General features: G+C 52.0%; 7 protein-coding genes across 7 annotated transcripts; 4 read left to right on the top strand and 3 right to left on the bottom strand.

Annotated features, from left to right (window-relative positions):
- Positions 1-18,253: 18,253 nt before the first annotated feature.
- Nol9 (nucleolar protein 9) lies at positions 18,254-36,188 on the bottom strand. Its single transcript, XM_051173847.1, has 12 exons — positions 35,741-36,188; positions 34,643-34,862; positions 34,217-34,344; positions 30,075-30,210; positions 29,868-29,955; positions 29,275-29,372; positions 27,468-27,629; positions 26,672-26,972; positions 25,980-26,091; positions 22,339-22,516; positions 20,960-21,093; positions 18,254-19,676 (listed from the first exon to the last, which is right to left on the bottom strand). Exons 1-12 carry the CDS (start codon positions 36,185-36,187, stop codon positions 19,545-19,547), a joined length of 2,136 nt encoding a protein of 711 aa, XP_051029804.1. The 5' UTR covers position 36,188; the 3' UTR covers positions 18,254-19,544.
- A 1,004-nt stretch (positions 36,189-37,192) lies between these two features.
- Tas1r1 (taste 1 receptor member 1) lies at positions 37,193-46,607 on the top strand. The gene is made up of 6 exons (XM_051173848.1): positions 37,193-37,415; positions 40,522-40,828; positions 42,601-43,362; positions 43,920-44,126; positions 44,408-44,528; positions 45,659-46,607. The coding sequence occupies exons 1-6, from the start codon at positions 37,225-37,227 to the stop codon at positions 46,588-46,590; spliced, it is 2,520 nt and encodes an 839-aa protein (XP_051029805.1). The 5' UTR covers positions 37,193-37,224; the 3' UTR covers positions 46,591-46,607.
- Positions 46,608-46,995: 388 nt separating this feature from the next.
- Zbtb48 (zinc finger and BTB domain containing 48) lies at positions 46,996-54,392 on the top strand. Its single transcript, XM_051173872.1, has 11 exons — positions 46,996-47,121; positions 47,523-48,212; positions 48,568-48,809; positions 51,469-51,580; positions 52,177-52,269; positions 52,536-52,622; positions 52,718-52,872; positions 53,196-53,332; positions 53,412-53,576; positions 53,890-53,978; positions 54,057-54,392. Exons 2-11 carry the CDS (start codon positions 47,526-47,528, stop codon positions 54,348-54,350), a joined length of 2,061 nt encoding a protein of 686 aa, XP_051029829.1. The 5' UTR covers positions 46,996-47,121; positions 47,523-47,525; the 3' UTR covers positions 54,351-54,392.
- A 1,863-nt stretch (positions 54,393-56,255) lies between these two features.
- Positions 56,256-64,934, bottom strand: Klhl21 (kelch like family member 21). Its single transcript, XM_051173846.1, has 4 exons — positions 63,833-64,934; positions 60,904-61,309; positions 59,396-59,468; positions 56,256-58,506 (listed from the first exon to the last, which is right to left on the bottom strand). Exons 1-4 carry the CDS (start codon positions 64,851-64,853, stop codon positions 58,213-58,215), a joined length of 1,794 nt encoding a protein of 597 aa, XP_051029803.1. The 5' UTR covers positions 64,854-64,934; the 3' UTR covers positions 56,256-58,212.
- Positions 64,935-75,845: 10,911 nt separating this feature from the next.
- Positions 75,846-82,869, top strand: Phf13 (PHD finger protein 13). The gene is made up of 4 exons (XM_051173875.1): positions 75,846-76,074; positions 77,753-77,854; positions 79,797-80,331; positions 80,689-82,869. The coding sequence occupies exons 1-4, from the start codon at positions 76,036-76,038 to the stop codon at positions 80,913-80,915; spliced, it is 903 nt and encodes a 300-aa protein (XP_051029832.1). The 5' UTR covers positions 75,846-76,035; the 3' UTR covers positions 80,916-82,869.
- A 596-nt stretch (positions 82,870-83,465) lies between these two features.
- Thap3 (THAP domain containing 3) lies at positions 83,466-88,841 on the top strand. The gene is made up of 4 exons (XM_051173956.1): positions 83,466-83,592; positions 86,148-86,340; positions 87,787-87,867; positions 88,127-88,841. Exons 1-4 carry the CDS (start codon positions 83,519-83,521, stop codon positions 88,409-88,411), a joined length of 633 nt encoding a protein of 210 aa, XP_051029913.1. The 5' UTR covers positions 83,466-83,518; the 3' UTR covers positions 88,412-88,841.
- Positions 88,842-91,552: 2,711 nt separating this feature from the next.
- Positions 91,553-137,056, bottom strand: Dnajc11 (DnaJ heat shock protein family (Hsp40) member C11). The gene is made up of 15 exons (XM_051173813.1): positions 136,915-137,056; positions 118,921-119,050; positions 116,682-116,755; positions 113,615-113,716; positions 104,536-104,664; positions 103,373-103,495; positions 102,814-102,887; positions 100,262-100,451; positions 99,521-99,606; positions 99,057-99,173; positions 94,072-94,227; positions 93,207-93,276; positions 92,304-92,361; positions 92,036-92,178; positions 91,553-91,710 (listed from the first exon to the last, which is right to left on the bottom strand). The coding sequence occupies exons 1-15, from the start codon at positions 136,984-136,986 to the stop codon at positions 91,573-91,575; spliced, it is 1,662 nt and encodes a 553-aa protein (XP_051029770.1). The 5' UTR covers positions 136,987-137,056; the 3' UTR covers positions 91,553-91,572.
- Positions 137,057-139,463: the final 2,407 nt, after the last annotated feature.

Raw genomic sequence — 139,463 nt, 5'->3', positions numbered from 1 at the left:
CTGTCTCGAAAAACCAAAAGAAAAAGGAAGGAAGGAAGGAAGGAAGGAAGGGAATGGAGACAGAGAGACACACACAAGTCAGTGGTTGAGAGCACTGGCTGCTATTCCAGAGGACCTGGGTTCATTCCTAGGACCCACATGGTAGCTCCCAACAGTCTCTGCATCTCTAATTCCAGGGACTCTGACGCCCTCTTCTGACCTCTGCAGGCACCAAACACAAAAGCAGCACTTGCTTGAAGTGCAAGTCACCCAGATACAAAATAAAAAAATAATTTCAAAATTAAGCTGAAAATAAAAAAATAAAATAACCAGTAATAACTGTTCAAAAACACGAAGACAATAAGTCCAAGTCAGGCCTGGTGGCACAGGCCTTTAATCCCAGCACTTGGAGGCAGAGGCAGCTGGTCTCCAATTTCAAGGCCAGCCTGGTCTACAAAAGTTCTATTGGGCAGAATTGTTTTAAACACTCTCCAGAGGAAGTATGACTATTGCCTCCGTTTATATATGAGGAAACCGAGTCATTGTAGACAAACAAACTCCCCCGTGGTTACAAAAGTATCCATTCATTGATGAGCCTGTGCCCTACCATCAGCTACAGGGCCACCATAGTACCTGGCACAATTAGGTGTTAAAAATAAATGGTTCTTCCAGCGTTAAACGAGTGCCTTCCTTCTTTCCCTGAGGGCCTGGGGCTAACACAAATGCACCTGTTCTCAACTTCTCCAGCAGAGCCCTCATCTAGGGGCTGACGCATAGATGAGCCTTCTGTTCACTACCTCTCAGCCGCAGGCCAGATCACCAAAAGGCTGCCCCTCCCAGGAAACAGCTGTGGCCTTGAATGCCCCCTCCCACGCTGGTCCAGCCCTCCTGGGAGCCTGCCCATGCTTGAGCAACTGTACCAGTCCTTGAAGGGATGCAGCACCTCCACCCCCAATGTATGTGCTTGTGTGCACACGCATGCACACACACACACACACACACACACACACACACACACACACAGATGGCTGGAGAAGGCAAAACTTGTCTCAGCATAGGTAGGACCCAGAGGGCTGTGCCCTGGACCAGTGACTGCTGGTCCTGATATCTACCACTCCCCCTAGTAGAGCTCAGTCAGGGCATCCCAGAAAACCTAGGCAGAAATGGAACAGGGCTGGGGTGCAGCTCAGTCGGCAGGATGCTTACCCAGCACACAGGAAGTCCTGGGTTTGATCCCCAGCACCACATGAGAAGTGGTATGCATCTTAGCCCAGAAGTCTAAAGGTGGAGGGAGACCATCAGTGTCACCCTCAGCCACATAAGGAGCATAGGGCCTTGCTGGTTGGCTTTTTGTCAAGTTGATGCCATCTTAGATGGATCTGGGAAGAGGGAAATCTCAGCTGAGGAACCTGCCTCCATCAGACTGATCTGTAGGACAGTAGGACATTTTCTTTTCTTTCTTTCCTTTTTTTTTTTTTTTTTTTTTTTTTTGTTTTGTTTGCTGGTTTGGTTGGTTGGCTGGCTGGTTTTGCTTTTGTTTTTTGAAACAAGGCTTCTCTGTGTAGCTTTGGAGCCTGTTCTAGAACTCTGAAACTCGCTCTGTAGACCAGGCTGGCCTCCAACTCACAGAGATCTGCCTGCCTCTGCCTCCTGAGTGCTGGGATTAAAGGTGAGCTCCACCATGCCCGGCTGTAGGGCAGTTTCTTAGTTAATGATTGATGTAGGAGGGCCCAGATCACTGTAGGTGGTGCCACTCTGGAACTAAGAAAGAACTGAGCAGATGTGGAGAGCAGGCCAGTAGAGGCACCCTCCAGAGCCACTGCTTCAGTTCCTGCCTCTGGGTTCCTGCCTCAGCTTCCTCTGATAATGAAATGCTATGTGGAAGTCAAATAAACCCTATCCTCTCCAAGTTACTTTTGACTATGGTGTTTTATCACAGCATCAGAAACCTGAAGACAGAGGCCAATTGGTACTACATGACACCCTGTCAGAAAAAAAAGAAAGGGTCTGAGCCCCTTCCTAAAGTGCTAAGGCAGTGGCTCTTGGCCCTCCTAACGCGTGATCCTTTAAGCCCAGTGCTCAGGAGGCAGAGGCAGGCGGATCTCTGTGAGTTCGAGGACAACCTGGTATACTTATATGGCAGTGACCACAACCATAGAATTATTTTGTTGCTACTTTATGACTATAATTTCACTACTGTTATGAAATATAATGTAAATATCTATATGCAGGATTTCTGATATGCCTGTGAAAGGGTCATTTGACACCCCCCCCAAGGGGTCATGACCCATAGGTTGAGAACTGTGCTAAGGGAATCTAGGATGTGTGTTAGTTAAATGGGGATCCTGTGGAGGAATAAACACAGGCCATGGGCTAATGCAGCTCCTGCCTACAATCCAGAGATACTGCTGCCATCATCCCTGGTGTTACAGAGTCTGAACATCACCCTGCCTGCCGGCCCCACCCCACCGCCGGCCACGCATACACACCCCTCAGGCTCAGTCAAAGGTGGGAAGACATCCAGAATTCCTTCCTGTGGCCAGAGAAGCTGTCCATCCACACCGTTCTAGCACATAAGCTTGTGGCCAACTGACCACTTCCTCTGCCTGAGGCTGCCATTGCCATGGGTCCCTCCTCATCCATCCATCTGCTGGCTGTGAGCCTCCTAAGGCTCCATGGAGGACCAGAGAGAGGAACAGAAAGACGGGCCGAAGAAAGGGTTTGAGGTTCTGATTCCGGACAGTCATGATCCATACTGGGGCCCCACCCCCAACCAAGCTGGGCTGGTTCTGGGGCCCCACACCCACCCACATGGGTCCAGGCCAGGGGCTGGCTGGTAGCAAAGGACTGGGCCCACACAGACAGCTGTGTGCCTTGGCTCCTCCACCCAGATGCCTCAGCTCCTCCTGGGATCATCAGCTCTTGTACTGCTAGAGCCTCACCGGGCTTCTACCCACCCTGCAGAGGGCTGCACTGGGAAGCAAGTGGGCTGCCATGTATGACCTCACAGAGCCTCACCAGAATAATGGCCACAAAAGAACAGCCCTGGCCCAGAGCATGAAGATTCAAGAGCAGGGTTCCCAGCCCACCAAGACAATATTACCTAGGGGGGCTGTGTGACCGAGGGACCCCAAAGCTGCAGGCAGCAGGTCATTACGGAACCCCAGAGGCAAGAAGACACTCTAGGAAAAGGACAGACAGAAGAACGCTGGAGAGGACAAAGCTCTACACATTGCAACTGCCACCTTTGTGCCCACAGAGCTCAGTGCACGCCTGCTGAGTCTCCCTGGGGCCTCGAGCAGGCAGGAATCCCACAGGAGTGGATGTAGTGAGCCTGGGCAGCGGTGGCGCACGCCGTTAATCCCGGCATCCCGGCACTCGGGAGGCAGAGGCAGGCGGATCTCTGTGAGTCCCAGGCCAGCCTGGTCCTCAGAGCGAGTTCCAGGACAGGCTCCAAAGCAATACAGAGAAACCCTGTCTCATTAAAAAAGAAAAAAAAAAGAAAAGAAAAGAAAAGAAAGAAAAGAAAAGAAAAAAAGTAGGTATAGTGAAGCCTTGGGCCTGGTGTGGTGGCTCCACCCCCCACCTCCCACCCCCCCACCCCCATCCCCCACCCCCACTGCAGATGATCTCTGGCTCAGGGAAGGGGGCCATTTTTGCTTGGCCGGGTTCAAGCCACACATTTCTCCCCTCTTGGCACCTGCTCCTCCCTCCTCTGCCACTTTTCCATGCTCCTCACAAATCCATGAGCACGGCGGCTCCTCAAGACAGTGTACACACTTCTAATGGAAGCCCAGAGCTCTGGGGCCACAGCGGGCAAGAGGTTCATCTCCTTCTCCTTGCCGCAGCTGCCCGAGTCTCACAAGCACCACGCCTGGGGATTGTCCAATGTACTTTTCAAACCCCCTTCTCATCTCCCATTCGGTTCAAGGGCTCCCTGACTTCTCATGGCAGACCCCAGGTCTAACCAGCACTCTCCAGCCCTCTGGCTGCGGGATAGGCTCATGAAAAGACTCCAGTCAAGCTGGGGTGTTTCTGTCCCTGGCGAGACTCCCTCTCTCTTTGCTTGGGGCTTCAAGAGGCCAGAGTGTAAGGCTGGAAGAGAATGAACCAAAGCTAGGACCCAGCCATTCTGCGAGCTGGCCATCAGCTTTTGGCTTGGCTACTGTGGACCTGGATTGTTCTCCAGCAATAGGCACAGAAGATCACGGGTCAGGCCCACAGAACCAGTCCACAGAGGGTCAACACTGCTGAACTAAGACCAGCAATTACGACAATCACAGTCTGCCCAAACTGGGCCCTATCTGCCTGCCACTGTGGGAGGGTCCCACCGAGTCACCCCAGGGATTGCTCTCAGCCTCTCACGATAATGCCAGAGGTACCACTGTCCTCAACTATGCCAGGGCCTCCGAGCTGAACACCCCAATACTTCGCCATGCCTCTTGAGGGTCACAGTCTGTATGCACATTTATAAAGGAGAGGATAATTTGGGAAATGACCCATATCCCCAAATTAGATCAGAAATGTTCTAGAGAAGCTCAGCCCTGTGCCTCATCTTGGAGGAATAGGGCAGAGCCAGAACCTTGGCCTGAATAGGACAGGTGGTCACTACTGCCACTGGCCTTTAGCTGAGGCTCCAAGATTGGAGGGCAGGCATGCCCGGCTGGCCACTTGGAGGGATGGGAAAACCTTGACATGCTCATTACCTCTGGCCATCGTGTTTGGTCACCAGTCCCTCCTGCAGTGGCTCTCCAGAGGGCTCGGGACCTCACAGTGCCATAAGCAAGTATCTCGGGCAACATATGCATAGCAAGTAGTCCACAGGCTTTGGCCCGCAGGAGCAGCCAGCCAGACAGGTGCCCACACCTCCTCAAAATCTTCTGGAAAACGGCTGCACCTACCCCCCAAGTCCTCGATGATGTCCAGAGCCGAGCTCCAGGAGAAGCGCTCCACAGCCCCCAGCTCCAGCCGGGCCAGGTCACCAGGAAGCGTCTCCAGCTCATAGGTACCCCGTTTCCTCCAGTAGAGAAACATGTCGAGACCTGGGGTGGCTCCAGGGACCTCAGTCCCCGAGACCCTGTCACAGTGGTGCCGGCTTTGGGCCGGCAATCGTGGCCCTCTCCAGGGAGGGATAGGGGCATTCTGGGAGCGGCCGGGGCCTTCCATCTGACCAATGGCCTGGGCCCCTGCCCCACACAAAGCGCCTTTTTCTTCCCCTCCTACAGACATTTTACACATTTTGCCTTCCCAGCCCCCTCAGAGCCCCCGCCAAGGAGATGGGCCGTCCGTCTGGGGATGCAGAGGCCTGGAAAAAAGTGCAATTGTTTCCTGGTCTCTTTGCTAAGATAAGTTTTCAGGGGAGAAAAATGTGCTGCCCCGGGCACAATTCCAGGTCTCCACCATGACCTATGACCCGGAACAGCCTCAGCTAGCTCACAGGTTCTCAATGAGGGGTGAAGGTACCTGGGAGAATGCTGGAGAAACCCAGAGAGCATGATCCACGCTGTCCTCCAGAAGCTCAGATGTAGCTGTCCCAACTCTGTTGAGCTGAGGGTTTCCAGGGATTCAGAGGGCACAGCCCTCACCTGCTTCTGAGGCTAGCTGTGCTGGCTAGGCGCTTTCTGAGTGTCTCTTCACCCTTGACCAGGCTGCCCAATCACCATCCTCTTCCTCAGCCTGTGACCCACAGCAGGGGATGAGCCTTGGGTGGTTGAGCCTAGGCCAAGGATCCCCAGCATCCTCAGGGATCCTCAGGGCCTCCTTCCCTGCAGCATAGGCCTCACAGTAGGACCCGAGACAAGCTGAGAAAAAGTGAGGGCTAGGGGTACAGAACTACGAAGGAAAAGCACCATGGGAGGAGGGGTAGGGCCTGGCCACGTGAGTATGCACTGGCTTCCATCTCAAGGAGGGGCGGGGCTGACAAGAACCCTTGGAAGAATGAAGAACCAACAGCATAGGCTGGAAAATAGAAAGTTCCAGGCCATAATTGTCTCAGCCACAACAAAGCTAGGCATGGATGGATACTCAAGTCTGAAATCCCAGAAGTCGGGAGGCTGGGGTAGGAAAACCCAGAGACACAGGTCCTGAGAGGCTGGGGCGTGAGAATCTAGAGCTCCAAGCCTTGGGAGACCAGGGCAGCAGAATCCAGAGCCCCTGGCCAACTGGGGCTGCATGGCAAGACCCCGTCTCAAAAAAAAAAAAAAAAAAAAAAATTACCAACAGCTGCTCCTCAAGAGACCTGAGTTCAATTCCCAGCACCCATGTCAGGCATTCACAACTGTCTCACACCTCTGGCCTCTGTAGGTGCCTGCACTCATGTACACACACCAGCATGCAAACACAGACATAACTAAAAATAATAGAAATAGTCAGGCGGGGTGGCACACTCCTTAATCCTAGCACTCAGGAGGCAGAGGCAGCTGGATAGCTGTGAATTCAAAGCCAACCTGATTTGATCTACAGAGCTAGTTCCAGGATAACCAGGGCTGCACAGAGAAACTGTGTCTCAAAAAACTTAAAAAAAAAAAAAAAAAAAAAAAAAAAACAAACAAAAAAAACAAACCTTTTTCACTGTTATTTTGTTTTGTTTTTTTGAGACACCCTGGCTGTCCTAGAACTCCCTTTGTAAAACAGGCTGGCCTCAAGCTTTCAGAGGTCCACCTACCTCTGCCTCCCAAGCACTGGGATCAATGCTGTGTGCCGCCACCGTGCCCAGCGTAAAAATTAATCTTAAAGCAACAGCAAAATCGAAACCAGCCCTTCCCCTCACTCGAGGTCTGAAGGCAAGATGGATCACCAGCAGGCCTGCTGGAGTCAGCCCCAAAAATTCAGCCTCAGGAGCTCTCTCACCATGCCTTCTGAAACTGCCCAAAATACAGGCTGAACATTCCCCGAAGTATTCCTCCATCAGTAGACAAGGACAGAGGTGTCATTAACTTGTATTAAGCCATCCCTCTTGTTTTGTTTTCTGCGGCTGCCTGTTGAATCGGCATCACCTGGTGCTCTCAGGGGTCAAAAGAGAGCCCGACTCCCTGGAACCGGAGTCACGGTGGTGTGAGCCGCCATGTAGGTTCTGGGAATCAAACCTGGGTCCTCTGGAAGAGCAGCCAGTGCTCTCAACCCCTGAGCCATCTCTCCAGCCTAATAAACCACCGTTCTTGCCTGGGTCATTCAAGATCATCTATAGAGTAAAAGAAATCATGCCACTCTTCGTACGTAAGAATGAAAAGATCGGGGGTAAATACCTGCAGGCAGACACCCATACACATGAAGTGTTTTTTTAAATAAAACATGAGGACGTCTCAAAAAGCAAGCAAACAAAACAAAGACCTGGCTTTCCCTAGAGGAGGACATTGTTGCCACACTACCCACAAAAGAGAAGCTGAGCGGCAAGCAGGAGCTGGGGGGCTGGAGGGGTGCCGGGTGCTTGCTGCTGCGGAGGGCCTGGGTGACATTCCCAGAACCCATGCCTCTGTAGGCAACAGGCACCCATGCTATGCAAAGATACACTTGCAGGCAAAAGAGCCATAAACACAAAATACATTTTTGAAAAATTAAAATAAAGCCTGGGGTAATGGCCCACGCCTTTAATCCCAGCACTTATGAGGCAGAGGCAGGCATATCTAGGTGAGTTTGAGACCAGTTTGAGGACAGGCTCCCAAGCTACACAGAGAAACCCTGTCTTAAAAAAAAAAAAAATTAAAATAAGTAGAAGTTGGATTGGAACACTTGAAAGCCAACTGGAGGCTAGGTAACAGGAAAGCAAGGTGCCCGTTAAAAATCCAGACTTGAGGTGGGCCTGGAGGCAGAGGCCTTTAACCCCAGCCATAAAGGAAATTGAGGAGAAGGACCCCAAGTTCAGACCAGCCTGGGCAACTTAGTGAGGCCCCGTTTAAAACAAAACAAACAAACAAACAAAAAATCCCAAAAAACAAAAGGAGGTTAGATATACAGTTCAGATGGCAGAGAGTGATTGCTTATTAGGTACAAAACTGTAAACTGGATTTCCATTATTGTACAAGATGGGTGTGGTGGCTCCTGCCTTTAATCCCAGCTTTGGGAGGATCAGAAGTTTAATGTCACCCTCAGTTACACAGCAGTTACACAGTTACACAGTTAAAGTCTATGTGAGACGCCCCTCCACACACATGCAAAAATAAAAAATAAAACATGTTGAGGCTACAGCTCAGCGATGGTGTGAAGCTCGGCGGAGCTCAGTGGTGGTGTGCTAGCCAGCCTGAATGAGACTGCAAGTCTAATCCTGAGCCCAACGAAATCGGGGAGGGGAAGGAAAGAGAGAAATCCAGTCTTCAGTGTGGCAAAGGCACCTGCCCTGGGCTCCCAGCCATTCTCTGTCTGACCCTGCCTGTGCCTCCTCAGCCTGCCAGGTCTATGGGAGCTGGCCTGGGCACGGCAGAGCCAACCCAACCAGATCAGATGCCTGAAACCGAGCGCCACAGGCAGAGAGGACTAGCTACTCTCCTAAGAGTGGTAGAAGGGTCACCCCCAGCAGTAGGGGACTGGGGAATGGTAGAAATGGCCATCTGGGCGGGCTACACATCCCCAGCTGAGGGCTAAGTAGCCAAGAGGGAGCTGGAATAATTTGAAACTGTGCCTGCATGCTTCTCTAAGTTCTAGCCTCACAGGGACAAGCACAGGCCCTTGAGCCTTGATCACAGGCATCGACACGGACTGGATGTGAGGCTATGGGATGCTGAGGGGTGTCCTGGCTCATGTTCAGTACAATGTGGGTGTGAGTGTTCAGGAATGAGTCTATCCAGCATCCATCAGCACCCACTCCTGTAGAGGCCAGAGCTGCAGAACCAAGAGCTGGTCTGGGTAGCAGCCACACCTGCCTCTGATTTCCCAGGAGCCAGCCCTAGAGCAGGCCCACTGAATAGGGAGAAGCTTTCTTCCTTCCCCTCTACAGGCTAAATACAGGGCCCTGATCCAGCTGGTGGACACCTACCTGAGAGGTCACAGTCTCCTGGACTGTGAGGTCACAGTCTCCTGGACTGCGGGGCAGCCTTCATGTGGCACACTTCTTGGGTTCTAACTCCCTACGCATACACCGTCACTGCCCCCAAGCCCAGCGGCTCTCCTGATTCTCTGCTGTGTCTGTGCTTACCTATTCTATGTCCTTGACGCACCTCTCCACTCAGGACAGCAGGAGAGCAGGAGGCCCCCTCAGTGGGTCAGGACTGACGCCCACACCTAAGGAAATAGCCACCAGTGCTCTGTACAAAGCCTTAGCCAACGTGACCACTAAACAGCTATGGTCAGAAGCTGCCAGACACCTGGGTCTTGTCGGGGGTCTTCATGCCTCCATAGAGAACAGGGGCAATCGTGGTGACAGATACTCCCAGGGCCTGATGCTATGCTGATGCTATTCACCTGTTTCTCCTTTAGTCCCCTCCTCACTTCCAGGAGAGGGAGAGCCCTGGCAGAACCCCAGCACCGTCTGTCCCCACAGCCGGGCCACACTATTCTGAGCTAGCATAGGGGTGGCTCTCATCATCCAACCTCACCCATTCTTTCAGCCCCAGGGTTCCCGCAAATGCAGGGCTCTAGGTACCTCTGTCTCCACATGGAGTGCAGACCAATCACCCGGTACTCTCCACTTGGGTCTCCTGGGGCTGGAAGCCTTGGACTCAAGGCTTGGTTAGCCCTTGCCCAGACTTCTGGGCCCTTCTGAGTTCCAGTGAGAAACTGCTGGCCCAGGAGACAGACAGGACAGACAAAAGTACAGGAGTTTGGAGACTTCAGTGTCTGGTAGTGGCCTTGCACTGGAGAGAGGTTGTCGTCTGCCAGCCACAGCTGTTTCCTTATAGGCGGAAGTGCCTTCTGAGGGCCTGGACAGGGGACCACTGCAAGGTCTCGCTGAGTAAGAGGTCAAAAAGAGGAAGAGGCACAGGTGGCCAGAGCTGGCCAGTGCCCCCAGGAAGTGGCTCTGCACGGCCTTTTGTGAATGAGACCACGGGGTCCTCGGGAGCACCTGACATACCTTCTCCTTCTAGTCATTCTGGATGAACCCTGACCCTACGTGCTGGGTCGGTCACGAAGGCAAGCAAGTCTCCCTGAGTTGGACTTGGTTCTGAGTCCTGCCCCCTGTTGCAGTAGCTGAGGGATTGCGTTCAGAGGGGGCTAGGGTCTGGAGTTCATTTCCCGGCACGCCTGCCCCATGTTTCATAACTGCTCCAGGGGACCCAACAGCCTCTTTTAGCCTCCTCAGGGACTGTGCACGCCCACACACACACATACAAAACTTTTAAAAATGGATTGAGGGAGCTATTACCTGCCTCTGTCAGGCATTGGTGGCGGATGAGACACCTCATGCCATTCGTGAACTCTGGCAGAGGGGACAGTTCTGACCTGGAGGGGGTGACAACTTGGGAATTTTTTTTCAAGATTTATGTATGTTATGAGTATTTTGCCTGCATAGATGTCTGGGCACCATGAATGCTGATATCAATGCCTGGGACTGGAGTTGCAGATGGTTGTGAGTGACCATGTGGGTGCTGGGATTTGAACCCTGGTCTTTTGCAAGAGTAACCAGTGCTGTTAACATCTGAGCCATCTCTCTAGCCCCAGGGGTGGGTTTTCTTCTCCTCCCACCAAGCGGGCTCCATGCCTCTCCAGGTAAGGCTCACTATGACCCTTCATGGTTCTCTAGAATGCACAGCGGGCAGGTGGCCAGTTTCTTCTTCACCTGCCGGTGTCTGAGGCCCATCTGCACGCCAGCCCAGCTGAGTAGAGCCAGCTGTATGTCAGCTGCCCAGCTCTCGTGCGAGCGAGGTGGCCCCTCTCAGGTCTGCCACAGAGCCTGTTCAAAATCAAGTTGCATCAGGTGTTGTTATAAAACCTGGCAAGGATGGGCGCTGGCTTCCTCCCAGCCCTCTGGCTCTCCTGCTTTGGCTTGGCCCCCATAACCTCCAACCAGACTTCTGCTCCAGGTAAACAAGAGAATCACCCCACCTTCTGGAAGCACGTGTCGGGACCAGTGTTCTCTGTTGACCCCTGGCAAAGGCCGGCGGGGTGGGACAGAGGCCAGTCCCTTGGCAGTGGGCAGTCGGCTCTGTATTGGTCCCTGCAGGAGGGGTGAATGGCAGAGCCCAGTGTGGGCGGCACACACCCCTTCCCCCACCGTTAATTCTGAAGGTCAGATGCATGGCTGAACCGCAGCCTATCCGTGGGTAACCACTAGGTCTTTAGCTAGCCGCCTCAGCCAGGCCCCAGCCCCTCCCCAACCCCTTCAGCCTCTGACAGGCCCCACGCACTGTTCAAAGTAGACAGATTAGGGGAGCAAGCGCCAAGGATGGTCACTGGCTCCTCATGCCTCAGTTTCCCCCTCTCACCCTGACACACAGGCCCAGCTGACACTGGCACCCTCCACCCTCCTCTGTTGTCCACACAGCTCTTCCCCTAGCCCTGGGACTAAGATGGCTGCCCTGACGTGGGAGAGGGCGCTGAAGGATGCCTGACCACACCCTCATGGCCGCTTTTCCATGGATTCCTACAGATTCCCTCACTTGTTCCGCCGTTCACCCTCCCGGAAGCCAGAGACCCCGTGTATCCTCTGCTCTGGCTCCCTAACTGGCACATGCCAGACACGAATATTTGCTAGGACCTTTGGGTATCAGGCCCCTGACACAGTGCCTGGGAGTTTCTTTCCCTTTGCTTAAGGGTTGTGTAATTGTTATCACCATTGCCCCCATTTTACGGAAAGGGAAACTGAGGGTTAGGGGGCATAAAGACTTGCCCAGGCCAGCTAGGGGCTGGGGTCATGTAGTAGGTGCTGCAGCCATCTCCTTCCACGTGCCTTCAGGCATCCAGCCCAGACCCTCACTGCTCAGACCCGGATCAGGCTCTTTCCTGGATATGCATCCTGCCTTGGACTCTGAGGACATGTCAAGCTTCAAAAATCCTTCCTGACCTTATAGCCACTTAATGACGGATGGGCCTCAAAGCGGGGTCTTCTCAGGACCCTCAATAGCATGGGGACAGTGCAGACCGCAGGCCTCTCGGAGCCGGGAGGTCCCAGGTCCTCCCACTCTGGTGGGAGGCCCAGCCATTGTCCCAAGGCTGGCTTGACCATTGTCACCCACCCATCCACCCACCATGGCCTGGGGACAAGTGCAGCCTGGGGCTGGCTGGCCACACACCAGCTGCCCACGCCATTCTACATTTTGCTTCCAGAATGTCTCAGTCTTCAGTCCCTGCCCTGGCCCAGGCTCCAGTCACCACTGTGGGACTATAGACCCCAGGATCACCCTTGCCTCCTCTTCCAGAACCAGCCAGGGTATCTGGACTGAAATTCCTGTGGGCTGTGTCATCTTGGGCAAGTGGCTCAACCTCTCTGGGCCTTAGCTTTCTCACCTGTGTTGGGGATTCATAGTAGCACCTCTCAGGGAGACTCTGAGGTTGAGCTCACGTGACTCACTGTCACGTTCAGTTCAGTGTCTGGGTGACATGGAGGATTCATAGATGATAGCCGACAATCACGGCACAGACAGAATGCAAACCTGAACTTGTCACTTCTCTGACTAAAATCCTGCACTTTCCTACCTGGGGGTGTGGCCACATGCCCAGAGATGGCCACTCAGACCCCAAGTCCGGCCCTCTAGGCTCCTCCCACCAGGCACTTTTGACTTGTTCTGGAATTGGAGGCCCACTCCCAGTCAGCTCTGGTTCTTCCTCTGGATGCGGAGCCAGTGACCAACCTGGCCCAGGGCTGTTGGTGCAGGGGTATTGTCACAGCCTGGGACTTGGGTCAGTTCACAGCTAACTGTCCTGAGTCAGGGACTGACTTCCATCTCCCTAGGCCTGGTCCAATGCGCTCTGCCTCACCTGTGCCTGTGTGGGTGGGGTGCGGTGGCGGGCTCCCTAACTTCCAGAGGACCCTGGACACTCAGTAGGTAGGACAGAGCTGACAGCTGCCCTCTGTCCCAGCTGACCAGCCAGCTGACTGCCTGGAGCTGGTTGGGGGAGAAACCTAGGTTTCCAGCAGCCTATGGCAACAACACAATGGCCACATTCCAGTGAATCCCGGCTGCCGGCCACACAGACCATCAAACCTGGCCAGACAGACTGAAAAGGCTGAGCCCTCTGGAGGCTGTGTCTGCCCAGGGAACAAAGGCTTCTAGGCCACACTCTGACCACAAAGAGAGGGACAGCTGGGATTTCCAAACATCTAATCCATTGTTGGAACGCTGGCCCTGTCGGTTGGAAATGACCGTCACTCTCTGATGGATGTGCTCAACACAAAGCAGGTTGTCTCTGACCCAGGCCAGGCCTTCCTGCTGGCCAGAGGCAGCCTGTAGTTTGGTCTGGCTTGGCCCTGCAGTGGGTGTCTGTCCAGGGAGGCCTCCCACGCAGGATGCTCTGCCATGCTCACTTAGCCTTGAGAAAGGGGGCAGGGTATGCTATTTCGGACTTGTCCTCTCTCCAGGAGACTTCAGCAGGGCCTGGGATGCTGAGGGATCTCTCTCTGGCCATGCTTATGGGCTGACAGCACCATGGCCAGAGGACCCGAGACAGCGACATACCTTGTGGCTGAGCTACGATGACCAGCTCTTCCAATCCTTCCCAAACATAACTTTCCATTTCCAAGTAGAGGTGGGTTGGTCACTGTACTAGGGACCTCAAGGAGACGCATGGAGCAGGGACAGGGGAAGAGTAAAGCCAGAAAAGGGGTCCTTGTCCCTAAGGGCCTGTACTCCTTATCCTGATATTGAGTGGTCGTGTGCAAACAGAGGCTGCCAAAAGAGGGTGTCCACGCCTTGGATCTCCCTCTCTCTCTCTCTCTCCCTCTCTCTCTCTCTCTCTAGCCCTGGCTGGCCTGGAACTCACTGGTCCACCCACTTTGCCCCTACCCCAAGCCCTGTGCTACCTCGCCCAGCTATTTTACTTTGATGGGCCACACTACATAGCTTAGGTAGGGTCTAAGTCTGTGGTCCTTCTGCCTCTGCCCCCAGTGCTGGGACTAACTGATATGACCACCATGGCTTTCCTTCTAGTGGGCTCTTGGTGCTCACGCACAGAGCTCTAGGGAACCACAAGCCTAAAAATAGGTTAAGGTCATCTTGCAAATAATTAAAACAAAAAAAAAAAAAATATTTTGAGACAGGGTCTCACTGTGTAACAGCTCTGGCTGGCCTAGAACTCTATGTAGATCATGTTGAACTCTAATTCACAAGAGACCACCTGCCTGTTTCCACGAGCTGGGATCAAAGGTGGGTGCTACTAGGCCTGGCTCAGAAAACTGTTTCTATGTTTGTGTATCATGTGTATGTATGTGTGTACACACATCTGTGCCAGCATACCCACGTACCAGGCCACAATGCCTCTTCCAGGAGCCATTATCTCCTACCACGCAGATCCCAGAGACAACGGAACCCAGGCCACCAGGTCAGTGTCAGCCCCCTTGCCTGCTGAGCCACCTAGCCAGCCCTTGTAGAAAAATTTTAAAATATAATAATACTTTTCTGTTTGTGGTGATACAGGACTTTAATATTCTTTAACTAATAGAGTTCTAGGCTAGTCAGAGCTGTTACATAGTAAGACCCTGTCTCAAACAAAACAACAAAACTTTTACTTATTTACAAATTTACCTTAATCTACTTGTGTTTTGGTTTCTCCATCAGCCCTAGGAGCTCACTGGAAGGAAAACCAGGAGACAGAGGCAGGCAGATCTCCATGAGGTTGAGGGCAGCCTGGTTTACACATGGACTTCCAGGTCAACCAAGGTCCTTCCCCAATGGGCATGGCGCGGCTGGAGAAATGCATGGCGCGGCTGGAGAGATGCATGGGGCGGCTGGAGAGATGCATGGCGCGGCTGGAGAAAGAGCACCTGCGAGGACCAGAAGACCTAAGATCTGTTCTCGGCACCCATCAGGTGACTCACAACTTGGGAGGTGAGGCTGGAAGATCAAGGTCAGCCTTAACTACAGAGTGAATTCTAGGCCCATCTAGACTACATGAGGCCCCATCTCAACAACACAAACAACAGGAAAAGCAAAAGCAAACTAAACTACTGAGTTACTGAAATTTTCAGACAGGAACCAAACCTTTCCCACTGACATTCCGGGTGACAGCCACTGCTCCTATCCTGGACAAGGAAAATGTTGCTTACAAAGCCAGAGGCACTTACTGATATCAGCCAGCATACAGAGAGCTCTTTGCCTACACAATCCAGGCTGTTACAAGCTCCCTCCATAACTGAGGGTACTGGGTCACACCTGTTAATCAGAGCACTCAGGAATTGCAGGTTCTCGAAGCACGAGGTTTGGTCCTGTGGTGGCTGCACACGCCCCTCTGCTGAGAGCCAAGTCAGTAACGGGAGTGGATGAAGAGAGAAGCCTGCCCTTTCCTGGTTTCTTTTTTTTGTTTTTTTGTTTTGTTTTGTTTTGTTTTGAGGCAGGGTTTCTTGGCTGTCCTGGAATTTGCTCCATAGACCAGGCTGGCCTCGAACTCAAGAGTGCTGGGATTGAAGGCGTGCGCCACCTGATCTCTAAACTCTTGATCCACTAAAGTCAACCATGAGGACACTTTCCGGCCTGATGCACTGGCGGGCTCTCTGGGACTGGCTTCTCCTCACTCCATTCCCTCAACCCTTCTTTGTAGACAAAGGAACAGACTCTCCAGTTTCTGAATGAATGCAAGGTGGAAATCCAGGCTTCGCTGGGACTGAGTTCATACGTTGCTGGACCCTCCACCACGTGGCCTCACTGCTTAGCTGCTATCCCAACACTCAAGGAAGGATCTCTCTTTCCCTGATACCAATCTTAACTTCTCCAGATTAATCTGTCACCCAGAAAACCCTCAGCCCTGTCACCCTGTTTCCTTCCAGCACCCCACCCCCGTCTCTGGGCCCAGTGCATTTGAACTATTTTAATATGTAGACTCCAGACCTTGCATGATGCCACATCCCTCTCCCCCCTTTCTAGAAAGCAATAGCAGGGAGAAGCCCCCCTCTGTGAACCCCATGTCCAGCAGCACATTCCTTGAAGGCTGCTTGGTGAGAAAGGCCTGAGAGGTAGGTGTCTTCTTTCTACTTGGAGAGCTGGTCACACCCCAGAATCTAGGCAAGTTCAAGAGTATTAGAAAAACTCTAGCCAGTGACTGTTGGCTATCCTAACGACATCAGGATGGAAACCATGGCAACCCCAGGCTTCCCAGATTAGACTCTGGCCTGTCCAGTTGAGCTCTATCCCAAGGCTCTGCTGACTCAGCTCTGGCTTGTGCAGTACAGTCCCACCCCACGCCTGGGTGCATCTCCTTTTTGCTTACAACCTTGCCCGCCCTCCAGCTGCTGTTTCCTGGCAAAGCCTCGGGGGTATTTAATTGTGCAAGGCCTTTCCAAAGAGGCCCTGTAGGTCACATGGATTTCCCCTGAGCACAGATGGCCCCCTTATTTATTTTAGCCACTGTTGAAGCTGGGCTTGTCAGCAAAGACTGGTTCTCTTTGCTAGGCCACACCAGGACAGGGAAAACCAGAGTTGCCCTGAGCTAGGCTGTATTTTCACTGAGACATCTCTTGCACAGACAGCACTTTAGGGTTCACTGTTTGCATAAAAAAAAACCCACAAAAAAACAAAACTGTGTACTCATGCTGGGCTGTGGTGGTGCACGCTTTTAATCCCAGCAATTGGGAGGCAGAGGCAGGTGGATTTCTGAGTTTGGGGCTAGCCCATACTACACAGAGAAACTGTCTCTAAACAAATAAGCAAATAAATGCCCGGAATAAAATCTCTTACACTCTAAAATGACACAAATTCCTGTTCTCAAAGTTTTAGTATCAAGTGCATGGCAAATGGGAGATGGCAGACGCCACACACAGTGAGTAATGACTCAGCTGTGACACTCTCGGGACTCAAAGTGCCACGGGCACAGGCAACTCTAAAAGCAGTAGTTGGGCGTTGGAGGAGGTGGCTCATCACTGGTAGCAGGACTGAACTGAAGGGCAGGGACAGGGAGGGGATTGTACACATTTATGTCTACACCACTCCCAGCCTTCAGGAGGGGCAAAACCTTGATGTTCACCTTTCAAATGATATAACGGGCAGGGACGGGCTACACAAGAGCATCACCACCATTTTCTACAAGCCTGAGCCTTGGCAGGGCCTTTTATAAGCAATCCCACTGCCCTCCCCACCCCAACACGGAGAATAAACCCAGGCTTCAAAATTACAGCATGCTGTCTCCAACACTACGCTACCACCCAAATCTAATCAAAGAAAAAATCATTACCAGGCCAGCGGAGGCTCACGCCTGGAATCCCAGCATTTGGGAAGATGAAGCAGGAGACCAGTGCAATGTGAGTTGGTCTGGGCTATGAGTTCTAGGCTAGCCTGGGCTAAGAGTAAGATGCTTTGGGGTGGGAGAGTGAAGAGAAAAAAGTGAACAGGAAATTAAAAAGAAAACCACCCCTGGAGCGGTTTAGGTGCCCCGCCTCAGCACCACAGTGCTCGGGTTCATCCAGCAGCATCTCTCACACTACATTAAAAGGGCCCTTTAACTAGACCATCTGATTTCCTCATTGCACATCAGGCAGAAACCCAATTCACAAGTAATAACTCTTTAATAAAAGAAGTCCAGTGCAGGACACAGCTTCTCACTGCCTGGACCCTGGACAAGTACACCAAGTCAAGGCCCCAGGTCTGCATCCACAGCCTCTGTCACTTTGTGTCTGCAATTGCCACCGACCTCTGCAAGGCAGAGGTTAAAGGACACCAGTCCACCTCTGTCTAGGAAGAAACTCTCAGGATCAGATTTTAAGGAGCCATAAAAACTGGTAACTTGGAAGTTTGCTGATGCATGGTTCTGTAGTGTTCTTAAAGCAAGTGTGTTACTAATAAACCACACTTACTCTAATGGACCAGAACAGGTAAATAATCTAAATAAAAACAACATACATCAAACACGCCTGTGATCCCAGTACTTGGGAAAGTAAGGCATGAGTCTGAGGTCAGCCTGTTCATAGCAAGATCCTGTCTCAAAACAGAAACAACCCCTCTCCCCCAAAGATGCCACTGTGCCATCTCTTCTTTGCTCCAAATGCCGGTGATCACATGGACAGACATGGTTGCAGGTCTTCCCAAAGCCAGGCTCCACAGCAAGGAATCCTGTTCCAAGTGACTGCTCCTCACAGCCACCAGCCCAATGCCTACAGTTCCCTCTGCACTGACACAGGGTCTCCACTGGTGGGGACCCACGAGTGAAGGTCAGCTAAAAGCACACCTTCCCGGAAAATGCCAAGGGGACATCTGCACTTCAGGGTCTTTATTCTTGTGAAGACAGGAAAATGTGGGGACACAGAAGCACGGTGGGGCCGAGACCGTCACACCTGTCATCTCGGCACTCAGGATCAGAGACCAGACTGGGCAACATGAGAGGCGTTCCCCACCAAACAAAGACAACACAAGGTAACGGTAGATATAAATAAGGGACAGCTAGCCAGTGAGTCCTTCAGGGGTCTAAAGGGGTCCAGACCCGCTGCTGCAGTTCTGCCAAATGCTGAGGCCACCACGTAGTGTCACAAAGACGGGCCAAGCAGACAACACGGGCCCACTGGGGTGGTTACAGACAAGATGGGCTCATCAATGGCGTATGTGAAGATGAATATTCAACCTTCTACAGCCTCTGACATGATCCCACTGGGAGGTGAGTCCTGACACTTGGTCATGACAACCTGAGAAGTTCCTCAGTGGCCTGATCCAGTCACCTCTAATTACAGAATCCACTAGAAAGAAATGGCACCTCAAGTGGCCTCCGGGTCCCTAGAGGAAAGCACTGGCAGCAAAGGTTTGCCTAAGCCAGGCACAAATGTATCTGTTCACAGGCTGGTGGCCCCATAGCATTGTGTCTGGCCTCAATGGAGGGGTCAGTCAGAGCATACCCAGACTGTAGCAACAGTCTGGAGGCTTTCTGAATGTCAGAGCAGCTTCTTCAACACACAAGTCCCATGATTAAAATGACCCACAAACTACAATCGGCTAACACTTGACTACACGACTGGGAGTCAATGGCATGAAAGGATGAGGCGTCTGATTGGTCACCTAATTGGTCAGGGCCATGTGACTCTGAGTCTGTTCAGGACCCAGGCAGCTTGCACACTGAACCTGAGCACTGTTTCTTGGCACATTTTTGTGGCCCCTGACTCCCTAATTTTATTTTGATTCCTATAGTCAGGTCCTTGTCAACTGAGAGGCCATACTGTCCCTGTCTGATGAGGAGGCACAGCTTCTCCCACTGTTTCAGCCCTCTTCAGGACATTCCACTCACCCAGAGGAGCCAGTCAAAGAGAGGCCAAGTTTGACATCAACAAGGAAGAGAAAAGCCTGAAAGCCGGGTGTGGTGGTGACACAGGCCTGTGATGCCACACTTGGGTGATGGCGACAGGAGACCCTCCCCATCTTAGAGGGAAAAGAAAGAAAGAGTCTGGAGCTTTTTGGTCTGAAGTACATTTCCCAGCAACATGAAACCGATCAGGAGGGTATTCTTCACAGCCACGAAGCCCAGCTAAGGCCACTGACTCTGGGCTTGAGGACAAGGTTGTAGGTGGGGCTTTATTTCCTCTTATAGGATTTGTATCCAAGCAATGCATGTTCATACTCTCTTTCTCCAATCTTCTCCGATGCTCCAGGAAGTTTCAAATTATAATCCGTGGTGACGTAAGGAATTGTCCCTTCAAGCCCAGGCTGAAATGGAAACATAAAGAAACAGTATAGAGACCAGTCCCAACAGGCTCCAGGACCAGAGGGACTCTCCCAACCGGAAGCCAGTATGAAGCAGCTGGGCAGCAGGTGTCTGGAGCCCGAGACACTTAGGATGTTCCTCAAAGGGCCTTTTTCCTTTTTTAAATTTAAAAATATACAGCCGGGTGGTGGTGGTGCACACCTTTAATCCTAGTACTCAGGAGGCCAGAGGCAGGCAGATCTCTGTGAGTTCAAGGCCAGCCTGTACTATAGAGAAAGTTCCAGACAGAAACCCTGCCTCAAAAATCCAATTTATACAATTTTCACACACAGACACACAGAGTATGATGCGGGCCTTTAATTGAAGTAGTTGGGAGGCAGAGGCAGATGGATTTTTCTTTTTCCCCAGACAGGATCTCTCTATGTAGCTCTAACTGTCCTGGAACTAGTTCTATATATCAGGCTGGCCTGGAACTCAGAGATCCACCTACCTCTGCCTCCCGAGCGATGGGATTAACAGTTGCACCACCACCGCCCAGAAGAGGCAGATGGATTTTTGTTTGAGGCCAGCCTGATCTACAGAGTTCAAGAACAGCCAAAACTACAGAGAAAACCGACCTGGAAAAAACCAAACAAACACAAACAAATATATATGAGTGAGTGTGTGTGTGTGTGTGTGTGTGTGCATATATATATATATATATATTCATTCACCGATGTGGTTTTATGTGTATGTATATATGACCATCAGATATGCCTTCAACAAGCCTAGGTATCATCTGTCTACCCTGACCCGCTACCCCACCCCCCAACTAAACACTGTGAGAGGCGGTGCATGGTGTGTGCAGCTCTCAGGTAAGACTTAAACACAACCACGACCTCTACCCACTCAGCCCTTTGGGGCCACGCAGATGAACACGCTTGTGCTTTCCTGTGTGTCTTAGGAGACTGGCGGTGGTACACTTTAAATCTCAACACTTGGGAGGCCAACTTGGTCTACAAATTAGGTCAACCAAGATTCCACAGTGAGACCCTGTCTCAAAACAAACACACCCGCACAAGACTGTCCATGGTGGTCAGCCCTTGGAAGCTACCTTCGCTTATTATTGGCTCTACACTGGGATGCTGACCTAAACCTTTTGAGGCACCCAGCATCCCACTTCATGTCATTCAAACCACATAGTAAAGCATATGTCTCCCAGGTAAAGGACTTTTGCCTCGACTCCGACTAACATCAGCTCATTCCTGCAGCCAGAATTCCCTGCAAGGCCGTCGTGTCAGCTCACCTGCTTCTTGAGTATACAATGTGGGATGGAAATGGCACCAACCAGCAGACAGTTCACCGCTTTTAACTCTTCTGCAGGCAACGGGGTGAGGATGTGGTACAGCCGCTGGTCCATGTCAATGCCTCTGCAGATGCCTTCAGGACAGAGCAGAGTCAGCCACTTGTCAGACAGTCCACACTTCAACCACCAGGAAGGGAAGCCTGACCTTGACACTGAGACTTTTATTTTGGGGCCAGGCTATGGTGGCACAGGCCTTTAGTCCACACTGGGGAGGCAGAGGCAGGTGGATCTCTGTGAGTTTGAAGCCAGCCTGGTCTACAGAGCTAGTGCCAGGACAGCCTCCAAAAGCACAGAGAAACCCTGTCTCAAAAAAGCAAGAAAAAAAAAAAAGGAGTTTTATTTTGGGGCTGAAGAGTCAACCCTGCAGTTAAGAACATGTGCTGAGCCAGGCAGTGATGTATGCATTTAGTCCTAGCACTTGAATCCATCCTCTGGCCTCTGAGTGCACACAGACATACAGGCAAACACAAACAAGATAAATTAAGGAATTTTAATTTGTAGTGCTTTGCTTTCAGACTTCAAAGAGCAACTGAGGGGTACTGAGATGGCTCAGCAGGGTTAAACGCGTTGGCTGTGCTTCCGCAGGACCCAAGTTCAGTTCCTAGCACCAGCTTCAGGCAGACTCCAGCTCCAGGAACCTAAGACCTAACACCTCTGTCTCCAGGAGCATCTGCACTTGTGTGCATACACATACATTTTTTTCTGAAGGCAGGGTTTCTCTGTATTGTTTTGGAGCCTGTCCTGGAACTCGCTCTGTCTACATAGCCCCTGTTGTCCAGAAACTTGATCAGGAGACCAGGTTGTACTCAAACTCACAGAGAACTAACCACTTGCCTGTGTCTCCTGGGGTGAGCCACCATGCCTAGCTAAACTTAAAATATATCTTTAAAAAAAATTATTTACTTTAAAATCTTTAGTTTACATTGTTATTTTGCCTGCATTTATGTTTTGTGTGTGTGTGTGTGTGTGTGTGTGTGTGTGTGTGTGTCTGACCTTGTAGTTAGAAATAGTTGTGAGCTGCCATGTGGGTGCTGGGAATTGAACCCAAGTCCTCTGGAAGAGCAGTCAGTGCTCTTAACCTCTGAGCTATCTCTCCAGTCCAAATAAAGTAAATCTTGAGAAAGTCTAATTCAAAGAATTTGGACATCCCCCATTCAGCTGTGAGGGACCAGCAGGCCGAGAAAAGAGCTGTGCTAAGGGGGAAGAACTTAGCACTGGGGGAGCATGCAGAGACTGGCGCTTCCCAATAAAATGCACAAGGTCAAGATCAGCTGTCTCTAGTGCAGTGGACAGGGAGTCATAATGTACTCTCAACTCACCAAAGCCCAAGCAGTCACATATGGGATTCTGTGCAAGCAGGATGGGACCCTGAGTGTACCCTGTCATATCATCCATGATCTTGCAAAGGGCAACCCAGCTGGCATTCACAGCGTACAGTATGTGGGAAGGGGCAACATCGGCATGAGTGATCCGGACAGCAACTGCATTGAAGGGGACCTGGAGAATAAACCATAAATGTTCATCTCCCCGATTCACCTCTACTCCGAGAGGCTTCCTCCTGAGACATAGATTCTATGTAGTCCTGGTGGATTGCAGACATGCAATCCACTGCCTTCGTCTCCCGAGCGATGAGTTAATAACAGGCATGGACTACAACGCTGACTTAGAGACTTAATTATGTTCTCTATGTGTGTATGTGTTCATGTGTGCTCACCTGTATTTTTCAGCATACACCTGTAGGTATCTTCCCACTGACAACTCTCCACATTGTTTTTTTTTTTTTTTTTTGAAACAGTCTTACTATGTAGCTGCACCTTGTTTTTCTTTTTTTTGAGAAAAAGGGTCTCTCATCAAACCTAAAGCTTGCTAACTTGGCTAGTCAGCAAGCCACAGGGTTCCTACTCTACTTTACAAACACATGGGGTTCCTACTCTACCAACACATGGGTGACATCATACCCAGCCAATCTGGGTGTTGAAAGCCCAAATTAGGGGACGGCTTGGTTGAAAATGCACGGCAAAAGACTGGGTGTGGATCAGGCAGTGGTGGCACGCACCTTTGATCCCAGCATTGGGGAGGCAGAGGTGGTTGGATCTCAGTGAGTTCAAGGCCAGCCTGGTCTACTCAGAGTAAATTTCTAAGATAGCAGGGCTACACAGAGAAACCCTGTCTCTAAACACCCTCCCCCCCAACAAAAAGACTGAGTGTTGGTGGCACATGCTTAGCCTCACAGCATATGGCAGGCAGAGGCAAGAGGACCACAAGGTCAAGGCAGCCTGGGTTTCACAGTTCCCTCCTTCCTGTACTTCTACCCATATGATCTCCACTCTTCTTCCCTCAACTTAAGCCAAAAGGGTGCAGAGGAAGGGATGGATGTCACAGTAGGTACTGGCAGCCAGAGTGACAGCCAGGGCTACCGTTCCAGTTAGGCCCCCTTTCTTCTGGACATCTGTCTATGGATGCCTGTCTGCAGTATTTGCCAGCTGTGTTTTGCTGAACAGAAATTTGCTTTCTTTTTTTAAAACAAACCCACTGTACCAGGCAGTGGTGGCGCACACCTTTAATGCCAGCACTTGGGAGGCAGAGGCAGGTGGATGTCTGTGAGTTTGAGGCCAGCCTGGTCTGTAGAGAGCTCTAGGACAACCAGGGCTACACAGAGAAACTCTGTCTCAAAAAAAAAAAGCAAACCCACTGCAAACTGGCTGTGACATTCATGTTTAGTCATGATCTTGGAGTATTTACTAAGGTGCCTTCTAGAACAGTGTGCTATGGGCCACTTCAATTCTCAGAAGTACAAGAGCAAAGACAGCAGAGTGCTATCCCTCAACCACAGAGTGACATCTGTCCAACATAGCCAGGTAGCCATGGCGGCACACAAAGAGCAGCTCCTCTTCAGCAGCTGCAGTTTCTCCTGAGAAGCCCAGGGAGCCCCCGCTCTGTTACGGAGCCTACCCGCCTTCACAACAAATGCTTCTTGGTTTAAAAAAAAAAAAAAAAAATGCTGGTGTGTATGTGTTGATCCAAATGACAATGGCCCACATAGGCTCCTAGGTTTGAATGCTTTGTCCCAAATTATTAGAAGTATTTGGGAAGGATCAGGAGGTGTGACCTTAGAAGGCATGTTGTGTGTGTGTTGTGTGTTGTGTGTGTGTGTTGTTGTGTGTGTGTGTTGTGTGAGTGTGTGTGTTGTGTGTGAGTGTGTGGTGTGTGTGTGTGTGGTGTGTGTGTGGCGTGTGTGTGTGTTGTGTGTGTGTTGTTGTGTGTGTTGTGTGTGAGTGTGTTGTGTGTGAGTATATGTGTTGTGTGAGTGTGTGTGTTGTGTGTGAGTGTGTGTGTTGTGTGTGAGTGTGTGTGTTGTGTGTGAGTGTGTGTGTTGTGTGTGTGTTGTTGTGTGTGTTGTGTGAGTGTGTGTGTTGTGTGTTGTGTGTGTGTTGTGTGTGTGTGTTGTTGTGTGTGTTGTGTGTGAGTATATGTGTTGTGTGAGTGTGTGTGTTGTGTGTGAGTGTGTTGTGTGTGTGTGGTGTGTGTGTGTGTGGCGTGTGTGTGTGTGGCGTGTGTGAGTGTGTTGTGTGTGTGTGTGTGGTGTGTGTGTGTTGTGTGTGTGTGTGTTGAGGTATCAGAAGACTTGCACAGTTCCCAGCTTGCCTCTTCTATGAATCAAGATGTGAGGTGTCAACTGCTCTCCCCCACAGATGTCACTGCTCTGCTACCCTAGACTCTAAGTCTCTGGGACTAAAAGCCCAATTAACCCTTCTTTTATAAGTTGCCTTGGTCATAGTGTTTTGTCACCACAACAGTGAAGTAACTGACTCTGTGTGTGTGTGTGCCTGTGTGCACGCGCACATACATGTGAAGCTCAGACTGAGTATATGTGCATAGTCCTGTGGAGTAATCCTTTCCAACACTGGGAATGTGTGTTGCTCTCACTGTCGCAGGGCTGGAGAGATGGCTCAGCAGTTAAGAGCACCAGCTGCTCTTCCAGAGGTCCTAAGTTCAATTCCCAGCAACCACATGGTGGCTTACAACCATCTGTAATGAGATCTGGCGCCCTCTCATGGTCTTCATGCACAAATGTAAACAGTATACATAAGTCAATCTGGCCTATAGCTAGGCAGGATTTCAGGGCACAGAAAATGCTGCGAAGATGGAGGCTGGAGTCTGAGGAATTCAGAGCCAGAAGCAGAAGAGGCAATGTGGAAAGTTCAGATGAATTACAAGAGCCTCAGGGAAGCACACAGATTAATAAAAATGGGTTCGTTTAAGTTGTAACAACTGGCTGGAAGCCAGGCGTTGGTGGTGAACACCTTTAGTCCCAGCAATCTGGAGGCAGAGGCAGGTGGATCTCTGTGAGTTCGAGTCCAACCTGGTCTATAGAACGAGTTCCAGGACAGCCTCCAAAGCAATACCCTGTCTCAAAAAACAAACAAAGAACTGGCTGGAGACAAGTCTAAGCTCTAGCTGAGCATTTATAATATAATTAATAAGAAGTCTCTGTGTGGTTATTTGTGAACTGGCTGGCAGGACAGAAAAGTCAGCCTACCACACAGCACGGGGTAGTCTCTGAGCTCAGTCAGCGGCTCCTAACAATCACCGGTATTCTCACCACTAACCATCTCCACCACAGCCCCTAACCAAAGAGCTGTCCCCAAAACAATTCCCAGCAGCTTGGACTCAAAGTTCCTTTGGTGTTGGAACCGGACAGAGTAACAAGGTTTGCAGGAGGGTACTCTATGTACCAGGCACTGCCAGGAAGGCTCACGGAGCCCTACAGCATCCTGAGACATCAGGCACTCACTATTCCTTACTTTTCCCTTCTGAAGAATGGGGGTACTATCAGAACCCAAACCCCAGAGCTGTTCTGAGCATTAGGGAAGGAGGCAGGAGGCAGGGTACCCAGGGCTCAGGAAGCCTCCCATGTCTTATCAGTAAACAGACGGTTTCTGCCATCAGCTCTCATTACCTGATAGGGAGTCAGGCCGTGCAAAGGTGTGAGCGGCCCTGGCACAGAAGGCATCAGCTGGCTAAGGTAGCCCAACACTGACAGGTCTCGAAAGATTTTGTTGTATTTGGCCCTGAAAAGTAGAGAGAGCAAGGTGAGTGGAGAATAACACACCAAAGCCACTTGAGGGCAGAAGTGAGCAGAACCTCAGGAGCATAGGAGGCCTCCCGAGGCCTCCCCAAACCTCCCCAAACCCCCCCAAAACTTGGGGCTGTTACAGCTGCCAGCAACTCCAAGACTCTGGTCTAATGGCCAATACTACCTACTCACCCACCCATCACCCACCTACCCAGCTTCCCTCCCTCCCTCCTTCAGCCCCTCTAGTCTCTACCTAAAACCCTGTTTTGACACAGTCCTCCAAATAACAGGAAGCCCAAAGACTCCTCAGCACTGAACCCCTGGCCACTAATATGGGAAGCCCCATCTCCATGAGATTCCCCTGCCCCAACGACGCTCCTTTAAATCTTCAGAGGATTACCTCTTCTGCTTACAGGGCCTCACAATTTGCTACAGGCTGGCCCTGAACTCATGATGCCCAGCTCTGCCTCCCAGGTGTGAGAATAGGCAAGAGCCACTGTGGCCAGCCTGTAAACAAGCGAGCTCACAATCTGGCCACTGCAGAGAGCTTCATTACCCAACGACATTTTACTTACCTGTTTTTTTCGTTTTTATCACATAAAAATTCTGAGTGAACAGCTATCAGCTTATGTTCAGTGAGGGCTGGAACTGGACAGGAGTCTTTTTCTTCATCAGTAAATTCCAAACTGTCTCCAAATTCTCCCATTTCAAAACCCCGAAGTCTCCTTTTGATCTTGCTTTTTGTGTATAGGCCATCTGTGAGCTCCACATATTCTGAGGTCAGAGCCGGCATTGTTTTACCCCGGCCAGACAACTGAACGACATAGTTGGGGGACAACAATCGGATCAGGTCAACCAGCAGCAGCAGCCCATCATCTGCCATGGAAGAGAGACCGTGAGAAACCGTGAGACCGTGAGACCAGATGCAAGACCATGAGACCGTGAGCATAGCACAGCAAGCACTAAAGACACGGGACGGGCAGTTTTAATCTCAGCACGTGAGAGGAAGACAGGTGGATCTCTGTGAGTTCAAAGCCAGCCTGGTCTAAGTATCGAGTTTCAGGAGAGGCTCCAAAGCTACAGAGAAACTTGTCTCAAAAAAAGGTATCAACAAAATAACCAACAATCCAAAGCCCAGAAAGCAGAGCTCACTTGGTGAAACTGTCCCTCAGCATGTGAGACGGGGTTTAAGTCTCAGCACCATGTACAATGAATGGACAGCGATAGAGAAGCCTACACCTCTACAGTGGGAGGTGGTGGTAAGAGGGAGGTACTGGAAGCTCAGGGTGCCCTCAGCGAGACAGGGGGATGACCTATGCTTGCCCGCACTTGAACCCGGCGGCACACATGGTGACTGCTGACACTGCTCACCTTTCACCCAGCCCATGGTGTTGATGATGAGTGGGGACTCTCTCTTGTAATCTCTGAACACATATTTTATTATCTCAATGTAATTCTCATAGTCGTTATGACAACTCATCTTCCCATAATACACCATCCTCTGCGGCCTCCTCGGGTGAGTGTAAGGTGGTCCTAGGAAAATAACAGCCTGAGTTAGGAGCTAAGCAGTTGCCTCTCACACAAAAAGGCCAGGGGTCCTCAACCTCACTAACTAACACAGCAACCCTGTAACACAACTCATGTGGTGACACCAACCATAACATGTTATTGCTACTTCATAACTGTAATTTTGCTGTTATGAATCGTAATGTAAATATCTGGTATGTGACCCCTGTGGGGGTCATGACCTACAGGTTGAGACCTGCTGCTAAAGGGTTCCATCTACATCACTGCTAAGCAGAAGTAACCATGCCATGGCCACAAGCAGTGGCCAGGATTTTGTGTCACTGCCAACCTGGACAAAGATCTTTGGAAATCTCAAACCTCCAAGAATACCACAATTATGTTTCTGAAAGTCAAAGACACCCCCAATTTCACACATGTAAGTCAACCCCCATCATGTTCTCACATGGCTGTATTTGTCCCAGGTATCTGAGAGAGACAGGGTCTCTCTGTGTAACATCTCTGGCTCTCCTGGAACTTGACACATACGTAGTCCAGGTAGCCCTTGAACTTCCCTCCCAGTACTCCCTGCCTTTGGGAGGCAAGGCAGCTGGATTGAGATTCAGAGCAGCAAGTTCCAGACTAGCCAGAGCTCCACAGTGAGAGAGAAAAGCCCAGAGCAAAGCTGAAGAGATGGCGGCAGCGGCAGGAGCATCCCAGCTCTGGCAGAGGACCTGAGTTTGGTGTCAAGAGGTGGATGATCAACCTGTCACTCCACGTTTGGGGGATCTGATGCCATCTCCTGGGCCCCAAGGACACTGGCACCCGGGTGTACAACCCCCCCATAATTAGAAATAAATCTTAAGCATGGAAAGGCATTCGATCCCAGCACTGTGTAGGCAGAGGCAGGTGGATCTCTGTGAAAAACAAAACCAAACAAAAAGCCAAGGCGATGACAGCTCATCAGACAAAGCAGCCAGTGTTCAGTTCTCCAGAACCTACATGGTAGGAAGAAGGAACTGTTGCAGAAATACAGTGTGAAATGTGTTGCTGTGATTGGTGTAATATGCGGAAAGCATAGACAGAACTTCCAAGCAGAAAGACAAGTCAGAGGGATGAATCTAGGCTTGCAGGAGATGCCATAGAGTCAGAAACGCAGAATGGGAGAGGTTAAAGCCACATGGCAGAACACAGGTTAATAAAAATATGGGTTGCTAGGTGGTGGTGGCACACACCCATAATCCCAGTACTCAGGAGGCAGAGGCAGGTGTCTCTGCCAGTTAGAGGTCTGATCTACAAAGAGAGTTCCAGGACAGCCAAGGCTACATAGAGAAACCCTGTGATCCCAGAAGCTGGGAAACTGAAGCAGGAGGATCGTGCATGAGTCTGAGGTCAGCCTGTTCATAGCAAGATCCTGTCTCAAAACAGAAACAAACTGCCCCAAATGCCCTTGATCACATCGACACCTCACAAAGCCATACGTGCAGACAAAACAGCAATACAAATAAAAAAAAAAAAAATAACAAAATTTACATCAAACAAAGAGTTACACTTTTTAAAATAAAAACATACTCAATTTTGTTGTGGAAGCTAGAGGCACAACAGTTCACTTTGCATTACATTTTATACAGAAACCCTGTAAGACTGAGACAATAAAGAAACATGTAACACGTACCCAGAAGTGGTTCTGTGATGTTAAGTAAAGCAACACAGCCAGGAGGAGTGAACTCCGTCTGCCCCAGATCACATTCCAGATAGTCAACCCCAGGAAGGCTGAAAATTGTTAGAGAAGAAAAAGACAGTGTCCACAGCTTTCCTTGGTAGGAGCATTCTGTGTGACACGTGGATATCATCAGGGACCACAGTACAGACAAGGCCCCATCCCATTCCCAATAGGCAAGGCCATTACCAAAATGTAACGAGGCAGTCCTGAGTTTGGGGATGACACAGTCCCAAGACCAAGCAACCCTCTTGCACAGGTCAGAGCCGTATGTGAGCACCGTCACCACAGTGAAGGGTGCCAGTGCCCAGCTGATGACACACAGCGCTGAACACAATCCCACCTCAAGTCTTTCCATCATCTGGGCATGGTGGCTTATACCTGTAGTCACACCACTGGGGAGGCTGAGGCAGGACAATCACCAAGAGTCCAGGGCTAGACTAGTCTATAGTGAGACCACGCCTCAGGAGATCAAACAAAAACCAAGTTTCTCCATTTGAATCTCACTTCATGCCCGGATGACCAAGAGAAAACACAAGCATGCTTACCTATTCAGCAACTGGTTAATCAGTATTCTACTGAACGTTGACTTCCCAATGTCACAAGCGCCACACAACACGATGACAGGGCAGCCATCTACTTTTGCAGGTAAAACAAACAGCAAGGCCCGGTGTCAGGCAGTCCTCAGGACTGCAGGGACGCAGTCCTGGGGCGATGGGGAATGCGGACCGGGCAGGCGACAAGGTGATGCTCACCACAGCAGGCACTGACTAGCTCTCCCAGGGCACAAAGGCCGCTCTCGCTCAAGCAGATACCTTTCTTCTTCCTCTGTCTTCTGAGGCCAATCTTCTTCAACATGACATACTCTGCGTTAGTCCGTACAGGAGTATTCTGAAATACAATTCAAACTCTAAGACCAGAGTCTGGTCCCTAGCACCCACGTTAGATAGCTCAATCACCTTAATTCCAGTTGCAGGAAATCTGATGCCATCTTCTGGCCTCCTAAAATATATGTGGCATACACAGATATATAAATGAAAACAAAAAAACTCTCCAGAATGCAATCACATGAAGGGCTAGGGAGAGATGGCTCAGTGTATAAGACTCCAGTACTTAGGACCAGAGTTCAAATCCCCAGCACCCACATAAAACTAGGGAAGAGTGAGGGCTGCCTGTAATTCAGTACTTGGGAGGCAGACAGGGGAGCCCTGGAAAAAGCTGGTTAGCTACACTAGCTACAACTGCTGGGTCCCAGGTTCAGCAAAAGACAGTGGAGATGGATTGAGCAAGACATTCCATATCAGCTTCTCCACATGCATGCACACTACACTTACACACAGGCACCCCCCCACACAAGCAAGTAAATAAAAATGCAACCACTGGCACACTTAATCCCAGCACTCCAGAGGCAGAGGCATGTGGATCTTTGTGAGTTCCAGGCCAGCCTGGCCTACAGAGCAAGTTCCAGGACAGCCAGGTCTGTTACACAGAGAAACCTTGTCTCCAAATACCAAAAACCAACCAAACAAAGTAACCATAGTAGTACTTGTCTGTAATCTCAGAACTCCAGAGGCAAAAGGAATACAAAGTTGAGGTCTCTTTGGTCTACATAGTAATACTGTGTCTCAAAAAGAAAGGAAGGAAACAAAAGACAGGCAAGGGTGGGGTGTGGAGAGAGGGCCAGAAGTTAATGGGACTGGGCTCTTTGAAGGCTAACGTTCTAGCAGTTCTAGCACCCTCGCTGAGCAGCTTACAACCTCCTGTAACTTCACCTGCAGAGCTGTGACTTCACACCTTTGATCTCTACAGAAATCTGTCACACATGTGCATAGATTCACATAATTAAAATCCCGAAATAATAATCACAAACACACAGCCATACCCCGTGTGAGATATCCACCCCAATGTACCTGTTGCACTGACCAGCCCTTTGGGGTGTCGGAACAGGTGCGGGCATGAACTGTGGGGACTAAGTCCAGGGTGCTGGACTCCAGTCTACTCTCTTGTTTCCTGGTTCGGGACACAGAACAGGAACCTTCGGTGGTCATCTGTTTCTTGTGTAAATGATTTCTCCCTGAATAAACATCCATCAGCCAATACTGTGTCCCAGAATCTTATTCCCCATGCAGTGATATCCCAACCACTTTCTCTTCATCTCCTTTTTTCATAGCAGCTTCTAAGCTTGCCCACCATCTGCTCCCATACCAGGGATGCCTTGGCTCCCTCTCCCAGAGAGAATTCTTTGCTTGTTCTGGTCCTTCAGCTATTTGTCTTCCAGCAATTATGCAAATGAACTGCCTGGCCAGGTGCCTATTTGTTTTGAGTGAGAAATGGTCTCTCTGTAGTCCAAGCGGTTCCACATAGACCATGCTGGCCTCAAACTCCTAAGAGGTCCTCCTTTATGAGTTCAAGGCCAGCCTGGTCTACAGAGAATTCCAAAACAGCCAAGGCTGTTACACAGAGAAAACCCTGTCTTAAAAAAACAAAACAAATAGTGAGCCAGAGAGATGGCTCAGGGGTTAAGAGCATTGGCTGCTCTTCAGAGGCCCCAAGTTCAATTCCCAGCAACCATCTGTAATGAGATCTGGTGCCCTCTTCTGGCCTGCAGGGATACATGCAGACAGAACATTGTATATATAATAAATACACCTTAAACAAACAAACAAAGACCACTTGGAATGGTCCACACTGTGATGCTGGTATTAACATCAGATCTTGGGGATGAACAGGGAAGGTTACAGCTTAATGAGCAATCTGCGTCTAATGCCAAGTTCACAAGGGGCCAACTGTGCTAGTCAGTTTTTATGTCAACTTGATAAAAGCTAGAGTCATTTTAGAAGAGGGAGCCTCACTTTTAACTTCAGCACTCAGGAGGCAGAAGCAGTCAGATCTCTGAGTCTGAGGCCAGCCTGGTCTACAGAGCCGAGTTCCAGGACAGCCAGGGCAGCACAGAGAAACCTGCTGTGGAATAATCCTTTGTGCACTAAAGATCTGCTGCTATGATTGGTTTGATAAAAAGCTGACTGGCCAATAGCTGAACAGATAAAGTTAAGCTGGGGAGCCAGACTAGGAGAATGCTGGGAGAAGGGTGGTAGTGTCAGAGGAGTCCCCAACAGACACAGGGGGAGTAGGAGATGAGTGTCCCATGCAGTAAGAATACCGCATTGTGGCAGAGTGTAAATAAAGAATATGGGTTAACTTAAAATGTAAGAGCTAGTTAGTAATAAGCCTGAGCTATTGGGCAAGCATTTACAATTACTATAATCCTCTGTGTGGTAATTTGGAAGTGGCTCCTGGGATGGGAAAACTCCACCTAAAAAAACCCTATCTCAAAACACAAAAAAGCTATTCTTGCAAAGGACTGGCGTTTGATTTTCATCACCACCTCCTTGGTACCAGGCACACATGTGTACACAAGCACACATACAAGCAAAACACACCCACACCAAAAAACAAACCTAAAAAGAGATATTAAAACAAGACAGGAGGTGGCCGTGCACACCTTTAATCCCAGCACTCAGAAGGCAGAGGCAGGCGGACCACAAGGTCCAACACAGGCTCCAAAGCTACATAAAGAAACCCTGTCTTGAAGAACAAAACAAAAAATTTAAAACAAAATAAATGCCTGTGTTGGGGAACAGCTTGGTCAATAATCTTGAGGCCCCAGACAGAAACCCAGGCCAACCAAAGACTGTCTCGAGAGTAACAGAACTCAAGGTGTCCTCTGGCTTCTCCATGTGCCTGCATGCATCTGAAGGTGCATGTGTACAAGCACATACACAGAGCATCATTGTTCCTCCCAATGCCACACGGCCTAATAAGCAAACACACGCATCCTGGACCCAAGGTCCGTCCAGATGAGCTTGCCCTCTGCAGGGCCGTTAGTCCAGCAGTCCTTCCTTCTCCTTCAGTCCTACCCAGTGTGCTCAAGCACAGTATTTCATAATTCCCTCTTAACAGTACTTTGTCACTACAGCACCCTATAACCATTCTTCCCCTTGAAAATGAAGTCTTTTACTACCTAATCTAGTTTCTCTCCCCCCCTTCACCTCTATCACAAGGCTGTCCCTCACCAGTGTGCTGAAACCAGTCTGGTCCAGATCTTTGTCCTGCACTGTCTGAGACCATCTTAGACCTGCAAGGCCTCTAACCCTGGTCATTCTTCAGCTTCTCGGTGGCTTCCTTATTTTCCCCTCCAAAGTGACACGGCCCAGACCTCATACCCTCTTCCTCTCACGCTGCATCACATGCTCTTTCATTCTCTCACCTAATTTGTGTTCTCAGATACCCTCCCTGCTGCAGGCTCCCAAATCCATAACCCTGCCATCTTCTTCAAACTGCAGACTCACACTCTATTGCCCACCTGACATCTCCACCTGGCTGTCTTTCCTCCTTCGGTCTTTTGGAGACAGGGTGCCATGCAGCTCAGGGAGGCCTCCACATCTCTATCTATCTGGAGATGGCCTCAAACTCCTAATCCTCCTGACTACACCTCAAAAGTGCTGGGATTGCAGGCTTGTCCTACCATAGCTGACAAAGAGGTGGCTTCAGCTGGGCAATGAAACTGAGGAAGAGGGAAAATGTCCATGATGACCTTTCTGCAGTTGCCATGGTGAGTGCATGTCACACCACATTAGTGGGGGCCACAGAACAAAACCCAGGAGCGAGGACCTGGGATGGAGCCCACTTCATCAGGCTTTGCTCAGCAAGTGTCTTTACCCACGATACACCTTGTGGAGAGACTATCTCTTAACTGTTGACACTGAGGTGCTGCTGTGTAACACCTACCCCACTCACATGACAGAGAGGGTGATTCTGAAGACGTGCCCTGCACAGACATTCAGCTGACCGCTCTGCTGCAAAGGGGCCAGCAAACCCACACAAGCACTGGCCTTACCTCCTGCCGGAAGACATAGGACGCACACGCATAGAAGCTCATGAAGTCTACAGCAGGGGTCCTCAGCTGCTCCAGCAGCACCACGGAACCCAGAGGAGGGAAATTCTGTATTGCCCAGTTTCTGTCATCTGTAGAGAGAAGAGCAAGCCACTGCATTAGAATTTAGACCTGTGCAGTGTGTCACAAAGCGGAGCAGCTGATTCTCTGGCGTAGGGCGGAAGCGCCGTGACCCAACCCTGCCACCACCACCAGCTTCATGGTCCTGGAACACATCTGGTGTGAAACGGTGGAAATAACAGTACTTTAATACGTAAGACTTTCTGCTCCCCCCTACTCTCTGTGAGGATTTAAATAGAGTATCATGTGCAGACTATGATGAACACTTAAAATGATTAATTAGCCTTGGTGTAGGAGCTGAAACCCTACCCAGTTTCATGTGAGGCTTGAGCACAGCCCGTATCTCTCTCCTGATTTCCTTTCCACTTTTCTCAGGTTCTGGGTATTGAACCCCATTGATGGTCAGGCAGGCGTGGGTGTATGCAGAATAAACATCTCGGGCAGGCTGGCCTTGTTTGATGATATGGCCGTATATTTCCACCTGGCCATAGATGCAAGTCACACGGCATATCCCACTAAAAGTAAAACCCTAGTAGGGAAAGGAAAACAACAACAACAAACCATTATGAATACTGCTACCAAAGGCAGGAAAATCCTAAAACCTTAACTTGCTAGTAACATAGTAATAATTTTTTTTTTTTTTTGGAGAATGGGCCTCACAATGTAGCCAAGGCTGCCCTAGAACTGACTAGGTACAACAGGCTGTTCATGAAACTCATGTGGATCCAACCATCCCTGCATTCAGCGCGACTGGTGTTTCTGAAAATCCATGTCTAAGTATCAAACTTCACAGCCCAGGGGCTGCAAAGGTGGCTTACTGGTTAAGATAACTGGCAGTTCTGCCAGAGAATCCATGTCTGGTTCCCAACACCCATAAAGTGGGTGGCTCACAACCCCTTCAACTCCAGCTTCAGAGGGTCCCACGCCCTCTTATGGCCCAGGCAGGCACTGCACGCACATGCTGTACAGATAGACAGGCAAACCACTCAGGCACATAAAACAAAACTACACGGTACTATGCGACCAAACTTCCCTTAGGTTTTTCACTTAATCCTAAGCATCGCACCCCCATTGCACCTCCCGAGAGGCTCCCAAACCCCTTGCTTACAAAGGTGCATAACTCCCGGGCCGGCACTGTCCCTAACCAGGGTCCACATCCAGTTAAACCTTGGCTCTGCCTCGCTACTACTGTCTAACTTCGTGCACGCTACCGACCTTGCTTTTGGTCGGCCCACGACCACAACAAAGCCAGGGCAACCACCGCGCTAAGTGGTTTGGGCCACTGGGGATGCTGGCAGCTAGCTACGCGCGGGCCTGACGGATGCGACGCGACCCATCCCCGTGCTGGCCCAGACTCCCGACCCCAGGGCGGACCTGCCCGCGTCCTGCATCCGGAGGGCGACTCACCTCCCCGGTGGGCAGCAGCAGCAGCACGCGGCCCGAGCCTAGTTCCCGCGTGGGCTGGGTGATGTTCGACCGCCGGGGCTGCGTGCGGGGCGCGGGCCGGGGCCGGGTGTCGCGGGGCTCGGCGGGCCGGGTGTCGCGGGGCTCGGCGGGCCGGGTGTCGCGGGGCTCGGCGGGCCGGGTGTCCGCCGTGGGCCGCGCGCGGGCCCGCACCTTGCACCTGGCGGCCTCGTGCGCCTGCGCGCCCGCGGGGACGCCCAGCTTCCAGTCGCCGCCCAGCGCGTGGGCCCGCAGCAGCCGCCGTCGCAGGCGCCGCAGCTCGCCCCGGGTCAGGAGCCCGAACCGGCGACGGCCCCGGCGGCTGAGGAGGAGGTGGGGCCGGGCCTTGCGAGCCCGCTGCCAGGGGGAGCGGCTCGGAACCCGCCGGAGCAGCACCTCCGCGTCCGCCATGCTTGGCTCCGGACGCTTCCGACGTGACGATCTCGCGAGACCACGCAGCCCCGCCCCCCCCCAGTGAGACGTGCGGGCCCGCTGGCGCCCTCTCCCGGCCGGCGGGCCGCGGCACATGGAGGACTTCAGCCCCGCGAGCCTGGGCTCCAGGCCGCCAGGGAAGCTGTGCTGTCCCTCCCGGGGCCCCATTTACATTATGCAAAACCCCAACCTGGCCGGCTGGACAGGGTGAGCCTTAGCTCCTGGCTTTAACCACAAGGACACCACTCAGGAAATCCACCTGGGATTTCTTTTTCTTCCTACAGAGGGAAAAAAAAAAAAAAAATCCAGGATTGGCGTTTTAAACAAATTCGGTCCATTTGTATATTTGTATATATGCTGGGTTTGCATACATTTGACTTCTGGCTGATGGGAGCAGTCCTGGATAACCAGGTTAAACCATGACGATTAACTAACACTTTGAATGTCTGAATACATGGGCCTGCAAGGGTCAACCCAGAGCCTGGTCTCGGGCACCGAGGCACTGCCTCAAGTACTGCTGTTAGATCCGATCCCCCTGGGGCAGACGTGGGAGGATGGCTTCAGCCCAGGAGTTCAAAGCCAACCTGGGTAAATGAGCAAGAGGCCGCCTCAAAAACAAAAACAAACCAACGAAAAAGGAAAATCGTGAAAGCCCTGAGCGCCCTCATAGTAACGCTGGCGTTCAGTCTTCCTCCTCCTCCCTGAAAAAAAAACCTCAGGCCACCCTTCCCTAACCAGGTGAAGGCAAAGCACCAGATCAAGGACAGAAACCACAACCGTCCAGGGGAGGGGTCTCAGGGGGCCACCTGGTTTGCATCCATGCCCTGGCCCTGCCCAGTTCCTGAGAGAGACCACAGCCCGGAAGGCCCACCGCCTTTCTACCACGGGACTCCAGTCCCACCCGTTCCAGGGGCGTGGAGTCGTGGAGCATCTGGGCTTTGTCACCCAGTGTATTTAAGCGGCGGACTGGTCAGAGGTGTGCTCAGCCATGCTGGGCAAAGGGGCATCTGGCCAGCATGTCTGTCTGGGCAGCTTACCTGCTCAGTCTGCAGCTCCCCGTTGCTTTTTGCTGGGCTTTCAGCTGCCACAACACGGAGTCTTCCCCCGGCTTCAGCCTCCCAGGGGATTACCTCCTCGGGGGCCTCTTTGCTCTCCATTCAGACTGCCTGCAGATGAGGCACAGACCCCAGGTGACGCGCTGTGACAGGTGAGTAGGGGCCAGCAGAGCTGTCAGTGGGTTGGGGGCCAGCAGAGCTGTCACTTAGTGGGTTGGGGGCCAGCAGAGCTGTCACTTAGTGGGTTGGGGCCGTAGTTGGATCAATTTGGATCTTACCTAGAGTACATAAGGGAGGCCCTGGGTTTAATCTCCAGCACCACAGCAGCTGGGTTTGGTGGCTCCTGTAAGTGCCACCTGTGAATCCCTGTGCTGGGGAGGTGGGGGCAAAGGTCACCCTCAGCTACACAGTGAGTTTGAGGCCAGTCTGGGAGAGAAACCCTGTCAGAGAGAGTTGGGAGGGGGAGAAGAAGAAAAAGAAGGGAGAGAGAGACAGAGAGAGAGAGAGAGACTGTCATTTAGGGGAACAGAAGGGCTCCTCTGCTTGCCTCTGGGTTACCTGTTGAGTTCTGCCCTAATCCTCCCACTAAGGGCTGAAGCCAAGCTGGTAGCTGAACAACTCTACCAGTTTCTACTTTAGGATGCTCCTTACTTATTTATACTGCAACGTGTTGTTTTCTTCTGTGTACTATTGTTTATACTGCAACATGTTCCCTTGTGTTTGCTGCTAGAGTGGGTTGAGACTCCACTCAGGTCTGCTGGATTTCTGCAGCTGGCGAGTGGAGTGGGGTGTGTGTGTGTGTGTGTGTGTGTGTGTGTGTGTGTCCCTGCGCTTCCTCTTAAAGATGGCCCCTTACAGTCTGTGAAAGTCTGGTATCGGGGAGGGAGGTCCAGGTCCAGAGTGATCTCACAACCGGCTGTGAGATGCTCTGCACCTGGTAACTGCCTGGCTTGGCCAGGAAGAAAGGTTCTGGAAGCCCTGGCCTGGTGAGGCCTAGGCCACAGAGCCGCACAGGAGGCTGGGGAGAGGGAACTTGGGCTCAGAAGACAGGTTTTAAGAAGGATGAAAGAAAATTGGCTTCCACAGGCGGTAATAGGCACGCTTTTAATCCCACCACTTGGAAGGCAGAGGTGGATGGATCTCTGTGAGTTTGAGCTAGTTCCAAGACAGCTACAGCGGTTACACAGAGAAACCCTGCCTTGAAAACAGAAAGGCAGAAACTGCCTTTGTAAAACTAAAGGACTCTGTGTTCAAGAAGTACCGAGTGTCTCAGTGTATTTGGGGAACAGGACTGAGAGAAGTAATGGGGGAATCTTCTAGAAGGCAGAGAGCTCAGCCTAGGTTGAACCCTGTAAGGCAGGTATAGTGTAACATTACATTCAGTTTGTCCAAGAGATGATGCCTAGGGTTGCTGGCTCAAACATCAGTCTAGATGTGACTGTAAATGTATATTTCTGATGTGATTAACATTTAAATCAATATGCTGAATAGAATAGGTTGTCCGTCAACAGTAACTTCGAGCCTCATACATCTATTTAAGGTCTCACAGAGAAGCCTGAGGCCCTCAGAGTCAGAACTACAATCCCCATCTGCCCTTAGATTCAGCTGACTAGCTAGCCTACTGGCTAGCTCTACAAGTTTTGAACTGAATAACTCCCACAGTTATATGAAGGAGCTCCTTATTGTAAACCTTCCTGTGTGCATGCTTGTATGTGTGTACATATGTGTTAACCCTGTTTCTTTAGAGCATGGATTTTTTTGGGGGGTGGGTGGGGGTGGGGGTTGCTTTGGCTTGGTTTTGTTTTCCAGGCAGGGTTTCTTTAGCTTTGGAGCTATGGTCACTCTGTAGACCATAATAGGCTGGCCTTGAACTCACAGAGATTTGCCTGGCTCTGCCTCCTGTGTGCTAAGATTAAAGCTCTGCACACCACCGTCTAACTATTTTTTATATGTGTGGGCATTTTGCCTACAAATATGTCTGGGTACCAAGTGCATGCTTCATGCCTTCAGAGGCCCAAAGAGGGTATCAGATCCATTGGAATTGGAGTGATGGGTGTTTGTGAGCTGCCATGTGAGAACTGGAAACTGACCCTTGAACCTTTGGAGTTCTTTGGATTTTCAAAACAGGGTTTTTCTGTGTAGCTCTCCTGAGTGGTGGGATTAAAGGTGTGCACCACCACCACATTGGCCTCCTCTTGAGAATTTTTAGTACATGTTATATATATTAAATATATATATTTATATTATATTTTTATAATATAGTGTTATAAATATATATTATATTTAATATATATTAAAACATATACAAAATAGGTATATATTTGGGCATGGTAGAACATACCTTTAAGCCCAGTACTCAGTTGACAGATTCTGTGAGTTCAAGGCCAGCCTACTCTACAGAGCAGCCAGGGCTACACAGAGATACCCTACCTCAAAAAAAAAAAAAAAAAAAAAAAAAAAAAGAAGAAGGAAGATAGAAAACAGACTAATAGTAATGAAATGAATGTTATTTTAATAATTTATCTAACTTTATCTTATGTGCTTTAAAGTACCATTTGGATACTGGGATTTGAACCTGGGACCTCTGGAAGAGTAACCAGAGCTCTTAAGGGCAGAGTCATCTCCAGCCCTTATTTGTTTATTTTTAAATAAAGACATCTCAGCTGAATGTGTGGCACTTCTAGGCACAGAATGTGTTTTTTTTTTTCTTCTTCTTCTTCTTCTTTTTTCTTTTTTAGAATTGAAACATTGTTGAGAACAATACTTCAGATATATAGCATAAATAGTAACACTATGCTCAGGGCTATTTCCGAAATTATTGGAAATTCTATCCCAACTCCAGGCTAAAAAATCACTAAACAATTTGTTAAAAAACCTAAAGTCAGCAACTCAAGCGGGTGTTAGGTAATGAAGATTCCTGCACCGTGCAGTGTGAGATGCTGACCCGATGCCTTCCTTGGTGCAGCAGAGCGGCAGCCAGGGATGAAAGGTCTTTGATTTCCCATTAACCCTTCACGTGCCCGTGAGAGCAGAAGACTTCGTACATGCAGTAAGGACACCGCACTGTGTAATGTGTGATGGCCCCGGTTCTGAGAGCCCGGGCCGCGGTGTTTCAGGCTGGCGTTGGCTTGGATAGACAACCTCAGAGTTCCTTTCTGCCCCCAAAGCCTGGGATGCAGGAGGAGAGGGTGTGGGTGTGGTGGTGGGCGGGGCGGGGGCGGAGCTTCAACCCTCAGTTCTCCCTGCCTTTCCCTACAGACCCGACAGCTTCAATGGCCACGGCTACCACCTCTTCCAGGCCATGCGGTTCAGCATTGAGGAGATCAACAACTCCACAGCCTTGCTCCCCAACATCTCCCTGGGGTATGAACTGTTCGATGTGTGCTCAGAGTCTGCCAATGTGTATGCTACACTGAGGGTGCTTGCCCAGCGGGGGACGGGCCACATAGAGATGCAGAGAGATCTTCACAACTATTCCTCCAAGGTGGTGGCACTTATCGGGCCTGACAACACTGACCACTCTGTCACCACAGCTTCCCTGCTGGGCCCCTTTCTGATGCCCCTGGTAAGCCTGGCCTCGGGGATCCTCATCTACTAGTCTGTCTGGGTGGGGAGAGGGGCAGTGGCCGCTTTGTCCTAAAAGAGCCTAGGCTGCCCCTGTGATCCTGGGCAGTCCCTGCTCTCTAGTCAGGGTCCAGCATCCTGCCCACCACGGCTACTGTCAATCTCCCTGCCTGCCTCTCCTCGAGTGGCTTCTACCTTCATGCCTCAGCCATCATGGGGAAACCCTGTCCTTTTGACTTTGCTTGCTTGGTTTGACATGGGGTCTCACTATGTAGCAATGGCTGTCCATCCTGGAATTCACTCTGTAGACCAGGCTGGCCTTGAACTCAGATCCACCTGCCTCTGCCTCCAAGTGCTGGGATTAAAGGTGTGTGGCGCCACCCAGACTCCATCTCCCTTTTAAAAGTGTTGCCACCCAGCTGCTCACTCTCTGTCTTCTCTCCTTCCAAAGGTCCCACTACCTTTGCTATCCGACAGCCTGTACCTCCCACCCCAGACACTGGGGTGCCTGTCTTCCTTGCTGTTCATTGGTGGTCCTGTACGCCCTGCCCTTGGCCTGGCCTCTGCTGTGCTCAGCAGTCTCCTGTCTACAGGGATCCCTCTTCATGGTCTCCTGTGCCATTGAACTTTCTAGAGCTTTCTGGTGTAGCTTGCTTCGCCCTTCCATTGGTCCATTGGATTCTGTCCTCCCTTGATCTAGCGGTAGCAGGAGCATCTTCCTTAGCTCCAAACTCAAAGATCACTTTTCAGTCCTAACCCTACCTGGTTCTTTGTGACGAGTCTGACCACTCCCTGTACGGCATCGCCCTTGATGTTTTTGCCCGGCCCCTTTCTCTCTGTTTCTGGAGGAGACCCTTTTGCCTCCTGGCTCCGAGGTAGCTGGTATTTCCCTGGTCTTCTTTTCCTGCCTGTTCTAGACCATGGAAACCATGCATTCTGACTTCTGAGCATGCGTACCTCACCCAGCTTCCCCACCGGAGAGCAGCCCTGCGAGGAACTCACTTTGCTCTGCAGCCTCACCATGGCCCATTCGACCCACTGAGCTTTTTACTGACGGTTTTCAGCAGACCATTACCAGTAAAATCTAGTTTTCCTTCAGAACCTATCTTTCATCTTTTTTCTTTCTTCATCTTTTTTTTTTGTTTTTGTTCATTTCCTCTTTTCTTTCTTTTTTTTTTGAGACAGGGTTTCTCTGTAGGTTTGGAGCCTGGAATTAAAGGTGTGCCACCACCGCCAGGCTCATCTTGTCTCTTTTGGCTTTCTGAGACAGGGATGGCCCTGTACCTGTGTTATAGTCTAGGGTAGATTTGAACTCCTGACCCTCCTGGCCACACCCGGTTAAATCTTTCTTTCACCTTTTACAGAACACCACCATCCCTCACAGATGCTTTCATCAACGCCTGCTCTAGCCCTGCACCTTCCCAGCATTTTCACTCGAGTTAGAGATACCCTCGTCAAACTTGAGTCTCAACATTCTCGGGGGGACCCTTAGGAGGTCCCCAGAGTGTGCAGGACACAAGTGAGCCCCTCAGCTTGAGAGTTCAGGTCTGCCGCCTGGGACCTGGGGTCAGGAGGGCAGGGTGTGTTCTGTTCCATGTTTAAATGACACGACTCTTATTTGGTCTATAGGCAGATGCCCACACTCCCTGGAACTCCCCGGTGGAGCCTCCCGCCTGTCTGCATCCTCCCTTCGCTGGGTGGGGGCTGTGGCTGTGGGGGGCACGCTTCGCTTCCTTCGGTCCAGGCTGATGTTGCTGACCTCCCTCCCCACAGATCAGCTATGAGGCCAGCAGTGTGGTGCTGAGCACGAAGCGGCAGTACCCATCTTTCCTTCGCACCATCCCCAGCGACAGGCACCAGGTGGAGGCCATGGTGCTGCTGCTTCGGAGTTTTGGGTGGGTCTGGATCTCACTCATTGGCAGCTACGGCGTTTATGGGCAGCTGGGCGTGCAGACACTGGAGGAACTGGCCACACCACAGGGCATCTGCATTGCCTTCAAGGACATCGTGCCTTTTTCTGCCCAAGTGGGTGACCCAAGGATGCAACAAATGGTGTACCGCTTGGCTCAAGCCAGGACCACTGTGATTGTGGTTTTCTCTAACCGGTACCTTGCCAGAGTGTTCTTCAGGTCTGTGGTGCTGGCCAACCTGACTGGCAAGGTGTGGATTGCCTCGGAGGACTGGGCCATATCTACATACATCACCAATGTGCCGGGGATCCAGGGCATTGGGACAGTGCTGGGGGTGGCCATCCAGCAGAGACATGTCCCTGGCTTGAAGGAGTTTGAAGAGTCTTATATTAGGGCGGTAAAGGGTGCCCTCAGGTCTTGCCCAGCAGGATCCCAGTGCAGCACTAACCAGCTTTGTCGAGAGTGCCACACTTTCACGTCATACAGCATGCCCAAACTTGGACCCTTCTCTATGAGTGCCGCCTACAATGTGTACCAGGCTGTGTACGCCGTGGCCCATGGCCTCCACCAGCTCCTGGGATGTACCTCTGAGACCTGTTCCAGGGGCCCAGTCTACCCCTGGCAGGTAAGAGATTCCAGTCAGGGCATCTGCATCCAGGAGAAGAGCCAACCCTGCCAGTGTGGGTTCACTGACTCTCTGAGACAGCGAATAGAGGTTTTCTCTTAAAGAAATGGTTCTCCTCTCGGAGCCTTGTCTTCTCACACCCACCATGCCCCAAAGATAGCAAAGGCCAACAATGTCTACAAAAAGAGTCCTTTATTCAGCCGGGCATTGGTGGTGCACGCCTTTAGTCCCAGCACTTGGGAGGCAGAGGCAGGCGGATCTCTGAGAGTTCAAGGTCAGCCTAGTCTACAGGAGCTAGTTCCAGGAAGGCTCTAAAGCAATACAGAGTAAACCTGTCTCGAAAAACAAAAACAAACAAACAAAAAACAGTCTTTTATTAGTGCTCTCAGGAGGATGGTCAGGGGTGAAGGGGATCCCTGGGAGTGGGAACAGACTGCTGAGGAAGGAACCAGGCCTTACAGGTGGGTTGGAGCCACTCAGGGCAGAAACACAAGAGAGCCTCACTTGCTTCCTGGGCTGCCTGAGTCTGTGTGGTCTATGACATCTGTCTGTCGCAGCTTCTGCAGGAGCTCTACAAGGTGCATTTCCTTCTACATAAGGATACAGTGGCATTCGATGGCAGCGGGGATCCTCTGGGTGACTATGACATCATCTCCTGGGACTGGAATGGGACCAAATGGACCTTTGAGGTCATTGGCTCTGCTTCAATGTCTCAGCTGCACATAAATAAGACAAAAATCCAGTGGCATGGGAAGAACAATCAGGTAATGGGGATATGGTCATTACCAAAGACGGCTTTATGTTCCCGGGAGCCTGGGGAGTGAGTGACACCTACCCAGAGCGGGAGGAGGCGCCAGATGTCCGGCAACCACTCAGGTCTGCCAAGGACAGGAGTTTCCATGTGTTATCAAACAGCCACTCCCAGGGCTCTGCTCTGAGCATGAGCCTAGAGGCAGAGGTGCTGAGATCTTTTCCCTGTGCCTCGTGCGAGCTGTCACCGGACGGGCTCCTCTGTGTGACTGCAAACCACTGTGGCTTCTTACAGGCACCTATGTCTGTGTGTACCACAGACTGTCTTGACGGGTACCACAGAGTGATTGTGGGCTCTCACCATTGTTGCTTTGAGTGCATGCCCTGTGAGGCTGGGACCTTTCTCAACAAGAGTGGTGAGTGAACAGTGAGTGACCCAGAGCCAGTGATGGGGGACGTCCTTCTGTATATGTGTTTCTCTTATTGGCTGATGAATAAACTACTGATTGGCCAGTAGCCGGGCTGGAAGGATAGGCAGGAGAATTATTGGAAGCCAAGAGGAGATACCATGTAGTAGAGGAAGGAGTAACAGGTCCGGACCCTTCTCCAGTAAGATAAGACCATGTGGAAATACTTAGAGTAATAGAAATGGGTTAATAATTAAGAGAGAGCTAGCCAATAAGAAACCTGAGCCATTGGCCAAACAGTTTATAATTAATAGAAGCCTCTGTGTGTTTGTTTGGGGCCGAATGGCTGTGGGGCCCTGGCGGGACAGAAACTTCATGTACAAACCAAGGCTCTTGTTTGCTGGCCTGCCAATAGGATACAGGTTGAAGGACACTTGCCGCTAGGCTGGACTCTGACTGCACCACCTGGAAGTCTCAGACCTAGGCGTGCCCTCTTTCAGAGCACCCCCAGCCCCAGCCCCCCAGCTTCCACAAATGAATCTAGTCCTAAGTTCAACCTCTTTATCCAAAGAGATACCACTATCTGACTTGTGCTATTCGGCTTGTATGAAGTCCCTTCCTTGCGTCAAGGGGTCAGCGCCTATATGGTAGATTCTGGCATGTCGGCAGCAGAAGGAAGCCAGTGACTCAAAGGGAAGGGCAGAAAGCACAGCAGGGGCTAATGGCTCGGAGCTCAGACACCAGGGGACACCTCCTTCCTTTTGATATCTCTGTGGTGATGGGAGAGTCAGGACTCATGGAGTAGACGCCCAGCGGGTGGATCTGGTTGATGGAAATGGCGAAGGGATAGGCAAACACGTCTTATCTTTAAAGCTGGTCGCTCTGACCACAGCACAAAGCTCTCTGTGTTTGCCAACCCCCCCCCCCTTGGGACCCTGAGCCTCACAAAACAGACCTTTTGAGGCTGTGCTTAGTAGCTGTTCTAGGCTTCCCCTCTCATTACGGGTCCCAAATGCTGCCTGCCAAGGTGCAGCTGTCCCAGCCACTGGAGGGCCTGAATGACCGACCAACCGAGCTGGACCCGCCTCCCCAATCCTCCTCTTCCTTCTCCTCCTCCTCACCTGGCTCCTTCCTTTCAGATCTCCACGTCTGCCAGCCTTGTGGAAGAGAAGAGTGGGCGCCGGAGGGGAGCTCCACCTGCTTCTCGCGCACCGTGGAGTTCTTGGGTTGGCAGGAGCCCATCTCTCTGGCGCTATTAACAGCTAACACACTACTGCTGCTGCTGCTGGTCGGAACCACTGGCCTGTTTGCAAGGCATCTTCACACGCCTGTCGTGAGGTCAGCTGGGGGCAGGCTGTGCTACCTCATGCTGGCTTCCCTGGCTGGTGGGAGTTGCAGCTTCTATGGCTTCTTCGGGGAGCCCACGGTGCTCACATGCTTGCTGCGCCAGCCGCTCTTTTCCCTCGGTTTCGCCATCTTCCTCTCCTGCCTGACAGTCCGCTCCTTCCAACTGGTGGTCATCTTCAAGTTTTCCACCAAGGTACCCACATTCTACCACACTTGGGCCCAAAACCACGGTGCTGGCCTGTTTGTCGTTGCCAGCTCCACGGTCCACTTGCTCATCTGTGTCATATGGCTTGCAATGTGGACCCCACTGCCCACCAGGGAATACCAGCGCTTCCCCCATCTGGTGATTCTCGAGTGCACAGAGGTCAACTCTTTGGGCTTCTTGCTGGCGTTCACCCACAACACCCTCCTCTCCATCAGCGCCTTTGCCTGCAGCTACCTGGGTAAGGAACTGCCAGAGAACTATAACGAAGCCAAATGTGTCACCTTCAGCCTGCTCCTCAACTTCGTATCCTGGATCGCCTTCTTCACCACTTCCACTATTTACCAGGGCAGCTACTTGCCCGCGGTCTATGTGGTGGCCGGGCTGACCACTCTGAGTGGCGGCTTCAGCGGCTACTTCCTCCCCAAGTGCTATGTGATTCTCTGCCGTCCAGACCTCAACAACACAGAACACTTTCAGGCCTCCATTCTGGACTACACGAGGCGTAGCGGCTCTACCTGATCCCGGGGGCGGGGCAGGCCCGAAGCCTCTCTTCTCGTCCTCAAAGTGGCAGATCCAGCGCGGCGGAGGGCTTTAGGTGTCTGGGAGAGCTCAGCCGTGTAGGTACACAGAAGAACCCCGCCTAATAAAGACGTGAATTGTGTGTGTGGCTTCCTGGCTGCGCTTCCGGTCGTGGGGGGGCGGGGAGGGGACTTGGGACCGCGCATCACTTGGCGGGAGCCGCAGCCCAGCGCTCTGCTTGACGTTGCTAGGCGACTCCGGTAATGAGCCCCGGCGCCGTCGGATTCGGATCAGGCCCCGCCCCCTGCGCGGCCCATTGGTCTTCCTCTGAGGCCCCGCCCTCGGGGCGGGGAAAATAAGAGTCCTTCGCCCCCACGGCGTCCGGTTCTGGCCCGCGCGCCCCCAGCGTCACATCCGGCGTGGCGACGGCGGCGTCTCCGCGCAGTGGGCCGGGCAGTAGTTTCTTGTGGGCGGTGGAAGTGGTCTGTCCCGGAGCAGAGCGGCCGGCGCGAGCCGGGGAGGACCGGCCGGGTGAGGAGGGCGCGGGGAGGGAGCCGGCCAGCCGCCCCGCGACCTGCAGGCGCGGCGTGGGCTTGGGTCACCTGTGCGCAGCCGCCGGCCTGCCCCGCTGGCTGTGCCTCGGGTGTGAGGCCGATCAGTGCGCGTTCACTCTTGTCTATCCCCAAATTTGCATTTTAATTTTTTTTCCTCACTAGCACCCTGCCCCGACCCTGCCCCGTCCTGCACCATGCTCTCCCGCTCCGCGCTCTCCCTTCTGGGCAGCCCATGCCACTCCCCGCCTCTGAGGAGGCTGTCACTCCACTCTGGCTGTGCTCCGCCTGCACCTCCTAACCTTGACCCAGCCCTTGATCCCTACATAGGTGGACCCTGTTAAAGGGCTGGCCAGAGAGTCGTTTTGTCTTCCTTTCCAGATTATGGACGGTTCCTTCGTGCAGCACAGCGTGCGGGTTCTGCAGGAACTCAACAAGCAGCGGGAGAAGGGCCAATACTGTGACGCCACGCTGGACGTGGGGGGCCTGGTGTTCAAGGCACACTGGAGTGTGCTGGCCTGTTGCAGCCATTTCTTCCAGAGAATCTATGGGGACGGCTCAGGAGGCAGTGTTATCCTTCCTGCAGGTTTTGCTGAGATTTTTGGCCTGCTCCTGGACTTTTTCTACACCGGTCACCTCGCCCTCACCTCAGGGAACAGGGATCAGGTGCTCTTGGCAGCCAAGGAGTTGCGGGTGCCGGAGGCTGTGGAGCTGTGTCAGAGCTTCCAGCCCAGAACCTCATCGGGACAGGCAGGACAGTCACCAAGTGTCCAGAGTGGACAGGGTCAGCCAGCCTCCCAGGATGTGAAAAGCCACCTCAAGGAGCCAACAGACTTGGACGAGGGGGAAGTCTTCAGGACTCTAAACTTGACCCCTGGGGATCAGGGGTCCAGAGATTGTCAGCAGCCCCAGCTCAATCCCCCTGCTCAGGGCAGCCCGTCCTTCCTCTGTGGGAAACTCAAGCAGGCTCTGAAGCCTTGCCCCTCAGAGGACAAAGGGTCTGAGGACTGCAAAGGGCCTCCGGGGCCCTTCCAGGCTGGAGGTGCCCCGTTGCAGAGCGAGAGCAACAAGGTACTGCTGCAGGGTGCAGGGACTGGACAGGCAAGGTCAGGGTAAAGCGGGGCACTTCTGGAGTTTAAACATGGGGAGCCAGTGGCCTGGGCTGACCGGTACACTCAGCCATGGTCACCACCTTCCCAGGGGTGGAGTGAGCATCAGGTCACAGGTGTCCCCCTGGGGTAGTGAGACCCGGCCAGCTCCCTGGCAACAGCCCCTTTCCTCTGACGCCAAGATTCACATGTGGTCTCCTCTGGGCCCCTGAAGAAAGGGGACCATGTGGGATGGGGCTTGGGCTGGAACTAAAGCTGGGTCTCTGAAGATACTGCTGGCCCTTTGGTGACCCCCCCCTCCGCCTCCTCTGCTCTAGTGGGAAGCGGTGGTTCAAGTTGAGGACAACGGGGAAGGTGATTCAGGTTCTGAGCCTGAGACTGTGCTGACCAGGCAGAAGTCAAAAGTAACCGGAAAGCCCGGTGCTGCGGAGCCAGCCCTCGGTGCAGCGTCCCTGGCGGCAGAGCCTATGGAGAGCAGAAAAGGACCAGCAGTGCCAGCTGAATGTCCCACGTGTCATAAAAAGTTCCTCAGCAAATACTACCTAAAGGTCCACAACAGGTAAACGCTCTTTTCCTGTTTTCTTTTCCCGTCTGCCCTTCTGCCCCGTACGCCCCTGCTCTGGCCTCTGTTGGCATGTTTCCTGTGCATGGTGGGTTTGTGGACACCCGAACAGTATGTTCTCCTCACTGTGGCCTTTGACTCTGGGGACGCTTCTGCCCAGGAGACAGAGACAAACCTCTGGCTTCTTGCTGAGCGGGAGCTGAGGTCTGACTGTAGGACTTTCTGATGGCAATGAAGGCTGTGGCAAGAGGCTGCCTGTGTCCCTGGGGACATTAGCTCTGGGAGTTAAGAGAAGACGTACCCATTAGCTCTTGGAGTAAGAAGACTATTTGTCTAACTGGGACCCTCATACAACTGTGGAGTTCTTCCCTATTTAGTTTTTTTTTAATTTTTTTTTTAAGACCTTATACTATGTAACCCAAACTTATGTAGACCAGGCTGGCCTCGAACTCATAGAGATCTGCCTGCCTCTGCCTTCCGAGTGCTGAGATTAAAGGTGTGTGCCACCACTGCCTGGCTTGTTTTGTTTTTTAAATAGGGTCTTAATATAGTCTTGGCTGGCAAGGAACACAGAGATCTACCTGCTTTTGCCCCCAGAGTGCTGGGATCAAAGGTGTGCACCACCACACCTGGCTTGTTTTAAGTTCAAATTGCTTAAAATACGATTCAGTGCCACAGACACAAGTCACATCTCAAGTGCTCGGTAGCCATGTGACAGTTTTTATACTAAGCCAGGTTGTGTTGAGTCCCACTGTGCTGTCAGTACGGCATTCTGGGGATCTGCTAGTGCTCACCTGGAGTGAGTTTGCCTTCCCTGTGCCTTGGCTTTGAGGTTGCAGAGGCTGCTCAGGAGGTGCCCATGTTCCATCCACTTCGTCCTTGGCCTGTGGTTTGCTAATGTCCCCGAGGAACTGGGAGGGAGTGGCGTCAAGATTACTGTATCTAGATGTGGCAGCTTGGAAAGTAGAGGCAGGAGGATCTGCTGGGAGTTTGAGGCTGTGTAGTGAGTGTTAGTCTAGCCAGGAGGACATCGGGAGACTGTGTCTCAAAAGAAAAATAGAAAATGAGGTGTTTGCCAGGCAGGGACAGAAGGGAGAGGACAGCTGGAGTGAAGAGGAAGAGAGGAAGCTGGGCTTGTGGGTACTCTGGGATCAGGGTTTAGTTCCTTCAGCAAACTGCCAGATGGGTGATAGGACTGATGAGCCCTTAGAGCCAAACCAAGGCCTTTGTGGCCCTCAGAAGAGAGGAAGCTGTGATTTGGAATGAGGCAGACTTCAGCCTGAGCCTGAGTTGCTGGCTCACTCCTGCAGTCTGGCACCTCCTGTGAGGTCCAGGCCAGGGGGTTACAGAGTGTGAGAGCTGTGTTTGGAGGGGGGGTAGGAGAGCGGGGGCGCAGGAATTGGTTTCGGAGTTCTACTACATAGGGTCAGTTCCCTAGAACTGTCACCTGGGGACTCTTAAGGTGGGGAGTCCCCCCTACCCTGTGGCCTGCATTGCTCCTCTGCCACAAAGCTACATCCCTAGCCCTTTGTCAGTGAAATGGGCCTTACTAAATTACCCAGGCTGGCCTGGAGCTGGTGATCCTTCTGCCTCTGCCTGGAGTAGTTGGGAATGGGCTGGGGGTATAGCTCAGTCTTCCTGTACTTGCCTAACAATGAGCCCTTGGTTCATTCCCTGTGCTGGTGTGTGTGTTGCGGGCACGGATCTAAAACAAGTAGCTGGGATACATTCTGCCTAGGCTGGAAGGTAAGGGAGCCATTCACTGGGGAGAGCCTCCTGCTGGGAACAGAGCTAGCAGTAATGTTCTGGGCTTGAAGTAAGCATGGCTGGTATGAGGGGTGAGAGCAGACTTTAGGTCACGGCCAGTGAGGGGCTGTCGAGTTCACTCAGGCCACCCATGTCCTCCTAGTCTGAAATGGGAAGCACTGGAGGGCTGTGAGCCCAGGGGAAATGAGGGCTGCCTTATCTCCAAAGGCTTCTGAAGGCAACGGGACCTGCAGAGCTGTAGGGACCCCAAGAGCTGCAGCCAGATCTGTGCTGTCAGTGAGGAAGTGAGCAGAGTCTGGTGACCCTGTCTTACAGTCATTGGTTTACTCATGGGGGTGGGTTAGAAGTCAGAGTACAACTTGTGGGAGTGGTTTCTCTGTCACCACGTGGGTCTTAGGGATTGAACTGGGATCCTCTGCCATGTTGCTGAGAGCGGGGCCCACAGAGAGGACTTCACCCAGGCTGCGCCACTCAGCGCTAACGCACACACCCATGGAGCCAGGCTGGCGGAATAGGCCTGGCTGCACACACACACACACACACACACACACATACACAACACACTCATACATATAGCACACACACACCACACAAACACACACCACATATTCATACACACACCAAACACACACTCATACACACAGCACACACTCACACAGCACACACACCCCTCATACCTGTCCCTCCATGGGTACTGTTTCTTCTCTTCTTGAGGGTCTCTATGCTGGAGGGGATTTCTGGCCTTCCCCCTGCATGTCCAACCTAGGTGCCAGCGATCCTCCACGGTGAGCCCTGACGGGCCTCAGGACACCTACGCACCACAGCATAGGTCTGTAGCAGGGGTGGGATAGCCTCTTGGCCTCCACACCGTGGCCTCTCCTCTCGGCAGGAAACACACTGGGGAGAAACCCTTTGAGTGTCCCAAATGTGGCAAGTGTTACTTTCGCAAGGAGAACCTCTTGGAACACGAAGCCCGGAACTGCATGAACCGCTCAGAACAGGTACTTGGGAGTTGGGCCAGGTATTTGTGGGCAGCAGCCCAGTGGCCGGTGTCCTCATGTCATCCGGGAAGGACCCCGGGAATGCTACAGGGCTATGAAATGAGAGCTGCAGGGGCCTTAGGTGCCATCACACACAACCTAGTACAAGTTGGGACCCTTGTTCAGAGGGCACAGGGGATAAGCCCTACAGGAATGTTCTGGATTAGCTCCATCTTGGGCTTTGGAGCAAGGAGAGTGTTTGTGGGGGATGGCTGCCGGGAAGGGCTGCCTTGCATGTCCCCCGACCCAGTGGATAGTGTGGCTGAACCCACCCTTCCCTTCCTAGAGACTGACCAGGAGCAGCTGGGTCCCCTTCCTAGAGACTGACCAGTAGCAGCGGGCCCGTCTCCAGACTGGAGACGAGAAGGGTCTGGCGAGTGGTAGTATACAGTGCTCTGCCATGGCTAAGGCAGGCGGGTCACATGTCGCCCTCTCCTACCCCAGCATCCCCTACCCCAGGCAGACACTTCCCAGCAGCGTGTGGAAGCCCTGCAGAGGCTGCCGTCCCAGGCAGAGGCCCTCCCTGACGCTGGCCCTGCTTGCCCTCACACTGCCAGGTCTTCACGTGCTCCGTGTGCCAGGAGACATTCCGCCGGAGGATGGAGCTGCGGGTGCACATGGTGTCTCACACGGGGGAAATGCCCTACAAGGTCAGGCCAGCTGGTCCCCAGGGCCATGGGCTGGGTGGGGATGTGGACCCTCGAAGCGTGCCTGCCTCCCTTGTCCATCCAGTGACACCATACACACAGGGCCACTGTCTCTGCTGTTGCTGCTCAGCATTTCTCTGGGCCTGGTACGATGGCTGAGCATTGCCCCTCTGGGGACTGCCCAGGCATCTGGGTTAGGCCCTCCTTCGCGGTGACCTGGCCGCTGACGGTGCAGGCTGTGCTGGGGCTCACTGGGCCTCTTGTTTCAGTGTTCCTCCTGCTCCCAGCAGTTCATGCAGAAGAAGGACTTACAGAGCCACATGATCAAGCTGCACGGAGCCCCTAAGCCCCACGCAGTAAGTGCCAGACGGGGCGGGGCACCTGAGGCTCCTGGGCGGCCCCGCCCCGCCCTCACTGGCGCCGCTCCCTCTGCCCGTCTCACTGCCTGCAGTGCCCCGCTTGTGCCAAGTGCTTCCTGTCTAGGACGGAACTGCAGCTGCACGAGGCTTTTAAGCACCGAGGAGAAAAGCTGTTTGTGTGCGAGGAGTGTGGGCACCGGGCCTCGAGCCGCAACGGTCTGCAGATGCACATCAAGGCCAAGCACAGGTATGAGCCCCGCCCCTTCGGGAGTGTGGCCCCGCCCCGGGAGTGTGGCCCCGCCCCCGGGAGTGTGGCCCCGCTGCGCGCAGCATCTGCACAGAGGGTGAGCGCTTTCTTTCTTCCAGAGTCTGGCGCCTGCAGCCCTTCTGGGGTGGGGTGAGAGGCAGGCAGGTTTGTTAGGCTAGTGGGGAGGGCTCGGGCACAGGCGCGTCTCTCCCTCCCCTTCCTGACTCCCTCCTCTCCTCTGCTGGAAGCGCCCAGGCTCTAACAGGTGACTGAAAGGGGATGGCCTCCCCGTGATGGCCTCCAGTGTGTCTCCCTCTCCACAGGAATGAAAGACCTTATGTCTGCGAGTTCTGCAGCCACGCTTTCACCCAGAAGGCCAACCTCAACATGCACCTCCGCACACACACGGGCGAGAAGCCTTTCCAGTGCCACCTCTGTGGCAAGACCTTCCGCACCCAAGGTGAGGCAGGCCCGGCCCCTCCTTCCGCTCCTTCCACGGGGCTCAGACCAGCAACTGAGCCCCACCCCGTCCCCCACAGCCAGTCTGGACAAGCACAACCGCACCCACACGGGGGAGAGGCCTTTCAGGTGTGAGTTCTGTGAGCAGCGCTTCACTGAGAAGGGGCCCCTGCTGAGACACGTGGCCAGTCGCCACCAGGAGGGCAGGCCTCACTTCTGTCAGATCTGTGGCAAGACCTTCAAAGGTAAGGAAGGGGCAAGCTGTGTGTGGCCTCCCTTTCCTGCGGGGCAGCGCTGGCTTCCCAGTGTTCCGCAGAACCTTCCAGCCAGCAGTGTTCTGACTCCGGGTGCTGAGATGGGAGCCGAGTGGAGGTGGGGGCAGGGCGCCCTGCACCTGGGCAACGTGGCCCCCGTGTGGCGCTGCAGGGCCTGGAGTGGGGGAGACCTGTCAAGTGCCGCCTCCTGTCCCTTCGGCCCTGGGATGCCCTGTCTCCCGGCTCTGTGCTGCCCCGGCCACGGTCCCTCCTCCTAATGCCCCTGGCCGCGTTCCTCCCGCAGCCGTGGAACAGTTACGCGTGCACGTCAGACGACACAAGGGCGTAAGGAAGTTCGAGTGCACTGAATGTGGCTACAAGTTCACTCGGCAGGTAGGCCAGGCCCGCCAGGCCCGGGGTCGCCTGCTCCCCTCCCCCATTGTCCCCAGCCCTGAACTTCCCATCCCCCAGGCTCACCTGCGGAGGCACATGGAGATCCACGATAGAGTGGAGAACTACAATCCACGGCAGCGCAAGCTCCGAAACCTCGTCATTGAGGATGAGAAGGTGGTGGTGGTGGCCCTCCAGCCACCTGCAGACCTGGAGATGGGCTCTGCGGAGGTCATCGTGGAGTCCCTGACCCAGGGTGGCCTTGCCTCCCAGCTCCCTAGCCAGAGACTCTGTGCGGAGAGCTGTGCCAGCCCCAGTGTCCTGGAACCTTCCCTCATCATCACAGCTGCTGTTCCTGAGGACTGTGACTCATAGACCCCGCTAGTCGGTCCCCTCTACAATAAACACGCGACTTTGCATCCCCTTGTTGAGTGGTCTGTTGCTTGAGGTTTGGAACTATGGGCCTGGACTAAACTGAAGGGCGTCCCCCAGTCATCCCCTCGACCTACCTACCCACCCCGTCCTTGACCCGAGCGCAGCTGCTTCCCCAGCTCTGGTAACCTCAGCAAAGCCTGAGTTATGGCGGGAATGGAGGTGGCATCCACTCGCTCCGTAACCCTGCCCCTCACTCCTCCATGCCAATGGGTAGTGTCCCTATTTAGCGTAGTGTAGGTAAGGCCGGGCGTGGGCTGAAACTCTGAACATAGGCAAAGTGTCCAGGGCCCATGGTCATGGCTTCACTGGCCAGAGCTAAGCCAGTCCAACAGAGTTGAACATGGCAGGTGGCGGCCAGGCAAGCTGGCTTTGAGGAGCTGCATGCCCATAGAGGGACCCATCCCTTACAAGGACCCAATCTTGGTCCAGACATTGAGTGGGAAGGGGCACGGGTCCCACCTCTTCCAGACCTGGGTGCATGGGTCACTGGTGCTGCAGATGCGTCTAAGTGGGCCAGCCCTGCTCATGCGTCCAGGACAAGTACCGAGAAAGCTCACCCACTGGGTGAGGAACCCCTGCCAAATTACCCGGGACTGGTCTAAGAGGCCTGCTCAGCCTGTTAGCACAGACGTAGCTTGGGCCTGGGTTCCCGGAAGCTGGGGGCCCCCTCAGCATGGAAGCATATCTCCAATATCCCCCCAATCAGAAGCACGAGACTTTCCTATGTCCCAGCCGGGGAAGTGGTCACCGGTACTTACTTCCTGGTAACCTGGCAGGGTTATGAAATACGGTCACAATGGAACAACCCACCACGCAGGCTGGGCCAGGGATGTTCATGGCCCCAGAAGCTCCAGTCAGGCTTTGCCTAATCCCCTTGTTCTAGGAGCTGCCACACCCCTGCCCCTACATACACACTAATTCCTGTGGCATTGGGAGGCTTCCCTCAGAAACTAGCACAGCCACTGCCTCCCTTTCATTCCCTGGCCTTAGCAGCTGAGGGAGAGGCAATGTGCAGTTCCACGTATCCCAGATTTGCCAATACAGGCCATAAGCAGCTGCAGATCTACTCTGAAGACACTTACATGGGCACAGGGTTGGCGGTGCGGCTCAAAGGTAAAGCATTTAGCACGGTGAGACCCTCAGTCTATCCTCAGGGATCCTAGCCTGTTTCCAGCCCAGGCATTGGCTTCCCCTGGGTTTGGATAGGCTCTGGGGGGAGGAGAGTGGTCCAGACTGAAGGCTCAGGGAGGGTCTCTCAGCCTGTTTGGAAACCTGTAGAGCAGCAGTTCTCAACCTTCCTAATGCTGCAACCCTTTAATACAGTTCCTAACGGTTGGACCCCAACCATAAAACTATTTTCGCTGCTACTTCATAACTGTAATTTTGCTGTTACAAATTATATTGCAAATATCGGTTCTCTGATGGCCTTTGGGCGTCACGACCCTCAGGTTAAGAACCACTGCTCTAAAAATGCCCTCCTAGGCCAAGGTCCACTTTACTGTGGGCAGGAGCCAGCCTCCCTTCTGAGGGAGAAAGGGCCCGAAAGGCTCTGTGATGCTCGGCTCCCCAAACTACCTCCTCCACCTGCTGACCAGCATTCACTCTGCCGCCCAGACCCGCCTCCTACACCCGTGCTGGCCTCTGCACATTTCCAGAGACAGACAGCAAGATGAAGACCAGCTGGGCGAGGGTGGCGCACACCTTTAGTCCCAGGACCCGGGAGGCAGAGGCAAGTGGATCTCTGTGAATTTGAGGCCAGCCTGGTCTACAGAGCGAGTTCCAGCACAGCCAGAGCTACATAGTGTCTGGAAAAACAAAAGAAAATGAAAGCCAAGACTCCCAGCATATAGGAAACATTTTATTTCAAAAAGTAGGGAGCATCCTAAAACCTTAGAATGTTGGACATAAAAGCCTATAGAGTAGACAAAAATAAATATACAAGTCTGCCCCAGCCACTGGTGTGACAGAGCTGGTCACCTAAGGCGACCTTCATTATATAAGTCTCTGATGTCATAAATACAAGCAATCCCTTATAGATCAGCATCAGATACCAGGCACAGAACTTTTCATAACTTAATTTTATCCTGACATATAAAAGTTTTTTACATGTGACAGGGACAACAATCCCATACCCAAAGCAGCCCGGTTTTAATCCGCTAGTGTCGAGACGTGTCAAGTGGCGGGGTTGAAACCCAGAGCCCGTGGCAAAGGCGAAGGTGAGGCAGGGCCTGTCCTGGACTCCCAGTGGGTCCACAGGGAGTGCCCTACTGTGCACTATCCTTAGTCGTATAAACCCAAGTATGGGTCGTGACGTGAAACCCTGAGTAGCTCGAAGCACGGGTGGGCAGAGGCGCCCTGTGCAAGCGCACATTTTAATGCAGTGACCGCCGCAGGTCACGGGAGCCTGCAGCGACGGACAAAGCACTTCCTCTGGGCAGCCTCCTAGCCGGTCCCCAAGAGGACCTGACGGCCCGAGACATGTCCACAAGTGGACCGAATAGCACACTTCCCGCAGCACGGAGTCCCCGAAACCCGCCCTGCCATGTCAAAGACCCCACAGAGTACCAGCACCTCTGGCTGGCAGCTCTTTAAGGCTCACTAAGGAAAGGCACTAGAGGGCTGGGCTGACAGCACCAGGGGACAAAACCAACTGCAGCCACACGCCCCACAGGAGCCTAAGACACCGGTGGGCCCGGGCTCGGGGCAGCACTGGCCCATACTCACTCAGTCCTCCTTCCCAGGGTCAGGTACCCAGCACAGCACTTCAGAACAACAGGATGGCATCTGCCGTGCGCGGCAACAGACAGGAAGCGCACAGGCACCTGGGACACTAAGGCAGCTTCCCCTGCCACCTGGGCTCAGATGTCCTGGTCCTCCACACCTGGGCTTGAGCTCCGGAACCCTAAGCTTTCCACACAATGGTGGGAAATTCCTAACGATGACCTGTACCTCATCTTCAAGCCAGAGCCACTTGTCTCTTCTCTCAACTCTATTTCTTTTCAAGTTCAAACCACAAACATTTTAAACCTACAACCAAGTGCTGGCGCCACTCCACTAGGCTTCACTTTAGAGGCAGGAGTCTTTATTCCCAGGCCCAGCATCTGTCCACTTAGCCAAGTGTCTGTCAGTGAGACTCCCGGACGCACAGCAATCCAGCTTTATGAACGGTGCCCATCTCCCCCAGCCTGGCCTCTGCAGGTTTGAGACAGAGCTCCCAGGAAAGTCAGGGAGAGAGTCTCCTGGCCGAGTGAGAGCGTGTACTATTAAGCCACAGCTCAGTCAGTTCTGGAAACCTGAAAGCCTATACTGTGTGTGTGTGTGTGGGGGGGGGGACCCCAGCAGAGGTGCAAAGCTGGGTGACCTGACATCCCTTGGAGCTTTAGCATTGGCTACGGGGAGCCCTGGTACTAGGTGTGGGGTTTAGCCTTGAAGTGTAGCCTTTGTCTTCCGGGGTCCCCAGTGTCCCAGGGACCCTTGCCCTCTGCTCTGGGATCAAGCAGGCCCAGGAGGTGGCAGCAAGGAAAAGACACACTGCATGGTGACTTGGATGTTACAAGCCGGAGGTGACTTCTCATGATGGCGGAGAAGCCGCTGGCTCTGGCCCACACAGGTCACCACCTGCTTCGTCCCTAGAAGCTCTGACATAGGCACAGAACCCTTCCACACGACGCATCTAGGGGCTCACCCAGCACCCATGAACCACTTGCTCTGCTCGGTGACCCATCCTGTGCAAAAAGCAGAGGCCATCCCTCTGCAGGTGCCAGGCCCCTGCACCAAGGCCCTCTCTTGGGCCAGGCCTGGGCTAGTGCAGCCCATCGGGGTTCTGTGGCAGCCTCAGGCGGCCTGCATCCATGTCATCGCTGCCACTGTTCAGCTCAAAGCCGCGGCCCCCCGCTGGTGTCTGTGGCATGAACTGGCGGAAGATGCTCACGCTGCCGTGCCAGAAGGTGGGCTCTGGAAGCCGCCCCACCACACTCCACGCCCGGGTCTCTGGGTCATACGCCTCTACCACGTCCGAGAGTTCAAATGTATTGTCATATCCCCCAGAGACATAGAGCTTGCCTCCCAGGACGGCCAGGCTGCCCCCGACATGTACCTGCAGGTCAAGGCGGGGGGGGGGGGGGAGTGAGAGGCAGGAATCCATGGCAGGGTGCACCTCCCTCCCTGATTGCTCTAGTAACTTCCAGGCAACAGCCTAGCACATCATAACCACAGCACTGAGAACCATCCTCAAGCCAGCCAGTTTCTAGGAGGAGTGTAGACAGAATAAGCCAATGCCTTCCTGATCCCCAAACAGGAAAATGGGGCTCCCTATGTGGTCAGCATGGTCTCCAGGTGTGAGCCACCCCCAGCATCCCTGCAATAGCCCCTTAGGGTACGCTTATCCATTCTTTGTATATTATGGATAGGAGAAAGTATTGGGGGGAGGGGGAAGGACAGCAGCGAACCAAACCTGCTTGGATGCTATCCGGAGACTCCAAGAGTCATTACCCCTTCTCAGGGAGCAAAGATAAGAGACCCTAACCAGATGACACCAATTCATGGCACATGGCATGTGTCCAGTAAATGTATTCCCAGGGTCAATTCCTCAGGAAGTAGCAGGGGTGGGTAGTTCCCAGACACCTGTCTGAGCCCATTCCCTCTAGCCACAATGGCTGCTGGTGTCCACACAAACACACTAGCCCTGGGGCCTCTACAAGTGCTGTCTCCATAGAAACTTCTCTGGAGCGAGCCCTCACTTCCTTCTGCTCTTGGTTGCAGTGGCCACTAGCCTGGACTTGAGATCCTACTTAACATCTGGTACCGGCAGTTTCAGATGTAATGAGGGTTACACCAGCCTCTACTAACTCAGAAAACACCTGGAGAGGACTAACTACAGGCCCCGCCCACCATGACTGTGTTCCAAACACTATCTTAATGACAGTTCAATCTGCAGAAGCAGGAGCAGCCTGCACTTACAAACACTGGCACGCCTGCAGATTTACCTGATTCATAGGCGGGATCGTGTCCCATTCATTCTTTGTAGGGTTGTATACATCCACCTCGGCGGAGTCATCTCTACAGAAGGAACAGAAGGAAAGACAGCCAGTCAGACAAGAGCAGCACACCCTGGCTGTGAAGGGTGGGACCCGAGCGTTGCTGGGGCACCTGTATGCGTATCTTTAAGATGAGGTCTTGGTTGGTGGCCCAGACTGGCTTTGAACCCGCTGAGTTATCACTATACTTTCTGCCTTCTTTGCAGCAGAGACCAAAGAGCCACAGCTGGAAGGGGCTGAGCTGGACAGGGCTCCCTGTCTCCTCTCTTCAAGGATGCTATTTCCCAGCCATAGACAACACCTTGGCCCTTTCCAGAAACCAACTCGGAGGCATTGCACAGAAGGCGGCCTAGCACAGCAACTCCTTTTATTGGTCATGGATATCCAGGCATTCAGGTGGGGCTCACGTGGCTTCCTGTGTGGATGGCACATAAATAAGCAAACTACAGACTGGCCAAAACCTTCCCACGTCCACTTGGATAGCTAGCAAGACTACTGTCCAGAAGGAGCCAACAGGTGTCAGGATCCTGCCCTAGGACCTCAAGACAGGAATGGCAATCTCAAAGGTGCTGGGCCAGCAGCCACTACAGAGGGGCTGAAGCAAAGACCTGGCTCTCCTCAGAGCTATATTTATAGCCAGCCCCTCCCCCTTCTTGAAGGCACCATGGGAGGTAGGGTGAACTAGGGAGGCACCAAGGCAGTTTTATAACAGAACCCAGGCTGAGGAAGTTTCCAGGGCATTCTTAAGCAGACCTCCAGGTCCTGGCATTTAAAGACACCAGGCCCCTCAGGTTCTTAGAGGATAAGCAATGACATTTATGTTCCTTTTCGGCTCCTCAGAGCTCGCCCTGAAGACCGGTGGTCTATTTTGGGGGCAGGGCAGGCAAAGGTCAGTGCTGCTCAGCCAGAGAAAACACAGGCCCAAGGCACACACCTTTGGGCTCCCAGATCAAAGGCCAGACCAAAAGCAGACGGAGGGGAGGGACTGTCATCCACCATTTCCTACCTCCATCCCTCCAAGTCTCACAGACCAGGGAGGGAGCAGTGAATGCACACGCATGTGCACATGTATACACACATACAGTACAAAGGGAATCCCATTGCCCTTCCAAATGTTCAGTAGCCAGCCAGTCAAGGCACATTTGACTGTGACAGGTCATCAAAACCAACGGACGGGGCTAGGGTAGAGCTGAGACATCTACCTCCGCCTCATTCAGACACACGCACGCTGCACGTGTGGCTGGCGGGTGCACGCAACCCACCGGCTGCTTATCGAGGCACTGCCAAGACTCCACTATCCTTGAGGTAGCTTGATTAAGAACACCTAGAAGCCCACAGAAATGGTCTAAGGGGTGGGACAAGGCCCCGCCTCCTAACTCAGCTTAGGCTTCCTTTCCTCATCTATAAAATGGCAGCACAGGGATGCCGAGCCAAAAACGGTGCTCCCAGGGACTCACCTGACGAAGTACATGAGTCCATTCAGGGTCACAGTCTTGGGCGCAAAGGACCAGGGTGGAAGCTGGCCACAGTCCACCAGGGACCACAGGTCAGCGTCCGGGTCATAGCACTGGATCACCATGGTCTCCTTGCCTGCCAGGGAGCCAATGGCGTAGAGCCGGCCTCGGCAGGCCGTGGTAGAGCAGTTGTCCATGGGGTAGGTCATGGGCTGCAGGGCCTCCCAGGAGTCGGAGGCATGGTCATAGCGCTCTGTGCTGTCGGCTGCCACCACATACAGGAGCCCGTCCAGGACAGAAGAGCTGTGGTACTCTCTGGCCTTGAGCATGGGTGATACCTCCGTCCACTCGTTCACACTCGAGTTGTATCTCCACACGCAGTCATAGAGCCGGGAGCCATCAGACCCGCCTGTCAGGGCACACCAAGGGCAGATCGTCAGCCCACGCCAAGTGAGTCACCCACCTGTGCCGTCTTGGACTTCCGGGTAGGCCTCTCCCTGCAGAGGAATTAGCCTCACTCCCTTCACACAAAATACACTTGTCTTCCTCTGGCCTCGCCAAGCTGTCACTGTCACTGAGAAGGGAACTGGCCCACTAATCACTGTCAAATCAAGGCCAAAGATGCCTTTCTCAACAGTCCTAGACTGCAGATACAGCTGAGCTGGTGGGATGCTTAGCATAGCACTCATGAACCCTGGGTTTGCTCTCCTAAGAGTGACATGCCTGTAATTCCAGCTCTAGGCTACATGAGACCCCATCCCAAGAAACAAAATAAGGGTGGGGAGCACTGGCTGCTCTCTCAGAGGGCCTGGGTTCAATTCCCAGCATCCACATGGCAGCTCACAGCCATCTCTGACACCTGTCCTGAGGGACATGATGCCTTCTTCTGGCCTCTGTGGGCACCAGGTATGAACATGGTGCAAACTACATACATGCAAAACACTTATACATTAGAAAATAAAAGAAAGCCGGGTGTTGGTACTGCATACTTTTAATCCAAGCACTCAGGAAGCAGAGACAGGTGAATCTTTGAGGTCCCGGCCAGCCTGGTCCAGGATGGCCAGGGATACACACAGAAACCTTGTTTCAAAAAACAAAAAATAAAATAATATAAAATAATAAAAAACAAAACAAAACTACCCTCCTCCACATAGCCTTAGGTTTTTCCCATCCAACACCATCACACTTAACTAATTCAGACCGTCCAGTTTTGTGTCTGAACAGCTCCTCTGGGTAGACACATGGGATTTGGCCACTAAATTCTAGATTTTCTGGAAACTTTCAAACCAAGACTGTGCCAAGACAAGATGAAAGGAAACCCTCACTAGCCCCCAAAAGACCGAACACAGCAAGCCATGCTGTCACACACCTCTGGAGCTCTCGTTTTGACTGTAGTGGAGGGCAGCGCATGTTCACTTGAAACTCTTATTAAGGTACAAAGTGTGGCCGACATTGATTTTTTTTGTTTATGTCAACAAAAGTCTAAGCTGGGCATTGATGGCACAGGCCTTTAGTCCTAGCACTTGGGAGGCAGAGGCAAGCTCCGAAGCAATACAGAGAAACCCTGTCTTGAAAAACAAAAAATACAAAAACAAAAGTCTAAAAAAAAAAAAAAAAATAGTAACATTGTAAACTAGGTCTAAGACCATGGAATATTCGTGGTATGAGACTCCAGGAATCCGGGGTTGTGTCCCCTTGGTTTTCCTGGCTGGTGTTCTGAACAGGGCAGACATTCTGTGTGTCCCTCAGCCCAGAGCTTTTGAGGGGAGAGTCTCAGGCACCTTTTTTCCAGGGACACTGTGGAGCAGTTGAAACAGCTTCCTGGCACCACAGGAAAATCCCCCGTCAGCAGCTGAAGGGAATGTCAGAGCCACCTGCCTACACCCGAATGGGAATCGGCTGGGGGACACTTACTCAAGGGCGAGTCTGGCCAGTTCGGGGAGGGTGTTCTCAGATGAAAGCCACCAGCCAGAGGAGATGGGGGCAGGGTGGCAAGGGCGGGGCCCCAAACGCCACAGGCCAGCCTCAGGTCGCTAAAGGCGGCCAGATTCTGACAGGTATGAATTTAGCGCCCAGTTCTGGAGGCGAGGCCAGAATTGAGGCTGTCCCCGAGACAGCCTGTGTCCCATCTCGTGCTCTGAGGCCCACCAGCCCGCCACAGGAAGGGCAGGGTGAGCTCTCAGGAGCGTGGAGCACAGTCCCTGTGACAAGCCTGCCAGCCTGATAACGCTGAAGGACACGGGCCCCAGGGGTCTTCCCTTAAATAGCAGCAGTTCCAGAGGCCATCCATGTTGGCCTGGAGGAGGACGTAGCCAGCCCTCCTCCCTTCCGTTTGATCAGGGACACATCCCTAGTGAGAAAACGTGGGAGAAGCCGGCACCCGCACCGGGCAGGCTGGGGCCCCGCCTACAGTGACTCGGCAGTGTTTTGGGGTTTCAGCCAAGTAACTGGAAGAAAATCTCTCAACACGTGACCATGTTTACAGTCGCGGACGAGGGCAGCCTAAACACCATGTGATCCACAGTGCACCGCCTAGGTACGGGTTCTAAGAAACCTTGTCACTGGTGACAAAGCCAGTGAGTCAGGGGGCCCCTGCTTGTGGTTTAGCAGGGAGGGGGAAATGTCCCCGCTTTGGGGAGGGAGAGATGCCTCATCAGGCGCCAGCCTGCAGCCTGTCCCGCATTCCTTGGGGATTAAAAGAAAGCACCCATTGTGCCAGGTCAATGCCGGGTCTCTTCCAACCCAAAAGGGGGAGGCACCTCCGGGGCGAGGAGTTGGCTAAGCAAGGCAGACTTCCCACGTAGGGCACGGAGGCCCACAAAGCAAATGCAAAAACTAACGCAGTCCCTGCCAAGGGGCTAGGTCGGGGCCTGGGATTCCAGGTCCCGAGTCTCTCTCTTGAAAAGCCCCCCCCCCGCACCCGCGCACTCACCCGTTACGTAGATGTCGTTGCCCAGTGCCACGATACTGTAACCCCCACCTAAGTGGTCGGGGAACTCGGCCAGGTAGCGCCACTGGCCCGTCTGCGGATTGTAGCAGTCGACTGTGACCAACTCGTCGCAGTCCTGGTCGCAACCCCCCACCAGCACCAGGATCTCCGCTAGGCCGGTGGACGGACGCGGACGCATGCGGGGGCAGGGCCCGCGATCGTGCCGGTCGTAGCGTGCCGCCTGGAAGTCGCGGGCCTCGCGCAGCAGGCGCAGGCAAGGCGGGCAGCGGGCCACCAGTGGCTCGGCCTCCACGTGTGCCAGCAGGTAGAAGCGGCGCACGAAGGGCAGGCGCACGGCCTCCAGCAGCTGCGGCCAGTGCGCCGCGCGGCGCGGCGGGTCCGCGCGTACCCAGCGCAGCGCCAGCTGGTAGGCCGCCTCCTCCTTGGGCACGCACAGCCCGTCGTCGCGCAGGTAGCGCAGCAGGCGGGCCAGCGGCAGCCTCTCCAGCTGCTCGGCGCCCAGCTCGCCCACGTGGCGCAGGATGAAGCGCTGTGCCGCGCTAGCCAGCCCCGAGCAGCTGAAGGCCTCGGCGAAGTCCTGCATGTCCAGGCAGTTGGCCAGGTCGAGCTGCTGCTGCAGGAAGGCGCCGCACGCCTCCTTCACGGCGGGGAACTGCAGCAGGTCCGCGGCGCGCAGGAGCGGCTCGGCGTTGTCGCCGCTCACGGCCACTCTGCCAGTGTAACTGAAGTCCAGCAGCAGCTGCAGCATGTCGGGCGGTACCCCGTGCAGGCGCACGCGCTCGGCGCGGCTCTCGCGCAGCTGGCCCGCGAACATGGCGCGGAAGTAAGGGCTAGCGGCCGCCAGCACAGCGCGGTGCGCCGGGAAGTCGCGGCCGCCCGCTGCCTCCAGGGTTACATCCAGGAACTTGCGCTCGGCGCGCAGCTGGCTCAAGCCGCGCAGCAGGCTCAGGGCGTGCGCGGGATCGGAGAAGGGCAGCACGGCCAAGGGCGCCGGCCGCTCCATGACGCGCGACAGCGGGCACAGCGACGCCCCGGCCAGCCCGGCACCGCCTCTATAAATACGCACGCCAGCCGCGGCCTCTGTAGGCGGGGTCTGCCAGGGCGGAGCGGCACAGGCCACGCCCCCTTAACCCTTTGTCCCCTGTGTTGCCGATTGAGTCTCCGCTGCCTACGCCTGCTCCCTTACCGCCCTTCCGGGGCTTCCAACCGCCTCCGCTGACGCTCAGTTGGGAAGGACGGGTGACAAGTGTGGGCTCCTAGGTGTGCTATCCCCTCTCCAGCCCAGCGGTTTGCAGAGCGAGGCCCGAAGAGGCGAGCTCAGCGCCCGAATTCGTACTCACTCCTTGGGTTCCAGATTCCCTATTGCGCCCCTGGAAACCCAGGACTTCTGGGTGTGATGACCCTGCTTTAGTTCCATTGGCTCTAGGGGTAGCTACTTGACTTCGTCAGATTTCAAAAGTACTATTTGCACAATTCAGCACCTAAGCACGAACAAGTATAAGTGTTTCCTTGTTTCTGTTGTTGTTTTGTTTTGGCTCGTTTAAGAAAAACCGGGCCAGATTCCAGGAAGGCGCGCCACTGTGCTCAAGCCTGAGTTCAAAGCGCGTCAGCAGTCAAGTTTACTCAGCATAGAAGTAGTAGTTTTACTTTCCGAGTCAGGTTCCTTCAGGCTACCTAGGGTAGGAGCCGGTCTGCTGGGGAAGGCAGGCCCAGGCTCCCAGGCCTCTGGGTGGCCCAGTGGCTCACGGTCCGTCAGGGGAGTGCCTAAAAAAGCTGGAGATGGAGCCATTTAGCAGTCACAGTTCTTTGAGTGGCAATGTGATAGGGTCTGAATGTGTGTATGTAAATGCAACTCCAGGAAAAGGAGTCTACACTTGGAGGACGTATGTGAGTTTTGCTTGCTTAGCTTCAGGGAAGTGTGGAGAAACATTGGTGTTTGCTAATTAATTGTCCCCGATGTCCTTTCTGAAAGCATTCCAGCCTCAGGCCTTGCCAATCCCGTCATCCTTGAGCTGCTAGGTTGACACAGCTTTGGCAGGAGACATTTTGCTTTACTCCATTTCTGAAACCTGAATTTCAGGCTTTCTTCTTCCACCCAGGAAGCTCACCTCCTTTTCCTGATAATGCATCTGGTCTAAATTTCAGGGTCTGCACGGTTAAGCACAGATCCTAAGGACGAAAACATGCAGGTACCCAGGCAACTGCCTATTGCCCATAAAAGGACTGTTCAGACAGCTATTAAAGGCAGTGCAGCATTCCTGAGCCCAGGAGCCTGGCCAATAGCTTACACACAGGCCTCTGACAGTCTGAGGAGCCAGGAAGCTGGGTGTGAGTGAAGGGCTTGGAGCCTAAGGGTTACATCCTACAGCTGGGGGCTGAGTATGGATGTTGTTTCAGTTGGAGATGGAACCCGGGGCCTCAGACACTCCAGGCACTGTGTCTTCTGAGTTCTAATCTCCTGTGCTCCCCACTCCTGGTATCAAAGGGTTAGCCTCATTGTGCACCCATGGAGGGTTATATAGGTATTATTGAGATGGGAAGTACATGTTTTCATGCTAGTTCTGTGGAGTCAGATTGCAGAGTGGCATCCAATTATACAAATTGCCTAGAAAAGCAAATGAGCTTTGTCTGTTCTCTTTTTCTGTTTTTTTTTTTTTTTTTTTTTTTTTTTTTTGAGACAGGTTTTCTCTGTGTAGCTTTGTAGACCAGGCTGGCTTTGAACACACAGAGATCTACCTGCATCTGTCTCCTGAGTGCTGGGATTAAAGGCCTGTGCCACCACTGCCTGGCAACCTTCTCTGTTCTCTTTCTTGAAGTTTCTCAAGCTTGAACCCAGGGCCTGGCTTGCACGTCAATTATTATATTGCTGTACAGCAACCATAGATTTCCGTTTCCTAAAAGTTAAAAATTTTCATACGTGTTGGATGTGTGTTCATGCATGTGCCCCAGTGTTTGCATAGGTCAGAGGTCACTAGCCCCAGTTGCTGACCTTGCTTTTGTTTGAGCCAGGGTCTCTCTCACGCTGTAACCCTGGCCGTCCTGGAACTCACAGGGCCCCCCTGCTTTGGCTGGGATTGAAGGTGCGCACCACCACTGCTGGCCCCTCCCACCTTGCTGAGGACAGGGTCTCTGTTATTTTCTCCCCATTTAAACCAGGCTAGCTGGGCTCTCAACTTGCAGAGACTCTCCCATGTCCACCTCCCATCCCCCAGGTAGCAGTACCGTGGTTACAGTAGCTTGCATTAATCAGCTTGTATGTGGGTTCCTAGACTTTAACTTTAGGTCCCCATTCTTACACGACAATCCGCTTTTCCTACTGAGCCATCTTCCTGTTCCGTTCTTAGGGATTTTGAGACATGTAGCCTAGGCTAGCCTGGAACCCACTATGTAGTCCAGGCTGGCCCAGAACTGATGATTTGCCTTAGCTTCTACAGAGCTGGGATTGTAGACTTGTCACCATGCCCCTCCTGCATTCCCTCTTTAAGGTGTAGATACTTTTGTTACAGAAAGAAAATGCAGGCAAGCAGAAACAAGCCCTGGGTAGGGTTAGGGGGTATAGCTCAGTGGTAGAGCAGTCACTTGTCATATATGAGACCCTGGATTTAATTCCTGGCACCACACAAAAGTAAATAAATAAATAAGTGGCAAGAATATTTAAACCGGGCCAGGCCTTCGACATCTAGGAGGTAGAGGCTGGTAGATCTCTGTGAGTTCTAGGTCAATCTGATCTGCTACTATAGCAGGCCTTCCTGGACCACCAGCCCCTAAATCAGGACACAGAGACCCATCATCAATTATGAATGCTCTGCCTTAGCTTAGGCTCTGTCTCTGCCTAGTTTTTCTTAAAGTACCTTAAATTTTATATTAACTTTAATTAACTCATTTCTATTAATTTATGCGCTGCCCCAAAGCTCATTTACCTCATCTACATACTGTCCATCCCTGCTTTCCTCCCAGTCTGTCTGTCTGTCCCCTGGCTGGCTCCCCTTTTTTCTCTCTGCACCCGGTTCAGCTTTTAATTAGGCAGGTGCCTCAGGCAGGCATTGTGAAACAGTAACACATCTTTACATAGTTAAATAATTATTCTGCAACAAACAAATGTAATACATCTTTACTTAGTTAAACAAATATTTTATTCCATAACAGTATACATAGTTCCGGGACAGGAAAGGTTGCAGTGAGACCCTGTCTCAAAAACAAAATTACACCTCACCACTAATCTCTTTGCCCATAGGCCTCACTCCAGACAAATGGCCCACAGATTCCTCCTGGTTCTTGAGCTGCTGTCTGTGCCCGCTAAGTTCAGCATCACCCCCATCAAAGAAGCTTCCCTTTACCGAAAATGGAGGGCGTCACAGAAAACCACAATGGACACAACATAAAGGTCAGCAGATGGGGGGACCCAGGCCAATGGGTACATCTACACCTCAGGAGCATCCTAGATGAGGGGGCTCAAAGATTTTTAAGAGCCAGCACACCAGGAAGTCAGCTGTCAGTCTACCCTAGGAAAGGTTACATTGTAGCGGTATCCTAGCCCTAACCACCAGCTGCATGGCACCTGGCCTTGCTCCGGAGAGCAAGCACATAGCCTAGTCAAGGGCTCTTACCAATATATAGTCATCAGTCTGGAAACCATATATACACAGCACAGTCAACAAAAAACAGACTCAAGTGTGTGTGCATGTGTGTGCGTGTGTGCGTGTGCGTGCACATGCTTTGGAGACTGTCCTGGAACTAGGTCTCCAGCTGCAGTGCTAGGACTGGTCTCCAGGCCTCACATTTAGTGGGGCAGCAGCCCAACTGAGCTCCACCTTTACCTCTTTCCTTTTCTGGCAGAAGGAAAGTCACTAGGTTGCTCAGGCTGGCCTAGAACTTGCATATTTCTTGCCTCTGTTAAGTAGTTATGGTATTATAGGCATCCGTTATTACTACTGGCTGAAGTCACCATTTTTCTCAGGCTATTTAGGTCTGTTTTGTTTGTTTGTTTTTTGAGACAGTTTTTCCCTGTAACAATCCTGGCTGTCCTGGAACTCAATATATAAACCAAGCTGGCCTTGAACTCACAGAGATCTGAAGTGCTGAGATTAAAGGTGAGCACCACCACTGCCAGGCTTAGTTAGGTGTGTTTTTAAAATTATTAACATTGTAGGGGCTGGAGAGATGGCTCTGAAGATAAGAGCAATTGCTCTTGCTGAGGACCCACATGATGGTTCACAACTGTCTGTAACTCCAATCCCAGGGGATCTGTCATCCTCTTCTGACCTGTCAGGGTACCAGGCAAACACATGGTACATACACATACATGCAAACAAAACAGTCACATGTACAAATTAATAACTAAATCTAAATCTTTTAAAAATAAAAATAAATCAAGTTCATATGGCACTCTCAACTTAACAGGCAGGCATTTGAGACTATCCAAAAGTCAGGGTAAGAATGTGGTGAGAATTGGAAGGCCGGGATTTACCACAGTTAGCTCTATCAGCTGTGTATGGAATTTTGAATGTCCTACCAACCTAGGCATGCTAGCTAGTTCCACCTTCTCCTTGGGAGTCTCAGGGGCTCCACATGGCAATGTGAGGCAGTCACTCCGTTCAGTGTTCTAAGGACACCACACAGCGCAACCGAATCTCAGGAAATGCTGGCTTATGTTATGGTGCCTTAGAGTCCTTAGATTAGCCAACGCCAGGTGTGGTGCGGGCTCCTGTTTGGAGAGGAAGACATTAAGTTGCCAGGTAAGCAGTTTAGACATTTGAAAATCATGAATATTATAGTTCACCTAGAATAAAAGTAATAAAGTGTAGAGGTGGGTCAGTGGTATGGGCCCTGGGTTCAATCCCTGTACTAGGGAAGATTATAAAAAGTCTGTCCAAGATGCTGCCACTTTTTTTTTTTTTTTTTTCCTGAGACTGGGTATGTAGCTCTGTCCACCTGGAACTTGCTACGGAGACCAGGCTAGCTTTGAATTCTCAGAAATCTGCCTGCCTCCGCCTCTCAAATGCTGAAACTGAAGGAACATGCCACTAAGACTGGCCCAAGAAACTTGGTTGTGATGACAAGTGATTTAACCAATGGTACTATGTAAATAAAAACAACAGAAAAGAAAGAAACAAACAAAAACCCAGTCAAGCAAACACACAAACAAAAAGGGGGCCTGTGAGGTAGCTCAGTATAGACATCTGTTCCCAAGCCTGATGACCCGAGTTTAACCCTTGAACTCACATTGTGGAAGGAAAGAACTAACTTCCACAAATCCTCTGTCCCATGGCCACGGTGACACTCAAGCCCACCCACACAAAGTAAGTACAAAGAAGCAAATTAAAAATCTACTTGCGCAGGCTGTGGTGGCACCGACCTGTAATTTGAGGCCAGGTTGGGCTACATAGCAAAACTGCCCACGCCCAGCCCCTCCACACAGTCCCAAGCTCCAAATCAGGTTCAGGGCAACCAGCTTGCCTGGAAATCCCGGGTTAAAGGAAAAATAAACCACTCCGTTTTGGTGTTTGCATTGTAATTTTAGATAATCAACAACTACCCTGAATCACTGTGAAAACAGCTATCTTTCGTTTTTTTTTCTTTTCTTTTTTTGAAAGAGGATCTCAGCCAGTCAGTGGTGGCAGTGGTGGCTCACGCCTTTAATCCCAGAACTCAGGAGGCAGAGGCAGGAGGATCTCTGTGAGTTTAAGAACCAGCCTGGTCTACAGAGAGAGTTCAAGAGCTAGACAAAGAAACTTTGTCTCAAGAAATAAATAAACAATCAAATAAATAAATAAATGGAGAGGGTCTCATTATTCAGTCCTGTCTGGCCTGGAGGTCACAGCCTTTTATTATCCCAGCTTCAGGGGCTCTGATACCCTCTTCTGGCATCCGTGAACACCAAATACACATGTGGAGCACCGACACACAGACACAATACCTGTAAATACACATACAGTAAAAAGCGTTCATTGTGTGTTGGTGCACATGCATATGGGTGTGGGTCACAGAAGGCCAGAGGAGAATGGCAGAGCCCCGGGGCTGGGAGTTCAGGTGTTGGGAGCCACCTGATGTGGGAACTGAACCCTGGCCTTCTGCAAGAGCAACCGCTGAGTCACCTCTCCAGCTTTGCTGTTTACCGGTATGAACCTAACACAAGAAACTGACATGATCTCTCTCTGCCTGTGCACCAGTGGATTCGACAGTTCACAAGTGTTGATTTGATATTATTCACAGACATTCTCATCCTATAGCCCTGAAAAATATAATCTCTCCGTCCCTCCCCTCCCCTGGCCTCCCTCCCTCCCCGCTGAGCAATGTAGAGTAAGATGTCAGCAAGGAGGGCAGGAGGATCCCTAAAATCTAAAAGTATACTTTAGCTGGAGCAAATGTGGAGCCAGGAGAAAACTACTGTGGACAGAACAAGTGGAAATTCTCACCCACATCCCAGTCACACTGTGAGAACAGGAAGCAGAGAGTTCCCCCAAGTGAAGGTACAGGAGCAGTGAGATTTAGGTAGGTAAGGCTAGATTTGTAAATGCAATTAAGATGACCACACCCCGGAATGACGGGGAAGCCCCTGGCATTCCTGGCATGGGAACTTGTCACAGCCTGTGTCACAGCCTGGGCTAGTGCCAGTGGTCCCTTACCTTCTCTCTCATGAGTCACAATTGTCTGAGAGTTTGCTAATTCTCAGCAAGCTGATCCCCCCCCCCCCCCCCCCCGTAGAAAACAAAGGCGACTCCCGGGATCTGGGTACCATCAATAACATTGCTGCTTAAGGAGCTCAAGAGCACTAGCACTAGTAGTACTGGGGCTGTGGTTAAGTGCCTGCTTTTTCAGAAGACCTGGGTTCAATTCCCAGCACCCACGCGGCAGCTCACAACTGCCTGTAACTCCAGTTCCAGGGGCTCTGACGCCTTCACGCCAATGCACGTAAAGCAAGAAGAGAGTGCACCTGAGAACAAGCAGGTGTGGAGAAAATTCCCCAGAGAGAGCTGAGCATTTACCGTGGAGGGGCAGTTTGGGTCAAGACACTTAAAATAAATTTAGGGAATGGAGATATAGCTCAGCGGTTGAGAGCCCTTGCTGGGCTGGCAGAGGACCAGGGTTAGTTAGGTTCCCAACAATCATAGCCTCTCCTGACCTCCAAAGGCATTGCACACATATGTACAGATGTCCACACAGGACAAAACAAAAAACACCTACAGAAGTAAATTTTAAAAGATTTAAAATATTTTTTAGTACACATATGTACCTGTGTGTGTTTTAAAAGATTTAAAATATTTTCAGTACACATATGTATCTGTGTGTGGGTAAGTACATTGGAGTGCAAATGCCGGAGAAGGCCAGATACTTGGACTTGTCCTGGGGTCGAGGCACAATGGCTGTGGGCCACTCGATAGGGGTGCTGGAAACAGAAGGAAGCATCTGTAAAAACAGTATAACCGCAGAGCTATCTTACACATGTGTGCCCACATGTATGTAGACATACACGGTTGCGGATGTCAGATCAATTGGAGGATGAGCTATGAGCTTCCCGAGGCCTTGGGAGCAGACCCTGGGCCCTCTCTAACAGTAGCCCTTGCTACTGACACTGAGGCACCCTTCCAGCCCCTAGAATGTGCAGCTTAGAAAACCTTTACACAGTTTTTAGCACAGACACAGGACTTATCTCTTGCACACTAGGTAAGCGTGCTTTGTGATTCAGGCTGGCCTAGAACCATAGAAATTCTCCTGCCTCAGACTTCTGAGTGCTAGTACTTGGGTGAGGAACCATGACCAGCAGAGAATCATTCATTCACTTATTTTTAATTCAGGGCTTTCTGCATGCTAGACTGCCACCAAATAGACACCTTCCTGTTCCTCTTTTGGGGAAGGGCTTAAGACAGCCGCAGTACATATGGAATGCAGGCTGAGTCAGGCCTCCTTATGCAGCCCCGACTCTGTCGGTTCTAATCTCAGCTTCCCCAATGCTGGGATTACAGCCACGAGCAGCCATGCCTGGCCGACTTTTATTTATCTGTATGAGCATTTTGCTTACATGGCTGTTTATGCATCACATTCATGTCTGGTGTCCACGGAGTCACAGGTGGCCCAGGTTGAGCCCTCTCTCCAGCCCCTGGTTTCTGTCTCTAGATTTTATTATTTTATTCTAGGTTTTTCGAGACAGGGTTTCTCTGTGTAGCCCTGGCTGTCCTGAACTCACTCTGTAGACCAGGCTGGCCTAGAACTCAGAGATCCACCTGCCTCTGCCTAATGAGTGCAATGTAAAGGTGCTGCCTACCTGTGCCTCCCAACTGCTGGGATTAGAGCCGTGCAGCACTAAGCCCCCACCACTTATTTTACTTTAAAATACGTGCATACATGCCTCTTGGGTGTGGGTTTGTGCATACTTAGTTCTGCCTGTGGAGGCCAGAGGAGGGTTGGATTCCCCAGAGCTGTAATCACAGTTGTGAGTTTCCTGATGTGGTGCTGGGGACAGGGACCAGTTCCTCTGGAGGAACAGTACTTGATCTTAACCACTGAGCTACGTCTGCAGCCCTTCAGCCAGGCTCAAATGTTCACTGTGAAACTTTTACCACAGGGAGTAAAGACCAGGTACAGTCACTTCCTTTTTGAGTTGTCCCAGTGTCATCCAAGCTGGCCTCTGGAATGCTGGGATTAAAGGCGTGCACTGCTGTTGCCTCGGGCCGCCAAGACCACGGTAACATCACCGCCACTGACGCCCAGCTGTCATTTACTTTTTGGAGTTGTACCTGTGTCATTCAGGCTGGCCACAAACTTATTACAGACCCAAGGCTGATTTCCAGTCCTAATCCTGCCTTCCTTTTTAGATTTATGTGCAGGGGTGTTTTGCTAGCATGTATGTATGTCTGTGCACTGTGTGTGTGTGTGGCTGCTGAACTCCGAGGTCAGGAGGGGGTGTTAGGTTCCTGACAGTGGAGTTTCGGAGGGTCGTGTGAGCCGATGTGGGAGTTGGGAACTGAACCCCAGTCTTCTGCGGAGAACAGGAAATTCTCCACTGCTGCTGTTGTACCCCTGACTACCACAGACACCGTGTCCTAACCTAGAGCCTGCACATTAAAGCCAGGCAAGGGCAGCACTCTGGGCTGCAATCCTAGGTGCCCATCCCTTCCTTAGGGTCTCTCTGTAAGCTAGGAGGGGGTTTTAAAAGTCCAGCGATCCTGCCTCAGCCTCCTGAGTGCTGGAATTACAGACACCACACCTGGCTCTTACGCCCTTCTTTATATAGGAAAACTAAGTCACTTCAGGTGAGTCTGACCATGGGCAAAACTAGTCAATCTCCAGACACACGCTCTGGACACAGAATTCACGGAGCATTCTAATTCTGTATCTGCTTGCATCCACTAACCTGAGGGAAGTTACTGATAAGATCCTGCGGGTTAAGTCCGCAGTCCGGTTTCACTGTAATACTTTCCTATGTGTATCACTTCTGGGGAGCCCTCAATAGGGCTTCAATATCACAGAAATCATAAAACAACAACAACAACAACAACAGTAAACTACCTTTATTGAGAGTCACTGTAGTAGATTTTTTTATTTAGGTTTGGGGAATTGAGGCTGGTTTCTGAGATCAACCCCGTTTTTTGTCCTTATGATGGGTCCCGTGTTGCCCAGGCTAGCCTCCAGTTAAGTAGTAACTCCCTTTCCTTCCGTCTCCCTCCTCCCCCCGCCCTTATTCACAAAGTCTAAGTATGCGGTCCTGACTGGCCAGCAATTCACTGCGTAGACCAGGCTGGCCTCAAGTCCCGCCTGCCCCGGCCTGCTGGGTATAATGGGCCATCACACCTGGCTAAACCTATTCTTTTAATCACTGTTGACATAAAAATCAGCTTAACCAGGGAAATAGCAATAATCACCGAAGGAGCTATTCCCAGGCTCTCATGATCTCGTCTTTTCTCCTCTGTGTTTTCTCATTCGAATTTAAAATCGTGTGTCGCTCTTCTGACAGCTTTTAAAGCTACCAAATATGCTATTACCGAAAGCGCATTTTGCACACGTACATTTTTCCCTCTAAACGACTCTTAACGTTAAAACAACAACAGTAACAGCAGCCTTACGGTAACGTCAGCAAGGCGCTCCACTACGCCTCCCGGGTCGGATTTCCGCGCCCCCGGTCTGGTCTTCGTGCGCTGCCCACGCACCGCACGCGTTTGCACCGCACCCGCCGCCTCTCGGATCCGGGGAAAGCGCAACTCCGGAGCGGGGCAGAGCGGAGCGTTTCCCGCGGCCGCAGGCGAAGGAGGGAAACACAAAGCGAGCCGGAGGCGGCGCGCGTGGCGGCCGGAGTTCGGTTCCACCTCACGATGCTCGCTCGCACTGGGCGCCCACAAGTGAGCCCTGCAGGCCTAACGCCGCGGCCGCCCGGAACCTCCAGCCAAACGCCCGCGGCCGCGAAAACAAGTGCGCCCCGCCCTCGCGGACGTCAAGGCCCGCCCCCATCCCGCCCCCGCCGCCGGGACGCCCCCGCCCCACAAAGGCCGAAGCCCAGGCCCCACGGGAGAAAGCGGAGCCCGGGCCACCGCCCTCCGAGACCCAGGCCGCTCGCAGCTCGGCCCCGCCCCCGCGCTCGCCCGCCCCTCCCCCACCGGCCGGGCGGCGGGAGCCCCCGCACCTCCCCCGCTCCGGAGGCCCCGAGCCCTGCCAGCGCCGCCTCCGCGTTCGTCAGCAGCCGCGCGGCCTCCTGGGAGTTGGAGTTCTGAGCCCGCCTCTCTACGCCGCGGCGCCGCTCTATAGGGACTACGATCCCCACAATGCCGCGCGTCGCTCGCGCCACACCCCCACATTGACGAAGTCCAGCCGCCCCGGACTACAGTTCCCGGCGACCCTCGCAGCGCTCCCGCCCTCCCTCCCGAGACACGAGCCGAACTGGGCGTCAGGTCGGGGAGCCGGTCGGGTTCCCGCTCGCTGTCGCCGCCGCCGCCGCCGCCCCCCCACAGTGCCTCTCCCGCCCCGCCACAGCACCGGCCGCGCGAGCTGCATCCTCCGCCCGGCTCGCCGCGGACACTCCAGTCCGGGATCAGCGAGCCCGCGACGCGACACCCCGACACCCCCGTCCCCTCCAGCCCGGGCGACCCCTCCCTGGACCGGTCCGCCCTCGCCCTGCGCGGTGCCGGAGCCCCCTGCCCCGAGCGTCCCGCACTCCGGCCTCGGCACTCCCGCGGCCGCCGCCCCCCACCCGGAACATGGACTCCGACTCCTGCGCCGCCGCCTTCCACCCCGAGGTGAGTGCGAGCTTCGCCTCGCCGCCCCCTCCCCGGCCGAGCGGCGCCCCGGGAAGCCGGCTCGAGCCCGGCCGCCCTCCCCCGCGTTCGCCCGGCGCCCCGGCTCGGGCCCGCGCTGCTGCTCCCCGCCGGTCCTCCCGGGCGCCGCGCCCACCCTCCGCCCCGAGGACGCGGCCCTCGGCCGCCCCGGCTCGGGCTCGCGGGGTCCGGCCGCCGCCTCCCCGGGGCGGCCCCTGGGAACGGCTGGGCGCGCGGGGCCGCCGCCCCCTCCCCGGCGGCCAGGCCGCGCCCCGCCCCCGCGGCGCCCGCGCCCGGGGTCCGCACTCGGGGCCGCTCCCCGCGCCCGCCCCTCCCCCTCCCGGGGAGCGGGCCCCGCGCAGCGCCTGGGGCCGGCCGGGGTCGCGCGGGGTGCGGGGTGCGGGGCGTGCGGCGGGGGCGGGGCGCGGCGCGGCGCGGAGGGGCCGCGGTGTCGCAGCCGCGGGCGGCGGGGGCCTGCGCGGCGCCGGGACAGCCGCCCGGGTCCCGCGGGCGTCCCGCACCCCGCGGGTGGGCCCCGCACCTTCCGGGGCCTGCGCGGCGGGAGGCGCGCGCCATCTGCTCCGGAGGGAGGGAGGGCGGGTCCCCGGCCGCCGCGGCACCGCCCGCCCCGCACTCGGCCCGCGGCCCCGACCCCCTCCCCCTCCGCGGCGTCCCTCGGGGCGAAATTAAAGTTCTCCGGAGTTTGGGGCCCGGTCGCGCGGCCTCGTGTCCGCCCGAGCGCCGGGAGCGCGCGGCCCGCTGTGCTGACGGTCGCCTGCGGGGCTGGCCGAGGGGCGGGAGCGAGCGGCCTGCCGGAGCAAGTTGGGACCGCGTTGGAAAGTGCTGCGCCGCGCGCCCCTTTGCGGGAGGCTGCGGGCGGTCAGCCCGGTGTCCCCCTCGTAGCTGGCCGAGCACCTGAGCTCGGGGTGGGGGTGGCGACAAGTTGCGGGAGCAACCGCGGGGAATGTTCCCCGAGCCTTCGATGCTCCGCCTTCTCGGGAGAAAATCTTTTTGTGGTGGGTGCTCTGCGGCCGGCCGTTGAGAATGGCCCCCGAGCCGGCTGGGACTGCATCGTCTCAAATAAGTGCGCACCTGAACCGAGCGGTACGTCCTCCGTTCAGACTCAGTTCAAGGGGCAGTTGGGTGTCCGGTACCCCGCCCCTCCCTCCCGGGAGAGGAGGGTGCCCCCTGAGCTGCAGGCGCTGTGCCCCCGCCCACCCCCCCTCCGCCTCGTGGGAGCCAGGTTTGGAGAAGGAAGCTAGGAGAGATTGACCAGCTGGTTTGTGAAATCGCTTAATTTCTGTTTAGAGCCGCAGCTGCAGTTTGTTTTCAAAGGGGAAAATCTGTAGCAAAAATGTGGATGTCGGAGCTCCTGATAGGCTTGCAGGGACAAACAGATAAGGCGAGCGCCAAGAGGTGGACTGTAGAGGGGCTGTTATCTTCTCGTTTCCCAGGGTTCTTGGCACAGAATCTTAAAGCACCTCTCTCTGCCTTAAGAACACTTAGTTATTTCTTGACCCCAACTCACTGTATCTTGTTTCTAGACTGTAAATTCTGCTGTGTGTGTGTGTGCGTTGGCAATAAAAGTTGCAGCTTGCTTTGTTTTGGTGGACTTCACCTACTGGAGTCTCCTTCACCGACCTTTTGTTCCCCTCAACAGGAGTACTCCCCCAGTTGTAAGAGACGGCGCACTGTTGAGGACTTCAACAAGTTCTGCACCTTCGTCTTGGCCTATGCTGGCTACATCCCCTATCCGAAGGAGGTAATAATTGCAGATTTTGGAGCGTCAGACCCCCCTTTCCCTCAGCACCTTGGCTTCCTGGTACAGGTGCTTCGCCAGTCTCAGGTCTGGGAGCACTTGGTGCCAGGCCCCGGCAATAGTATGACAGGGATCGCTTTCTTTGGGGCCTAGAGGGATCCAGAGAACTGATTCCAAAGCTTCAGTAGATTTGTCTAGAAATGAGTTAACAAATGGATTTTCATTTTATTTATTTTGTGGTTTTTCAAGACAGGGAGGGTTTCTCTATGTAGCCTTGGCTGTTTATGAAACTCACTCTATAGATCAGGCTGGCCTCAAACTCAGGAGATACACATGCCTGTCTGTTGCTGCTGGGATTAAAGGTGTGTGCCACCACACTTGGCTTTTTGATTGATTTAGCGAACTTTTAACAATCATTTACTTTTAACCTCATCTCCCACCTGTACTCCACTCCCGGATTAGTCTGCAGCTTTGGAGCTTGTTCTGGAACTTTCTCAGTAGATGAGGTTGGCCTCAACATTCACTCTTCAAATCCCCACACTCAGAAGGATGAGGCAGGAGGTTTGCTTAAAGTTTGGGGCCAGCCTGGGCTAAATGGTGAATTCCAAGCCAGCATAGCTTCAGAGTGAGACCCTGTTTCCAGAGAGTAGTAACAGCAGTAATACAACAATCCAATGCATAGCTGGTTATCGTCTGCTTTATTTGTTTTTTGAACAGGGCCAGTACTTGAGTGGCTAGGCTGACTGTCTTTAGGAAGAATGAACCAAGTGCTGTTCTTTGTCCTCTCTGCTTTGAAGATGAGAGAGGAGAAAGACACTCTTGCTGGAGGATTCAGGGTTTGCCTAGTTGCTGGGAATAGCAGATAACTGGGTTTTGAGGGAGCTTTTTTCCTTGACGGAGGGGCGGGTGTCAGCCTGCGGGGTCTAGACTGCTGAGACCCTGTGTATGTCACACTGAGCTGCATAGGGAACCTGGTGTCTTGGGAAGTGAAGTCCTGGCATGGATTTACTCTTACTTGCTGTACAGTGCATACTTTGTACCACATAGATTGCCGGTCCTAGTGAATAATTGGAATGGTACAGACTGCAGCACTCAGCTTGCTCTTTAGGGGCACTCGTTATCTACTTCGATTTTGAAGTATTTTGGGATGTCTCCAGGATTGTTTGTTTTTCTCTTTTCTTTTTCCAGAAGGGTTTCTCTGTGTCGTCCTGGCTGTCCCAGAACTCATTCTGTAGACCAGGCTGGCCTTGAACTTAGAGATCTGCCTATCTCCCTTAAAGGCATGTGCCACCATGCCCAGCTGTTTTCTGTTTTGTTTTTAAAGAAGGTCAAAAATTTGACTCTAGCTTAAATTCACTTGACTAAAAAATAACCTTTGGGAGTCAGGCATGGTGGCGCACACCTTTAATTCCAACAACATTTGAGAGGCAGAGGCTGGTGGATCTCTGAGTTCAACGCTAGCTTGATCTACAAACTGAGTTCCAGGACAGCCAGGGTTACACAGAGAAGCTCTTTCCAAAAAAAAAAGAAGAAAGAAGAAAGAAAAAGAAAAAATAGAGAGAGAGAGAGAGAGAGAAAACATAAGAAAAAACCTGCCTATTAGGACAAATGTAGGGGTACTCTTCCTTCTTCAGGGAAGACTAAAACTGTGAGCTGATTGATGTCTGTGGAAGTGTGTCAGACCTTGGAGGGTGGGAAGCACTCACGGCCCTTCCCTTGCATGCTAGGCGAGCACTCTGCTACTCCAGCCCCAGATTGCAGCGTTTAACTATGAGCACTGCCCTGGCTCTGGGCAGGGACATCTCTGAGGGAAGGTGTACTCTCCTGGTCTGCTGGCACCTTAGTGCTTGTACCAGTTGGTGCTGGTTAGAGCCCAGCGTCTGCTGGGGGAGGGTCTGCAGCCTGGAGAGTGGTTAACGACTAACTGCTCCTGTCACTGTTTCAGGAGCTCCCCTTGAGGAGCAGCCCTAGCCCTGCCAACAGTACCGCTGGCACCGTCGACAGTGATGGCTGGGATACTGGCTTCTCTGACATTACGCCCTCAGTGCCCTTGCCGGTGTCGGACCGCTGCTTCAGCCACCTGCAGCCTTCCCTCTTGCAGCGAGCGAAGCCCAGCAACTTCCTGCTGGACAGGAAGAAAACTGACAAGCTGAAGAAGAAGAAGAAGAGGAAGCGAAGAGGCAGCGACGTGGCTGTGAAGGATGGGTACCGAGCCGGCTTGCTGAAGCTGGAAGCTGCGGACGCATATGTGCAGGCCCCCGCGAGTCCCACCATGCAGGGGCTTCCCCAGGCCTCTGCTGACCCCTGCTCAGGCTGGGACTCTGACACCCCGTCAAGTGGCTCCTGTGCCACTGTGTCACCTGACCAGGTTAAAGAGATAAAAACTGAAGGCAAACGGACTATTGTCCGGCAGGGGAAGCAGGTCGTGTTCCGAGATGAGGACAGCACAGGCAATGATGAGGACATCATGGTAGACTCAGGTGAGTGGCTGAGTAGAGGGCTCGGGCCCTTGCGGTGGGGTCCAAGTGCACTTAGGATCTTCGAAAGGGGGAAGTGTGGAAGGGCAGAGAGGTGCTCATGAAAGGGCTGCTAGCTCCTGGACACAGCCCACAGTTTCTCTGCAAGCCTGAGGGCCAAGTGGTGTGGCCCCCAGATGGAGCTCAGCGCCGTTTGGGATGTGGGTGCTGCCTTCCCGGAAGGAGCAGTTCAGCTCATGTCGCTGGAGTGATGATGGTTTGGCCACAAGGGCCTCTGTGTGTCCTGGATGTGCAGTCCCCCAGGCAAGTAGGCCTCAGGAGGGCCCCACTTCTCAACTGTTCGTTTCCTTTTCCTTCCAGATGACGACTCCTGGGATCTTGTCACCTGTTTCTGCATGAAGCCCTTTGCTGGCCGTCCCATGATAGAGTGTAACGAGTGCCACACCTGGATCCATCTGTCCTGTGCAAAGATCCGCAAGTCCAATGTTCCGGAAGTGTTTGTCTGCCAAAAGTGCCGGGACTCCAAGTTTGATATTCGCCGTTCCAATCGTTCCCGAATGGGCTCCCGGAAGCTGTTTCTGGACTGATTCGGAGCTGGCAAGGAGATAGGCGGGACTGAAGGGTGTGGGCTCTGTGGCCTCCCTTGGTTGAACACAGAACTCATAGCTCTGGTGTGGGCAGACCCTGCCACTCAGGTGCCTAAGCAGAGGACTAGCTGTCCAGATAAAACTGTACATAGCCAGTGAGCAGATAAAATGGTGTCAGAGCTGCTGCCGCTGTGTCCTGCATTGGAGGCAGGCTGAGACCAAGTCTGCTTCAGCCGAGAGTCTGGGCACACACAGCCTTGTTAGCCAGTTCCCACCATTGGGAGGGAGCCGGTGCTAGCTGTCATCCCGTCTCCTCTGTTCAGGAGTGGAGTTGTTCTGTTTCCCTGGCCTGTGTTTATTCTCCAGTGTTGGTCTTCTATCACAAGTGTCTATACAGCAGCCGTCCAAGTTGCCTGCCCCTTTGTGATCTCTGCCCCTGATTCAGTTAGGCTAGGGAGCTGCTTCCTTAGAGGCCTGCTGTCTCCAAGAGGAGCCCTTGGTGGTGGGTTTTCACTGTTTGTTTGAAGGGACAGTATGTAGCCGCTTCTCCACAGAGCGGGGGTTGGGGGTGGAGGTGTCCTGTGTTCATAACTAAGTTTCTTGTTTTGCACGATGTAAAAACCATTTTCTTTTCCGTACAATACAGCCCAAAGTATTGGCCAGTGTCTTCCTGGATGCCCTTTCTCTGCCATTGGCGGTCCATGTCCTAGGGTGCCCAGCACTCTCCTCCGCCCGTGTGGAAGCATTGGCTCTCTGTTGTTCAGCTGTTCAGTAGCATCCCACGGATGCAGCTGTCCTTGGGGCCTGTGTGCTATTCTTTATAGAATAGTTAAAAAGAACCCGAGGGCACTCTGCAGTGTCTGGCCTCCTGCTAGGTTCCTGGGGTAAGACAAGGGTTTGCGCTAGTACCAAAACATCAGCTTGCAACACTGCAGTTTCAAAGGTGTGAACCACAGCCCTGGTCTGGGTGAGGGCTGCCTCAGCACCCGAGAGACACTGGTGGTCCTAGAACTGGAACGGAGAGCCAAGTGGTCATCGCTCTTCAGTGCTTCCAAAGCCTGTTCTAGCAGTGATTTCCTAAGATCGCTTTAGGCGGTACGAGACGGGGAAGTGTCCCTGTGGGCCACCTTGGCAGGGTCACCAGGCTCTCGCTCCAAAGGAGCTCAGACTATAACTTAGTTAATCGGAGCTTTTGGGAGGGGGTCAGTATCTTTCACACTTGTTCAGTTTAAGTAACGATGTCAGCTTCATGTTTTTAAAATCCTGTTGCTCATATTAAAGTACAGAGAAACACTCATTGCTGAAGCTCAGTTGGTTGTGTAGATCTCGAGGGAGAACTCCATTACAGAGAAGGAGCTGTTCCAGAAACTCTTGTCCCCAGGCTATTGTCTGGCTCTGACTGGAGTAAATACCCAGGACAAGTTGGAGGGATTTGCCAAAGACCTGCCCCATGACAGTACTTGTCCAGTGTCTTCACCCTGAGAATAACCAAAGTTCCAGTAGTTTTTTTTTTTTTAAAGTGCATTTGAGAATGTGGTTTTGTTGTGGACCGGTGTAGCTGGCCATTGTTGTGTGTGCTCAGAGATTGGACGCCTCTGGGATATGTTGACACTCATCTCTATTTCTGTTTGCTTGCTTTGTGTTTAAGGGGGTCTTTCCCTGTGGGTGGTGTCGGGGGTTGGACACCTTGGTTTGGGGGTGGATTGAGCTGGGCAGCTGTAATCAGCTTCTTTATGCAAACTGGGCATGGCCCTTCTAGGGGCTCCTGGTTGGCGGCTAATGATGTGAGGGGAGGGAATGGTTTCACCCCCAAGGTAGACCCCTCCTGTCAGCTTTGGCCAGGCCAGACACAACATCGTTTACATGGTTCTGTGTAATTACAAAGTTTATGTGTATAAAGCAAGCTGTTTCTGTGAAACTGTATATTTTGTAAATAAAGATATTGCTACTTTGAGATTGGTGTCCTGTGCTGAAGGACACTGTCTTTTCTATCACTTGCCCAGGTGGTGGCTCTGGGAAAGCTGAATTGGCTGTGGCATTCCACACGATGAGAAGGACAGCGACCCCTGGTCCACTTCCCCCCTTAACTCTTAGAGCACTGGGCACTTATTTGAAAGGCTCCCTTGTATCCTCAGTCACTGTGGCTCGGGTTGGGTTGTGCCCAACCCCTTGACTTAACCTGTGCTCTCCAAGCCACAGCTTTTAGGCTCTGCAAGTTTGGGATTGGGACTTTGTTGGCCAGCGTGGCGACAGGCCTTTAATCCTGGCACTTGGAGAGCAGAGCAGGCCGATAGGAGTTTGAGATGTTTCCAGTGGGAAGAATCCAATGGATGCAAACCTTATCTGGGAGATTGATAAGGGTGTCTCATGAGTTCCAGGCAGACCCAATCCCCTTAACTGCTTACCTATTACCTGGGGAGCTTTAAACTATTAGCCGGGTCGAGGGTCCACACCTTCTCTGGTCCGTGTTTCTAAGGTTAACTGGGCTTAAGTTCTTGGAGTTAAGCGAGCTGGGTCCCAGCACTTGCAGGCCCCGCCCCCAAGCTCCGCCCCCGAGGCCGCGCACCGCCATCTTTGTTAGGGGCAGCCGGCCCGTCTCCGAGATGCCGAAGTCTTGTGCAGCCAGGCAATGCTGCAACCGCTACAGTAGCCGCAGGAAGCAGCTCACCTTCCACCGGTGAGGAATGGGAGACCGGGACCAGACCTATGGAGCTCTCACAGGCCCCAGTGCACCGGGCGGGAGCCCCGGGAGACCCAGGGTGTGCGGGTGAAGTGGACAGGGACTGCAAGGAGGGGACGGCCAGGGCGTCAGCGATGCGCCCTTAGCCTCAAAGCCTGAGCCCCGCAAGCCCCTCTTGGTGCAGGCTTGGGCTGACCCATCTCGCCTGGAAGCATTAGGTGCTCAGTGTGAACAGGCTGAGCGTGGGAGGTGACTGGCCGTGTCCTTTTTCTGGCCCCATGCCGCCTGCGTCACCTCGAGGGAGGCCCAGGCAGAGGTACATGGCCTGGAGGAATGAGCGCCCTTCAGGATGGCCAGGCCGCATGGCAGGGACTTCGGTCGTGGGAAGGTGGCGGATACCCGGCCATGTAGTCCCAGGACTCCTTTCCCCAGCCCAACTCGTGCGTAGCCTTTTCCAGGGAAGCACCCTTCAAGGCTAGAGCTTCAAGCGATGCCTGTGCCTGCAGTGCACGGTTCCCCGAGCTCAGCCTGGCAGCCCGCACGCACTGGGTTCTGCGTCCCTCGCCTCCCCCCCGCCACCCCGTACACTGTTTCAGTGCTTCTACTGAAGAGTAGCAACCGCAGAGAAATGCACACATCAGTTGGCAGCCACAGAAGAATCTCCACTGGCACCCACGCAGTCTCTTCCCGCCTGCCCACAGGGAGGGAGATAGTGTGTCTGTACAGTGGATCGCTCTGGCCAGAGTTAGCCTTAAGTAATGGGATCACAGCGTGTGCTTTTCTACCTTCGGGGCAGTATGTGAGAGTCACCCTTGCCCCACACGCCCTATTGCCTTGGTTTCTGCAGTATCCCATTGATCACCTACCAGAATTTATATTCTCCAAATGAAGGGCCTCTTGGTAGCTGCATGGGCTGTTACCAAGGGACCTGTGCCTCCTGGTCATGTGCCCTATACTCGGGGATAGTCACCTCCATTCACTCTTGCTTTTTATTTTTAAGTTTTTATTTATTTGTGTGTGGGTGCATGTGCCACAGTGTATGAGTGGAAGTTGTAGGACAACTTTTAGGGGTTGGTTTTAATCCTATCACCATATATATCCTGGAGATTGAACTCAAGCCATCAGGCTTGGCAACAGGTGCCTTTACCGGCTGAATCATCTTGCTGCCTCTAAGATGTTTTTATTGACATATAGTCATTGCATATACCGGTAGGCGCATTTTTCAAGTGTGCAACCCTTGCGTTGGCTGCTCATCTGCGTCCTTGCCCCTGCCTTCTGCCTTAGTGTGTCCTTTTTCCAGGCAGTGTGGCTCCTGCTGTCTTGAGAGCGGAGGTCTCGTGTGGCCCAGGCTGGGTTTGAACTGGACCCTCCTGCTGGGATTCCAGGCAAACCCCATCATGCCCAGGACCTGCTTGTACTTCCATGCCATCTGCCTTGGTCTGAGTTCTTGCTCGCTTTTGGCTGGGCTGGGCTTCTTCCCACGTGTGTCCTGAGGCACATTTTGACCTTTGTCATGGACTCTCCCTTTACTGTCCTCCCAACTCCACACTGTGTTGACATGTTCAAGATGGAGTCGTCCAGAGCCTCTTCCAGAGTGCTGGCAGGCTCTGCCGGGACATCCCAGGCACACATGCCCATCTGCCATTGCTGTACTTTGGCAGAACAAAGAGCACCTTGAACTCTAACATTTCACACTTCCATCCACACAAACCTCCACGGCAAACATGAAGCTCCTTCCTTTCCACGGTTTGATGCCCCACAGGCAAACTTGATACCTGCCTTACTTTTTTTTTTTTTTTTTTTTTTTTTTTTCTTGGAGAAAAGCCCTTGGCTGGCCTGGAACTTGCTATGTAGATGAGGTTGGTTTGCAACTCAGAGAGTCACCCGCCTTTATCAAGATGTGTGCCATCACACCTAGCTTTCTTTGGTGGTTGTTTTTGCTGTGATCGCAGACTCTGTCTGGTACTGCTTTGCTTTCTCCTGGTCAACCATTCGCACTGCATTTTGGGTGGACGCAGACCTCCTCTCCTTCCCTCATCCAGAACCTCAGAGCGGCCCCAGCTATCTAAATAAAGCCCTGTCATGTGGTCCTTCTTCCACCAGGTCCCCGACCCCCGCCCATCCCTTTGTAGCGGCCCCAGGGTTTGTCTCCCTACTTGCTGCAGGGTCCGTCTGTCCGTCTTGGCTGGCCACCACAGGCCTCTTCCTATTTTGTTTTCAGCTGCTCCTGTCCTCACACTGTTCGCCTCAGCCTGGTTTGCTGCTGTTTGGGATGTAGGCTCCAAAAGGCAGGGACTTGGTCCTACTCCCCGTCTCCATGTTTTGGCAGGAAATCAGGGCCTGGCCAGTGGTGAGCTCCTGAAGGAACGGGAGACTCCTGGCATATGCTTTGGAAGCATAGCTCTCTTGGGCTCCTTTTACCACGTTTGTAATCCTGGGTTTCACATACATGCGGATTAACAGCCATGGTGAGAGCGTGTGGATGTTAGGTAGGGTTAACAAAATGGATTACTGAGTCCCCAAAGCTGAGCCGTGGAATGCTGTGCACATAGGTTTCCATTCAGCCGCCCGGAGCTGCTCAAGGAGTGGGTGCTCAACATGGGCCGGGCCAACTTCAAGCCCAAGCAACACACAGTCATCTGCTCCGAGCACTTCAGACCCGAGTGCTTCAGCGCCTTCGGGAACCGCAAGAACCTCAAACTCAATGCTGTGCCCACTGTGTTTGCTTTTCAGGACCCCGCGCAGGTAGGGTGCTGGTCCGACATCCAGACAGTGCGGCTGTCTGTGTGTGCTGAGCAGGGAGCTAAAAGGAAGCTGAAGCTGGGCTGAGGGCGTAGCTCAGTTGGTAAGGAAGAGTACTGGCCTATGATGGCAGCCCTTGCATGGCATAAACTATGGTGGTGCAGGCTCGTAATCCCAGAATTTGGAGCCAGAGGGCTGGAGGGTAAGGCCACTTTGGGATACATGAGACCCTGCCCCCCAAAAAAAAATTAATTGAAAGCTTCTTTAACATTAAAGCATTCATGCTGGAGCCTGGGGAAGGGGGCTTGCATGTACAAAGCACCAGGCTACATCCCCAGCACTGCACAGAGTCTGGGCTGTTTGTGCATGTGTGCAATCCTGCCATTCCAGAGGTGGAGGGAAGCAGGAAGATAGAAGGTCAGGCATCCTTGGTTTCAGGCCAGTCTGAGGAACACAAGAACAAACAAAAAACCCAGGTGTGCCGGTGCATTCCTGTGACCTCGCCACATAGAAGGCAGAGGCCGGATTGCCACAAATTCCAGCCTGAGGTATGCAGTGTGCTCCAGGCCAGGCCGTGGTGGAGGGAGACAGCTCAGAGGTGGAGGAAAGATCAGGGACAGTGGACAGAGGCTGGAAGAGATCTGAGGCGCCTCGGGAGGCCACTCCACAGTCCTCAGCGCCCCCAGGGAAAGGTGGCAAGAAGCTGCAGGTGGCCACCGTGGGCACTGCCAGCAGGTAGAGGGACTTAGAGCCACATAACCATTCGATTGCACGGCACAGTGGGGCCGATGTTCACCGAGGATGGTTCCAGGCTCCCAGATGATGCTGATGATTCAGGTCCCTTGGAGCTGTGGGGACCTGTTCCGGTGCCACCGACCCAGGATTTCGGGAAGGAAGTATCTAGTGAAAGCAGGAGTGAACGCAGCTGGATTCAGTGGGTGTCGTTAAGCTGACTTGGGTGCCCCAGCCCACTTTTGGCCCATTGTTAGGTCCCACTGTGTCCTGCCTAAACCAGGGCTGAGTCTTGAGGCTGGTGAGGGAGAGAGAGGAGATGCTGCCTCTCAGAGGTGAGCACAGGGGCTCTCCATACACCCCAGGGGTGTGACGGAGAGCAGCTCCCAGCCAGGCAGTGCAGGCACAGCTTGAGTTCGGTAAACACTGGGAGTCAGACAGTTTGAAGACAAAGCAGAGTATTAGGTCTGAGTTCAGGATGCTTGCTCTCAGGGGGAAGCTGTGGCCTCAGGCTTCCCCGTCCTCTGGCACCAGACCTCAATGGGTCAGAGGCTGTAGTCCTGGAGTTGGTGGGACAACCAGGCAGGCTCTGACTGTGGATGCACAGGACTTGGCTGTAGCCCCCACACAGGGATTACTCAGGGATGGACAGTGGCAGCTGTGTGAGGATCCTGTGTCTGCCAGCTCAGCCAGCCTGACTCCGCCTGCTGTTCCCAGGTCGGTCCTGAGGTGGGGGCTGGTGGGGACAGCGCAGTGGAAGAGTCTGAGTCTCCAGACACTGAAGGCCCCGAGAAACAGGTAAGACCCCGGGTTGCAGGCTGGTCTCCGAAGTAACCCAGAACAGGAGCAGTTGGATAGGTGGCAGGACTTCAGAGCCTCTCCTAGGACCACCAAGATGGCGGTCAAGCATCGCCAGGCTTTCACAAGGGGAAACAGGGCTGGGGCCAAACCCCAAGGGTAATGGGCATTTGTGACCCCAGCTCAGACACCTTCTTGCTGGGGACACAGGGCCACCTGGACAGCTCTCAGTCTAGTACTCCCTGACCTCTGTCCTCAGGCCTCACCAGAGAGAGCAGCAATGGAGGCTCCCGGCCTCCCAGCCAGCCCCACGGGGTTGAGAAGGCCCCTTCGGGGACAGCCGTCTGACCACAGTTACGCCCTTTTGGACTTGGATACCCTGAAAAAGAAACTCTTCTTCACGCTGAAGGAGAACAAGAGGCTCCGGAAGCGCCTGAGGGCGCAGAGGCTGCTGCTTCGGAGGACATGTAGCCGCCTGCGAGCCTACAGAGAGGGGCAGCGGGGACCACGGGCCAGGCGGCCGGCACCGGCGCAGCGGAGCTGAGGCTGAGCAAGCCCTGGTCGTGGGGACGGCGGCAACACTGGCAGGAAGTGGTTCTCTGCTATGCTGTGTGCATTACCCGCTAACCCTGCAGGGGCCTTGGGACTGGCGGGATGGGATGCCATGACAGGCGGTCCTCGGGGGCGGGGGACCCTGGGGAGTGAGAGGCACAATCCTCCTGGGCTGAGGATGGCAGCTGTGGGGGCTGTCCTGCAACAGTGACCAAATGTTAGGAGTTGTCACAGCCCTGTCAGAGATGGCCATTCTTGCAGTTCACTACCTCCAGGGATGTTTTGCCTGTGGGGTCCTTGTCACCTCTCCAGGGGAGCCACTCTGATGCCAGTGCAAGGGTCCCCCACATCAGCCTGTATTTCTGAGCGACCCTTTCTGGCCTGGTTTGTGTAAACATAGAATAAATTCTTTGACCTCTGTGTTCTTTTCCCTGATGCGGGACACATAGGGTGTGACTAGAGAACTGACTAAAGTAACCGTCGATCGATGCGGGGTGGGGTACAGTCCTTGCTGCTCGCTCTTTCAGAGAGGGTCAAGGCTTAGTTCCCAGCACCCACACGATGGCTCACCACCATCTGTAACTCCAGTTCTAGGGGCTTCTTTGCCCTTTCTGATCCCTGAGGGTGTAAACACATGGTGGTACACACATTCAGGCAAAATACCCACATACACAGCCGGGCAGTGGTGGTGCACGATTTAAATCTAGCACTCGGGGATCTCTGTGAGTTCGAGGCTAGCCTGGTCTACAAAGCTACACAGAGAAACCCTGTGTCGAAAATCAATTAAACAAACAGACCCATACACACGAGGAATACTTAAGATGTGAAAGCAATCAGAGTACCCACTAGAGATCACACTGTCACCCAGCCTTCAGGAGGCCCAGGAGGACCATGAGTTCTGGGCCAGCCTAGACCACACAGCCAGACCACAATTAAAAAGCAAACACAAGCGCTTACATCTGATTTCCTTATTTCGAGGTTCTGTATCTCAGGCAAACATTTAGCACAGAATGGAACCACGGCTTCCCATTGCAGCCAATGGTCTGAGCTGAAGCATCAGGGATGAGGAAAGGCCCAGGGCATCACAGCCGACCACGGTTCCTTCCTGACACACGCACACCAATGCACAAACGCGGACTCAGCTTTCAGGTCAGGTTTATTGTTGGGCAGTGCTGCCCGTCAGCGTCACACAGAAGGGCAGCACTGCCCAGGGAGCCATAGGCCACTGAGTTGGGCTCATGCAACAGTGCAAACTGCACATCAATCTGGGGCAAAGAAACATCCTCTTAAAGAAAAAAGTTAAAATTACAGAACTGAGCTGCTTTTAAAAATGGAAGGGTTATGAGAACGGGGAGGAAATGCCTGCCTTTAGCAGTTACTGCTGGGGGATCACTGCGGGTGTTAACACCTGCTCAGTGGGGTAGAACTTGCAGTGACATCCAGCAAGTTTGCAACAGAAGGGGTCTGGGAACAGAGCCCTTGGAAGGTGCTCTGGAGGGCCTGGCCTGGCAAGCAACAGCACCACCTGCTGGGCACTCACTAGAGGTACAGGCACATGGGCCAGCCTTGGGTCCACACCCAGGCTTTAGCCTCCAATACTCGAAAGGCACCCAGCTCCCCTCCTTCCAACACCATCCACTAGGGGAGCGGCTGCAGGCAAGGCAGGGCAGGTGTTCCGTGGTGAAGGGGCCACCGGTACCAGGGTCTCTTAGCAGTGTGCCTGGATAGTGTGCCGGGGGACCTGGGGTGTCCCCCTCTGTCCCAAGCCAGGGCCTGGAGGAATGACTTGAGAAGCTCTGGAAGAGGAAAGAAAGACTAGTTCCCAATCCTTCTGTTCGCAGATAAAAAGCAGTTTTATAGACCCACAGTCCTCTTCAGTCCACTCTGCAATGTTCCAGAAGAGAAGGGTGGCTCGTGGGACGGAGCAGCGTGACACACCTCCCTTCCTTTCCATGTTTCCCATGTGCAGCGTGGACTTCAGGAAGAGCAGTCCCATGTGTGACCGTAGAATGTTCCAAATAACTCCAGAGAGCTGCTATGCGTGGCCACTCCTGAGGAGGAGCAGGGGTGGGGTGACCCAAGCAGTCAGCTGGGGCCCTGCCCTCCAGGAACATGATCCTTGGGGAAGAGATGGCCGTGCTGTGGCCTGGCCAGGGTGGGGCGCCTCAGTGCTCACCCACAGCACCCACGAAGCTAGGCTGTCTGCATGTCCCTTCACATAATTGATACAGTGCCACCTTCTTGAGGAATAAACTAAAAACATCTCATGTCTGGGTCTCCCTGCTTCCAAATCTGTAGACTCCCAGGAGAATATTCTGTAGCCTCTTTTTGCTCAGGTTCCCAAGCAGTTTACCCGTCTGTATCGATCCTGTGAGCTGGAGAAAAGCAGTCAGGGCAGGGAAGACAGGCGGGCACCCCCTCCCGCAGCGCGGCCGGGCCAGGAGCAGCAGCTGCGGCTCTTCCTGTCTTGGGAGGCAGGGTTTTCTATTTTCTAAGTAGCCCTGGCTGGCCTGGGGTTCAGAGCGCACCCCCCCCCCCAGCTTCTCCACACTCAACGTGAAGCAGCTGTCTCTGCTCCATACAGTCACTCACCCTTAAAATGTGTGTGTGTTCTGCCTGAACGTTATATATGTGCACCACATCCATGCATGCCTAGTGCGCAGGGTCACAAGGGGGCATCAGCTTCACGACACTGCAATCAGAGGCTTGTGAACCAGCATGTGGGTGCTGGGAACTGAACCTGGGTGCTCTGAGAACAACAGGTGCTCTCAACTGCTGAGCCAGCTCTCTAGACTTTCCTGTTTGTTTTTCGAGACAGGGTTTCTGTGTGTAGCTCTGGCTGTCCTGGAACTCTCTGTAGACCAGGCTGGCCTTGAACTCATAGTGACCAGCCTGCCTCCGCTTCCTGAGTGCTGGGATTAATTAAAGGCTTGCACTACCACTACCCAGCTAGATATTTGTTTTGAGATGTGCCTCACTATGTAGCCCAGGGTGACTTGGAAGCCATTCCTACTGAGCTTCTTGGGTGCTTGCAGGCCCTGCCTGGCCAAGAGCGGGGTCTAATTCCATCTGTGACAAGGGACAATACAGGTCACCTCCCAAATTCAGCTGCAACCGATGAGCCTGTACAGGGAAGGCGACACCCCGGGACAGCTACTCACACTGCTTTGGTATCCGCAGGGCCTCGCTGTCAGGCACCATCACCTGGTGTAGCACGCCTCGGAACTGGTACAGGACTCGCAGACTCTTATCCTCCCCAACACATGGGTCGTAAAACCCTGGCAGCCCAGCCTGCAACAAACAGAGGGTCAGCCCAAGGCCTGCGCTGCCCGCCTGCGCCACCAACTGGGCACGCGTGGATGAGGAGCATGAAGAAGACTGAGAACCAGTTTTTACTTGAGTGCTACACTGGCCCTCAGGCCCCTTCTCACGCCCAGCCTGAAGCCCACTAGACATCACTGGACGAGTCTATACCCTATCTCCAGAACTTGTAGACAGGTGCAGGCTGCTTGGTGGCATCTGGCGGATTTCAGGGCCCATGGAAGCAGCCAGCGGCTCCAGCACAGAAGCCGTCCAGGCACTCTGAGTAATAGCCACTCCAGGCCTGGCTGTGTACCTTGGAGGCCTCGGTGAGGATGAGCTTGGAGTCCTTCACCAGGCACTGCAGAGGCACGGTCACATCGATCACCTTCACCCTCTCGTTCTTCCTGCTCTTGTCGTTGACAAACTTCCCGTACCAGGCGTTCACGATGATGAGCCCTGTCCACAGAGACGCGGGGCTGACACAGGTTGTCCTGCCGCTGCCCTCTGAAGATCTGAAACCCCAGCACCCAGCCCAGCCCAGCACCCAGCCCAGCCCAGCCAGAGAGGGGCCGCCTTCTCACCCATTCTGGACTCCTCTGCTTCGATTATTCTCCGGACAGACTCCTGCATCAGCCGAACCTTTGAGAGAGGACGAACAAGTCGGGGACTCGGGACTGGGTTTGGTCAGACGCCAAACAGACACCCAGTTGGTGTTTATATCAAGATGCCTGCTCAGGGGCTCAGGGGAAGGGGCACATGCCTTGAGCTCAGCTGACCCACCAGAAGGTTTGAAGCCCTCAGCCCTATTTGGGGAATTTCTGGGGAGTCACCAGACGAGGCATGACCCCACACAATGACCCCAGTACAAAGGGCAGCACCTTTCCTTAGGCACATACATGTAATAGACAGGAAACTACTGAACATACAGTCAGTATTTAAATAAAGTGAACATAGTGATGCATTTCAAGGCTAACCTGGGCTACACAATAAGTATGAGGTCATCTTGAACACACAGTGAGATCCTGCCTCAGAACAGACACTTCAAGTGAGCAGCTGGGCCTTTCTCGAGGGACCTGTGTTCTCTGTGGAGCCATTCAACCGGGGAAGGCTGTGTGCTGCCCCCAAATGTGCATGTTTGCCTGGGGACAGTCTCAGCTGTGTGATTTTGTAGTCCTTCCTCTGCTCACAAGAACCCCACGGTACCCTGCTAGCCAGCCATGATGCTTCTGCTCCCCCACTTCCGGTAACGGGCAGGTACACAGAGGGAGAAGACGACACCCTGCCAGTCGACTAAGCCTCGTCAGGCCTTTGGAGGGGTCTACTTAGCTCACGGCAGGGAGGGGAAGCCCTTGGGCTCTGGGGTCAACACTGGAGGGTAAAGGAGTTTCCTCAGTCCCAGTGTGAGCAGGATGGGACGGGTGGAGGAGGGGCAGGGAGGAGGGCTTCCCTGGGCTCCGCGCCCTGCACAGCAGCGGGACACTCACAGCAGCCTCTGCCTCTTGCTTCTTCTGCAGGACGTCGCTGGCTGTGCTCTCCCTCTGCTTCTCCAGTTCCCTTTCAGAGAGAAGCAAGCAGGACACAAGTGACTCTACGGCGAGCGGCGAGCAAACTGCGCCCCCTGCTGGCCTGAGCCCAGCATGCAGTCTGTGATCGTAACTGGATTTCTACTTCTAGAACTTAAAAGATACTTCCAAAGCAACCCCAGGCCAGCCTGTGAGCTGTGGGCCTGCGCATCTTCCTTTAGTTTGGGGTCACCTTCCCTGTCCACCTCCTCCATGGAACCTCCTGAACTGCTTTTCCTTGGGGGAAGACTCCAGCAGGCAGAGGCAATTCAGACTATTTTGGGTGCACAGAAACACCCGCTCCTCCTATAGCAAAGTAGAGGGACAGGGTCAGCCCACAGTGCTGTCACATGGGCTCATTCTCTGTTCCAGGTCTTAAACATTGTGGGAACTGAGTCCCTACGTGGTAGTAAGAACAGAGGTCACAGGCAGCTACAAGGGGGCTCAAGCTTAGTGCCCCGGGGTCCCCAAGGCTGACCAAGGGCCTCCCCGTCACTTGGTTTCGAGGGATGCTGGGACTCAGTTCTGGCTGAGGGGCTCCCTACAAGAAACTTCAAAGCTAGCTCTGCCCTAGTGCTTTCATGAAGCAAATCAAGTCATTTGTGAGGGTGGGGACTGCCTGGCCAGAGGGACAACACGGTTCCCCACTGCCGCAGCTGGCCAACAGGGACTGGACCTGTCAGGACCCAGAGGGCATGCCTAACACTTTCACAGCATTAACTTGTATTTTTCCAGTCATCTGTCCAGTTTAGAGATGAGTAAGGCAGAGGTTTTAGTGCGAACTCACTTCTCTTTCTGAGCCCTGAGGTATGGTTTGATGATGAGGCGGTGCATTGCCAGGTAGACCACCAGTGGCCCCAGGGTGGCGTAGAACACAGCACTGGGAAGCAGCTGATCCGTCAGGTGAATAGGGAAGAAGTAGGTCTGACTGGCCCTGTTCAGCCTACGGAGACAGAAGGGCAAACACACGGGATGCGTCAGGTCTCCACCAGGGGGCAGTGGGGCTCAGTCACCTCACAGGCAGCCACGTCTAGAAACCGGTACACCAGCTCCAAAGCTGAGCTGATCATGCGTGTGATGACAAGAGCCCAGAGTGGCCTGACCCCAAGGGCGGGCAAACTGAGGGCCAGTGCTGTGTGAAAGGCCTCGCTCGCTTGGGAGAGGAAAGCAAACCGGGAGAGCGTCCGCCTCAGAGGGTGAGGCGTTCTAAACAACTCCGCAGTGGCATCTTGTCCCGCCTACAGTACTGAGGTACCAGTCTTAGGGTGTGGCTTCAGTGTGTGGATGAGATCCTCACTCAGGCTTTCTCTTGGGCTGTGGTCCTTCAGCACTATATGTGGAGTAAGAATCCACTACACAACTCCAGAGACTCCAGAAGGCTCATAGCTAGGAATGCTTTGTAAAGGCCAAGGAGTCCCTGACCAGCGGCTTCAGAGAGCAACTGTGAAGGCAACCACACGCGGAAGCTGGGGCGGCAGAGATGGCTTATGGCTGAGCACTGGCTGCTCTTGCAGAGGACCTTACGCTGAACAGCTCACAGCTGCCTGTAATTCCAGTTCATGGGGACCTGGTGCCCTCTGCTGACCAGCAACGGCATATGCACATATGTCTACATACAGACATTCATTCACATGTAAGACATAAGCAAATATTAACAGGAAGTAACAGGCCTCACTCATGTTTTCAGATGGGGGCACGTCTATGCTGCCCATACTGCCCTTTAACTACGCGGCTCAAGCGACCCCTGCTTTAGTCTTCCTGGTTGATGCCCCTGCACTGGGCCTCACATCAGGGTCCATTCTATTTTAACAGTGTTGTGGAATAATCTTTTTGTACACTGTGAAGATGTCTCACTCTGACTGGTTTAATAAAAAGCTGAACAGCCAATAGTAGGAAACAGGTGGGATTTCCAGGCAGAGAGGACACTGGGAAGAAGGCAGAGGAGTCAGGAGGCCCAGAGGAAGCAGCATGGGAAGTGTGGAGTAAAGGAAACCGAGAATAAGAAGTCTCCGGGGCCTACAGAGAAACACCCACTACACAAAGACACTCAATACCGAACAGCACAGGCAAACATGAGCACATGGCACATGGGACTGGCGTGTTCCCCACTGTGCACTGGGGCTGCAGCAGAACCCAGGGCCTTGCATGTGCTAAGTGCACGCTGTACCATTCAGCTACACAGTTCGTTTAGGTATGTGTGCATGAATGCATCTGTCAAGGACAAGGTTTCCCTGTGCAGCCCAGGCTAACCTGAGGTATGTCGCAATACCCCCGCCTCAAATGGGATATAGGCATGAGACACCACACTTGCCTCAAGCAGCACTGATCCCTCCCTCCCTCGCTCCCTCTTCCTCAAGCAACACATTCATTCACATTTCAGTTTTTGAGACAGGGCTTACTGTGTATGTGTGGCTGGCCTGGAACTTGGTATGTACCTACCTCTGCCTGCTGAGGATGGATTAAAAGCACACACACAAACAAAAGCAAAAGCATCCGTTACCATGCACAAGTAAGCAATACACAACTAAGAGAAACCAGAGAACAACTCAAACTGGAAAATAAAAATACAATGTCAAATCTGTAAGATGAGGTAGATTATGAAGGGGCTTCATTTTGTCAATGTTTTTATTAGGAAGGACTCAAGCCTGGCGTGGTGACAAACACCTTTAAGCCAGCAGTGAGGATGCAGAGGTACTCACTCGGATCTTTGCAAGTTTGAGGTCGGCACTATCTACCTAGTCTTTAAACAAACAAAGAAACCAGCCAGGCAGCACACGTCTTTAATGCCAGCACTTGGGAGAGGCAGGCAGATCTCTGTGAGTTCAAGGCCAGCCTGGTCTACAAATCAGAACAGCCAGAGCTATTACACAGAGAAACCCTGTCTCAAAAAAACAAAAAGGATACAAATTATCAATAGCATAGCTGCTACAAGGGGCAGGCAGTTGATAGGAACAAATGGTAAGAAATTTCAAAAGAGAGAGACTCCTTGAAACACAGTTTACAATATAGCAAAGTTGACAGAAGGTGCAACAGAAAAAAATTAAAGCTCTATGTTTATGAAACTGAGTTCATTTAGATTTGGGTCCTACCCCCAATACTCCTCTTTTATATACAAATATTTGAAACTATGAACCTAACATATGTGTCAAGGTTGTAAGGGGACATCCAAACAGCATAAAAATTCAGTCTGAAGGTGTTGTAATTTAAAAAAAGGATGTCATGTGACAGACCTCCCAGGGAGGTTTTCTTTTTTTTTTAATTAGGGGAAAGGGAATGAGAAAAGTGGGGGAGGTGAGTGGGAAGACTGGCCTCTGGGGAGCAGAGAAGGAGAGGGAGAGAGGGAGGGAGGGAGGGGGCAGGGCCCCTTTAAACAGGAACGCAGTGAATGTGCACAGGGCGTGCTCTTAGTGGCTACAGCTGAGAAGCCATCCTGTCAGAGCCCCAAGCAAGGGCAGACAGAGGACCTGAGTTCTGATGGGGATGTCTTTCTGTGTGTATGTTTCTCTTATTGGTTGATGAATAAAACACTGAGTGGCTGATTGGCCAGGCAGGGAGTATAGGCAGGGCTAGGAGATGAGGAGAATTCTGGGAAACATAGGCAGATGGAGTTGTCATATAAGCCTGGGAAAAGAGGATGTGGTGGGTGTTCTACGGTAAGGGAAGACCATGTGGAAATGCATACATTAATAGAAATAGTTAATAACTAAGAGCTAGCCAATAAGAAGCCCAAGCCACCAGCCAACAGTTTTATAACTAATATAGTATCCATGTGTTCACTTGGGGCTGAAGGGCAGCAGGACCAGTCCGGGACAAAGAATCTCCCGTTAAGAGAGTTCAATTCCCAGCACACATGTGGAGGCCGGCAGCTGCCTGAAACCCCAGCTCCAGGGGATCTGACACCTCTGGCCTCTGGGAGCACTCAAATTCATGTGACCACACACATAATTAAAGATAATAAATCTTTAAAAAGTTTAGTTTGAGCTGGGCAGTGGTGGCGCACGCCTTTAATCCCAGCACGCGGGAGGCAGAAGCAGGTGGATTTCTGTAAATTTGAGGCCAGCCTGGTCTACAGAGAGTGTTCAAGGCTCCAAAGCTACACAGAGAAACCCTATCTTAAAAAACTAAACCAAACCAAACAAAAATTTAGTTTGTGCAGCTTAATACTGTCACGGAAAGCACTGGGTGACAGGTGACACGCTGTCCCTAAGAAGCCACTTCAAAGTGTGTCGTCATTACAAGTGCTCAGACAGAATCCCGTGGAGTACGCTCCTTATGCTCCTCAGCCTCACTTGCTCTCCCAATTCGGATAAAAGTGGCTTAAGAGTTCAGGAGTCCCAGCTCATAGCTGTAAAAGGGTAGTGCGTCTGTCTGCAGAAGCCTATGCATTTTCACCAGTATTATATTTTAAACAGTATTTGATGTATGTGCGTGTGTTCAGCCTACTGCATCATACGTATGCGGTACCTGCAGAAGCCAGAAGGGGACACTTGACTCATTGGCACTCAGAATTTAGTTGTCCATCCTGTTTAGTGGATACATGGACCTGTACATATGGAGGTCTAAACTAAGGAGGTGTTCACATTTTCTCTTTCTTAGACAGGATCTTTCATTGGGCTGGCCAGCATATCCCAGGAATCCGCCCGTCTCTACCTTCCTGCCTGGGACTGAAGCATAGGCTACCACACTGCACTTTTCTACATGCGTTCTGGGGGGTCAAACAAGTCCTCCTTATAAGCACTTTACTGACGGAGTCATCTCCAGTCTTAGGCCTCCCTGACGCTACTGTCACAGCCCTGACAGTCACGCCCAGAGGCTTTAAATGCCACTACCATGTCTAAATGAGCACTGCGTAGATACCTGCCACGCTGCACTGTCTGCCTCTGTGCAACTTTGCCTCCATCACTTCTCATTCAGGGTGGCTTAAATCCACACATGTGCGACCCACGGATACAGAGGATACACTGTGCACATAGGAAGCGGTCAAGATGGGCCCCCGAGGCAAGGATGTTGGAAATACAGTACAGCCATCCCATGGAAGTCATGGGACACAGGTTCTAGGAGTCCATTTGGATACCAAAACTTGTAGATGATGGTACTAAAAACACGGGCCAGACAGGGACACTTGTGGGAGAGCCTGCACAGACGCAGACAAGGCCTGTGGCCCACAGAGCTGCCTCTGGGAGGAGGGAAGAGACAGCCAGGAGCTCGTCCAGCCTGCTGTCTAAGAACCAGGCACACAAGTGTGTGGTGGGATGGACAGGAAGAAGGCACTGCAGAAGATGGACAGCTTGCCTGCTCCTGGGAAGGAAGATGCCCGAGGGAAAGAAGGCTCCCTCCAGAGAGGGCTGGGGTACAACAGAAAAGTGAGCAAACCCAGAAGCCAGATGTGTCCTGCCTGAAACCCCAATACTGAGGTAACTGAAAACAGGGCCCCAGGTGTGAGTTTCAGGCAGCCGTGGCTATGTGAGACCCGCATCTCACACAAGCACCACAATTCTCAGCAGCTCAGCATGTCTGCAGTACTGGGCAGCGTGGAGAAAAGGGTGCATGCTGACACGGGACAAAGAGGACTCTGATGCTGCAGATGCTTACGGTGACAGTGGGGGGGGGTACAGGGCCACCGGAGTCCAGTGATGAGCACACGCCCAGGGAAGGTTGGGCAGAGCCCAGGCCTCCTCCAACTCCACCACTTCTGGGTTCACGCTCCCCCTGACCTCCGCTCATGCCCCTGGCACAGAGGAATCCCCCCCCCCAGAGCGAGGCCGAACTTACTTGACTTTGAGAGACACGCCCTGTGGGACACCAATGCTCACGGCGGCGCCCAGGACACTGTGCCGGGAGATTCTCCTCTCAGCCCCGTACTCCACTATTGTCCCAAAGAAGCCTGCCCTGTGGGACAGAGCACAGCTGCAGGCAGCGGCCACGGAAAACAGCCCCGCCCCTCCATGGGAGCCGATGCCAGGACGCTCCTTCAGGTACCAGCAGCTCTGGAGCATCCTGGAGTTCTCTAATACCGGTTACAAAGTAGTGAATCCCACCACCCGACAAGGGGCAACCGTGGAGCACGACAGGAGTGACAATGATACTCAGGACCCATCACAGCCCCACCCCGAGGCCCCGCAGGGCCGGCCCGCCTCTGTGCCACCATCACAGCCCCACCCTGAGGGACAGCCCCACCCCGAGGCCCCGCAGGGCCGGCCCGCCGCCTCTGTGCCAGCCAGCAAAGCCGCACTTACTTGAGGGACCCTTTCACGCGCGTCTGGTCATCATCCTGGAACTTGTGCTGATAGCTGATCAGAGCGAAGGAGTGAGGGATGCCCAGCTGAGGACAGGCGAAAGGGCGGCACTTCAGCCTCACCATCCCGCAAGACGACGCCTAGCTGCCCACAGCTGCTGGACATCCGCCCGCAGGGAGCTTCACAGGGCAGCTGCGCCACATGTACAGCCACTGTTGTGCTACGATGTGCTGAGAGACGACAGCGATCTGCCATCGTGTGAATCTCGCACGAAATAAGGTTCCTGTGGCAGCACTGGGTGACATGGTCTTACCATGAAATCCACCATCAACAGGGAGGTTATGAAGCACATGACTAGAAAAACTGAGATTTCTAGTGAAAACTACAGCTTACTAGCCTCCCAGGAAAAACAGAAACCGCAGCAGGGCGAAACCCCAAAAAACAAAACCCAGAAACCGCTGGCAACTCTGAGCTAGGCTGAGGAACAATCCAGGAGCAGCCACTCTCGAGAGACCTGCTCCCCAGCAGCTTCCACCTCTCTGCCTGACCACAGAGCCTAGAGAGAGGAGAGCACCACTCTGATATAAGGGTGCGAGGACACCACTTTCCTTTCAGATGACCGGAACCAGCCACCTGCCTAACTGAGAACATTTTCCTTCCACACTAGAAGCACTGCTGGGTGTACGCAGAGGCGCCCGCAGGATTGCAGGATCTTCAAGAGACTGCAGCTCCTCTACTCACCTGCAAGGCCACAGTGAAGTGGCAAGTCTTAGTGTCCCGGACGATGCTAGTGTTCATGGCCGACTGGATACCCCATCGCCACTGCAGGTAGCCCACAGTGTTCTTGTCCAGGTTCCGAGCCAGGACAGTGGTAAGGCCAGGCCGGATTCCACGGGATGAAAACTGCAGAGCACAGTTTGTCGTCACAAAGCTGGGGGGACAGACAGAAAGGGTACAGGTGACGCAGGCTCTACGGTGTCCTCTTGCCAGGCTGAGACTCACTTCCAAATCTCCAGGCCAGCTCTTAGCAAGGAAAGCAGCAGAGCGAGGGAAGACAAAGGGGAAGTCTGTCTTTCTAGGACCCTCTCTGGTGACCCCAACTCTCCACCCACAGAGCCAACAGAAGGCAATCCTGGTGACATTTCGAACACAACACAGTTGGCTCAGGACAGCAGTTGGTCCCTAAACTCTGCTGAATGCTGCTCAAGTCACCTGGCTGATCTGCAGCCATTGAGAGATAGCATCAATGTTAGGCATTCTGGTTTTTTCAGCATGAGCTTGGAGCATGAACAGCTTACCTTCCAAGTGTATCAACTCACAAGAAAGAGTAGAGCTACCTGCCTCAAGCACACGGCAGTAAGTCAGAAGTCCTGGGTGGAACTCCAGCCTGTACACACACCACACACCCCTAAAACCTTTTATCTTGCGTGTATGAGTGTTTTGTGTACATTCAGGAATGTGTGCCGTGCGTGCTTAGGAGCTGGTGTGCGGGCGAGGAGTCAAACCCAGATCCTCCACAAGAGCAACAAGTGCTCTTAAATGCTGAGCTATCTCTCTAGCCCTTATTAATCTTAAAAAACTGCCCAGGATCCTGATGTCCACCCTGCTATTGACTACTTAACTGAAATGATAGAAAAACCAGCTTTTCAGGAAGGGCTCTGACGTCGACTTCTAGAAGAACAGCCCCACCTTCTGGGTAAAGTGTATTTCACCAGTATGGACGGAAGGAGGCTGACAAATAACTGGTGTCCTCAGAACACAGTCAACACTCACTGCATCATCTAGTCATTTCTTTCTTGATTTTCTAAGCTCTGGATTAAAGCAACCACTAAGGTAACCATGGCACACAAATGTCTTTTTTTTTTTTGAGACAGGGTTTCTCTGTATTGCTTTGGAGCCTCTCTTGGAGCTAGCTCTGTAGACCAGGTTGGCCTCAAACTCACAGAGATCTGCCTGCCTCTGCTTCCCGAGAGCTGGAACTAAAGGCATGCATCACTAGCGCCTGACTTTTTTTTTTTTTTAAGACTGGGTTTCTCTATGTAGTCCTAGCTGTCCTGAAACTCCATCTGTAGACCAGACTGGCCTCAAACTCAGAGATCCTCCTGCTTTGCCTCCCGAATGCTGGAGTTAAAGGTGGGTGCCACCACCACCTGGCTAACACACTTTGAATCAGTATTACTTTATACTCCCAGGAGCTTCCCTCAGCCAAATGAATAAGAAGAACCAGTTCCTTAGTTTCCACAAGACCCAGGCCAAAGTCCCTCACCTGCCTGAAACTCAGGTCATGTTAGCGAAAGGCTACATTTCCTGCTTCACCTACATGAGTTAGGAGAACCAGAAGACAGAAGGTCATCCCGGAGCTCTAAGAGAAAGTGCAGAGAAGCTGAAAAAAGGCAGGGGTGAGACGCAGCTCTGTCTCAAAGGGAAGGAATCAGTAGGTAAGCAAGGCAGACACTGGCCAGAGATGGAGACCATCCCACAGGCTGTTTGCTTTGGAGGCCAAAGGTTGGTCTCTGATGTGGTATGAACCAAAGGCTGGCTTTGAACACCCGATCCTCCTGCTTGCTTTTACCCCTCAAATGACGGGATTACCACCATGCTCGCCCTTCCTGACCCTCAACTTCTCATCTCCCAGCCTCTATCTACCTCCGTATCACCACACAACTGGTTTTAAATAGCAACTGTAAAGGCTGAGCTTGGACATGGCCATGGAGTAGGGAGCCCTGGAGGGAGACATGGCTGATCTGGATACTGAGCATCAAGGAGGACAGACTATCTCTGGCTGGCCTGGAATGTGCTCTGTAGACCACGCTGGCCTCATATTCAAAGACCCATCTGCCTCTGCTTCCCAGGTGTTGGGGTTAAAGGTGTGCATGGCCACACCTGGCCTCTCTGTCCTGACTTTACATGTGACGTGACTGATCCCTCAGGGTCTGCCACCGTGACCCCCACGGTAATGAACTATTATCTGGTACTGTCTTCACTGTAGCTGCAGAGACATTAACTCTGGTGTGGCCAAGTCTACCCAGCCACCAGGCAATCCAAGGACACACACACACACACACACACACACACACACACACACACACACACACACGTCTCACAGGACTCTAAGGCACATGGTCCCAAGGTGGACAGCTGCTCAGTTCAGAACAAAGTGTGCTGGGGTTGGGCCCTGCTTCCCAATGCAGAGCTCTTTCTAGCCCGCAGGCTGCGCACAGCACAGAAACTTTAGATGTCCACAATCACAAGAATTCACAGGCTCTAACTTAGGAGTGATCTCATATATTTACCATCTTGGTGTGAGGTTACGGAACAGCTTGAGACCAAATAAAGGCCCCTGGAGGTCTCCGGCTCCGAACTCCAACTGTTTGGAAAGCAAACAGAAAGCATTAGTGGTGTTTTTCTCCAGCAGCAACCCAGGGCTCAGCATGAACCTGGCCAGGCTCTCAACAGGGGGTTGGCAGACTCCGAGCGGAGCATCTCAGTATCACCTCTGCCCCAGATTCACTGGCCCAGACTCTCAATCCTGAATTCTGACCTCCCTTGGCTCAAGTCGGAAAGGGAGGAGACTGGTAGTCCACACTCCCCATGCCCCTGCAGCGCCACCTGCTGCCTGCCATAGCCAGCGGCACACACCTCTCCCTGTACTGCTGGCCCTGCGTAGGAAGGTCTCCTATCAGGGCGCTGGTGTGGCCTTGGGCCATCTCCCCTTCCCACACTCAGCAGCTGTCTCACTAATTACTAGCCCGGGGGACTTGCAGGCAACACCCCTCAGGCAGTGAAGGTCAGCTTGTCGTGTGACTATTCGCTAATGGGACCACGTATGGGCCAGAATCCAGCTGCTCTTACCTCTCCCCATCCATTTGCAGAAGTGACTCGCCGGAGTGCAAAGTTAATGGAACCACCACCATTGCCATTCTGGGTGGAGAGGCTTCCAGAGAGGATGGCTGTGTCTGTAGCTGTCAAGGGTGCCTAGGAGAGGACAGCCACTAGTAGCAAATGAACAGACACAATGAGGACACCTTCAGCCTAAGACACAGGTCACCTGGCAGTTCAGGACACAGAGGCAAACGGCCTCCTCAACTGCTGGCTCTCTCCCTACGTTACGTCAGTGGCATGTGGTCATGAAAGAAGTTTATTTTACAAAACTCTTTTTTGAGAGGGTCTCACTATGTCGCTCTGGCTGTGGGGTGCAGATGAGGCTAGCCTCCTTGTGGGATGATGCGCCTGCCTCTGCCTCCTGAGTGCTGGCATGTGCATTTATGTATGTCTATGGTACCGGGGACCGAGTCCATGTGTCGGGCACTCTGCCTACAGAGTTAGCTCTTGATCTGCAGCCATTTCAAGGGGAGAATTCCCCAACCCAGAGAGTGGCCGAGCACCAGGTCTACTGTGCTCCAGTAGGAACTGCATGCCTTCCCGTAATGTGCTGTCTGGGCTCTCTAGTCCCGTCTACCACCAAGGCTCTCACTTGGCATGGACTCCATGGGGCAGCCTCATGCACTTGCTAATAACTGAAGATTTATGGAGGCAGAGACCCTGGTGTCTTAAGTAGAATGGCCTGCCCCTATTGCACCCAGGGACAAGAGGGTGGTGTTCAAATTCCCCGGTTCAGGACCACAGCTGCTACTGTCTTCTGCAGTCCGGAAGTTAGAACTGAGACTGGCTTTGAGAATTATCTGCCAGCCAGGGCTGCCGTCTTTCCTAAACCACCATGACCTTGGCCATCAATGCTTACACCAGTAGCACTGCTAACTGGCAAGATCTGGGACCTAGGGAGCTGAGTGCCAGCACTCAGCTGCCTGTGTGTGGGGGCAGAGCAGTAACAAACAAGGCCAAACGGAGCATGCTCACCCGCTCTCTCGCCATCCCTTCCCCTGTCTCTGTGGCTAATTGCAGCCTTTCATAAATAAAGATGAGGAGAAACCCTGAGCCGACTCCCATCCAGCTGCTCCGGCACTGCGCCTCATTAACTCAGGCCCAGGCTGTACGGGGAGAGGGGTCTGCTTTACCTCAATGGACTGGGATATGTGCATTTTATTAATCTCAATCTGCGGAAAGCCACTTCCGGACACGTCTTCATATTCTTCATCATAGCGATCAAAAAGGTCAGTGGCATCTACTCCAACGCTGATGGTTCCCTGGGGCAGAGAAACGCGCAGTCAACACCGAGTGCTGCTCTTTGCGCAATGACAGCGTTGAAGCCGAGTGCTCAGGTGTCTGACTTCACGGAAGGACGGCGCTCCATGAAGCCCATGAAGCATGAATGTCACAGTTCAAACAAAACCTTCGCAATGCCTTAGACTATCAGAGCCTGAAAATACCAGCTCTACGGGAATAGGCAGCCTGGACACACTGCAGAGGGAGTAGCACCAGAGGCAAGATGTGGGGGAGAGAAGCATGTGACCTGGCCATGCAGGGACCACATGGACCCTGGCTATGGCACCTACACACTGGCCAAGTAAACTAGGCATACTTTTCTTTACAACCACCTCTCAATTCCACGGGACCTAAGAGTGCCCTCCAGGCCAAGCAGGTACACAATGTGCACACACGGGTACTCACACACGGTTCTGCATTTGAAAAGTTGAGCATGTTCACAAGAAATACTAAGCTAGCCAGGTGTTGGTTGCACATGCCTTTAATCCCAGAACTCAGGAGGCAGAGCAAGAGGGATCTCTCTGTGAGTTCGAGGCCAGCCTAGTCTACAGAGTTCCAAGACAGGCTTCAAAGCTACTTACTGTCTTGAAAAGCAAAAAAAAAAAAAAAAAAAAAAAAAAAACCAAAGAAATACTAAGCTAAAATTTTGCTGCCTGTCTTAGTTAGGGTTACTATAGCTGTAATGAGACACCATGACCAAAATCAAGCTGGGGAAAGGCTTTATGTGGCTTATGCTTCCATAGTCACAGTCTGTCACTGGAGTCAGACAGGGTGGGGGCCTGGGGGCAGGAGCTGATGCAGAGTTCATAGAGGAGTGTTGCTTACTGGCTTACTCAGCCTGCTTTCCTATAGCATCCAGGACCCACCAATCTGAGATGACTCCTCACAATGGGTTGTACCCCATCAACCACGAGAATCAAGAAAATGCCCTATAGGCTTGCCTACAGCCCAATGTTATGAAGGCATTTTCTTAACTGGAGTTCCCTCCTCAGACGACTCTAGCCTGTCTGTCAAGTTAATATCAAATTAGCCAGCACACGGATAAAAACCCTTTACAGAAAACAATGTTTATCATTTTCTTTCGAAGTTCTAAGACTTTTCTCATGGGCACATGTACATATCTTAACCAAATGTGCCTGTGAGCACACTGCAATTCACAAAAATCATAAACATTTTTATTAATTTCTCTTCAGTCTATTATTTTTCAAGGTAGGGACTTACTTTATGGCCCAGGCTGACCTAAAACTCACTATGTATGCTGGTATTGAAGCTGAAGCAATACTCTGCTTCTCAGGTGCTAGAAGTACAGATGTACACCGATGGACTGATGACTCCATTTTAAGACTAATAGCCATCTTGTACAAGTCCCAAATAGGTACATTTTTGTTGTCAACTTTGGGTTTGGCTGTTTTCATGCATTTTCTGGAATCTGACATGTTTCATTCTCTATACCCCAACATTCACCCTTATAAAATGTGCTGCCAAATCATTCTGAAACATTCAGCCAAGCTCCTATATAACCAAAATTCCTCTGGAAACACCCCAAAACCCGACCCTGCCAGTCTTACAGGTTTCCCCTGTGTTCGAATAAAAGCTTGCATAATTTGACCCAAGAACCGGGGTAATGGTCTTTCCCCTCGTTTGGGAGTAACACCATTCCAGCTGTGCAAACCCCTTCCTGCAGGGTACTGAGAGTCTGGTGTTGCTTAGTCTGAGGATGACCCTGAGCTCCCAATCCTCCGGCCTCCACCTCCAGGGCTGGGATTATGGGCGGCTGTAGCACCTGCAACAGATGAATTCACTCCTAAGCCATCACCAAAATAAGAAGCAACCCGTGTCCCCAAGAAGGGGAGATGTGCAAGTACACACACACAGACATGAGTGGTGGCTTCAGGGGCACCTAATGGGGGAACCAGGACAGACAGAGGCCGCTAGGCGCTGAGGAGAGCTGTTTGGAGGCCCAAGCACTACGGCAGGAGTATCCTTTGAGCTCAGAAGGTCAAGACAGCTCAGGTAACACAGCAAGTACCTGTCCTGAAAAATGTCCATCCTAGCTTTGTGCTTTGAAAGTAGGGCCTAGTGGGACCTGCTTCCCCCCTCTCTCTTCCTGACTGCCAGGATTTGCTGCTACAGGCCCTCGAAGCAGCTTCCACAACCAACCCTGGACAGAACAAATCTGTCCCCCCTCTCCCTCTAGGATTCTGATTTGAACGGCAGTCACGGAGGGTATGCCAAAACCATCTTTACCTTGCTTTTTGTTGGCTTAGCCATTAGCCAAGATTTTCCACTAAGTATCACCAGCAACAATGGTTGCGTTTAATTAAGATTCTAGAGCAGAGGCTGGCAAGATGGCCTGGTGGGTAATGGACATACCTGCTTCCAAGTTCACCTATCTGAGTCCAATCTCCAGAACCCACATGGTGGAGAGAGAACGGACTGGAGCAAATTACCCTGATTTTCACACACATGCACCACATCCCTTCCCAATAAAACTGTAATTTACAAGGCGACGGCGACAGCAGATTGGGTCTGACAGGTCACGCTCACCTCTCCATTAGTGGAATCTGTCATTGTCTCGCTGGAATGCCCAGCGAGGCGCCCACTCTTCTCCTATGCACTTCATCTCTTGGCTTTAAAAAAGCTATTCATTTATTTCCCCATTGCACACACCTGATCTCTACACGAAGAGCCCGGAAGAGGGCATCAGGTGTGCTCTACTCCTCTCCACCTATTCCTTTGAGGCGGGGTCTCTCCCTAAGTCTAGGACTGCATTTCTTGGCTAGACTGGAGGCCAACAAACCTCAATGGGCCCCCTGTTGCTGCTCTCCTCAGAGTTGGGGTTATAAGTATGCTCAGGACACTCAGCTTGGTATATGGGTGCTGAGATCTGGAATCCAGCTCTCATGATTTCAAAGCAGTGCTCTTAACCCAAGCCATCTCTTCAGATTCTCTCCTCCCATCTATTTCAAGATGAAACGGAACAGCCTGTCCTTGCCTCAGATGGCCCACATGGTGCTTGCTGACAAAAATCACTCAGTACAGCTAACTCCTTCCAGGCTCAGGGGGTGGTGGGTAGACTTAGATGTGCCTCTGAGTGGCAGGTGTCCACTGTCGGCCTGTAGGCTGCAGGAAGTTGTCAAACTATTGTCGACCACAACCACGGGACAGTGGCGGGTAGCTGTGGCAGGTGGGAAATGAGGGTGGGCTTGCTCTGCAATAGGACGTGCCACAGTATCTCTGTCATCTGCTGAATGACGTCATCCGTTTTCTGTGAAAGGCTAGAGTACATAATGTTTCGGTGTTTGGCTGTGTTGTGAGAGAGCAGCAGATAACAGCAAGTAACTGACTGTGGCTACGATCCAAGGAAACCCTGCCCACAAAGCTTGCAGCCTCACAGCACACAACTCTTAAGCATCACTAAAAATCAGCCCCTTTTTTGGTATTTTCCTGACAGTTTCTTACCTCACATGCCATCAAAAATAATCAAATGGCATTGGCTATGTTTTGGCAGTTCCTGAGAAATATACAGACTTTTACCGTTTGGTAGTATTTGCCATCATGACTATCAGGATACATTCTTCAGACGATGAAATTAAACAATATTTCATTTTTAAAAAAGTATTTAATTTTTGTTTTCTCAGAAAGATGTACGTACTTACAAGGCCTCTCTCCGTTCCCTCTTTCCCAGTATGTTTAAGGCAAATTCTCCCCCCTCAGCTACGCCTCAATACCTTGAGACATTTTTTCAAGACAAAGTAAGCTTCAGGCTGGCCTTGAACTTCTCATCCCAAGCACCTAGGGCTACACTCCCAAGTTGCCAACCCTGGCTCAGACTAACTTTTTAAATTGTCATTTATTACTTTTATTTCTATTGTTATTATTATTTTTATATTATTATTATTATTATTTTTAAACAGGAAGGTCTGAAGCATACATAGATCCTCTTCTGTTTTTCCTTTCCAAGAGCTGAACATAGAGGTTCATGTTCCCACACTCCACTATTACTACTGCTGAGGGAGGGCTCCGGATGCAGTGCTCAGGCTGGCCTAGCGTTCCTGGGACAAGCAACCTTTGGCCTTTGGGATCAGAGGTTTGTGTACATAACTCATTCAGCCCTAAGAGTTCATCAGCCCTAAACACCAAGGGGATCATAGTCACCGAAGCCAAAGGATCACCCCAGATGCATCTGCTCAGGAGGAACCACACATGTTCTCCGAAGGTTTGAGGGGCATCTCAGTCGATGGAGGGCCTTCTGGCACGTCAGTTTTGGACAACAAAGTCCGTAGGTGGAACAGGCATTTTTAAGTAGTTACACTTCTACTCCATTCTGGAGTAGAACAGTTAAGTGTCTACAGTTGATGACACATTCAAAAGACCATAAACACAGTTTGTTTAAAAATCATCACAGACAGCCAGGTGGTGGTGGCACATGCCTTTAATCCCAGCACTCTGGAGGCAGAGACAGGTGATCTGTGAATTCGAGACCAGCCTGGTCAACAGGGAGAGTTCCAGGACAGCCAGGGCTACACAGAGAAACCCTGTCTTAAAAAACAAATAAACAAAAATCACACAGACAACTCCCCCCCAAAAAAACCAAAGACTGTTCTGAATGGAGACAAAAAGAAAAAGCCTACGAGTAATAGAGCGATAGATACTTCCATACTCTTCATGCTATAATATGAAGAAATTTCAAATGGATCTTTTTTGGGTGGGGGGAGTTTCATATAATCCACAATGGCATTGAATTTGATATGTAGTTGAGACTGGCTTTGAACTCCTAATTTTCTTGCCTTACCTCTCAAGTGCTGGAATTACAAGTGGACACCACCAAGACTGACACACATAGTCTCCACCTCTCCAGAGTAACACATCCATGACCACAATTTAAAACTGAGGGAGGAAGGGGGAGAGGGAGGGAGGGGAGGAAGGCAGGCATGGGGCGATGGCCCTGGCTTCATGCTCAGGATTGTTCTCCATCTAGGTCTCGACCATATGGACCATGCATTTGAAGACTAGCTATGCAAATCAAGGCAGCTACTAGGAACTCATCTGTTGGGAGCAATTCCTAGCTGGCGAAGACTTGTATGGAAAAGTTGTCAGGCCAGGCCCACTCTGCCAGCTACCACAGCTGCAGAGCGACTGGTCTAAATTCTAGGCTAGCCTGAGTTACATATCGAGTTCAAGGCCAACCTGAGCTACCTAGGAAAACCCTTGCTCAAAAACAAACCAACCCTATCAACCAACCACCAAGCAAGCAAGCTTTGTTCAACACTGGGCCAGTAAACCTGTGAACAGCAAGACCCAGGCACCACTGGACCACACGTGCAGGGGAGGTGGAAGTCTAGAGTCAGCCAGTGGAATCTAGTCCACCCCAGGGATCATTCAAACGGCAGGCTGAGGGTGTTTAGCTCAGTGGCAGAGCCTGGGTGTACAAGGCCCTGGTATCTTCCTCAACAATTCTACAACAAGGAGAACACAGGCCAAGTGTGATGACACACTTTAATCCCAGCACCACCTCTGAAAAGCACAGTAGTCCCAGCCTGGAATCCTAGCACCAGGGACATTGAGACAGGAGGGTCACAAGTTGCAAGTCACCCCAGGCTACAAGCAAGACCTGTCACAAACAAACAAACTACTGTCACAGACTCCACACTGACAACCAAGTGACGGACTGCTTCAGCACAGGACAAGCGACACTCAGAAGTCAGACCGTGGTCCAGTCATCATTTTCCAGCCTCCCCACCCCCCTACCCCCGTTGTTTTTAAACAAGGCCACAGTGTTTGAAAGCTCCAGCAAGCTGGGAACTGTCCACCCAAATCTACAGCCAACGACTAAGCTGGAACAGGCAGAGTGAGCCCAAGAGAATGCTGGGCCCCAGTAACAACTCGCTTGATGAAATTAACTGTCCTGAAAATGGCTGGCCTGGTCACCCTTAGTTGACAAGGGGCATTTCTTCATTTCCTAGAGGCCCAGATGCCACCTTCTGCTCTCTCTGACTATGGGAAGTAATCTGCAGATGGCCTGCTGCAGCACCAGAGTAGGGATTTCTCCCCTGTGTGCCCCCCAAGGCTGGCCTTCGGTTTACAGTAAACACACGCACAGACACACACGCTCACACACACACACACACTCACTCACACAGAGCACATGTTTTCTTCTGTGAGAAGTCACTTCTGAGTTCTGACAGGGACTCCAACACACACAGCTAATGAACAATCAATTGCTGGACACACCAAGTGGGCCAGAGGTTAGCTGAAGCTTCTGATGGTGCGTGCAATTTCCCACCCAAGTCCATTAAATGCCCTACAGCAAGCACACCCAGGTGACACTAAGAAGGCATTTACTAAGGACAAGCCCTCTTCAACCTGCAACACTAACTCTGAATCACAGGCTTGGTTCTCCAACTCTGGCTGGCCTCGCACCCAGAGATCTGCCTGCCTCTGCCTCCCGTGCTGGAATTAAAGGTGTGTGCCATCTTCCTGGCCAGTTCCAGTGATTTCGTTTGTGTGAATTTGTGACGTTCCTTCTGTCTTTCTGGCTAGCAAGCTTCTGCTTCTTTTCAAGCCTTTCCAGAGTGAAGCTGTCATAGTTGCTTCGTGAAGAGCAGAGAATAATCTAGGCACTCACCGGCAAGACGGAACACTCAGCTCTGGGGCTGTCACCAAAGCCAGATACAGATGATTTGGCTAAGTGTCACCCACCTCTAGGGAATCCATCACTCACTTGCAATCTAACTTTCAAGTGTTACAAAATATTCTTTTGAATTTTACCAAACTCAGAATCAAAGTGTCATCCTTAGCCCCTGGGCTGCACACTGGACAGTAGGTGGCGGCTTGCTGATGCGCCGTAGAGCACTCCACTCTGCCATCAGACCGAGTGACACGTGGCCGTCACACAGCAGGAGGGGCTACTGGAGACTAACCGTGTGCAGCACACAGCTCCAAAGGAGCCGTCAGCCGCCGAGAGAGCTAACTTTCACAGTCACATGGCCCCGCTGCTCTCCCCCACAGCCACCGCCGGTCTTCCCTGACCTGTCTGTCTGTGGATGAAGAGACCGCAGTCACAGACTTGTAGGGTCTTCGTTTTCTCATTAACGGCTATAAGTAAACAAGCTCTTTTTTCCCCCCTTTCTTGAGGCAGATCCTTAGACTCAACAATGACTTCACCAAGTGAATGTTTCCCCCTAAGGCAATGTGGTGGGTTTGAACGAAAATGTCTGCACATCCTGGGCCATCTGAACACCGGGTCCCCAGCTGACTGCATTGTCTGTGGAGGATTAAGTGGTGCAGCCTGGTGGGAGGGACACTTCAGTTTGCCCCCTTGGCTTCCCGTGCCAGCCTGCCCAACCCCTGCTGCCAATGCTTCTTGTCCTCTGTGGACTCTCATCCCTGTAAAACCGCAAACCTAACAAGCTCTGGTTTCTCTAAGGAGCCCTGGTCGGTTGTATGGTTGTATAACAGCAACAGAAAATAAAGGGTACAGACCGCCAAAAGCAACAGGACATCTGTGTTTTTTGCACTGGCCTCAGGACAGCTCTGATGATGATGAGAGCAGCCACAGAATCATTTCGTTTATCGAGAACCAGGACCTAGACTTTACCATCTTAAGGGCATCAGCATTTGAAGACCCCAGCCTCCCACCCCTTAGTTCAAGTTGTGCTGATAATGAGTCTCCACACACGTGGCCCTTCATGAGACACATGGCCTGGGAGCAGCACAGGACTCTGCTTTTCCAAAGCACAGCTCTCTTCATCTGACCAGTTCCTAGGTGGGCGGGGCCAACCAGGTTCTGTCCGGTCACAGGCCCACTTCTGCCCCTCAGCACAACAGACACATGGGTCCTAACGGTTTCCCCCACCCTGTCCTGTGCCCAAGGGTGGTTGCTTTTTGACTCCAGCCCACTCCCACAGACCAGACTAGAGTCACAACGGTAACTGATGGCTGTGCTTTGCCACGGAAACCTAAACAATCACCTTAAACTGTCTATGTATATTGTGTGTGCCAGAGAGAGAGAGAGAGTGTGTGTAAGTCAGAAGACAGCTTTTGGAAATCAACTCTATCACATTGTCCCTGGGATCAAACTGAATTTGTCAGGGTTGGCAGAAAGCACATTTACTCCTGAGCCATTTCTTCAGCCCTATAAAACAATTTCCTAAAAAAACAAAACAGAAAACTTTATTTTTTAACAAAAACAAAACAAACAAAAAACCAAAAGAAAGAAAGGAAGAAAAACAATGTGCCTCTTATCACCCTGCAGTTTCTTCCAACCACATGGTCGAGGGGATGGAGGTACCTCAAGAGGTGATGGGAAGGCTACCAGCTTATCGTGACAAGACAGGCTACAGCAGGGCCACCCACACACAGTGACGGTGCCCAGCCTGCACAGCAAACCACACCCATTCTGGGCAATGCACACCCCAAACCTCACGAGGTAGCCATGCGCCTCCTGGCTGGGGCACAACTCAGAACGACCACTCAAACAGAAGGAAAGAGATACTGTACAAGAGTTGCCTGGGGTGAAGAGCGCAGAGGCTCCCTGCTTGGTGCCAGCTGGATACGCTCTCCAGTCTAACCGCGAGGGGACCTCTGCCGTGGAGCTTAAGCTATAGCTGGGTGTCTGTCCTTTCTCACTGAGGCCGAGTGCCAAGGGCTCAGGAAGTGTCACAGAGGAAAGGCCTTTGAGAACTCTGGGCTGCAGCTGTGCACACCTAGAGACTCTTCTACCCTCCCCTCTTACCCGTTCCTCCAAGGGTCTGAATGCTTGTGTTTGGCCGCAGCTCTGCTGAGCAACTCAAGGTGCCACCTTCCACAAAAACACTGCTCTGAGACAGACAGCAAGGTTTTGCCCACCCAGTTTTATGCAGTCAGTTGAAAAACACTCAATTATTTTCAACCTGGCTTCCCCAGGTCCCCTTGAGCGGTGCTGGCTACCTTTGGGTTGGTTCGCTGCTGCAGTCTGCGCTCTTCCCGCTCTCTCTGGAGCCTCTCAAACTCTTCTCGGATCTCAGCTGGGGTCCTCTTTCTTTCCACCACCTGTGAACACATGTGAGGCGAGACAGATGAGGGCCCGGGGCACCCGAGAGCTGGACTCTCGTCTGACACGCAAATGATAGTGAGGGGCCAGCTGGGCAGCCCCCGGGCTCTAAGAGATGCAGAGGGAGCTGCACAGCACTTCCTACCAACCCAAAGTCCATTCCCACACTAGGGATAAATACTGACCCACTACCAGAGGCCCCATAGACTGCCCAGTTCTCCTAACTGACACCCACATTCAGGGAGTCTGGGTCGGTCCTATGCTGGTTCCCCAGCTGTTAGACTGGGGTCCATGAGTCCCTCCCCCATGTTCAGGTCAGCTGATTCTGTGGGTTTCTCCAGCCTGGTGTTGATCCCTTTGCTCATCACTCCTCCCTCTCTACAACTGGATTCCAGGAGTTCGGCTCAGTGTTTAGCTGTGGGTGTCTGCGCCTGCTTCCATCAGCTACGGGATGAAGGCTCTAGGATGGCATATAAGGTAGCCTCTCTACTAGTGCTTAGATTGTTAGTTGGGGTCATCCTTGTGGATCTCTGGATGCCTGTGGAGGTCAAGAGAACATCAATCTAGCCCTCTGGGACTGTAGTCACAGATACTTGAGAGTCACTGTAAGTGCTGGGATTTGAACCTGGGTCCTTTGGAAGAGCAGATAGTGCTCTTTCTTAATGGCTTAGCCATCTCCCCAGGCCCAATGGTAGGTTCTGCTGTGGGCATGGACCACCCATCAGCTGTCAGCACATGCAGACTCTCCCGGATGGCGAGCATCTCACTACACTTACTGCTTGCATTACTCGGTTGCCTCTGCTGTGTCAGTTCTCATGATACTGGCTGCATTACTGCTTTCTGCAGAGGTTAACTTCCTTAGACACACTTACAGGGGAAAACAGATAATGTATGGAGCGGCACACTGCAGATGACTCAGGACAAAGGATGCACCCAGGAGAGCAGCTTGCAGGCAAGCTGAATCATGTGCCAGCCACTGTGAGTGCAGAGACTGTCCAAGCCTTCAGCCTGACTTTCTGAATTCTAAAGACAAACTTCACTTTCAATGTGGGCACTCGATCAACACTGCCGACCGTCTCCAGGCACTCACATAGCTGGGCATGGACTATGTAAGTTCCAGGCCTTCTCGAGGGTCACAGCGAGTCCCCACTTTTAAAAAGGTCCAGTTTCATTCCTCAGACCCCCAGTGGTCAGAAACAGCATTACAGCTGAGACCCAGGGGCTTTGAAGGCACTTTATATACTCCATATCCTTCACTACCTTCATCCTTCACCAAATGGCCTATGGGCTGGAGAGACAGCTCAGCAGTTGAAGGCTAGGCTCACAACCAAATGGCCTACATGTTTACTCAAGTAATAGGCTGTGCCAGATAACCTTCAGCCACCAAAGACGGACTCTGAAAACACCAGTAACACAATGAAAAGAATACAGTGTCTGCCACAGTGCAAAGTCGCTACTGTGGAGAAAGCCCAGGCACACTCTGACCCACTGTGCCCATTCCTTTGAAAGACTCTGGGACAGCTCACACGCCCCATGTGCATTAGGGAGCTGCCGTCCAGCTGCATGTCTGGCGCTGTTCATACCTGAGGATGCTTCGATTTTTGATTTGTCAGTTTTGCTTTTTCAAGATCCTTTAGAGCAGTGGTCGTCAACCTTCCGAAAGTTTTAACTTTTTAAGACAATTCCTCATGTTGTGGTGACCCCCAATCATAAAATTTCTTTCATTGCTACTTCTTGACTGTAATTTTGCTACTGTTATGAATTGTAATGTAATTTTTTGGAGTTAAGAGGTTTGTTAAAGGGATAGAGACCCACAGGTTGAGAACTGTTGCTCTATGGCGCCAAGGCTGGCTTGGAACTCACACATACCCCAGGCTAGCCTCCAATTAATGACACTTCTGGTTCTGCCTCCCAAGAGCTGGGATTACTCAGGTCACACCTGGTTCACCTTACAGACTTCCTGAGAATTGCATTTCCTAAAACTACACACATCAAGTTTACCCACTCACCACCTGTGACTGGCTACACCCTGTACAATTGCAGCTGAGTCTGGCTTTGTATAATAATAGCGGGGACACCTATCTTTGCCAGAGAATCCGGCCCCTCCAGTGCTGAGACAATGCCAGAAACCAGAGTCCTAGTATGTGACGAGGGCTACTTAGCCAGTGGCCCCGACTAACCCTGACTGCAGTGGCGCACAAAATCTGGACACAACTGGACTTGGGTAAACAGTGCAAAGTGATAACGAACTACTGAGATTTCCAGTAAGCTAGAGGCCCTCGATCAAACACCTATGGGAGCCGGGCAGGGTATGTAGAGCCCGCTGCGGACAAGGGCCCAATGACAATATGGAACACAGGGAATGGAGCAAAGTGTGACCGGGCCTAGTTCAAAAGCAGGGTTTCCCCAGGGCTGGCAACTACCTCGGGGGACTCAGGCCCAGCGCCGCTAACGTGGTAGCAGCTACAGTTCACCGTGCTGTGCCCATCCAAGCATGGCTACGTGGAAGGTGGCCCACGAGCCCCACTGGGACAGTTCTGCTTTCTTCCCATCACACCTCAAGCCTTAGACAGACCTTATGTCAGGGTCAGAAGGGACAGACACAGCACGGAGTCACAGCACAAGAACTTCAAGGGGAGCTCTGCAGGACGGAGACAGGAAGCTGGCATCACGTGCACACCTCTCACTAACATCCTGTGGGCACGAGCACCCAGCGTTCCAATAAAATTAATTCAGTAGCAACATGCATATGCTGTAGCAATCTGGGGTCTTCAATACAACCAACTTTCATGCTCATTTTTCTACACAGCTTCATGTCTCGCCACACTTCTGCTACCAGGCGGGGTAGAGCGGAACACGCTGATGCCACACTGAGCTCAGCGAGGAGGCCCGTCACAGGCCCCCAGAGGGCAGCTGTAGTGCTGACCCTCCTGTTTCTAGCTCCTCAGACTCAGTTCCTCTTACCTCCCAGCCTTCCATCTCCAGGCCTCTCTTCCCATAGATGTCATAGATGGCCCTCGTTTGCGGATCGCTAAGCACTGGGGAAAGAAAGAAAAACAGTCCAACATGTTCAGAGGGCACAGACTTCCCCTTCAGTCCTGAGAACCCCGAGTACAAGGTCACAAGGTAAGTCGTCCTGGGACTTCCTTTCCTAGCCAGGCTTCCCGGGGATGGCTTTTGCTGCATCTTCCCTTACTTTCTCTTTTCAAGGCTGTAGACGGGAAAGCTGGGCCTCTCCAGGGTCCATCTTGCTCTGGCAGCTCTAAAGGACAGCGCTTTTGTTTAGTCTCAGGGTTTAGTTTTTTTGAGACGAGGCTGGCCTTGTCTTACTATACAGCTGAGGATGTCCAGAACCTTCCGGTTCTCCTGCTTCCACCTGCCCAGTGCTGGGCCGACAGGAGCATGGGACCACACCCCAAGGGCAGCCTTTTCTGAAGCTCTGCTCTGCAGTGTCTGCACACACAGTACTGACAGCCGAGACCTGAGCACTGCTAACCCCAAGACCTCCGTCCTGGCTGTACTTCTCTTTCTGTAATCTAGGTCTCGTGTAGCCCAGGCTCAAACTCAGTACACAGCTGACATCCCAATTCTCCTGCCTTTACCTCCCAAGTCCTGGGACCACAGAGCTACAACACCCAGCTCTGAAAAGTGTTTAAAAACTCATGACTATCCTTCACAACACTGTTGGTGATGTCACCTAGTGAGAAGACCCCTCAACAAGGCAGAGAATTACTCAGAGGCCCAGAGTGACCGTGAACGAGGCTGATGGTTGCCCCTGCTCTACTTCTAGCTAGTTCTGCTGGGGATCTTTGCGTATTTTCTCCTCTGAGGTTCCCATACATTTTTAGGCCTAATTAAAAAGTGACATAAATGAGTCTATCCATATTCAAATCTAATGGAGAAGAAATGCTGAGCACGGGAAAACAAGGAGCCAGACTCACCGAGCTGACCGATTTAATGAGAAAATACCCAAAGGGAGGCAACTCCTGCCTAAACTGCACAGGCCGGCGAGGAGCAGCGGCTCAGTCCTGCGGCCCCTCACAACCAGAAGACCTTCGTCACCACCAACAGCTCGCAGCCTGACGAGTCACCCTGGGTGACACTGCCCACATTCCCATCTATCAAGTGCCACAGTCATTAAAATGTAACTTCCTGGTAAAAACAAGGTAAAGTGCTCCACCTGCTACCCTGACTGCAGGGAAGTGTTGTGACTTCACAGAGAGGCATAGCACCTAACTTTTGGCTTCTGGTTAAGGAGCAGATCACAGGGGTCTGCAATGAGCATCGGATTTCCCCTAATCTATACATCCTGAGTGACTTAACTGGTTTCTTTTGTTGTGTGTGTATGTGCTTTTTCAAAAACTTATTTATTTTTATTTTATGTGCATTGATGTTAGTACCTGCATGTCTCTGTGAGGGTGTCAAATCTCCTGAAACTGGAGTTCACAGACAGTTGTGAGCCGGCATATGGCTGTTGGAACCCGGTCCCCTGGAAGAGCAGTCAGCACTCTTAAATACCCAGCCACCTCTCCAGCCCCCGCCCCCTGGTTTTTGCTTTTGCTTTCTAAATGGTGGTAAAACACTTTACCATTCCAATCACTTTAAAATGCCCAACTTGGTAGCATAAAGCTCACCTGGCATCAGGAAGCCATTACTGTTTCCAGAGACTTCCACCTTCACAGAGACAAACACATCCCGTTGTCTTCATTGATATGTAAGCCATAAATCTGAGCTCCTGAATGACCAGGCTCTACTTCCCACAGGCTTTGTACACCAGCTCTTCTAAGTGCTTTCTTTCACAGACTCATACAAAACCAATACAACCACTTAAGTTAAAAAAAAAAAGTCCTTGTATCCTTGTAGCTTCTCACAAAAAAGGAGAACAAAGCAGTGGCTTTGCAAGGGCCAGACCCCCACCCCCTCACCTAACCCCAGCCCCCAGCAGACACTGGGGACCAGCTGGAGCTCAGGCTGCCCCTGTTCAGACCTGGCCCATCTCTTCATTTGGACTCTCAATTTCTTCTTACTGGACACATATTGATTTCCAAAGCAAAATACGACTCTTTCAAAGGGCTCTGTCAGTACAAAGTACCACGCCAAGCATCTCTTTTATACACCTCTGAAGACTCCGTCTCTCTATCTGCTACAAATCAAGTTGCTTAAAAATCGAACGCCTGTGAGCATGAGCCAAGCTCTCACCAACCTTCATACGCCTGGTGGACAAGGTTAAACAGCCGCTCTGCTTGGGATTTGAGCTCCGGGTCCCGGTGCTTGTCCGGGTGGTACAGCATACACAGCCTCCGGTAGGCAGCCTTCAGCTCTTCAGAAGAGGCCTAAAGAAAGAGAAATCCCATCAGAGGGCAATCAATGGTACCTAAACATGGCCAGTATCAGAGCCAGCCTTGAAGGGGGGACCTGTCTGTCAGCCGCATTCCACCGTGCCTGTCCTCTGCACAGGACATAACCCGTTACGCTTTATTTCCCCATAAAGCTTTGTTTCTATGGTTAATAAAGTGCTCGGTTATGTGCATCAATAGCAACTGTGTTTGTTGCAGACCCTGCTATCCGTGGGAATGAGGGTGGCTCACCATGCTGAACACCTGACCCCCACTTGCCCCTGACCCCAAGACAGGAAAGTCACCCACGCCAGATGGCATGCAGGAGGGAGAAAAGAAAGCTACACGCCACAGACACAGGCGGTGTCCGCAGAGCCCATCTTCGACAGCGAGGGCTTAATAAATACTAATCCTTGAAAGACAAAGACAAGGCTGTCAAAGCAACGCAATGCACACTCCTAACCTGCCTCTACATGTGAACCTGCAAATGCTCGTTAGCTTGGAGCACCAGGGGTTACACGGGGAATGCACACAGGGTCCTTCCTGACAGACCTGTAGGGACACAGGCTTGGGCTGAAGGATGAGGCCAGCATGAATACTTCTTGGCTGGCAGTCACCAGGAGCCCCTTAGGAGCCCTCCACGGCTCTGGGGGCACTGTCTGGTTTAGCGATGCTGAAGGGGCACCCCATCTTCACAAGGGAATCATTGCGTGTCGTCACTGTCAATGTCATGCAAAAGAGACCGGAGAGATCAGCCATCTAGGTGAAATGGGCCACACAGATGACTGCGCTGGTGTCAGGTACTGGGATGTAGGTCAGGGACAGACAGTGACCTCAGTGGTGGTGACAGAAAGCCACTGACATTCTCTATGGGCTAACGTGAACCTTTCCGTTCCAGGACTGAGCTTTTCCTTGTTCTTTTTTCCTCCAACCCACAAAGATGTGAAACAGATCTGTGTGTTAGCCTTACATCAGGCGTGGCTTTACCCGTTTGCCATCAGGCAGGTGTGAAAACCCAGAGCCTGAGGCGACCCCAGAGGGAGACAAGGTGTTGGGAAGTGTGCAGTGGGCACAGGGCTGGCGTGTCCTTCAGGCCACAGAGCCAGCTGTCTGCCACTCTCAACCAGGAGCTGTGGAAGGTTCCATAAGCTGCTCCAACAGAAAGGGGGGGGGGGCCTCGGAAGCCCGACCAACACTTGCCTGCCGCTGAGGACTAGGCAGGGCTCTGCCTTTCATTCACTATCTCTTCCTCCACCGTCTCTCTGGGGTAGCCCTGGGAAGCCGACTGCCTCTCCTGCTGGTTGCTTCTGATTCCCTGGGCAGCTCTATGCTGACCTTCCTATTCCCGTGGCTGAGAAGGCAGGCGTACGACTCCAATGGCCTGTGTCTGGACCCAGGCTATGCCACTTCCAAGCTCTGATTCTGGGCAAGACAGCTTTCTGTCGTCAGCTTTCCCTCTCAGGGCTGGTGTGAAATGCGGTGAGACATCCCGCAAGGGCTTTCACACGGTGCCCGACACACAGCAAAAGCTTCCTATTTCCTTCCTGTGAAACCTGGAGGCGAGACCGTCCTTTGGCTACACAAGCAAGCCTGGCAGTGCATACCATCAGAGAGCAATCAGCTGCATTTCCAGATCCCCCGTCAGCAGTGGGATGGTTAGCGGGGCACCACCTGGTGTGGGTAACAGGCACTCACTGGCAAAGTGGACCTGCACCACCCACCCACTGTGCTCAGACCTCAGCGTCCCATCGATGAGCCTTCTCTTGCTTCTTTCTTCCCATCTTTCCCTGATGATACTAACAACACAAGGCATTTGTTGCTGCACTATCACAGGCATGAAACCCTGGCATCTGAATTACAACAGACCAAAGAGAATGAAACACACGTCCTTCTGAGAGCTTGACGCTATGACTTAAAGGGAGCTGTTCTTTTAGGTAGTAGTCACATAATAGTTTCTTCTTGTAAATTTTGTATTTCTTAAAGATTGTGTGTGTGTGTGTGTGTGTGTGTGTGTGTGTGTGTGTGTGTGTGTGTGTGTGTGTGTGTGTGTACATGTATGGAAGGGTGTCCATGGAGGCCAGAAGACAGATCAGATCTCCCAGAGCTGGAGTTACAGATGGTTGTGAGCCATCTGACATGGTTACTAGGAACTGAATTCTGGTTCTCTGAAAGAGAAGCAAGCATTCTTAATCACTGAACCGTCACTCTGGGCCCTGCCTGTATTTATTTGAAAAGTAAAAAAAAAAAAAGCATTGTGTACAGTGTGTCTATAAATGGTGTGTGTGAGCATGTGGGTGCCACAGTGACCTGCAGGGGTCAGGGGGCAAGTCTGTGGGGCTGTTCTCTCCTTTCACATTTATGTGGGTTCTAGGGAACCAAACTCAGGTTGTCAGGCCTGTGTGGCAGGTACCATTGCCTGCTGAGCCATCTGTTGGAACGGGGTCTTACCATGTAGCGTAGGCGGGCCTCGGTGTGACTCTCACACGCGTCACCCTATTTTAGGTCCCTCGGTGCCGGGACTGGGTGTGAGGATCTATGGCCTGAAACTTTTCAGTGTTCTTTTTTGTGCTTTACAGAAGTTACCAGCACAGGACTAAATGGGTAGGAGCGACTCTGGGTTAGAAGTTGTTTCCTACTTACAAAAATTAAGCAAGTGTCTGGGGAGCAGGAATCTGGTCTACAGCACCACCTTTAATCATACTAACAAACGGCTCAGAGGATTATTGATTAAGTAATGGAAATGAGAAGTTTCATTTTTAATAAATATCACATTCAATAAAGGTTAGATTGGGCCTTTCATCACAACTGAATAGCTAAGGTCACTGGTTCGATATTCCATAAATGATAACCTCTCCCATTCCCATTCAGCTCCTGACACCATTTCAGAAGTAATAATTCTCATTAAGGAGGACACCTAAACTACACATTCATCTCAAACTTCCACAATAAAATCCAGAGATGTTCCAAGTTTAAAACCTGAAAAGTTTATTGCCCAGTCATCTGAAGAGAATGTTAGGTCACAAACTAAATCTCAATAGATCTTTTAATAAGATTCACACACACACACACACACACACACACACACACACACACACACACACACACACACACGTCCCCACAGAGGCCAGAAGAGAAGATGTAGTTCCCTTGAAGCTGGTGCTGCCGGTGGTTGTGAGGTGCCATGTGGGCACTGGGAACCAAACTCGGGACGGACCTCTGGAAGAGCAGCAAGCACTCTTAATGGCTGCACCATCTGTCCAGGCCCTCAAAAGGCCTTAAAAGAGGGATACTACACACAAAAAAATCATTCCTATCACATAGCATAAAATTATAGAAGCCTGTTACAGGCCAAGCAGGGGTGCTGCACACCTTTAATCCCAGCACTTGGGAGGCAGAGGCAGGTGGATCTCTGTGAGTTTGAGGCCAGCCTGGTCTATAGAGTGAGTTCCAGGGCAGCCAGGGATACATGGAGAAACCCTGTCACAGAAACAAACAAACAGCTAACTAACCAACCAAAACAAAACAAAAAAAGAAAATAAATAAATAAATAAAAAGGAGGAGGAGAAGCAGCAGCCACTGTCGCCTGTTACAGGAGGAGACAGGGAACTCCAAAGTCTGTGGCTATTACACTCAGCCATCGAGGATCAGGAAACATTTACAACAGGAAAATGAAAGAGCAGGTCAAAACCTACAGAATGAACGAAGGCAGTGTTAGGTAACCCTGAACCACCACAGGAAAGGCATGAGCAGAGCTGGACCTGGGGCTCAGTGGCTCAGAGAGCTCACCACTCAATAGTGAGGGCCAGGGTTCAGATCCCAGCATTGATTCCTCTCACCCCGCTGCACTCTGGGAGTGCACACGTACATTTACACACACTCACACTCACATGACTAACTAGCCAAGGCACGGCGGAATCCCAGCACTCAGGAGGCAGGAGCATGACGGCTGCAGGTTCAAGGCTAGCCTGGTATATACATGACAAGTTCTACCGCGCTGGGTTACACAGACTGTCAAACAAGAGTAGATAGAACAGATAGACAATAAACCTGACGGTTCTGCGGCTCAGCGGTGCGGGGCATGTCAGCACACAGAGCCTGCGTGTGGGCCCAGCACAAGGAGCAGTTCCAACACTGACAGAGTCCCTTCAGTGTCCGCCTTCACCATTCAACGCTATGGTTTGCCCAAGGCTAACTGAGTCTCCAAGGGCTGGTGTGCTAGAAGCTTGGTCCCTAAAACTGATGTTAAAAAGACGGCCCTAGAACTAGTGACGTGGTCTCTGCACACCAAACAGGCACCAAGAAGTGTAACCCTACCACAGGCCAGACAAACAGAAAGCCGATAATATTTGGTGTAAGATGCTTCAATGGCTACTTATGCTCTTGATTCAGTCCTGCCAAGACTGAACAGAGAGAGCATGGCCACTCACTCTTCAACCAACAACACTTCAGTAAGAACAATGCGCTAGGCTTTCTCTTTCTAAAGCCGGTATCCCTACCGAAGACACGCCACAGCCTGTTTGCTCCACAAGACTCTTGATAGGGGAAAAACATATGATCAAACACGCACCTGCCAGTTAAGGTCTAAAATATTCTGAGGGAAGAAGCTGATTTGGGAGCTAACCAACACCATGCCAGACAGGAGCTGATATGAACAAAGGGGCCACATCCACCGTGTCACTAGCAGATCCCGACTGTAGAATGAAGCCACATGTACACTCGTCAGAGCTGGACATGGCATGTTCTCTACTCCCTTCTGGAAAATGTCCCGCTCTGTATGACCTTTACACAGACACGTGAGGGTGCACACACACAGACACACACATATACACACAGAGATATACACACACGCCCCCACAGACACAGACACACACACGCACACACACACACACGCATGCACACACGCCCCCCACAGACAGACAGACACACACACACACACACACGCACACGCACACACGCCCCCCCACACACACACAGCCCCACCCCCTTGCTTTCTTCCTCCTACTAGCCCTGTAAAACCTACAACACAGAGGTCTGCCTCTTTCCACCTTGGTGAGATCCCACACCCCTGGCTGGTTCTTGGGAAACAACTTATCCACAACCACTAACAACCTAACCTTTCAAAGGGAACCATCCTAAGCACAGGCGCTGGCCCCATCTGCTGCCTGGGGTCTGGGAAGGAGTGGCTCAGGTAGGAAAGGGAGGATGGCAAGGGGGGGCGAGCCTCTACACACTGCAGAATGCAGCCGTGCAAGGCCAACAAGAGAAACTGTGCAAAGGCCCCCACGCCACAAGAAGCTTGTTTTCTTTTACAGACATCATTACTGATACTGATGCAAAAGATGACAAACAGGCAACCTTTCTCACCACAATAAAGAACCCGAGAGGGAGGCAGTCAATACCTGCCAGCTGGAAAGGCCAAACCCAGGAGGGGAGAGCTGTGTCTCCTCCTCCAGGCGCTCATCACGGGCCTCACCACTGCCGGCCGGAGCATCACTCTGTGAGAGTCTGCTCTTTTCCTCGACGTTAGACAAGTTTTATAAAGGGAAGCAGATTTACCAAAACAAAGGTGAAGCACATTCCTTCTGGTAGGTAGCCAGTTCCTCTAGAGCAATGGTTCTCAACCTGTGGGTTTCAACCTTTCACAAGGGCTACATATCAAATATTTACATTATGATTCATAATACTCGCAAAATTACAGTTAGGAAGTGGCATTTTACGGTCATCACACACGAGGAACTGTACTAAAGGGCCTAAACATGATGAAGGCTGAGAAGGCCTCTAGAACTGGGGTTCTGGGGACTGCAGAGAGGGCTCACAAGTGAGAACCAGAGTTCAGGTCCTCACACCACGTAAGCCAATGGTGGCTGTGGCAGTCTGCTGGAAATCCTAGCACTCAGGGGACAGAGACAGAACCTAAACACCTGAATCAGCAAGTTCTGTGTTCAACTACCAACACACATACACATGCAAAACAAAACAAAATTCGGGGGGGGGGGAGTAGACGCACACTGCTTGGGGGTGACCGATGTCAGTTAGGCTCTAGGTGCCACCCAAACAAAAGAAACACCATGGTCCCATGGTCCCTACTCTCAGGAGGCATCAAACCAGATGAGCTCTGACTCCCAAGACCCATGCACACATGGTTCAGTAGTTAAGAGCTGGCTTGTCCTGCTCTTGCAGAGGACACAGGAGGGGCAGGTCCCAACACCCACACCTGGCAGTTCACAACCACTTGGGACTCCAGCTCTAGGAGGGTTCAATACCACACATCAGAAAAAAAAAAAGACCCTCACACACATGGACTTCACTAGGCACAGGGCAGAAATGCTAACATCAGTAGCACAGATGTTAGGGCGGGCAGAAGGCAGGGAAGAGACCTAAATGGGACACAAGATGACATTAACTTGCATGAGGTCCTTGACAGGCTGAGGTACACCACCAGAGAAAAGTCAGAGAAGCAAGCCACTAGAGCTGCTGGGGACAGCAAGATGGAATGCTGAGCACAGTGGGGAGGGGGAGGGGAGGGGAAAAGGGAGGGAGGGAGGAGGATGGAGGGAGGGGGAGGGAGGGGAGGGGGGAGGAGGAAGGACATCTAGTTACCCATCTGCTTATTCCTTTAGCAAACACTTGTTAGGAAGAGTCCTACACTGCTCAACAACGGGGATGCATTGGAGAAATGCATGTGCCAACTGTATCATCACCCTGTGATGGGAGATGTCATTCTGTAAATATGTTTCTCATATTGGTTAATGAATAAAGCACTGTTGGCCAATAGGAAAGCAAGGTAGGCGGGACTAGGAGGATTGGAGGAAGTAGTAAGGAGGAGTCAGGATGAGGAGACTGGAGAGAGCAGAACACCAGACCGCTCTCCGGTAAGATGAGACCACGTGGAAATACTTAGATTAATAGAAATGGGTTAATAATTAAGAAAGAGCTAGCCGATAAGAAACAAGTACCTGGCCAACAGCGTTATATCAAATACAACATCTCTGTGCGTTATTTGGGGCTGGCCAGATGAAGACCAGACTGGCAGAAAAACCTACTCCTTACATATGGCGCCGCAACGTGGCTAATAGGAACTTCCACTTAAAATTTAACAAAAACTTAAAGGAGGGCTTTAGAGACAAACGAACAGAGACAAGCAAGACTTTTTACTAACAGCATTTTTCTGGGTTGGACTCTGTTTTGCGTGAGGCAAGCAAAGATTTCCGAGACTCCTTCAAGGGAGATTTCCTGACTCAGCATAAGCGACAAAAAGACAGCGCGCGGCTTTAAAAAAAAAAAAATCACTGCTAACAATAAAGATAGATTCACATTAAGAAAAAGCGCTAAAGGTTTACAGTGTGTTCTAAAATATATGTAGGCTTGGAAGAGAAAAGGAATAAAATGGTTTTAAAAATACAGGGAGGGGGGTTGGGGATTTAGCTCAGTGGTAGAGCGCTTGCCTAGCAAGCGCAAGGCCCTGGGTTCGGTCCTCAGCTCTGGAAAAAACAAGGTAAAAATACAGGGAGGAGCTGGGTGTGGTGGCACACGCCTTTAATTCCAGACAGAGGCAAGCAGATCTCTGTGATTACAAAGTAAACCTGGTATGCAGAATGAATTCCAGGATAGATAAAAGTTACACAGAGAAACCCTGTCTCAAAAAATAAAAAAATAAAAGTAAAAAGAAATAGAGTAATATAAAAGCCACATAAAAATGAAGAAAATCTGGATACTGTATGGTATACTGTCTTTGTATCATTTGACTGCTGAGGAAATAACAACTGTTAAAACAAATGCTGCTGGATCAATCCAATTTATATATTTTAAAAATACTTTGACTTCAAAATTTAAGTGTAAGGACAAGTTACTGGGGAAAAGGATTTCTATTTTTGTTTCCATAAAAAATGAAAAGCTGTGGATTCCTTCCAGACTAATGTGGTTTGATCAATCAAGCCAGACCCCCTGAAACGTACCAGGTGATCCAACATTCAAAACAGTTGGGACAAGCCAGCCTTGCAGACTACAGCCAGGATTTCTGCATGTTAGGATCCCCATGACAGCGCCCCCTATCAGCAGGAAGTAGTTTGGAAAGAACGACGCCCAAATTCCCAAATATTGTTTATAAATATTTGTTTTCATTTAAATGGGGTTGGTTATAAATGGTTAATGACCACAACCAATCTTTTTAAAGGTAAAAAGGGAATTATGGTATAGATATGACTACTTTATTTAATTTAAGGTCAATTTTGTGATATATATATTTCTCCTCTTGTTAAGGTATTGTGTAGAAATGTAATGTATAATTCAATACAGATTATAGATAGTACCTATGATAGTCAGATCTTATAGTTGAGTTAGTTAAGATTTCTATATATATACAGACATGTATTTGAGATAAATAGGCATTCTTCAAACCTTTCAAAGACCTACAGAATATGGCATTTAAAATGGTTTAGAGTTTTTCTTAACAGTGAGGCACAACAGCTCCTGGCAACACCACCTGCATCAGAAAGGAAGGTGGACACTGGAAAAAACGCGTTATGGAGTTTACTTCCAATATGGCAAGACTAGCCATTTGGACAAGATACTGCTCTTGTCTGGACTGTTTGACTTTATGCTGTATAAACTGGACATGCAGGACCCACAGGAAAGTGACTGCTGATATAAGATGGACATTGCTACAGAGATCCTGCTTCATGGAAGAGTCTGCCAGACAGTCTGCAGGACACAGAGAAAAGTGACTGACAAACTGCCAATACAGAAGACAGCTTAAAGTTTCCTGCTTTGCTGAGGAGTCTGCCAGACACACTACAGCCTATAGGCTAAAGATAAAATATTACAGAAGAACTTCGGGTGACTGACCAGGCAAGTTGTCTCTCTCATTTCTAGAGTTTATATATTATCCTTCTATTGTCTTTGATGGAGTTGAAGACAGAAGTTATGGTTATAGTTTTCCTTAGTTAGGATTAAAGATAAGTTACATATAGGACTTTAGACTCACAAAGATAGAACAGATGATGGAATATTTTCTTAAATCTTACTAAATGTTAATGAACTAAATATTGTTAACTGTGATTCTTATTTGATAACTGTTGTGTGATATATTTTGCTATGTTAAGGTTAAAACCCTTCTTTTTATTTAGACAGAAAAGAGGAGATGATGGGAGATGTCATTCTGTAAATATGTTTCTCATACTGGTTAATGAATAAAGCACTGTTGGCCAATAGGAAAGGAAGATAGGCGGGAGTAGGAGACAAGGAGGAAAGAGGAAGTAGTAAGGAGGAGTCAGCATGTAAAGAGAGGAGGAGGCCCACCCCCCAGGTAAGATGAGACCACGTGGAAATACTTAGATTAATAGAAATGGGTTAATAATTAAGACAGAGCTAGCCGATAAGAAACAAGTAACTGGCCAACAGCATTATATCCAATACAGCATCTTTGTGTGTTATTTGGGGCAGGCGTGGCGGTTGGACCTGAGGGACCAGGCCGGCAGGGAAAAACTACTCATACAACCCTGACATCAGCGTGCACTGTGACGTCTTCTGGACTGTTTCCTATTGTGTGCAGGGTACACAGTGGTGGCAGACACATGCAGTCCCTGGCCCTGCAGTGAAGAGGTAAAATGTCACATAAAACATGGTTTATAAAAGCTCTAAACATTCCAGAGTCCAGTGAGATGGCTCAGTAAGTGGGACTTGCTGCCAAGCCTGATAACCTGGAGAGAAATGCCCCACAAGCTGTCCCTTGACCTCCCCCACACTGTCATTTTGTTGTCCCCCCCGCCAAACACACGCAAATATTTGTTTTTCTAAGTGGAGCTTGAACTTGACCGTTACTCAGAAAATAAGAGGAAGTAACAAACCAGGTACACACTTGTATTCCCAGGCACTGTCAGGCAAAAGGAGTGGCAGTTCAAGGTCACCCTCCAATCCAGCAGGCTCACAACCCTGCCCGGGATGCAGATGGGCTCTTAAAGAAAGCCGGGCACATACAGCAGTGTGCTCAGGTGGGAGGCACGGCTCCAAGGCTGAGCTTGGCCTGGTTCTGCAACGTGCCCTGTACTGTCTGTTAATATTAACTCGACATAACTCGAGACAGTAGACAAAACCAAAGTCAGAGACCTGAAGGGAACAGCAAGAGGGATTCAGGGCTGAACATATGGGGGAGGAGGTGATCTAGAAGCTTGAAGAATTCTGGTCAGCTGACCTCAAGACCGACCCAGTCAGAAGGTGTGCAAACTACTCAAAGCCTGGCATGATAGCATCAGAACAGCCCTGGTGAGGGGCAGGCACGTGCGGGCCATGGGGGAACTGGAGAGCAGTTCAGGCCTGGGGGGAAGGAGTTGACTCAACTTTCTCCTAGGCACAATGTCCAGAAGACAGACAGGCAGACAGACTGACTGACTGATTCAGGCTGATGGAGACTCAGACTCCAGAAGGTGAGAGTGGCCCCAGCGAAGGAGTATCTGAGGACAACGGGGAGCGGACAGAGGGGCCACAGCTATCACAGGCCCTCTCCAACAGACCCTCTCCCTGACGAGCCCGGCTTGGTGGTGTAGGAGGACTGACAAGTTCAAGGTCTGCTTGGGCAACTTAATGAGACCATGCTCAAAATAAAAACAGCTTAAAAAGAGGGCTGACTATAGTCCAAGGCAGGACACTTGTCTGATATACATAGGGCCTTAAGGCTAAATCCCAGGATCACAGAATACATAAATACAACATCAAGCGACTTGTCTCTGATGCAGAAGGAAGTTGGTTCTGGATTCCCAACCAGGAAGCTAGCTAGAAATGAGTAATTTGTATGGCTCAATGCCAATCAAACACTGTTCAAGGAAACACAGAGGTGGATGGCCAGGGACTCAGCCACATCATTTAAACAGTTGATTACAGCACACACACACCTTTTGTTTGCTATGATTTTTCCAGACTGGGTTTCTCTGTCTTTGAACTCAGAGCTCTACCAGCCTCTGTCTCCTGAGGGCTGGAATTAGAGGTATGTGCCACCCTCACCTGGCTCTCACACACACCCCCTTTTTTGTTTGAGACAATCTCTTTTCTTTCTCTCTCTTCTTACAAAGTCTTACACACACACACACACACACACACACACACACACACACGCACGCACGCACGCGCACCTTACACTCAAAGCAATCTTCAATCTGACTGAAGTGTTGGCATCACAGTGTACACTACCACACCTAGACATCTCTCTGCACAGTTCTGGCTGACCTTGACTGCAGACCCTCCAGCCTCCACCCCACCCCTACTCCTTCTGGGATTCTGTTGTATGACACCACACCCAACTCTCTACAAGGCAGGCTGACTGGCTTGTGAATAGAGGTCTATGCCCATCTTTACAGGAAGTAACAGATAGGTACACTGTTTCTCTACCTTGCAGACTGTAAACTGTCCATGCTGGAGACTGTCTCAGTAAAGCTGCTTTCCACGCACACCCTCTGAAGCTCAGCTGGGATCTGTGGCCACTTTAAGACCTCACCAACAAGTGCAGGGAGGAACTCAATGTGCAACATACTAGGCTACACCATCAGACACCCTTCTGTGTCTGAGCTCCATCGCCAAGGTCAGGGGTCAAGTGGACATAATCACATCTCACATGACTTTTGAAGTCGGCCTCCTCAGCCATTTCAAGAGTTTTGGATCAGGAAACAGAGAGCTCGGGAGAGAAACAGTCAAACCATGAGAGAGAAAACCATCAAGGGAGCTAAATAGACTGACCAAACACACAAGCCTCTGCTCTGACAAATCACCGTGTGACTTTGGATCTTACTTAACTGAGGTTGAGGAAAACCCACCAATCTTCTGAGAGACAATACCATCAAGATGGCAACACAAACTCTTAAAAACACGACCAGGTAATCAGTAATGACAAAACGCTAGATAAAGAAATATAATTGTCTGGGCCCAGTGGACAAGCTACTTTGGAAGCTGGGGCAGGAGGATAAAAAAAAGTTCAAGCACGGCTGGGCAGCTGCTAAGACTCTATCCAAAACCTCTGTCTACAAGAGGCCAAGGGCTAGGGGTAGGCAGTTCAGTGGTGGACACAGTGGGTTGGAAATGTTGGATTAAAAAATTGTTTTTAAAGGCAGAACACATGTGATCTTTAGAGTTCACGGGACAGAGAGGAACCCTGTCCTCTATGCCTCTGCTCAGAGCAAATGGACCAAGGGGCAGAAACTGCCTTAGCGAGGCATGCTGAGGACAGAGGAAACCCCTCTACTGAGACACAGTCCTGCTGGCCATGCCTGCATGTCACTCTGGTGCCTTGAGACACCAATGCAAATGAGCAGGACCCGGCCTTTTGAAGCACGCTCCACATCTCCCATGGGACTTCTGGGTTCCATCACAGTTGATGGTGTAGTCCCATCTCCCCTGACACACTTATCTGCTCCGCCCTGCCCACCCCAGCAGTCCACCTCTTCTAGTTTGGCCCTCTCCTTTGAGCGAATTCTCTGGCCTCTGCACACAGGGAGGGCACACTGCATACCAGGAGTAGTTCCCACAGTTCAAGAGCTCAAGGCGGCTGCTCCTGTCACAGTGGAGTCAATGTGTGTCCTTACGCCAGCAAAGGAGCAACATCCCCACCGCTTTCTCCTCTAGAAACAAAACACGTACAATGCACTCATGTGTTGGCTGTTTTAAATCCTTATTTCAACAAGGCATAAATGAGTAAAATTAAAACAGACACTAATAAAAGTAAACGCCAAATCCTTAGCTAAGCAAATCACAGGCCCATATTTCCTTTCCTATTGTTTTATTATCAAATTTACAACACATTTTCTTTCAACTGAAATCTGAGAGAAAAAGTGCTTAGCTGCGTAACACAAAACCAGAGCATAAAAATTTCAAGAACCTATTAGTGAAATGCCCAAAGCAGGGAGGTATTAAGGGGCTTATGGTTCATTAATGAAGTAATTTTGACTTTGTATCGTTGGCTAACTACACCAAGATGACACTGAACCTGGTCTGTCTCCCCACTCCACAGGCAGCCTCTCCTAGTCACCCCAGCCACACCCATGCCCCTGCCCTCCTCTCACTTGCCCATCTCTTCAGGGCATCTTTGGGTCCCCCTCTATTTCTATCTCAGACTCCAATTTCTAGTTTACCCTCCGTGGTACATTTTGTGCTCAGGCTCCACTTGCAGCAGAGCCACCCACCCCAAGCCAACCCTGCAGGAAGCACCCCTCTGAAGGACAGCAATGCCCTTACAAAGAAAGAACTCAGCATTCTCAACAGTACAGAAAGCTTTACTCATGACCTAATGCTTGGTAGGCATTCCAGCACAATCTCTCTCTTCCTGTGACACTGGGGATGGAGGCCAGGCCTTGTGCACACACAAGGCCCTCACTCTGCCACCGAGCCACATCCCCAGCACAGATTTCCAGCACTAGAACAGATGAGCAACAGCTCAGGCCCACTAAGGTTATTAATGTACATACTTTTTTGTTTTTGGTCCTTTGAAACAAGGCCTAGTGGTCCAGGGTTCCTCAAATTCACTGTAGAGATGACAGGGACCTTAACTTCCCTGTTAGTCCCTACCCTCCAAATGCTGAGCTCACAGGCGTACGTCTTCAAAATAAGCAGAGCCTTTACAAGAACCTCTACTAATAGCTAATAAATATTAACCAGGTATCTATTGATGTTAAGCGCTTTACACATCCTACCCACACAGCAATGTGCACAACACGTCATCCTAGCTTACAGAAAAGGCTTAATACATCATCATCGCCATCATCTGTTAGCTACTTTATTTATTTGAGACAAAGTCTCACTCCGTAGCCTTGGCTGTCCTATGTGGGACAAGCTGGCCTGTTTCTGCCTCTGGAGTGATGGAGTTAAAGGCATGTGCCACCATGCCCAGCCTGTTAGTTACATTTTTGTGTCAAAGAGAGGCATGTAAAACAGCTCGGCAGATAAAGGAGCTTGGGTTCTAACGACCTGAGTTCTCACAAGATGAAAAAACAGAACTGACACCCACAAGTTGTCCTCAGACCTCCACGTGTGCTCCATGACACAGATGCACACACACAATAACCAACACGTAATTAAAAGGAAAAGAAAATGGGCAGAAAGACTAAGCAGAACAACACAACTCCAACAGAAACGGCACTGGAGCGCAGGGCAGCCACTTGGACAGCCGGGCTCCCTGGCTTCCCAGCCTCAAGGACAGCGAGCACTGTGTCTACACGCAGAGCACTGTGTCTACACGCCGAGCGCTTGCAGGGTAGCGGCAGGCAGGTGGGCTGCAACTCCTGGTCCTCACCCGCTTGGCTGACAGGAAGAATTCAGGTTGTGGACAGCCAGGCCTGACCCTACAAGCCAGGGCAAGTCTTTACTCACAATCACTACTATGAATGTCACACTTTGGACATAATTTACGTGAGAACCCATAGAGATGCATAAGGGAGGAGGAGGAGGAGCCAACTCCTGCAAGTTGACCCCTGAGCTTCACACAAACATCAAAACACACACACAGATGCAATAAACACAGTGACAACCCCCTCCCCAAACCTCCCGTCAGCCTTGATAGAGGTGCGCTGTATCAAGACCAATATTTTTATGTAGCCCTGTCTGGTCTTGAACTCATGAGGATCTTATGGTTTGGCTACAATGAAATTTTTAAAGTGAAGTATGACAGTGATAAGGAAAGAATCAGACTGTATCATTCAGGAATAAATGAGGTTTAAATCATAGCAGTTAGGAACTCTATAAAAACTGGCTACAGAAATAGCTCACTTGCTGATATTGCAGAGGACCAGGGTTCGGTTCCCAGTGACTCATGGTAGCTCACAACTAAACACAGGAATGCTACACAGGAATGCATGTGAATACCCATCAGAAATCTAAAAGAAAAAAAAATTCTACAAAAAAGCTTAAGGATTAATAAATTTAATGCTAATTTGCTGTCAAGGAATCCATTCTCCAAACAGTTCCAAAAAAACCACCCCAGAAATCAGGTACGCTCAACTTTAGTCCCAATCAGGCATCCAACAACACAAATCACAAAGCCAACTTGGCTTCTGTGAGCTGACTACCAAGCTCTACAACACTAAAGGGGGCCTCACTGAGCCACAGGCTTTGTTTACAGGGTTGGATTTGGTGGTCCTGGCTAGCCAGCTACCTCTTGTAACACAAATTCAGAGATATAGTGCACAGTTCAAAGCTTGAGAGGGGAGATTCTTAGATTTTTGGCATTTAAGTCTTTTATTCATCTAATCTTTCTTTCTTTCTTTCTTTGAGACATGGGCTCATGTAGCCCAGGCTGGCCTCAAACTTACTTTGTAGCTGAGGATAACCTTGAACATCCAAACCTCCTGCTTCTACTTCCCAAGATTCATCATGCCCAGTTTATGCAGTAAGTACAACATCTAGTATAGAACACAACTCCATGCCTGTTAGACAGTCTGCTGAGTGAGCCCAGCTCTGCTTCTAAGTGTAGTGTGTCCTGGTTCTGTCGAGTTGCTTCCCCGTGTGACTCCCAGTGCTGGTAGGAAGAGGGGTGCCCTCCCACGGTACCCTGACTAGGGCCAGAACTGACAGCAGACACAGTGGCTGCTCTCTCTCTCTCTCTCTCTCTCTCTCTCTCTCACACACACACACACACACACACACAATTAAGATTCCAGATGGGCAGGGCGTTGGTGGCACACGTCTTTAGTCCCAGCGTTTAGGAGCAGGGCAGGCGGATCTCTGGAGGTTCAAGAACAGCCTGTTCTACAGAACTAGTTCCAGCATAGGCTCCAAAGCAATACAGCAAAATGCAGTCTCAAAAAACTAAAAACTAAAAAAAAAAAAAAAAAAAATTCCAGATGGGTGGTGGTTGTGGTGCCTTTAATCCCGGGACAGCCTGGTCTACATAGTGAGTTCCAGGACATCCAAGGCTACATAGTGAGACCCTGTCTCTAGTAAACACCAGTGCCACCATGTCTAGGCAAGCCAGTGCCTGTCCTCACTGGCACAAGTAAAGCGCTCCAAAGGAGCGTTTCTCTGGCTCCTACCCCAGTTTAATAGCAGCGAAAGGCTCCAAAACCCCCAGGGGTTTAAATGTCCTTCTGAGCACCTGCAGCTACCTAGGTTGAGCAGTTCTGGCTCACAGGTAAGCTGCTCAACTGCTAACAATTCAGTCTAGTTAGGAGTGTGAGGGGCTTAAAACAAAAGAAAACAACAACCGGTCACACACACACACCTGGCTTCTTTTACCACTTTGCTCAAGAACCAGGACATGGCCGTGCACCCTGGCTCTTGGGAGGTAGAGGCAGCCAGATCTCTGTGAGCTCAAGAACAGCTTGCACTATACACAGCAAGTTCTAGGCCAGCCAGGGCTTCCCATTGAGACCCTATCTAAAAACAAAGCAAACCAAAACATAACAACCCAGGGTAAAATCTACAGCTCCATTCAACCTCTGAGTGACTAAGAGTTAAAGGGACAGTCTGTTCAAAGTCTGAGAGCTGCTCCGCTGTAAACCCAGGTGCCCTACTGCAGTTTAACACAAGCGTCTACAAAACATTTAAACTTCATGGGGCAGAAGCAGTTGAGAAAAAAAATGCATACTCCAGGTGCCCAAGAGCACTGTATGAGAACAACAAGCTTTGTAGGACGTGGAGGGGTAAACTGAGGCAGCAGCACAGCTCAAGAGCTGGGTTTCTGGAGTTGGATGAATTACACCGCTGTTCCCTCAATTACAAATACAAATGCCGGATTGCAGCCGGAGGTGGTGGCTCACGCCTTTAATCCCAGCACTTGGGAGGCAGAGGCAGGAGGATCTCTGTGAGTTCATGGTCAGCCTGGTTTACAAAGCGAGTTACAGGACAGCTGGAGCTACACTGATAAACCCTGTCTCGGAAAAACCCATAAAGTAAGTAAATAAAATAATGGACTGTTACGAGGGCAGCTATGACGATGTAATGACACACTGTTCTTTCAGCAAGTGGCCGCGCACAAAACAGTTCCTCAAACATGTGCTGGCAATCAGCACCCTGACCAGCTTTGCTGAGGTTAGTAGCCCAGATCGACTACTTTTGGTCATCAGCAGAAAACTTGAAAGGTAGGCTCGTCTGGCAGGGCTGAAAGTCTTGCACCCAGCAGCATCGACATCACCAACCTGACCTTGGAAACCCTTCTCTGACATAACTGTCATGGCGAGTGAGAACCTACGAGAAATGTACATGAGCCAGATGGTGCAGGCCTCTCGGGTCACTTTTTATTCTCGAGGAGGCAGTGTGGCCACACTGGACCTGGGTGCTGAAATCCCGGTCGGGGCGCCGTTGCGTCCCTGGCTCGTCCACACTGGGCCCCTAGACTCGAGGCTGGGGAGGTCCTGCTGTCTAATTTCTGGGCGGTGGCCCGCGGGCAGATCTAACTTGGGTGGCAGAGACTTGGGGTCCGGCTGAGTTCCGGGGAGGCTGCCAGGCGGCCTTGACCTTGGTGCGCAGGGACTCGGTGTGCCGCCTGCTGGCCCCGGCCGCTGACCCTAAGCCCTCGTCTGGGGCAGGTGTGTGTGTGTGTGGGGGTTGTGGGACCGGATCGCGGGGGTCGGGGGACCCAAGGCAGCGGTTCCCCCGGGGTCCCTGTCCCCGTCCGGCAAGTGCGTGGGTTCGGGCCCGGCCCGGACTCGGTGCACGCCACGATCGGGCCGCGGAGAGCCGAGCAGGCGCTGGGCCAGCGCCAGGGCGCGAGGGTCGCGGCGGTGCGAGCAGCTCGACGGCTGGCGGGCACGCACGGCGGCGGGGTCACGCGGCCTCCGCACCGGGCCGCGGCCTCCCCGGGGCGGCTGCGGGGCCACAGCCGCCCGCCCGCCCCTCCAGAGCCACCGGGCCGGGCGTCAGCCCCGCCGACGCCGCGCCGCGGGCCTCACCTCCCTGCGCACGTTCAGCAGTGAGTAATAGTCTTCATTGTCCAGCTCCTCCTCGCTCAAGGCCGTCGCCATCTTCGCAACCTTTCACCCCGCCAAACCGGCGAGGCCGTACTCAAGAAGGCCCGGCGCTGCGCGGCGCTCCCTGTGCCGCCCCCGCCCGCACCACAGCGGCCCCTGGCGGCCCGGAGCCACATGGCAGCCCGGGGAACGCGCCTGCGCACTACGCCCCCATGCGGCCGAGGCCGGGAACTGGGAGGTGCGGGGGTGGGGTGGGGGTGGGGATGGTGTGTGTGTGTGAGTGTGTGTCTGCGTGTCTGTCTGTGTGTGACTGTGTGTCTGTGTGTCTATGTTTCTGTCTGTGTGTGTCTGTGTGTGTGTTTGTGTCTGTGTGTATGTCTGTGTCTGTGTCTGTGTGTCTATGTCTGTCTGTGTGTGTCTGTGTCTATGTGTGTGTGTATGTGTCTGTATGTCTGTGTGTCTGTGTGTGTGTGTGTCTATGTGTCTGTATGTCTGTGTCTCTGTGTGTCTGTGTCTATGTGTGTCTATGTGTCTGTATGTCTGTGTGTCTGTGTGTGTGTGTGTGTGTTGGGGTGGCACTAAGCATTTCCCTGGACTGTCAAGGGAGATTGGGAAGGTCACCAGGCTGTTATTCCCTGGTTCTGAACCAGGGATCCCTCTGGTTTGCTGTTTGTTGCAAGGCCACCCAGAGCCCACACATTCATCTCCCCAGGCTCATCCGCATGGGAAGCTGCTTGTGGACCCACTTGCTGACTAAGAAACCTCCAAAATGATTGCTTATACTTCCTTGGTCCACAGAAGCATTCCTTCCTGTTCAGAGAAGGATCTCCTTAGCTTAGGTGGTTTTTTTTTTTTTTTTTTTTTTTTTTTTTGCATTGCCCTAAATTTAGGAGCACCTGGCCATTTTTTTCTGTTTCCTAATGAGGAGGCAATATCCATTTGGTTCTTAATTGCGTCTGGCGTGCGTATATACCTGTGGTTCCTACCTCAGAGCTACTCTGCTGTAAATTTCTCCCGTATAATTTAGCAGTGGAGTCTAATTGATTTCAACCTGGTGCTGGCTGTTTGGTACATTATTAAAGACATCTTGGTTACAATAATCTAAATAATTTAAATGTCTTTGAAATGCTGTTATCAAGTGGCGGGTGACGGCTCAGGCTTCTTCCACCTGTTGGTTCGTGTGACCTGTCTTTTCTCAGGGTCTTTGTTGTTTCTCTCCACAGCCAGCCGTTTGCCCTTCATGAGCTGGTATCCTGGGAAACCCAGCACCTGTCTGTAGATCTGGGAGGTTGGTTTCTTTCTCTTCGTAATTTTTGGCCAGATGTGTGCCATCTGGGCCTGTGTAACATCCCTTCCAAGTTGCCCACTCCTCTTAGGATCTTTTAGCTGGAGACATACATCTAGGTGTGCAGAGTCAGCCTGCAGTAGGCTGTCAGCCCAGGATGTAAATTAATAACGTAAAAAAAAAAAAAAAAAAAAAAAAAAAGCTTGGTAGGCTTCCACAGCCCTTCCTGCAGCTTTTACACGCTTCTCCACCCCCCCACCCCCCCACCCCCCCACCCCTTTGCAGACAGAGCTGTGATTAGGGCTAAACTACCTGCTGACATTTTTCTGGTCTTTGAGAACTTCATACAGAGACTGGGGGAAACTGCAATGTTGAGATGTTTGTAGACGTTAACAGGGCTGCAGAGCTCACTTGGGCAGAGGAATTCTCTCCCACCTTCCCCTGCTTTGGAAAACATAGCTTCTAGGAGTTACATAAATGGGACACAACATATGTTTCACTACGCCCAGGCCTGTGTTTCTATGATTGAGAATGACCTGGTTTTTATCACCACTCAGACAACATAAATAATGACTCAGGGATGCTCTGGGCCTGTCCTCTCTCGGGCCCACAATATTTTGTATTGTGGTTCCTTGGAAAGTGGCTGTGATAAATGAAGAGGCAACTTCCATACACCACAGGCCCAGGGAATGCATTTATTTCCAGGGTTGGCTGTTTTCCTTTCTTCCCTCCAAAAAAGCCAAAAAAACTAAAACACCCCTGATGTTCCATGAGCAGAATAATGGAAACCAAGGGCTGTACAAATTTATAAGTTAAAAACCACACATCCAACACACTCCTGGAGCCAGAATAACTACCAGAGAGCCAGGCCACTTAGGGCCTTGCACTTTCTCCAGCAGCCTGTAATTTAGGAACAAAGCAAAAATCCAGGAGACTTTCACAATACATTTTTGTAAGTATAAATATGTGTGGGATGCACTTTTAAAGATTTATTTTATGTGTATGAGGGTGTTTTTTTTTTTCTGTACACAGATGTATGTGTACCACCTGCATGCCTGGTGCCTGAGGATGTCACAGGCCCAGAAACTGGAGTTATAGAGGGTTGTGAGCTGTCATGTGGATGCTGGCAGTCAACCTGGATCCTCTTTGAGAGGAGCAGGTGCTCTTAACCACTGAGCAATCCTGCCAGCCCCTTGCTTTTGTAACTATGGATACGTGTTTCTGTTTTATGAGCACACAAAAGCCA

Source organism: Phodopus roborovskii, unplaced genomic scaffold (genome assembly GCF_943737965.1).
Source record: "Phodopus roborovskii unplaced genomic scaffold, PHOROB, whole genome shotgun sequence".
Taxonomy (NCBI): Eukaryota; Metazoa; Chordata; class Mammalia; order Rodentia; family Cricetidae; genus Phodopus; species Phodopus roborovskii.
This window is presented reverse-complemented; position numbering and strand designations above follow the sequence as displayed.

What these genes read in the sequence shown, in the direction of transcription:
- Nol9 (XM_051173847.1), bottom strand. Translation starts at nt 36,187, where the DNA reads ATGGCGGACGCGGAGGTGCTGCTCCGGCGGGTTCCGAGCCGCTCCCCC. An exon ending in GATAAAAACGAAAAAAACAG is followed by an intron (nt 26,092 to 26,671) that starts GTAAGTAAAATG and finishes TCTACTTTTCAG; the next exon opens with GGCCAAATACAACAAAATCT. An exon ending in ACGGCCTGACTCCCTATCAG is followed by an intron (nt 22,517 to 25,979) that starts GTAATGAGAGCT and finishes TTTATTCTCCAG; the next exon opens with GTCCCCTTCAATGCAGTTGC.
- Tas1r1 (XM_051173848.1), top strand. Translation starts at nt 37,225, where the DNA reads ATGTCTGTCTGGGCAGCTTACCTGCTCAGTCTGCAGCTCCCCGTTGCT. An exon ending in GCCCAGTCTACCCCTGGCAG is followed by an intron (nt 43,363 to 43,919) that starts GTAAGAGATTCC and finishes TGTCTGTCGCAG; the next exon opens with CTTCTGCAGGAGCTCTACAA. An exon ending in GACCTTTCTCAACAAGAGTG is followed by an intron (nt 44,529 to 45,658) that starts GTGAGTGAACAG and finishes CCTTCCTTTCAG; the next exon opens with ATCTCCACGTCTGCCAGCCT.
- Zbtb48 (XM_051173872.1), top strand. Translation starts at nt 47,526, where the DNA reads ATGGACGGTTCCTTCGTGCAGCACAGCGTGCGGGTTCTGCAGGAACTC. An exon ending in TGCAGAGCGAGAGCAACAAG is followed by an intron (nt 48,213 to 48,567) that starts GTACTGCTGCAG and finishes CCTCTGCTCTAG; the next exon opens with TGGGAAGCGGTGGTTCAAGT. An exon ending in GCATGAACCGCTCAGAACAG is followed by an intron (nt 51,581 to 52,176) that starts GTACTTGGGAGT and finishes TCACACTGCCAG; the next exon opens with GTCTTCACGTGCTCCGTGTG.
- Klhl21 (XM_051173846.1), bottom strand. Translation starts at nt 64,853, where the DNA reads ATGGAGCGGCCGGCGCCCTTGGCCGTGCTGCCCTTCTCCGATCCCGCG. An exon ending in CAACGACATCTACGTAACGG is followed by an intron (nt 61,310 to 63,832) that starts GTGAGTGCGCGG and finishes GTGCCCTGACAG; the next exon opens with GCGGGTCTGATGGCTCCCGG. An exon ending in CGATCCCGCCTATGAATCAG is followed by an intron (nt 58,507 to 59,395) that starts GTAAATCTGCAG and finishes CTTGACCTGCAG; the next exon opens with GTACATGTCGGGGGCAGCCT.
- Phf13 (XM_051173875.1), top strand. Translation starts at nt 76,036, where the DNA reads ATGGACTCCGACTCCTGCGCCGCCGCCTTCCACCCCGAG. An exon ending in CCGCCGCCTTCCACCCCGAG is followed by an intron (nt 76,075 to 77,752) that starts GTGAGTGCGAGC and finishes TCCCCTCAACAG; the next exon opens with GAGTACTCCCCCAGTTGTAA. An exon ending in GGACATCATGGTAGACTCAG is followed by an intron (nt 80,332 to 80,688) that starts GTGAGTGGCTGA and finishes TTTTCCTTCCAG; the next exon opens with ATGACGACTCCTGGGATCTT.
- Thap3 (XM_051173956.1), top strand. Translation starts at nt 83,519, where the DNA reads ATGCCGAAGTCTTGTGCAGCCAGGCAATGCTGCAACCGCTACAGTAGC. An exon ending in CTTTTCAGGACCCCGCGCAG is followed by an intron (nt 86,341 to 87,786) that starts GTAGGGTGCTGG and finishes TGCTGTTCCCAG; the next exon opens with GTCGGTCCTGAGGTGGGGGC. An exon ending in CTGAAGGCCCCGAGAAACAG is followed by an intron (nt 87,868 to 88,126) that starts GTAAGACCCCGG and finishes CTCTGTCCTCAG; the next exon opens with GCCTCACCAGAGAGAGCAGC.
- Dnajc11 (XM_051173813.1), bottom strand. Translation starts at nt 136,986, where the DNA reads ATGGCGACGGCCTTGAGCGAGGAGGAGCTGGACAATGAAGACTATTAC. An exon ending in TGGAGATGGAAGGCTGGGAG is followed by an intron (nt 113,717 to 116,681) that starts GTAAGAGGAACT and finishes ATGTGTTCACAG; the next exon opens with GTGGTGGAAAGAAAGAGGAC. An exon ending in CTCAGGGCTCAGAAAGAGAA is followed by an intron (nt 93,277 to 94,071) that starts GTGAGTTCGCAC and finishes TCTCTCTGAAAG; the next exon opens with GGAACTGGAGAAGCAGAGGG.